Source organism: Mangifera indica, chromosome 3, assembly GCF_011075055.1.
Source record: "Mangifera indica cultivar Alphonso chromosome 3, CATAS_Mindica_2.1, whole genome shotgun sequence".
NCBI classification, from domain to species: domain Eukaryota; kingdom Viridiplantae; phylum Streptophyta; class Magnoliopsida; order Sapindales; family Anacardiaceae; genus Mangifera; species Mangifera indica.
The window spans coordinates 5305803-5409169 of record NC_058139.1 but is presented as its reverse complement, the minus strand read 5'-3'; the positions used below and the strand labels follow the sequence as shown (position 1 = coordinate 5409169).

The window sequence follows — 103367 nt, the reverse complement described above, 5'->3', positions numbered from 1 at the left end:
GACTCTTCCAGGCCCAATACATGCACCCATGGCTCCTCTCATCTTACCCCTTATATAAAATTACTTCAAAATTAAAGTTTCTTTTTTCCTCTTTTACCCCTTGCCTTCTTATTTAATCAAATAACAAAATTTCTTGTAATATTGGTGGTCTCTTGTATGCTTAAGTTAGCAATTCATGAGTAACCCAAGTAATGGGAGTTAATTGGGGTTATATATTAGGCCAACGAACTTATTCTTACTAAAAATTAGTATTTTTTCAAATTTTCATTCATTAATTTAAAAAAATTTAAATACCAATTTATCTATTAATTTTTTCAATTATTGTTAAGGTACAATCATCTATTAGTAAAAATATTTTTAAAAATTAAAAATTTATCATATTGTTTTATTAGATTTAAAAATCTAATAATTTATGACTCTTATTTAATGGAAAAGATTTTTAAATTTCAAATTTATAAGAAAAAAGTGATTAATAAAAAAATATATTTAAAATTTTTTTAATCTGCAGTAATATAATAATTTAAAAAAGATTTTGTTAATATGATGTGATATAATAAATTTAAAAAATAAAATAGTTAGGTGGAAATGATAATTTAGCTTGGTTGGTTATTGGGTGTGAAAATATAATCTGTACGTTTAACAAGCGATAAGGATTTCAAGCCAAATTATGGGTGGGAAAATGTTTATGTTTTAGGTAGGGAGGTGAATAATTTTTTGAGGGTTTTCTTCTACTCGTCAAAATTTCTGTAATCAGATTTTTTTAATGGATCATCTATCTCAATTTTATTTTTTTAGTTTTTCAATTTCATCAGTTTAAGTAGAACAGCGAAATGAAAATGTGGAAGAAGCAAACCAAATCTGTATTGCTTTTGTTACGACGACACTACTCAAGGATCTCTCCGCCGCACCCGGTGGTGGTACGCGTTACCAAAAATAACGTAGCCCACCTGGGCCCACCGAAGCCGGGTCCAAAGCCACGGCAGCTGCTGTCTTTGCCTCCTTTTCCAGGGGATAATCTCCCGGGAAAGAATTGGGGGCAGCAGGATCACGTGACCGCCATCAGTTGGGTCAAGTATTACTTTGATGAAGTTCAAGATTCCATAATTCAGGCTCATTTCAACCAGGGTCTTGTAAGTATGCATTTTTTTTCTGCCCCTTTTTTTCTTCGTTTAGATTATTAATATTCATATTGATTTTTTTGGTTTTGTGGGGGGATGTTAAGCTGCGTGAGCTTTAAATTCTGTTATGGTTACTGCAATCTTTCGAAGCGGGAAACAATATATTAAAATTGTTCCCTAGTATATGTAATTGATAAATTTTCATATATGCCGAGAACATATGTTAAATTTTTTTGCTGTTTTTTTCTTTACTTTTTTCCTGTATTATTTTGGTAAGCTTTTTTTATTTTGTTGTGGCCAAGGCATAAAACCAAATTTTAAGGGTCAGATTTAGGATGAATGTCAATGAAAGGGATGGGCGTGTAGAAAATCCTCTTAATAGATTTCTGTTGTATTCTGTGTGGTGACTCTGAAGTAGCAAGGAATGTGAATAAGGGTGAATGCTTGTTTTGGTAATATAAAATATGTGATTGATTACTATAACATTATACTTGTCTAGGATTATGATTATCTATGTTTGTATCATTATCTTTTTTTTTTCGTTTATGTTTAATTGTTGTGACTGGAAATGTTGTGTTAATTCTTTTGTAGTTCAGGTTCAAATGGAAGGTCCAAATAAGGATGATTCTAAAATTGAACAGGATGGACAAATGAAACCCATGAAAAGGGTACTTATTTTCTTGTTTTATAGTAAATAATTTTTTGTATTTTCGTGTGGGTTTAATCATCCTACAACTATACAGCTTACCTACAGATTAAGCCTAATGAGGTGATGGAAGTGGGGGTGAGAATCTTTATGCCTGTGTCGGTTTTGGAGAATAGGATTTCAAAGAGATTCGACACTATACCAAGTGGAACGTTATATCCGAATGCTGATGAGATAAATTATTTGCAAAGACTAGTGAAGTACAAGGCATGTCTTGAGTTTAGCTAGTGTTTTCCATGTAGATGTCTATATCTATACATTTACATTCTTTTTGGTGACTATTTTTCTGTAATATTTTGTAAACTGATTGCTAGTGCTGATATTTTTTCTGCTGAAAACTTCAGGACTCTTCTATACTTGTTCTAAATAAGCCCCCAAAATTGCCAGTCAAGGTTTGATACTTTAAAGTCTCTGTTGTTTTCAGTATTTGACTATTTTCTCATTATATCATGTTGCCTTTTTCATTCTTTGTATGTCATTTGTCTTCAGGGTAATCTGCCTGTTCATAACAGCATGGATGCATTGGCTGCTGCAGCTTTGTCGTATGATTATGATGAGGGTCCTAAGTTGGTAAGCTTACAGCACTAGAAAAATGAAGGATGATGAAAAATGATAATTAACTTATCATTCTCGTTCTTGGTTACTTATTTTAACTTTTCTATAGAGTGCTTTGTTCTATTACCCAAATGGGTTAAGGTTATTGAAGTGGTTTTGGTTTTCATTATCAGATTTTAATAGATAGTTAGTTGTAGCAGTAGTAGTTTAAATGGCAAATTTCATGATAGTGTAGACATTATCAAGATTGTATGAGTGTGTGTGCATGTGTGTGCTGTTTTTCTGGTAAGTTTCTTGATGTGAACTGATAGGTCTGTAATTGTGTTTTTAATCTTTCATATTGGAGCTGCTTGATGGGAAAACAGTTTTTTGTTCTACCATAACACATTAACTTATTTAATTCAGAAAAAAAAAAAATACTACATAGAATTAATTTATATCACTGCTGATGCTAGCTTTGTAAGAAAATCATTTAGCCAAGTAAGGCATGCTCGGTGGATTAATGTGAATTTTAAACTGATCTTCTTTCTCTTGCTTTTATGTCCTGTAAAATTTTTATGAGCATTTCAAGTCAATGGAAGTTGATGGTCTCTTACTCTCTCTTAGCATATCAAATCTCATATATATGTATTAATACATTTGATAATAATTTTAGTTTATATTTCACGTATTCTTGTTTCCTTGTTTGATTTATTTTATGCTGTTGTAATCCTTATATAGGGTTCTTTCATGTTAGTACACACAACATCCATATACCATCTATCTTAATTTCTCTTAGTCATTGTGTATAACATTTTATGGAGGTATAAGAAGGATATAATTTCTTATGAACTGCATATGTATATCATAAAATTCCAGTTGATCAAACCCATATTATATGTATCAAAAGAGGGTTTATGCATCCACCCTAGACATGTTAGCTAGCCCGGCCCACATGAAAAAAGCATGGCCTGCGGGGCACGACCCACAATTTTGCAGTCTGTGTCAAGACCTATAGGTTGTGCTGGCAGCCTTTGGTAAGGCCAGCAGGATGGCTCGACACAACCTGCAAAAAAAAAAAAAAAAGGAAAAAATTAAACAAATTATAAAATTTAAAAAATAAATATATAATATGATGGGCTGGTCTGCTAAAGGTCCATGGAGGCACATCCCATGAGCCTTGGGCCTTGACTCAGACTTTGCCATGCCAAGGGCCGGCACAGCCCATGGGCATGGTGGGCTGCACCGAATTCAGCCCAGCATGAGAAAGTATAGTGTTATTTGGTAAAGTGATCACTCCTATTTTTGTCACTTATGCAAGCCTGTTGACTTCTCTATAAATGTACTTTCAACTCGCATTCCATGTTCTTGGTGCCTTGTCATGGTTGTTATTAAATTTCTCAGCTATATCCATATTGCATTGATTTGCCCTTTTTCTTCAATTACTTTTCTTGTTCTTATTTTGATATTTAAGGTACATCGTCTTGATAGAGAGTCCAGTGGCCTACTTCTGATGGGGAGAAGTAAAGAAAGCATTTCTCTTTTAAATTGGTTGTTCAGTGACCTGAATAAAGGAAAATCGTCATGTAAGGTACTTATATCTGTTCTGCAACCCAGTTGCTTGAATGAGATAGTGTTAGATGATTTTAGTTGTTTGAAACTATATAATATACTTAATTGAGAATTTTAGGCTTGGAATATTGCCTGTGAAGCAATGTATCAACGGTATTGGGCATTAGTCATTGGATCTCCCAAGGAAAAGCAAGGGTTAATTCATGCTCCTCTTTCAAAGGTTTTAACTGCCTTAGCAGATAATGAATAGCTTCTTTTGGATTTGAGGTCTTCTGTACGAAGCATTGATGTGATTCTATATTATTTGTTACTAATTGTAGGTGCTTCTTGATGATGGTAAGACTGAAAGAATCATACTGGCTCAGCACACAGGTCTCGAGGCTTCCCAAGAAGCCATAACTGAATACCGAGTTCTTGGTCCTACGATTAATGGATGTTCATGGATTGAGTTGCGTCCACTTACTGGTCGGAAACATCAGGTACCATGAAGTATGCATCCTCTAATGCAATCCAAAGCTAGATAGCATCCTTTAATGCTATCTAGCTTTAAGATTTTCACATTATAACGTAATTTGGATGACACCCCAACTCTACCATTAAAATTAAAAGCCATCCATCCTGTGTACTGTGGCTTATGCAATGCTATCATTTGACTTTTCTTTTGTGCTTTCTGTTTCATGTTGAACATTATTGAAATTTCTCTTTTTGCTATGGGCATTTACTGATTAGGAAGGAGCAGGCATGAAATTACCTTTCCTGGTAGCATCTTCAATGGAATGTAACCTGTGCATCTGTAGTAATTTCTTGTTCAAGAATGTGACTTAAGCGAAGGTGCTTTTGAGATATTAGTACCTTTGTCATCAATACTTAATAAAAGTTCCTTTTGGCCATTAGGAAATGAGAACAAATTGGTGTGCTCATTTTTGTCACAATATCTTCTTTGATTATTTAACCCATGAAAGTCTTACTTATGGTATAACTAGGAATTCATACTGGATCAGGAATTCCTTTAGTTTTTAAAATTTTTATCAGAAATTAATATTTTGGATTTTGTAAATGCATTTTAATTTCCAAAATACTTCAGCTTGTGGAGTATACTAGAATTGTATAAACCTTGAAATCAACACTCAGGCCAAAGTTAGGGGTATTTATAGGTTTGAAAATAATAAATAATGAGTTGCATTGTTAACTGTGTTAATCTGCTGAGTAGAGCTAAAAAAAAAAAAAATTAAATGTTACATATATCAAATTAGATAAGGTTTAATTGTAATATGAGCTTTTGATTTTTTTTTAAATAAATAATTTTCTCTTGAATGGTCAAGATTAGTTTTTGTCTTAGACTTTGTGGACTCAGCAACATGAGAGAGAGCTTTTCCTAAGATGATAAGATCTGTGGCTGAGAGATCATACTTTAGAGAGAGGGAAAAAGGGAGAGTGGAAGAGATCAGGAGGGCAAGGCTATGCACAATTTTTCATGTAGCATATTTCTTTTCTTAAAAAAAAAAAAACAGCCTAGCTAAGGCTAAGTTAACCAACAAATCCACTGCTGGGTATTAGATTCAAAAATATGTTTGGAGAGGTGGCACCGACTTTTTATTTATGTATTTTCCATGTTTAAGTCCAACCTTGGGATATAGATGCAAAATATTGATATGAGGAACAGAAAAAGAAGAGAATAAAACATCTATAAACTTTTAGAGTGAACATTATGTCCGGCAGTTTTCTATTGATTTTACTTAATGACAATTTGATTTGAAATGCGGTGGATAGGAAACCAATTGGGATGAATTGACTAGGTTTTACAACTTTATGAGGTACTCTTATACACAAATTACTTCTATTTTAGTGATCATGCAAACAGATTGATTTTAGAGTGGAAGCTGGTTTTCCTTGTTTGGTTGATGAGAAACTAATGAAAGGAAAACAAAGCTTGAGTCTTAGGCTTTTATTCAAATCACTCTAATCAAGGGGAAAATAAAAAAAAATCAAAGGCTTCTATATGTTTCTTTGCTTGACTGGATTTTATATTCTCTTGATTTTGAAGGTAATTCTAAGCTTAAGTTTCAAAAAAAGAAGGCAACTATAGATTTTTTTTTTTGTTTTTGGAGAGGCCATTTGTGTTGGTGACTCTTTGCTTTTGTATCCTGCAATATTGTCTAATCAGTATAATTAGAACTAAGTTTGTCACTAATTTGATTAATTGTTTTTGTGCAGCTCCGTGTCCATTGTGCTGAAGCCCTCGGTACTCCTATTGTTGGTGACTATAAGTATGGTTGGTTTGTGCACCGGAGATGGAAGCAGATGCCTCGTATTGATATCGAGCCTATGACTGGTATGCCATACAAGTTGCGAAGGCCAGAAGGTTTAGACGTTCAGAAGGGAAGTGTCTTATCCAAGGTCCCCTTGCTACATCTGCATTCCCGAGAGCTTGTTCTTCCTAATATCTCAAAATTCCTGGATGTTCTGAATAAGAAATCAGAAAATGTGGACTCCGAGCTGAGCTCAAAGCCAGATCTCCTTCGCTTTGTTGCATCGATGCCCTCACACATGAAAATTAGTTGGAATTTAATGTCCTCCTATTTAGTGTAAGATCTAGTTGTTTGTATTGTAGAACTTTACACAACCATATGAACAAGATATTATTATCATGGATGCTCTCTCCTTGTTTTTGATTGTCATATCTGAGAAACTATTTTTTACTTATTCTCATGGCTCTCGAAAAGAGAAAGGGCAGTAACCTTCTTCGCCCATGTTTGTCCACTAAGGATGGGAAAAGATGATTGACTTATTAAGTACTGATTTTGTAAGTTTCTGAGAAATCTTTCAACTGGCATTGCTGATATGAAATTTCTGATTGACCTATTAAGTAAGTAGTGCGGTTTTTGAATAAAGTTTTACTTAAGAGAGCTATTAACAATGAAAGGGTTGAAGATAATATATGGGAACTGATGTGTAAGGAAAAAGAAAATTAGTGAGGGCATAAGGTCTGTTTCTTTTTATTTAAAGAATATTAAGTTGCTTTAATAAAGGGAGATTATTATTATTATAGACTGCCTCAAAGGTTTTCAAAGTTAAATGATAACACATTTGTTCTTTACAAGAGCAAAGTTATCACTTCACCCGATCATCATAAGAATATTTATTCCACGCACTTGCCAGTTAAACTACATTTTTTGGGACGATGTGTCTTATTAAAACGTGTATAGATTTCTCATTTGTATGAAAACGGTGCCGTTTTGCGTGGTCACTGTAATAATTACCTGTTCAGTGTCAAAGTTTCCTTTGATTTGATGATGAATTCTCCCTCCTTTTTTCTCTTTATGTCCCGGACACAAACCCTACTTTTGAATGCTTATCTTTGACCCAAACTCTGAAAATTTTAAAATCAATCGGATAAATATATTTGACAACGAAATTTAAAAGAATGGTGGAGGTGATTCCGTCTAGACGAGAGTTACTTGATCGGTGGAGAGACATTCAAGAAGAAGAAGAAGAGGACGATGGTAACGATCCCTCTAAACGACGTCGGATTAATCAGCATAAAGAAAATTGGTATCGAAGTCTTTCTTTCTTTAATTCATTTACGTTTGATGTATGAATACGTCAAGAAATGAATAATACTTAATTCCGGAATTAAGAAGAAAAAGAGATTTCTTTTATCCCTGTTTAGCTTCTAATTTAAAGTGATTGTTTGGCTGATATAGATTCAATGCTTTTTGGAGAAGCATTTGATAGTTGGTACTAAGAAACACTGAGACTTAGTTTTTGTTTAGCTGTTTTTTAAAACTTATTTACGTTACTTCTAGTCATCTTGTTTCATATTTCAGTGAGTTTCCATCCATTTTAAGGAATTAGATTTTGTTTTTTGGGAATACAAACTCAAAATTTAATATAAACCTTGTGATTTGGTGGTTTATTGAATGAAAAGCATTTGCTTCTTAGAAAATGTGATTTGATGTAAGTGTGAAGGTACCTTTGTTTAGTTGGATAATAAACATGAAGCCTTTAATGGGTTTGATCTAGCGATTAAACAGAAGAGCTGTCATTTGTTTTTAGCCATATGGTCATGAATAGCTTGCATTGTTGCATTTTATTTGTAATCAGCTGTGTAATTGTTCTCAACTTTGATTTGCTTCAATTATAATGTGAGATTACTGAAGAATTTATTTTTCTTTGGTAAGGTTTGCGGATGCATCTAATTTCTTGATTAGCTTGCCTAAACAAAGTCATGTATGGTGTGGCTCCTGGGACATAATGGGGCCGCAATTGGAGGTCTTTTACAATTACTTCAAAGATGAGCGCACAGACTCACCTCTTAAGCTTTTGTGGAAAAGAATGTCTGAGGAAATGCGGTCTTGTGTCCAATGCATTTCTCAACACCACCAAGCTCAAGAGATGTATAGCCTGGAGTATGATTTGGGTACTGTTGGTCATCTCCTTAATGTGTTGCAAAGTCTTGATGAGGAAAGGGTGACTCAGCACTTGAGACAGATACATGCAAGATTAGCATGCCAAGAATATAATCCTCAAAGTGATTATAATGAAGTCGTTGCTGTCATGTATGAGGTCGTTTCTTATCTTTTAAATCTTTTATTTCATATTCTTTATTTCATTTGTTACTCTATAATATTCTCTATATTTAGCATTGAGGATTATAATTGTTGGTACATGGCTTTAGTTGAACTAAATACCTGGAATCTAAGACAAAGTTCAGTCCATTTTTATGCTAAAAAGAGGCAGGAATCAGGCTATCACATTAAGGTATGTGGGTTCACAGAATATGATGTAATAACTAGAAACAAGGTTCAAGCTGACCAAGATGGCATATAAGTTGATATGATTCAGAAACTTCTTCATTGTAGAACACTGCCTACGAATTAAAATTCAATCAGGCTTTTCTGTTCATGCTTCAATATTTCCTATTAATTAATTAAAACTTAAGAATTGATTTCAATCTGAATGGAAAATAAACATATCAGATAAATGCTGTTAGTACCCACTGTCTGAATGTAGTTTAGACCTTTGTTCAGTTCCGGAGGTAGTCTTGTTTTCATGGTCATTATATCATGGGCTTTTATTATGTTTCCAAAATTGCATATAATTCTGGGGAAGTTCTAAACTACTTAGCTTCCTAATTAGCTATCCTCCTTATGACCAGATTACAAGTGAAAGATTGCACTAAGATTGAAAATCGATTATCTCTTGCTCCTCATCATATTTTCTGTTTTAAGCCCCATTCCTGAATGCACATGACTTAGATTGTCAGTCATGTTCATAATTTATATTTTCAACAAATTACTGTTACGTCCTTGTTACAATTGACATTATTAGGTTGTTTACAGTTTCCAGAATTGAATTAAGCTAACTCTTTTGATCGAATTGGATTAGCTTATACTTTATATTTTTTTTGTTTGGCATTGCACTAAATTGTATGTTGGGGAAAAATCGTAAATTTCAGTAGTAAGCTGACTTAAAACCAATTTAAATGAAGCTTATTTTTAAAGCATTTGAATGTTTACATATTTATTAATATTTTATTTTTATTGAATCAGGAAATAGATATTACATAATTAATTTTTTTTACTACAATATTGGTAATTTAATCCAATTAAAGTAAATTTAATGAGACTGATTAAATATATAAATGTTATTCAAATTAATTGTTCAGTATATGTGAATCTTGTTTACAATAAATAATAAGTGTTTACATTATTCATTAAGTATTTACTGTTGTAAATTTTATATGATTTATTTATATCGATTTCATGTGCAAATATAATTAAAAAATTAATCATTAAAAATTCTCAAATTTTTATTTATAATGATTGATAAATATATTTGATATTGTTAATTTTTAATATTTGCACCATTAAATTGTTAAAACCAATTTAGTTAGTAAAAACTAATTCCAGTTAATTAAGCATTTAAATATTAATTCAAACTTGTTATTGTGTATATTTGAATATTTTTACTTTTAAGAAGATTATAATGAGTTATTGATTAAAACATGGATAACTTTAAAATTTAGGAAATTATTGTATAATCAAATTATACTGGGTAAATTTTACTTACCTTTCTTTTGATTTTCCTGAATTCTACTTAGACCTCTCAGGCTTGGAAAATTACATTGACCTTCCCTGCAATTACTAGGAATATGTAAAGTTCAACAGCTAAAGGGGTTGGCTATGGTTTTACAAGAGTTAGATATAGAATAATTTTTTTAATTTAATGTTTCTATTTCTTTCTCTCCTCTCTCTTTTTTAAATAGTTTAGTAGGGTCAAAAATTAAATCATTCCAGTCATGCAATTTCTACAGAGTTTGACATAGATCATGAGAAAATGTTGATCCTAGAATTGGAATTTGAAACCAATCATATTAAGTAAAAAATTGGGACGTAAAATTAGAATAATTTTTACTGATCACATGTAAGAATTGTGGGACTCCTTTGCCAATTTAAAATTAGTTGTGTATTCCAATCTATGGGATATTGAGTACAATATGCTAGTTTTTGTAAGGTAGAATTACTTGTATATTTATTTTAACTTTTAGTTGTTATTATGTTATATGGTTGCTAACTGATATATTTGTTCTGTCTTGTTTTTGCATGGTGAATGCACCCTGCATATGTTTTCTTTAATTTTGATAACAGGTTTTGATGTTCCCTATTCTGTTGGATGATCAGTCCTTGTTCACAGAATTTGAAATATTTATTGAAGCAGTTGATAACATGCATGAATTAGCTTTGGCTGGGCATCAACAGTTTCCGGTATTTCATTGGTTGAGTTATTTTCTTTGTCTCAGCACTGTTTTCATTTTATTTTCTGCTTCATAAGTGTGCCTGATTTTGTCAGGGTGTCTATGCATTGTTTTTTTTCAATAGACGGGTTCGTAGCATTGGTCGCCGATTAGCTTCTACTGTGGGTAAATTGAGGTACTGTTTTCTTATTACTGTTTTTTTCCTGGAATGATGCATGTGACTGTTATTTATCTTTTTGATATATTGATAACACTGCTGGTTTATTCTTGGGGTTGAGGTTGAGGTTTGGTGCTTTCAGAACTTTTTCAGGATTGAATGGGTTGTGTCCTTTATGATCATTATATTAACTATATGAATTCAGGTAATTTAGGGTTTGTTGTTGTCATGCTGAACATAGTGTGGGAAATTGCGAATGCACTGACATTATGGAAGTTTCCAAGAAGTTTTGCTGTTTTATTTTTAATTATTTTTTTTTTGGTCCTGATTGTTGTTGAATTTGTGCGTTCTCTTTTAACAGGAGGCTAAGGATTATTTGACTTATAATTTTACATCTCATGGATAAAGATGTTCTTATGGATACATCAGACATGAAAATCCAAAGTACCACCCAAATCATAAATTTGATTTATTTCCAATGCAGCTATGGGTTTTATGTATTATAAATATTCACAGAGCAGTCAAATTATCTTGTTATTGAAAAAAAAATGAAGACAATGTAAATGATCCTATGTTTTATTCTTAGATCTGAATTGTTTAATTAAATGCAAAGAAGTTTCTGTGGTCATTTCTTTAACCATGGATTTCATAGTTATCGCCATTGGTTATGGTCAGACCATCATAATGGAAATAAGAATATTTGAAATCTTTGCTTGCTACCTATTAGATACCAGCTTCAATCTAAAAGAAATAGCATTATCATTTAACTATTGTAGAAACACTGAACTGTCATTGTACATGTGAAGAACATGTATTCACAGAATCTTAGATTTTTTTTAGATGCTTACTTCCTCTTTATGGCTATATACATCCTGGGTATGTTGTAATATTTTCTCAAGGATATTATCTGTTTTTGCGTAGGAGAGCAACAGATTTGGAACCATTGCAGCCTTTGCTTAAGAAATTTGTTGGTTTTTTGGAGACTGAAGTATTACCATCAACTGTGAAGACTTCAAGGCCAAGAGTGCAGCTGGAGCGCCTACCCATATGGCTTGGAATCACATCATTGTAGGAAGCTATAGCTAAAACTTTTACTATTGAAAAACATTTCCCCTTCTTTTTAATGCTAATGCGTCTGATTTTTAAAAGGCTCGAGTTCGTAGAACCCCCAGCTTTAGAAGAAGGTATACTGGAACGCTATCCCATTTTCTTTGACATTGTGCTCAACCATGTCAGTGGTGATTCGCCTGAATTTTCTCATGCTGTTATTTGCTTGAGAGAACTCTTCAAAATGCTTGGTAGGTGCATATTCCTGACTTAATTTGATGTACTATATAATGTCAGATTGACACAGCCTTTTCATTTTCTTCCCTATGTGAGCTTGATTTCAGGCTGTAAGCTTTGGTTGAGGTCTACTTTGTCTCCAAGCGTGATGCGCAATACATTGTTGGGCCAATGTTTCCATACCCGAAATGAGAAAATCCATAAAGACATTTTTGATCTCTTCCAGCCTTTCCTGCAGGCATGTCTATGAAGTTTTCCACCATTTGTTTGTTCAACCATTCTTCAATGTCTTTTTATTTATATCTTTTTCCTATACTTGTGAATTTTTAGTTATTCTTTTAAGTTTATGTCTATGTGGTGAGTAGCTTTTATGATTGTACTAATTTATACAATTCCTATTGATCCAGTCACTTGAAGCTTTACAAGATGGGGAACATGAAAAGCAGCGTAGGAATTTTCTATACTTTCTCCTCCACCAAGTTCCAGTGAGCAATAACTTCAGTGTTTTAACAACAAAACTGGCCTGCAAGGTTTATTCTACTTACTTAGAGATTTATAAAAAAGTCAGCAATGTCTGTTGTAGTCATGCCTGTTTGTATTTTTTTCCTTTGTAGTTTTGTTTTAGCTCACTGCTGTTGCTTTTTTGCAAGATTGTGTTTTTCAGATTGCCCTTCTTATTGTATACCGTGGCTACAAGATGAACCCACCTTGCCCACCTTTTGAATGTGCACATATGTGGTATGTAGAACTTGGCCCTTTGTACTTTTTTTTTCTTGAAGATATATGAAAGTATTAACTCAATGATTGAAATTGTGTATTTGGAAGTCGTTTTTTAATCTAGAGGTCGGACGGAAAAGGAGGTATTGAAAACTTTATGGTCTGGTGGGGCTATTTAAGAAAATTAATTAATTTTATATATATATATAAAATGTACATGTAGTTATCTTCTTTCATACGGAAATAAGTCTTCATTCACCTTTTGTGTATGTATGTATGTATTAGGGATAAATCTTACATGTAGTTATCTTCTTTCATCTGTGTTCTTTAACAAACAGAAATAGGTCTTCATTCACCTTTTGTGTTCTGTTCCCATCCCTTTTCCTTCTCATGTGTACACAAGAAAAAATGCATTGATCATTTATAGCAATTTTCCTGAACAGGGGCCCTTCTCTTGTGTCTTCACTGAAGGATTCTACACTTCACAGTTCTCTGCGACAACCTGCTTTTGATCTTTTTCAAACTATTATAGTGTCTGATGCTGCTGCCTTGATAACTTCCACTCTGAATTCTCCCAAACCTTTTAATGCTGATAGTATCATATCTATTGACATTAATGACGATGAAGACAATCAAATGATTCCTTTTTCTCCAGATATTGAAGAGAAGGATAATAGTTCTTGGAGTGAATTTGGTGCACAAAGTAAAATTAGTTCTCAGGAGTACAGAGGCTGGATGTGCATTCCAATGTTGTGGATTGATGTTCTAGTTGATATTGATCCATCAGTCCTACCTGTATCATTATCCAAGGCTGTGTTCTGGGCTCGATCCCGGTTTTCCTTTTTGGAACCTGAAATTACTGCAGAATTAGCACTTCATATTAAAACTTGGCTGTCTTCGTCGGCTACTGAAATCTCTTCTACATTTGGGTGGAAGGTTCCAACTGGTTGTGAAGATGGTGGAGGTGGGAAGTTATCCAAAAACTCAATGGAAGTGTCAACAATGTGTCTACCTTTAATAAGAGCATTCAAGAGGTTATGAACACATTCTTTGCTTTTATTCTTTAAATGTTTTTCAGTTATACATTTTCATAGTTTATATTCAGGCTGATGTTATTTTAGAAAACCACCTCTTATATTTAAATAGTTAGATCAGTTATTCTAGTGTGGAATTGCTACCCTTTTAATTTAATTCTATGGTCCTGTTTTATAGGTTAACTGCACATTTTATAGTTCAAATAGGGCAAGGAGAGCTACGGAAACAGTGGACTTGGGAGCCACGGATGAGCGAAAGCTTAATTCTTTTGCTTGTTGATCCTAATGATGTAAGTATGGCAATGCGATAGCATGCACAACCTCAGGTTTATTGCTTTACTTGTTAGAGAAAAATGAGCAGCAAATATAACTTTGTGAACTCTAATACTTTAGTTGCATTATGTGTCTAAATGAAAGAATTGATGAGTTTTTACCATATTTTGGAATATGAAGATATTGGATATGACTGGATTTAAAGTGGGAGTATTTACTACATTAATCAAAATTAGTAATCAAATCATCCAGATTGGTGGATATTTGAAATAGAGTTTTTTTATGAAAGAGGGCTTGGTATGGTCATTATTTGAGTTTGCTTGGCAGTGTTGTAGTTGTTGCCTATTTTTTGTGGAATTATTCCGGCAATGTTGATTCAACTCAAATACTGATGCTTCTTCATTTGGTTCATTCTAAAGAAGTATTAAATAGGATTAATAGCTAAGTATCCTGCCTTTGCAAGGTTATTCCCATGGTATTATCTTTAATATCTGAAGAAGTTTTGGTGATGAGGTCTTAACGACTTAGGGAATATTTTTGACAGATGTGGAAATCTTGGATGTTGTGTTATAGCTTATAATGGTGAAGGATTTCGACTAAAATCTAATGCCCTTTTTCAAACCTCGAAAATGATATGAAGACTAATATCTCTTTAAGGACTTTGACTTGGTCTAATCTGTGAAGGCAAGTCAATACTTCTGAAATGTTTTTACAAAGATTATCTTCTACTTGGAGTAATATGTGTCAATATGGTATGGAGCATTGATCATCTTTTTATCATACATTGTTGCATGGCATTTATGGATTAAGTTTTTCCCATCCCCCAAGTTTTGGCAATTAGGGTGAGTAGAGGTGCAAATTGTCATCCTCATCCCCACTCCTAAACTAGCCAAGGGTAGGGATCCCCTCAGGACCCAATCTCAGACATTAGAAAAAAAATTGATTTCCTTTATTTTCTATTTCACAGTGACCATTATATAGACATCTTTATCCCATGTTGACTTCTGATGACTTTCTTTTTCATTGTTCATTGTTTTTGCTAGGTTGTTAAAAGTAATAGATGAAATTCCACATCACTAAATATATTACTACATTAACATTTAATATACGTGTAAAAAATCTAATCCTAATTATTTGTAAAATTCAGTTAATAGAGAGAGAAACGAAGATGTGGTAAAGTTGTGTTTCCTCATGTGATTGATGAATATTAGATAAAGATTTTTTTGTTACTTTTTTGTATTAATCTTTAAATACTTCTTATGCAATCAAATTAAAACATTTAATTATTAATTTATTTTGGAAGATTGTTTTTTCAGCCCCATCCCCATCCTATCCTGAAGTTTTGTTTAAAATCCCTCCCTGAACTGGGCCTAGCCTCTGTGAGTAGTTTTCTTTGCAGGGAAACTTGACATCCCTGTTTTTGACTCTTGATATTGCTGCACTCCTCTCATGCTGTTCCATTGTCATTGAAAGTTTAGATTTTCTTTAGGAGAAAGTAATGGTGTTATTGGTTTGGAATATGGATATCCTTTTGGCTATTTCAATGGAAATTTTTGAAGACCAAAAATGTTCATTCATCATTAGATGAAGTCAAGTTTTAGTATTTCTCATTTCCTTGGATTCCTCATGATTCTGAATTCTCTCTCTCTCCCTTTTCTTGTATAGGTATACTTCTTTGTTTGTTTATTTTATTTTGGTTATGTTCTAAGTCTCCTTTACAATCAAAGACTCCCTTTCTTATTTCCTCCTCACAAGGTCTCTCTAGCCAAGAGTTGGAAGAAGTTAAAGGAATTTTAATAGAAGCCATAAAATCTCAAGATCACCTTTTGTTTTGGAAGGATTTGGAGAAGGGAAAAACACTGACCTAGTGAAATGGACTTTGGAGTCTCGAACTTTCTCATTATAGGTAGCTTAGGGTTTGTAATCTTGTTAAAAGAAATTGGGCCTTCTGTGGCAAATGGCTTTGGTGATTGACTCCCACTTGAAATTAACCTGCTTTGGCACTAAGCCATTAAAAATAAGTATGGGATGCATACGAATGTTAGGATACTAAAGATGTCATTAGAGGTTCTAATTAATGCCATTGGATATCCATTTGGGCAGTTCCTTCTTCTTGTTCCTTGGCTTTTGTTAGAGAGATATGTTTCCTCTGGAGGCAGAAGAAAAACCTCTGTATTGTGGAATTGTGCAGTTATGGTAATTTTTCGGGTAATTTGGTTAGGAAGAAATGGGAGAATTTTTTAGGACATGAGAGATTTGGACCATGTGGAATCAGTGAAATTTTAGGCTTCTTTGGGCCTCATTATTTCAGAATTCAAAGATGTTTCTTTCTGCTTTATCCAACAGAATTGGGAGCTTCAATTACCTAGCTAGGGAAGATTTTTGTGTAAATTTAATTATGGATTTTTCACTTTAGTGTTGAATATTTTGGAATAGGAGAGGTATTTCATTTTTTATTGTTCTATGAATTCTTGTGTTTACAGCTTGTTCTTTTTTTATGGACATATTGCCATTCTTGTATGCTTTTATAGAGTATCTTTGTTTCTTTGCAAAAAAAAAAAAAAAAAAAAGGTGTCCTGCTTTCGAATCGGATACCATTTAGGGTGTTTTTGGACAGCTTGTGCACCATTTTGAATATCCTCCTACACTAGAATTAAATATACTCTTTTATTTGTGAAGTATGTCGTATTACCTTATAGCTTTTTACTCGTCTTGTGATTGAATTTCTGCCAAGAGTTTAACATAATCTTTTTTCTCTTTATTTGATGCAGGAAGTGAGGCAATTTGGTAAGAGTGTCTTGGAGCAAGTGTCAAACACACGTGGTCTTGCTTCTGGTTTAAAGTTTCTTTGTTCATACAGTTCTTCTTTGTCTGCCACTTTTTTGGGCTTGAGACATGCTTTGAAACTGGTAAAGTGGTGGTTTTTTTTCGGTATTTATTTTTTTCCCTTCTTTTTGGCATTAGGTATGTATAAATATTATATTAATTGGATGTTTGATTTGGTTTCTTGGGCATGCTTTAATTGTCAACAGACATTTTTCTCTAAACATTTGACCCTTAATATCTAGGGACAGTATAAGAGAGTACAACATGATAACTGGTTAGCCGGTTTACATACTTTTGCAGGTGCAACTTGATTCTGTTCTATCAAAGTTTCAGGCTTTGCATCATTTTTTCTTCACTCTAAGGAAATTATTTGAAGAAGGGCATTTACTGAATTCGGATTTGCTGGAAAATTCATCTGAACACGTGAAAGTTACAAAGTTCTCTTCTCAAGGTGGATTTTTAAGGCAGCCAGTCTTTGATTCTTCTGATGGAAGTGTTGGACATTCTTCAAATGTTGACTTGAAGTTATGGGAGAAATTTCATTACTTCCTGTCGGAAATTACATGGCCTGCTGTTAAAAGGTGTTTGCTAGAAGGGAAGATGTTTCTTGACTACAGTCTTTGCCAGGTAACATTGCAGGCTTTATTTGGAAATGATCCCATTTTACTTGTTTCCTTTCTTGTGTACTCTTGGTAAATGATTGCAATACAAACATCAAGCATTAATTCATATTTCTTCAATATAGATTAACAATTTCATTTATGAAAAAAAAGGTATATGAATAATGTAAATATCATTTTCAATATAATTGTATTCTTAAGAAACTTTCTGTCCTCTGGATTAATTAGATTGCACATTTTTAAAAAAAAGTATACACATTCTTGTGTTTTTGGGTGTGGGTGCAGTAAGGCACACTTGTGTCCATGTGCTTATGTTGGGGGCAATATTTGATCTTGTTCTCTTCTTGTTTCAGACGAGTTGTATCCGCCTGCTCGAGATTCTTCCTGTTGTTTTTGGAAGACTTTGCCCCTTGCTTATAAAACAATATAAGGATTTTGGAAAGACGGTTAAAAATTTATTCGATTACAAATGGCTTCATGACCTGATGGATTGGGGAAAGTCACAACTTAAAATTGTTTTTGTATACTGGAAAAGAACTGTAACTTCTCTTCTACATCTGCTCAAAGAGTCATGCAGTAGTACATCCTTATTGACAGTCAGTGCCATTGAAAATCTTTTATTGTCTGGTGAGCTTAAAACATTTTTGATTTCAAGTTGGTGAATTTCACTTTCCTATGGATCATTCATTTATTTTTAACTCTTTGCTACTTTTGTTTTTTATTGTCGCATCTTAGATAATTTTGACGTGGATGAACTGATGGAAAAAACATCACATCTTTGTGTTTCATTATCAAAGGAATCTTCTTGTAGTATCGAAAAGATCTCCTTGAAGCCGAAAGCATTGTTTACTGAGGGCTTGGCTATGGAGAGAAAGTCTACTGTTTCAGATTTGCAGCCTTTTCCTGTGAAGAATGCAGATACTCAAATCCTAGATTCTGAAACATTGCTTAATAGGCATAAAGATGATTTAGTTGTTCTTTCAGATGATGAGACAGAAAAAGAACTTTCAGCAAATCTGGTTACTTCATCAGATGTCAAGTCAAGAGAGTACATGTTGGATAGCAAGACTTTGGCACTTACATCTGATTATAGCACTTCACAAACTGACTCTTTGAAGAATAATGCCTATAGTGCTGATGCTTCAAAGGATCTGTTGGATTCTTTGCTTAAGACAGATAAGGATGGTGCTGGCCAAGCTTCTCAGAAGCTGGACATTGATAAATTGCGAGATAAATCACTTGATTCTCTAAATACAGAAGTTGTGGATGGTAAGAAGAAAGAAGTAAACTCCAAATCTAATATAAATGATTCCTTGTCACTGCAGAAAGTTGGTTTAAAGAGTAAATCAGTTGAGTCCTTTGGGTCTAAAAATGAGAATCAAGGTTGCAATAATGTGGTTGCTGAAGCTACTGGTACTGTTCTGAAAGAGCTGGTATGTCAAACTGAGGATGATCCGTTGGAGAGTGCTTTGAGGTCTTTAAAACTTAAGCAGTCGTATCTGGCAAAATCAGGCCCCTTTGTTCCTAAGAGACAAGTTATTCAACTTAAATCACCCCATGAAAGCCGACCTGGCCAATCACACAGGATGGAGCCTGGAGTGAAAAGGTTTGGACCTCCAAGGCTTGATGACTGGTATAGACCCATTCTAGAAATAGATTATTTTGCAGCAGTAGGATTAGCATCTGCTAGTGAAGATAAGAATCGTGTGCTTTGTGAATTAAAGGAGGTTCCTGTGTGTTTTAAATCACCTGAACAGTATGTCACCATCTTTCGACCATTGGTTTTGGAGGAGTTTAAAGCACAATTACATAGTTTCTTCCTGGAGATGTCTTCATGGGAGGATATGTATTTTGGTCGTTTGTCTGTCCTTTCAGTTGAGAGAATTGATGACTTTCATCTTGTTCGCTTTGTCCATGATGATAAAGAATCTGTGACATCTAAAAGCTTTTCAGAAAATGACCTTGTTTTGCTCACCAGAGAGCCTCCACGAAAGACGTCGCATGATTTTCACATGGTTGGAAAGGTATTTGCATCATATTTTTCCTGATCACTTTTCAAAAGAGATGGTGGTTTCATACGTTTATGCAAATAAATTTATATTTTGATATTTCTCTAATTAGCCTTTCAATGGACATAGCCTCTTTGTTCTTAAAAATGTTATTACTAATTTTTTTATTGGAATGTTCTTCATTGACCATTCTTATTAATTTATTCCTTATCTGGATATTGAATTTTTACCTGACTAAGATTGATATAGAAGGTTAATTAATTTTATGTATTTTAAGTGCAATTAACTGAAGCTTCTCTAAATAACTGGAAAAAATGGATCCTCCAGGTCTCTCATGGCTGAGTATCTATTCGTCCAATTTATAGTGACATTTTTTCATTATTCTGAATTATTCAACCTGATACTTAGGTGGAGAGGCGTGAGAGAGACAACAAAAGAAGGTCAAGCATACTGCTTATCAGGTTCTATCTTCAAAATGGGTCTTCACGTTTAGATCAAGCTAGGAGGAACCTTCTTGAACGTAGTAAATGGCATGCTAGTCGTATTATGAGCATTACACCTCAACTTCGAGAATTTCACGCTTTATCTTCATTAAAGGATATCCCTCTGGTTCCAGTTATTTTGAATCCTGTGAGTGTTTCCTCTAGATATAATGAATCTAAAGAACTAGATCTGGGCAAGCTTTCCCAGCCCTTGCAGCTGGTTTTAAAATCCTCTTTTAATGAAAGTCAACTTCAAGCGATCAGTGCTGCTATTGGATCACGTAAAATAAAGAAAGAATTTGAATTGTCTCTTATTCAGGGTCCTCCAGGTATTTCTTTTCTTATTTCTAATTGCTTTTTTTTTCCTACTTTGAGAACCTTCTTATGGATTTAGGAATTTTCTGTATTTTTCAAGTTATTTATTTTTATTATAGGGACTGGGAAGACCCGTACTATAGTGGCCATTGTCAGTGCTTTGCTTGCTACGAAAAAATCTTTGAATGGTCATCTGAAGCAAAGTTATAGTTCATGCACCAATCCTAGGCTGAAGATTAGTCAGTCTGCTGCAATTGCCAGGGCATGGCAGGATGCAGCCTTTGCAAGGCAACTAAATGAGGATGTGGAAAAAGACAAAAGAACATTAGAAAGTTCTGTGAGAGGAAGGGTCCTCATTTGTGCTCAATCAAATGCAGCAGTTGATGAATTGGTATCAAGAATATCCAGTGAAGGCCTTTATGGCAGCGATGGGAAGATGTATAAGCCATATCTTGTACGGGTTGGAAACATTAAGACTGTTCATCCAAATTCATTACCCCTCTTTATTGATACACTTGTTGACCATCGGTTGGCAGAAGAGAATTTAAACAATGCAAGGAATGATATGTGTGCAGACTCTTCTGTGACATTGCGTTCTGATTTAGAAAAGTTGGTTGACCGCATAAGGTTTTATGAAGCTAAGCGTGCTAGCCTAAAAGATGGAAATTCAGAACTGAGAAATGTGTTGGAAGATGAAACTCATAGGGGGGATGATGTTAAAGAAATGTCTGATGCAGAATTGGAGGCAAAGCTAAGAAAAATGTATGAACTAAAGAAACAAATCTACAAAGATCTTAGTGCTGCTGAGTTGCATGAGAAGAAATCTTATGAAGAAACCAAAGCATTGAAACATAAACTGAGAAAGACTATATTGAGGGAAGCTGAAATAGTGGTAACAACATTAAGTGGCTGTGGTGGAGATCTTTATGGAGTGTGCTCTGAGTCTATATCAAGTTTTAAATTTGGTAATCCATCAGAGAGTACTCTATTTGATGCTGTTGTAATTGATGAAGCAGCTCAGGTAATATTATCTCCATTAGTTTTTGGGCTTGTAAAGTTTGCATTTGATTGGCAGCACTGTTGCTTAATTTTTACTGTTAAACTCTGTGTTAATGTCACTCTAGGCTTTGGAACCTGCAACTTTGATTCCTCTTCAGCTTTTGAAGTCAGATGGGACAAAATGTATCATGGTGAGGATTATCTCTGTATTCAGAAAATTTTGTTGACTTGAATCAATTCTGAGATTTGAATTTTGTGAAGGTTGGCGATCCAAAGCAGCTTCCTGCTACTGTTCTCTCAAATGTTGCAAGCAAATTTCTGTATGAATGCAGTATGTTTGAGCGTTTACAAAGGGCTGGATATCCAGTTGTTATCCTTACCAAACAGGTAAAACAGAAAAGTTATTGAAGTTTTTCATTGTTAAATATTTGAACATCCATTCTGTTTTTATAAGGTAAAATAGAAACTGGATGTCCAAGCATTGCCTGACTAGATTTTTTTTTTTTTATTTACTTTATTTCTAGAAATAGCTTTGATAACTATAAAAAAGAAAACAATGGACTGCATTACTTGAAGCTACAACTGGTCAAAATCTTAGTGTTGTGGGTTTTGACGTCAAGTGTGTAGATGTTTTTTAACTTTTATAGAAGGAAGAGAATGTTATGTTGATAAAAGAAACTTTTTATGTATTAAATTTTGTCTGTGTGCTGATCTGGTGAAGAGGCTAGGTCATAGCAAGATAATGAGGTTGGTCTGGTCAAGCTATTTGGCTTTTTTAGTACATCTTAAAAATGTTGGATATGTGATTAATAGTGTATGAAATGTAAATCAAGCAATTATGAAATGGGATGTGACATGTTCTCGTGTTTAGTTTTTCTTATTTAAAGCCACACAACACAATTGATATCTTTTCCACTGTGGACTCCATGCTTGTTGGGTTATATGTGGATGGATTCTTTTAAATTTTCAGACTAACCTAAAAGTTTTCTCATCTACCAAAACTTCTTCATATTCTTTTTTGCTAGATGTGATTCCAGTTTCTTTTCAGTCATATTTCTTTTCTACTTGGATAATTTAGTGTTTCTTTTGTTACTTTATGATACTTTTTATTCTGGAGATTTTATATAGTATGTGAAAGAGAGGAAGGAGGCAAGTGTATAAGAAGTGATTGCAACTCTTTTCCTCTTCAAAATCTGTACTCATGCATTTTCTTATTGGCAGTATAGGATGCACCCAGATATATGCCGGTTTCCTTCCTTGCATTTTTATGAAAGTAAGTTGCTGAATGGCGAGCAGACGTCAGCAAAAACAGCTTCATTTCATGCAACTGAGGGTCTTGGACCCTATGTTTTTTTTGACATTGTTGATGGCAAGGAACTTCGTAGTAAGAATTCTGGTGTGTTTTCGCTCTATAATGAGCATGAGGCTAGTGCTGCTGTTGAATTACTGAGGTTTTTCAAGAAGAGGTACATGCATCATTTTTCTCCTGAAAATCTATTTAAAATTTTTACTTTTCCTTATACTTTCTATGGATGTTCATCTACTAGATTTATTTTATTGTTTTGTTATGCTTACTTCATACAGATATCCATCTGAGTTTGTTGGTGGAAGAATTGGCATCATTACACCATACAAGTGTCAACTTCACCTTTTGCGCTCTCGTTTTTCTAGTGCATTTGAACCTTCTGTCACATCTGATATGGAATTTAATACTGTGGATGGTTTTCAAGGGCGTGAAGTTGATATACTGATACTTTCCACAGTGAGAGCAGCAGATTCAAGCTCTGGTTCACCTGGGATTAGCTCAAACAGTATTGGGTTTGTCGCAGACGCTAGAAGGATGAATGTTGCTTTGACCAGAGCCAGGCTTTCTTTGTGGATTTTAGGTAATGCAAGAACCTTGCAGAAGAACTCTAACTGGGCTGCTCTTGTGAAGGATGCCAAAGAGAGAAACTTGGTTTTATCAGTTAAAAGACCATATGAGTCCATGTTTAAATCAGCCCTGAGGAAGAACCCTGCTCCTGAAAATTATTGTGATTCAAGCCGGCTGAAGAGCAAGGAAAGGGATGGAGATATTTCCAAGAATGTCCAGTCTGCAAACCCAGGAGAACATGTTTCAGATGGCAAAAAAGCCAAAGAGAGTGGCCATGATAAATTGAATTCAGCTATTACTACTCTGGGTAAGAGACAAGTCAAATGTGTTGATGCAATGAGTAAATTAGACTGTTCAGGAGAAGAAGCAGTTGACAGTCATAAATATTCAAAAATAGGACAGCTGGAAGGTTCAAAGGGATCTTTTGAACAGGACAGGAATCGGAGAAAATTGAAAGGATCAACCCCTTCAACTGGAGGTTGTGTTAAGGAGCAAAAGGCTAATGATAGAGGAAGAGATCGTAATACCACTGGCGGTCCTGCGGATTTAATTGCAAAAAGGAAGCAACAACGTGAAGCTGTTGATGCTATTCTTTACAATTCTCTCATTCCCTCAAAGAAGTCTGAACCATCAGTTAAGCCTGTAGCTGCTAAAAGGTCTCTTTCACCAACTTCTAACGTCAGTGGTGCCATCAAACCACCCAAGAAAAGAAAAGGTAAAATCCCTGCTCTATATGTAAATACAGCACGGTTTCTTTTTCTAATAAAGAGTAACTTACATTTTTTGTTTTCTTTTTATTCGTGAGGTTGCATATGTTTGCCTGCAGAATCATTGTAACTTTGCATTTTGTAATCGTGCATGCCTCCATTTTCTTACCTTGTTTTCCCTTATCTTTTACCTCTGTGTGTATTTCTTTATTTTTAGATCCGTGGATTTGGTCTTTAATTGATTAACTTGTGGTGGATATACATAATATAGGAGACATATTGGACCTTTTATCTTTTTGTTGTTGAAGTAACCTGTCGTATGTTTAGACTTCAGTAATTATAATGGATCTAATACATTTAGTATCTGATAATTTTTACTTGAGTAGATTGATTTAGATTTCACTTTTGACATTTCCAGAGGCATCATCAACAAGCACACTGCAAGACCAGAGCCATCATCAACGTAAGAAAAGAGACAAAATAGTGAGCACCCAGGATTTGAGATAACAGTTGAAGTCTAGATTTGATGTAGTTTTCCAGTTATGTTCATACTTTTTGCCTATTGTTACTTAAAATGCGGCAAATCAGCTACTTTTTTCCACATCTCAGGGGTACCGACTGTTGTGAGTGAGTAAGTGAGGTCTGCTTTTAGTTGTGGGAACTAATTTTGGGGCAGTAGAATGTTTTAGCTTGTGTAAATACTTGACTAGTTATCAATGCAAAGCCATCCCCTTCATAGTCTTCCCCGTACATATAATATATAATTAAATTGATTAATTAATGTTTCTGATACTGGATGTAGACATATTGGTTGTTGATGATTGATTTCGTTTATGCTGTATATGATGATGTATTTGGCCTATACTCCATTAATCAATCAAAAGCAGCTTCCTCCAGATTTTTCTTGTATTGCCAATGTGTGAATTCGTAGCCCATCCTCTTTCTTCATTACCAACTTTTTAATGATTTAATTTGCTAGTTAAATTATTTCTCAAGTTTTTAAGGGGTTACCTTAATATTATGTTATTGGAAGATTTTGAAACTTTAGGAGATTCTTATGGCACATGGATAATCATGTGACCTGCAGATGATTCAATCTATCTGCAATTGTTGTTCTACGTATGCCATGTGAATAATTATTTAAATTAAATTCTTCATTATTTGATCTATATATATATTGTATAAAATAAGAATTTATTAGAAGGATAGACACTGTATATATTGAGAAGTGTAGCAAGACTCCAAAACTAATTTAATGATGAAGCTGATGCATTATTGTAAATACGGGAATGCAGATAGAATAGCAAATTATGTGCAAATATTTATTGGTAGTTAGAATTAAGAAAAGAAAAATGATGGAGCCATTGAGTCAGTGTGCATGCAGAGCAGAGGGTCAGTGTGGTTCATTCAATTCATTATTTGAAGGTAGATTAATAATTGGAACATTGGGTGACTCCATTCACTTCATTCATTTGATTGCAACGAGGAACCAACCAGCTGACAACACCTCCACTGCCTCATCATCTTCAATACAATTCCCTTTTCTAAAGATTCAACTCTTTTAATTTTGCCCATTTCTGCATGCATGCATACATACATACATACATACATACACACATACATGCATGCATCTTTATTTATTCATACTGTCTTGTTTGCAAGTCGAAAAACTCTTCAATCTGTTTCTTAAAGGTAATCAATAGATCTCTATATAGTTATGATAGTAGTACAACAATATCACAAATTGACGAAAAACTCATATAAATTACATGGTTGAGATATGGGGTGACTATCCTATAACATTTTAATATATAGATAGTGAGATTGTTTGCTATAAACATTTCTTAGTAAACTAACAAGCTACAAAAGCTAATAGATAATTAATAATAATAATAATTATAAATAAAAATATCACGCATGATATAACTATTTAATTTGTGGGTGACTATTATGGTACTTCTGTCATATTTTATTTATTTATTTGGAATGTAATGTAAGATTATCTAATAATATACATGTTTTATATTCTAAAAGCAAGCTACCTAATGCAACAAATTAGCGTTTTCTTAATTTTAAATTCAATGGCTTAGAAATTATGCTTACCGGATTTCTCTTTAATTGGTCACTCAAAATCTTATTGTCTAGAAATGATTGATTTTTGAGGTGGTAATTGATAGTGTTTAGGCTTGTGGCTGGAAATCCATTTTGAAAAGTGCTTGTTAGAGTAAATACTATCAAAAATATTTATTGAATCAATAAAATTATTTTTACACACACATATACATATATCATGCATAATTTAAATGGATAAATGATATGTTATTATATAATTAAATAATTTTAAATTTAAAATAAAATAATACTTAATTATATAATGATAAATTATTTATATATTCAAATTATATATAAATAGTATGTACATATAATATTATTCTTATTAAATAAGTGTTTTACATCAAAGAAGAGTAACATACTTAAAAATTCAAAACGGAACAAAACCTATATTTTAATATTATTAAACCCATAACTATTTAAATTATGATGATGATACAAAAAAAAAAAAAGGGAATAATTTATAATCCACTAACCAATCTCACTTTTAACCAAAAAGAGAGGATATAACAGAATCAATCATTTTGATGTGATTTGTTAACCATATACAATATAATAAAAAAAAAAATTGAATAAAGGTTCAATTTTTCTTTCATATAAAATATAGTTTGAGTTGTGTCCAGATTAACTCAAAACTTAAATAAGTTGTGCTCAAATTGACATAAAATTAATCTGAATTGACATTGTTTCTTTTGAAGCCAACCTAACTAACCTAAGTCTAGTTTATTTGTTTTTATATGTTTATGAGTTTGTTGGTGTGTTTTTAGCATTATTAATTTGAACTTATCATACCTGATGTGTAACTTCTTTCTAATTAAGTTTTAAATATCCAAGCATATTGTAATTAATTACATATTTTATTTAATTTTCATATTTAATTAGTATATTTTTAATCTCATTTTTGTATATACACACACACACACCATTATATAATTTTATTATTCTTGTGTGATAATCAATTGAGTTAGAATTTCTTTATTTAAAATCTATGTGAGTTTGAGACTATATAAGTTAGTTAAGTTGTAATCAAACAATGTTATACAATTTCATTTAGATGAAACAAATGTTTCATAAACAAATATATTGTTTCATAACCAATTGACTCATTGTTAGTCAAATGAGTTTTGTTTTGATATGATACAACTTAGTATATAGTTTATATCGATTCGAGATATATTAGGTCAACTTAAATATAATTTTGATTAGGTTAAGATTAAGAGACATAAATATAATTCTAATTTGAGTTGAGAGTTTTTCTTTTAAAACTTGAATTCATATTATATAAACATAATTTGATAATACAAATTATCAAGTCTAAGTTCTAGCACACTTGCCTGAATATGCATATAAATTATAATAAATAAATTTAACTTTAATTGATAAAAAAATAAAATATTTGTATCAAAATATACGTTTGTCTAATTGTTTTGACCTTTGACCAAATAACGTGCTCCCAATTATTAAAGACTTCTTTAATACAACTTCCATACTTTATTTCCGTATTTGCTACATCTCCTTCCAATTTATTTATTTATTTTGTAATTTACAGATGCATACCCATTTCGTGAAATTACCAAAGCCACCATTAGTATTCAAAATGATTGGTAATAAGGTTGTTTATGTATAATCCATATTATCAATGAATCGTTGTTAGATTGGTATCTAAAATAATGTATAAGGTTGCACACAAAAGGAGATAAACGCTATAAATTAGTCCTGCAAAGTACTGCCGAATTCAGATTAAGCTATATTATTTTTCTAGAAGACCAGAAAAATGCAACAGAAAAGTTAATTTTTCTTGGAATATTAACATCCAACATGTATAATATCATAAATAATTAATCTTTGGATACCTTGTAGGTCAAATAATTAAGCAATTTATTTCAATGATAACAAAGCCCTTATATGCTTATTATTTTAATACAAAGTACTATTGTACTTATTTTATTATTAATTTAAACTAAAAATCTGATTTGGTAGTATAAATTATGGGCAATTCACATGGAATTTCTTGAGTCCCATCTTCCCCGATCTTCAAGCACGCAAAATCCAAGTAATAAATAAAGACATAAAGACACAGGTATCAAGACATGAAATTAATATTATATAATTATTAGATGCTCTTGGAGATTTGACTGTTGAGACATGCAGTGCAGCTGAGACAAATTGCGATGAATGAGTTAGACTTATAAAATAAAATGAATGCATGTGGGTGCATTTTGGTTCACAAATACAATAATGCTAACTATAGTTTAAACAAAACAAATATGAACCCAACTGCCAAAAAACCTACCTCTATAACTTCCAGATGCAGAGAAACCAATCCTGCGATTACATGAATCTGCCTTTAAAAATCTGGAACCTACTCATCTGGGGATTACCTATTCAGGATATCTCACAATTTTCATTATTAGTTTTGTGTTAAAAAAAAATATATTATCTTTATGGTATCAAGTCTCAAATTTTGAAGGTAAAATAATAGGCAGGTATGCCTCAGAATTATAGACAGAGCTATAAAAGGAATAAAGAAACAAAATGTGATCCTAACTTCAATGCCAAATATAAACAAATTTTATTATATAGTTAGCTAATAATTGATTAAAATATTGCAAAATTTCAGTCCACCATGCACCTCCTAACTCCTTTAAATCTCCCACTTGAGATTCACACAAACACTCAGAAAAAATGGATTCATCAAAGAAGTCTAATAAAATTAGTGACATTGTTAGACTTCAACAAATCCTAAAGAAGTGGAAAAAGCTTGCAAATGCACCCAAAAACACCAACAAAAATTCAACCAGCTCTTCCATTACTCCTCCTAATCCATCAAATACTACCAATAAAAGAATCAAGTTTCTAAAGAAAACCCTCTCTTTCTCTGATGTTTCAACAGCAGGCGCATCAAACGACGTCGTCCCGAAAGGGTTTTTGGCGGTTTGTGTGGGGAAAGAGTTGAAGAGATTTATCATCCCAACTGAGTATTTGAGTCACCAGGCATTTGGGATATTACTTAGAGAAGCTGAAGAGGAATTTGGGTTTCAACAAGAGGGAGTGTTGAAGATTCCATGTGAAGTCTGTGTATTTGAGAAGATCTTGAAGGTGGTTGAAGAGAAAAAAGATGTGTTTTATTTACATGAATTAGGGTTTCCTTCAGAGAAAGATATGATTGGTTGTTGCTCTTCAGACAGCGAGTTGACACCTTCTCATTATTCTCAAATGTGTAGATGGATAAATGGTTAATTAGAATTGATCTTGAAGACTGATGTTTTATTACTTCAAGAACTAACTATGTTGGGTTTTGTTTTTATCTATTTTATGTGAAGAGAATTAGATTAAGGTAGATATATGAGCGAATAAGGTAGATTGTTTATGTTCATTGAAGAAATATTCACCAGGTGGATCTGCCATCACTTTTGTGCCAAAGAGATTGAGTTAATAATTTTCTCTTAAATGCATGCAAAATATTGAATCCTTTTACCTTATGGTGTAAATTTATTTAATGTCCACGAATTGATAGTAAACTTTAAAACATTTCATGATGCAAACTGATAGTAAGTTTTATTGATCCAAACTGATATTAAGTTTTAGTGATGAACAGCTCGGGTCGCTAAAAATGTCTAATGGGAAATGCGAATTCCATAGATATAAGTTAACTCTTGGGTAACACGACTTTTGTGATGATTTGATTAGTCATCCCTTCTAATTAAAATTTTTGTTTTTTCAGACAAAAATTTTCGCCAACTTTTATTAATTTTGTTGTAATGATTTCAAGGGTGAAACAGTTTTAATTAATTAATAATAATCTCGATCACTCCGCAGATCTGCATTACCATTAGGACCAATTAATTTCCAGCGTTTGACAGCAAGATGAGCCTTGTTGTGATGACATGTTGAGTGACTCTATTATTAATGAAGCAACAATGGTATTGTACGTATTAGTACAACATAACATGACTATTAACTAACTAACATGATATCCAATATTGATCAAATCGATTCCTCTCTCCCCTGCTATTAACAAATTAGTTTAATCAACAACTTGCCCCTGTAATTTTTTAATCTGCAATATTTCTTCTATATACTTCAATATATATATACATTATGCACACACTCACATGATTGGCCGTGCTATGTCATCCTGTGCATACTGATCGAATAGTATTTTCTTCGATCTTTCTTACTAAAATACTTTAAAATTGTTCATACCATAATCTTGAAACTTAAATAATTAACTTTTATAAATAAAATTTATTTCATTACTTACCCGACCCATACTTAAATTTGGGAGTGGAATTAGATGATCTCAAAATATCTAACTTAAATCTACTTATTATCTGATAATAAATTCAAACAAACAAAATATTAAAACCATATAGTTATTTTTAAAATATATGAAACGAATATAATAATTTTAGATAAAATATCTATATATTCTAATAAGTTTTAAAAATGATATTTATATCTTTATAATATTGTTAAGTTTAGCAAAAATAATATAAATATCTTTTAACTATTAAAATTAATGGTTAACTTTGACGTATAAATGGAAAATTGATTTTTTTAACTTAAATAATTGAAATCTATCATTTTATCAAACGTTGGGTAGGAAATACTCATTTGGCCTAGATTTTATCTTAATTTTTTTTGGGTATGACTTGTTTAAACCTTTTTTTTTTTTTTACTATTGCTTCAATATTGTTAAGTTTTGATAAATACGTTGTTAGTTTAGAAAATACTCTAAGAAAATGAAATTAGTTTCAATATTATTATACTATTGCTCTAATATTGTTATGATTTTAATTACTTGACGTGTAGTTTTTTCACAAAGACGTCAAGGGGCCTATGCAAAGCTTATAAAGGCTCTTTATTATTTTTATTTAACCTTAAAGAGAGGCTAATTAAGCCCAATAGCAACTAAAGTTATTTTTAATAAGTTTTAAATATATTATATTTCATTTAACATCATCAACCCGAAGGGGCTGTTGATTATTTGTGGGGTTTTTTTAAAATTTTTTTTAAGTTCCATTCACAGGAAATCACTTTCCCTGCCATATAATGCAGTCCAACACCGGCAGCCAAAATTTCTCAATTTCTCCTTGATTTCTCAATACCGGCAATTGTCCAAGTGACATCACTTTGGCTAAAATATTCTCCACAATTTTTCTATAAATAATTATAGCATAGCTGCCGTCCTCTATGCTACACGTATTATAATTGCTTCTAGATTCAAACCTTGTATATTTAGAAATTACACTACTACTTACAATTTCCCTTTACTAAGAGAGAGTCTCTCTTAATTTCTTGCTCTCCTTTATGGCAATTAACACCACGAAGAAAGTAACCACAATGTTGCAAATCATTGATTTCAAACATCTCATCAAATGCTGGAAGGCCATCACACTCTCCGACTCGGCTTCGAATCAAGTTCCTTCTGGTTTTCTCGCGGTTTATGTTGGTGAGGCACGCGTGAAGTTCTTGATTCCAGCAAGATTCTTGAACCTGCCAATATTTGTGCATCTTCTCAATATAGCCGGAGAGGAATATGGGTTCAAGTTCAGTGGGGGCATTGTGTTGCCTTGTGATGTGGGCTTCTTTAAACAATTGTTGAAGTTTCTTGAAAAGAATGAGAAGAAATACGGAAGCTTAGAGGTGCATGAGTTTTTGAAGTTAATAGTGGGGTTTGATTCATCTTCATGCAGGGAAAGCAAAAACTTTTGCCCTAAACTAATGCCTTTACTGCTTAATAAAACTAGGGTTTGATTGGTCTTCTTTTAGGGTTTTGTTTTCACAGACTCGGCTTTTGGGTTTGTTTAGGGTTTCGTCATCTTAATAACACATTTTACTCTTTATCTGCTAAATAAACTGTGACACCCAGATGGAATACCAACAATAAGAGGAAAATTGTCATTTAATGATATCTCAAAAAGGAAATTGCAATTCTTGGAATTTTCTTTTCCTTTTAGTTTGCTTAAATGGGCTTCTATATGAACAAAATGCCACTGTGTATATAATATAATATTCAATAAAACATTTTCTTTCTTTGGGTCCATTATCTCTAGTAGACTTGAGTATGAAACTCAACAATAGTGTTTAGCGAGCGGTGGTGGTGGAGGAGATGATGATGTGGAAGTTTCGTTTCTGTTACTTTATTGTCATGAACAAATATAAAAATATTCTGAAATATTTTTACAATTAGAAAGATGCGGTACTTTCTGGCTTTTGGTTTGGATATCCGAAGTAGCAATTTATCTCTTCTACAAACATGTGGATAATTGCCTCCAAGTGTAGCTTCGTTCCATATACGAGAAGACATGGGTCGGTATAGTGTTTGTGGGATTCCTTGTTAAAAGTTAAAAAAAAAGTGCATAATTTTGCTTGTTTCTAAATGAACGATCAAAATTCGAAGGCACCTACATAAAATAAAAACAATGTATGGTTACACAAAGCATCAGGCGGCCGACCTTGATGATTTTGACCCCCGATTTGTATGTGTTTCATTGACATGGAATTTATGATTTCTTATCAGAATTAAGAAAATTAAAATAGAAGGATCACTTGTACTCGAAATTGGAAATTGAATAATTTTTTGTGTTTTGTTTGAAGAAATGATAATAAAAAATGCTAATAATATTATTTAATTGATTACAAATAAAATGAATGTAAATGATAATTTTAAAATAATTAATGTTTTTGGCTCTTGCAAGATGGAATCATTTACAAAGTCATTTTAGAAGGTCCAACTATTATAGAGTAAATTAATGATACAAATTTAATAGTTGAGTAATGTTATATGTATATATTTTTTATATACAATTTAGATATACAGAGGATTTGACATGTAAGTGAATGTTATTTTATATTTAATTTAATGTTATTCAATCACATAATGATATATTATCTGTGTATCAATAGAGTTTACATATAGTTTTATTGTTTATAAATTATTCAATTGCCATTAAAACTAATTAAATTTAATTTTTCATATAAATTTATTGGATTACATTGAATCTAAAGCGAAATTTATATAAAAAAATTATATTATAATATATTAACCAAAGAATACCCATACTTTGTATATCAACATCTTTGTAAGATGTTTAATTTTATATATAAATATATATAAAATTTAAAATAATTCAATCACATAATAATATATATCAAATATGTACTCATTTACATATTCAAAATAGGTATTGATATATATTTGATAAAGGGTGATTTTATTTGTTCATTTTTTTATATAATTATTTACACATTGTTAACAGCAATTTGATTAATGTTATCGCCTTCAAACTATTCAATAATGTCTTCCACCAGACTTCAAGAAACGAATCTAAATTTATTTTTTAGCCATCCACTCAGAAAACGATGAATTTTTTGTAATTTTTATTTTTCTGTAAAGACAATTTGATTAACGAGCTAAGGTTTGAACCGTTGTGTTATAAGATTAGGTTTTCTTTATTTTATTAATATTTACATTGTTCAAATGATAAGAGTCATAGTATGAGAATGTCGACATGAAAAACAAATGGTAAATCTTGAATAACACCATCAACACGTGTTCAAGTTTCTTGAAAAGAATAAGAAGAAACGTGGAAGCTTAGAGAGGCAGCAGTTTCTGAGGTGGGTTGTGGCTCATCTTCGTGCAAGGGAAGTAGAAATTCTTGCCCCAGGTCAATAACTTCACATCATATATGACAGATTTGTCCTTTTCTCTTTCGACATTTGTCCTTTGTTGGAGTTTTGTCATATGAGAAACCGTCATTACGTACACAATACAATGTTCAATGAAACATTTTCTTTCTTTTGGTTGATTATATTGTGTAGGCTTTAATATGAAAATTGACAATGGTGTTTAAAGAGTAGTGGCTGACATGATGAGAAGGAAAATGTAATAAGTTAAAATGCAGGTTTCGTCATATCATCCTTGAGGTTTTGAAAATAACATAAATTCTTGGAGATGTTAAGTAACAATTCAGCAAATATTTATGGCCAGACATTTGCAAATTATCATTAAAAATATAAGCAGAAATGATAGGGCTGTATTTGTTTGTTCATAATTATGCATAAACAGAATTCAAAGAGTTGAATAATCGTTCATGTAAGATTGAATATTGCATCAAAAGCGGCCGACCTTAATGACTTTGACCACCGTTTGTTGGTTGGCTATTGTTTTTGTTTGTGGGGGAATAGTATTCATTTTTCATTTTTTCCCCTGTAAATCCGAGTTCAAGCAGGCCTCAAAAATCAAATTTGTAAAATAGAAGCTTTACAAAAGATGAACTTACATACATGAAGTGATCATTATCTTGAATAACGATCTACAAGTGCTTTTGCTCCCTCTGGTGCCAAAAACCGAGCCTGCAAATAACACAAGTGCTCACTACCATCTTCTTTCAGACACATAAATGAGACAATAAACTTTCAGGGTGACTGGAAAAGGACAGTAAAACTGAAAACAGCGTGGTACCATCCAAAAGAAGACTCAAATCACAAAATAGCAAACTGGCCGCAAATTTTCCATTAATGATCAGTAAAGAGATAAAAGAACATGGACTGAACAAATAAACAATTTTGGGATTAATTTTGGAAACCTTGAAAAAAGACATTTTATAGTTTTGGACTCAAAAAATTTTGTTTTTATATAGTCTGATCCACTTAAGAAAAACAAGTTCTCATATTTTTGTTCATTTCAAATCAGCAGCGATATACTCACTTGGATAAACATCCTCTCTGCATCTCCACGACTTCCATTTTCCTTCAATATAATTCCCTGCAGAAGCAACAACAAAAAACTAATATCAAGATGTCAATAGAGTAACTATTGGTCAGTGGAATCAAATGTGAAGGTCAACTGACACTGCAGAGAAGACCTTCCTGATTAATAGATCTAATCTACTCAGCCACATAGGAGTAAAATAGTGAATTATAATCTTTTTTTGGGTAAGTGTAAAATATAATGTCAGTTGTAGATCTTCTGGCAGCAATATTCTGTTTCAATTACAATTCACCTCTATAGCAAAATCTGACTTCTGTGGATAATGCCATACATACGCAATATCAGATTTTACTGTAGCTAAGTAGCATGCAGTATTTGATACAACCAGGGAAAAATGAATTTGTGGCTGATTAAACTGAAACTCCTGAGTTTCACTAATCAAAGGCTAATAGATTTCATATATTATTGTTGAACCATTTCCAAAGGTCTTGAATTCCAATCCCATCATTCTATTTATTATAGTAGAGTGTATTTAATACATAACGGATTAATTAAATTTTACCATACACATGAGGGGGCAGTTAGAGTTTTCAGACAATTGTTTAATTCTTCGTAGTAGCTACTTTTACAATTAGCAGTAATTAAAAAATGGTCTGATTTAATCATGTTATAGGACATTTAAAAAATTTCAAGATTTACATGTTTCGAAGTAAGTTTTGAATAAGAGTATTTCACCAATTTAGTTGAGTCCAAGTTCACTTGGTAGGTTCTATATGGTCTGTAGTTCATTTAGATTTGACATCATTATAATGCTACTATAGTGTGTTTATCTGAAAAGCCAAAATCCTCAAAAATCTTCAACGACAAGATAATCTAAAATGGTAACCAATGGAAGAAGAAAAAAACCTTTGCTAAGTAACCACGGAAGTCATTTGGATAGTTAGAAATGAGCTGATCATAAACAGCTACAGCATCACTAACTCGACCCCCATCTGAATAGGCTTTCCCAAGAAGTAGTTCAACCTGTAAAGACATCTCATAAAAAGATTCTCTGGAGAATTAGAATGCACGTAGAAAGAACCTAAACCCAAAAGATTACATCACATATTCAAAAGAGAAAAAAAAAAAAAAATAGAATCAAGTAAAATTTATCAAAAAGAGTTTCCGCAAACCCCCACATACTTCAAAATTTAAACAAATATGATACATATATCCTTTCTTTATCATGAAATTGACCAGTTAAGTTCATTAAGTTTTACACCACATTTTTCATGAACTTTCATTCCAACTTACAATTAGCGTTTCAGTTATTATCTTCTCTTTTCTTTTAAAAGCTTAAAAGTACTAGAAGCATGTACTCTGGAATTCATATCTTTAGTTCTTTCCTTTTAATTTCAAAAGCGATTGGCATCAGGCTTTATTGAGTAATGGAGTCAGTACTCTGCCTGTAAAGAAACAGCAACCAAACCTGAAAACTGTATAGCTAAACATGAACAGGAAGGTTCAAGAGCACCATTTTCTGACACAATTTTTAAGCCATTAGATTTAAGTACGTTTGATGGTTGAGATTTAATGTCACTTACACATTTAATGTACTTGAATCAGATTTTCCAATAGTTGTATCAGATTTTGTATAAAGAAATGTGGTGCTCCTCTCTATATATACACAAAAAAGGATCAACTGATAATCTTAGAAAGTTTTGAGCAAAAAATGGTGTCCTCCTCTTGGAGAAGAATGCTATTATATATTATGAATACAAGCTAAATTTTAGTTCTAAAAAATAGCTAAACTACCATATACAAATCTGTCTAAAAATAGCCTACAACAATAATTACAGCTGTACAAGGTATAGAGTTTGCCATAGAATCTGCCACAGAATTAGCCATAGAATGACACAGAATCAGCCACAGAATGGCATAGAATCAGCCACAGAATGGCATAGAATCTGCCATAGAATCAGCCATAGAATGGCATAAAATCAGCCATAAAATGAATGACATAAAATCAGCCATAAAACATAAAATCTGCCATAAAATGAATGGCATAAAATCAGCCATAAAATCTGCTAGCCTTGAATGACCAACTAATTCCTTTGACATCCCCCCTCAAATTGATGCTGGTAAGTCAACAAGCATCAATTTGCTAACAAGAAAGTTATGTCGCTGACGTGTCATGGATTTCGTGAAAATATCTGCAATCTGAAGAGTAGTGGAGATATGTGGGAGAGTGATAACTTGGCGATCATAGGCCTCCCGGATAGAGTGGCAATCAACCTCTATGTGCTTCGTGCGTTCATGGTAGACAGGATTGGCAGCAATTTGGATGGCACTAGTGTTGTCAGCATGTAAGGGAGTAGGTTGATCTGGGGAGAAACCAAGCTCTGTTAGAAGACCACGTAACCAAATGATCTCGGAGCATGCAGTAGACATGGCACGGTACTCCGCCTCGGTGGATGATTTGGAGACCGAGTCTTGCTTCTTGCATTTCCAAGAGATAAGAGCATCACCAAGAAACATGCACCATCCTGTAGTTGATTTTCTTGTGTCCGGGCAGCCAGCCCAATCTGCATCACTATAGGCTTGTAATTTGAGGGAAGAACCAGTAGGGAAGAATAAGCCACGACTAGGTGTGCCAAGAATATATCTAATGATGCGGCGGACTGCAGATAAGTGGAGATGTCGAGGAGCTTGCATGAACTTGCTGACAATATGGACAGCATAAGAGATGTCTGGGCGGGTGATAGTTAGATAAATAAGACTTCCAACCAGCTTCCGATACAAAGTAGGATCCTCAAGAAGTTCCCCTTCATCACGCCGATATTTCACATTAATTTCCATTGGGGTGTCAACAGAATTAGTGTTTGTGAGTCCACCTAGTTGAACCAAATCCATAATATACTTGTGCTGATTCAAGAAGATACCTTGAGGCTGATGATGTACCTCTAACCCCAAAAAATAGGTAAGTTGGCCGAGATCTTTCATGTGGAAAGTAGAGTGCAACAAATTCTGAAGTTTAGAAACAACCTCCATATCAGAACCGGTGATAACAATGTCATCCACATAAACAAGGAGAACAACTATGCCCTTAGATGTCCGTTGGAGAAAAAGGGAGGAATCATACTGACTTTGAGTAAATGAAAAACCAAGGAGAGTCGATCGAAACTTTTCAAACCATACTCGCGGTGCCTGCTTCAATCCATACAAAGAGCGTTTTAGTTTACAAACATCATTAGGGGAAGAAGTAGGCATACCGTAGGGGAGTTTCATGTAAACTTCCTCTTTGAGATCACCATGTAAGAAAGCGTTCTTTACATCCATTTGATGTAAAGACCATGATTGTGATGCAGCAAGGGCGAGGATTGTTCGTACAGTGGTCATTTTGGCTACCGGTGCAAAGGTCTCATCATAGTCTAGGCCATACTCTTGCTTGTTGCCAAGAACCACCAACCGAGCTTTGTGACGTTCTATGGATCCATCAGAACGAAGCTTGATAGAAAACACAAACTTACTACCAAGAGGTGTCACAGATGGTGGACATGGAACAACATCCCAGGTTTGGTTTTCTGCAAGTGCTAGAAGTTCTGTTTCAATAGCTCTCCGCCAACATTCATGCTTCATTGCCTGTTTATATGATGAAGGAATAGGAATAGAAGACACAGTGGCTGTCAAAGATAAAGGAGAGGTGAAACCATACCTATCTGGTGGTTTACGAACTCGAGTACTTTGTCTTAGAGGTGCTGGTGCAGTTGCTGGAACAGGATCAGCATTAAGGGAATGAGCTGAAGGAGGCCCAAGAGGTGCTGAAATCTTGCGTCGTTGGTAAACTATGAGAGGCTTAGAAGGTACGGATTCTGCAGAAGAGTTAGTAAATATTGGCAAAACAGAGAATGAAGGAGAAAGGTCATCCTTGTGTGTGGAAAAAAAATACTGATTTTCAAAGAAAATCACATTTCGAGAAACCCGAATACGTCGGAGGTTGGGATCATAACAAAGAAAACCTTTTTGGTGCACCGAATATCCTAGAAAAGCACATTGAACAGCCTGAGCTGTTAGTTTTGTGCGTTCATGTGTAGGAAGATGAACATAGCACACACAACCAAAGGTGCGAAGGTTAGAGTAATTTGGAGTATGACCAAATAATTGAAAGAAAGGAGAAACATGGTTTAAGGTGGGAGAAGGCAACCTATTGATAAGGTGGACAGCAGTGGAGAGAGCTTCACACCAAAAACGAGGGGGTACAAATGACTCTAATAGAAGGGTACGAACAACATCTAGAAGGTGGCGGTTCTTTCTTTCAGCCACCCCATTCTGTTGAGGGGTTGAAGGACAAGACCTTTGAGAAATTATACCATTGGTTTGCAGAAATTCTTGGAATAAATGAGACATGTACTCACCCCCATTATCAGAACGAAGAATTTTGATATTGGCAGAAAATTGGGTCTGAATATATGCATGAAAAAACTTAAAAACTGAAAACAATTCATCTTTAGAATGCAGAAAATAAATCCATGTGAAGCGACTATAGTCATCAATAAAAGTGACAAAATACTTGTAATTAGCATGGGAAGTAATTGGTGTCATTCCCCATACATCACTATGTATCAAATCAAAAGGCTGGACTATCTTAGGTGTGTGAATGGGAAATGGCAAAACTTTACTTTTTCCAAGTCTACAAGAATTACAATCAAATTGAACAGTACTAAGAGATGGTGATCCTTTATTTCCAAGTAAACCAGAATTTAGCAAAGCATGAAGTACATTAGAGTTTGGGTGTCCAAGACGTTTATGCCATGCTCGATAATCAACATAAGTAGAATTACAAGTGATAACAGGTAAAGAGGAACATGGAGACATAGGAAATTGAAGAGGAAAAAGTCGTCCTACTTTAGGCCCCCTTGCGATCATCTTCCCCGAATGCTGATCCTGCACAACACAACCAGATTTAGAAAATTCCACTTTACAATCATTTTCAACTAATTGTCCGACAGAAACAAGATTAGTGGTAAGGTTAGGAGAGACAAAGACATTGGTTATAGACGAAGAAACATCACCAGTGGCAGTGATAGGCAAAGAGTTGCCATCAGCTGTATAAATCTTGAGATTTCCAGGATATTTACTCACATTGGTAAGAGATTTAACATTGTTTGTCATGTGATGGGAAGCCCCGGAATCAAAGTACCAAGGAGAAGGTTTAGAGAAGGGTTTACCTGAGAGTCCTAATGCGGAAAATGCAGAAATGATCATTTGTTGAATCATTTCAGGTGTCACAGATTGAACAGGAGCAGGAGCACTTTGTGTCAGATGTGCTGTATCCACAGAACTACCAGCACTAGAGGAACCAACTGAGACAGTATATGCTGTTCCAGATCTCTTGGGGGGTCGAATAGGACATTCCTTGATGATATGCCCATCCTTTTTGCAATAGTTGCAAAATTTTTTTGAACAATTTGAAGCATAATGGCCAAATCCTTTGCAACAAAAACACTGAATAGTACTCATGTCCCTACCTTTTGGCCTACCTTGAGCTGCATAAGCCATAGGAACAAAAGTGGATTTAAGTTGTTCCATGGTGGCTTGAGTAAGAAGTCGTTGCTCTTCGCGAAATAAATCATTGAGACATGCATCCAAGGATGGGACTGTTTCTCGATTCATCAGATTAGACCTGGTGCTTTCAAATTCAGATCTTAGTTTCATAAGAAATTGATCCCTCTTAGTAATTTCATGTACACATTGAACAGAGCTAAGACCTTCGGGCGGTAAGGTAGCATAGACAATATCAGTATATTCAGCCCAAAGATTTATGAAGCTGGAATAAAAATCAGAGATAGTGAGACTGCCCTGTTGAAGATTTGCTAGCTCATGTTCAAGTTGAAATCGACGAGCAGTGTTGTGTTGACTGTAGAGTTTTTTTAGATAATTCCACATTTCAGCTGCAGTTTTGAAGGGTCGAAGATTCAAGATGATGTTGGATTCCACAGATCCTAGAATCCATGCCATGATTTGAGCATCCTTGACTTCCCACTTGGAGTGCTCATCCTTGTCTTTGTCTTTGTCAGGTGTAGGTTTGCTGCCATCAATATGACCCCATAAATCTTTGCCTTTGACGAATATCATGAAGTGAAATGCCCAGGCTGAGTAGTTTTTGCCATTAAAACGAATCAAGAAGACATCATACTTGTCTGAAGACATGAGGCTGAGATAACTCGATCAAAATAACTAAGAGCAAAGGACTGAACTAGGACTGAGTTGGATTTAAGACGAAGAGACACAGGAGAATTCAGAACCAAAGCTCTGATACCATGATAATCTTAGAAAGTTTTGAGCAAAAAATGGTGTCCTCCTCTTGGAGAAGAATGCTATTATATATTATGAATACAAGCTAAATTTTAGTTCTAAAAAATAGCTAAACTACCATATACAAATCTGTCTAAAAATAGCCTACAACAATAATTACAGCTGTACAAGGTATAGAGTTTGCCATAGAATCTGCCACAGAATTAGCCATAGAATGACACAGAATCAGCCACAGAATGGCATAGAATCAGCCACAGAATGGCATAGAATCTGCCATAGAATCAGCCATAGAATGGCATAAAATCAGCCATAAAATGAATGACATAAAATCAGCCATAAAACATAAAATCTGCCATAAAATGAATGGCATAAAATCAGCCATAAAATCTGCTAGCCTTGAATGACCAACTAATTCCTTTGACATCAACAACCCCTAAACTTTACACTATTTCTAACATCAATTTCTAATCTTCCCATTAAACAATAATGGCTAAGATTAGAATAGATGCACTACCCATTTGATAGATGAGTGTCTTGATTTAACACACTTTCAATTAATTTTTTCTTAAATTTCTCTCTCCTCACTATTTGTTATCTTCTCTTTCCACTCTCCTCATTAATCAAAATATTTTAAATATACGCAATCTTATAAAATTTCAAAAATTACACAAAAATAAAACGCTGTAATGCTAATATTTTGGTTTTCTAAATTCAAAATATTTTGGACTCACTGATTGAACTGAAATGATATGTTGTATATAAGGGTCCACTGGTAATTAAATATCAAGACAATCTTGACTAGAGAACTATTAGACATATATAAAATATGTATTTGTAGCTGTTCACAACCACAAATTTGAAAGTAATGCTGCATTACCAAAATCATTCACCGAATCTCAAACCCAAACTAATGGAAAATCTAACTAGGGATGACGAATCATGGAAATTTTCCTCCAGGCTGACAATAATTGACAATTAGACGTGTAGTAGGAAAACAACTCACTTGAATGGGGTCAACTATCTGCAATTCATCCTCATTGCTGCCAGCCATAACATTAAGATCATTTGATTTTTCAGTACTCAGACGTCTGCGAGTGGACAGAAGGAATTGAACAGCCTGCATAAAAAGAAAAAGATGAAAATTTTAATTTTAACAGAAAAAAAGTAATAATTGCAAAAATTCCAGCAACAATGTTAAAAACACAATTATCTATAGGAAAAATTATTTGCCACAAGACCAACTTTTTTACTTTAAAATATCTTCTAGTATAAGATCATTTAGGTTCAATATAACAATAACAGACTGCAGTTAGATAATACAACTATTATCGAATTTATTCAGGTTTTCCAACAGGAACCTTAGAGAGAGTTCAAATTTCATCTGAACTAATACCATTCTACCACCATTAGTAAACATCCAATTGCCAAGAAATTCTATAACAAAATGTTACCCAGTTGAAAACCAAAATGGTAATACTGTAAATTGCCATTGATAACCGTAAATATCTTGGTGATTAGATGTTCACTAATGGCAGTAGAATGGTTATAATGTAAATAGCCATTTCATTCCATTTTAATAAACAATTTTCTTTATTTGGTGAAACCTTGGAATAACAAGGGAATTATTAAATGAAAATATAAAGATTAAACTAGTCAGATCTCGAAAACAAATATACGAAACATTTTGTAAGTTCAAGAAAAAATGCATGCATTCCCACGTAAAATTAATTTTCACTATGGATTTAAGAAAATTTTGAACCATCTACATTTTAAAGTTTATTGAATACATGCTCGATTCCTAACTCGGAAACTTTTATTTTAACGTTTTCTAGTAAAAAGCAAATACAGAAACACATAAAAACAATGTGTCTGGATACAACTCTGAAAAAGAACAGAAAAAACAACATTATAGACTAGTGCAGCATTTGCATTCTAATTTTCAAGACATACCTCATCTGATTTCTTAGCAGCAAGCAGTGCATTTGTATATCCCCGAAGAACCTCGAAATTGATATCTTTGGAAACCTGTCAGCAAGTAACAAGAAATTCAAGGGCAATACAAGTGAAATCAAGATAGACGCAGATTATGTTGCTTACTTGCAACCAATAATGACATAAAAGAGCCGTATGAGGCTTACATTTCATATTTTGCTACCAAAGACAACTTTACCATTTCATCTCTATACAACCATAGAGAATAACAAGACTGAAGAATAAAATACAGAATAACCCTTTGTGTTTACCCATCACGTCATCCAATTTCTAAACAGATACTTTGCCCTGCTATGGGTAACTCCATTAAATTCAATTGACCCAGTCTATCAGAATTGATTGGATATGACACACAATATCTACATCTTTCTGAAAGTAAAATGATGGTTAATCTCTTCAGTTTATGTAAATAAAAGTGTCAAGTATTACTCGATTTTTAGGGCTTAGTCATAAAGCATGACAAGCACATGCCACTGCAACTTTTCATGAACTAGTTTAATCCAGAAAAATTGCAGTGGGGTAAAGTATCATTTCAATGATCACAGACAGGAAATGTACAGATAAGTATCATCAGGTTATCTCTGAAACAGACAGTGAACACACAAGGGCAGAAAATATGAGATCAAATAATAATTCAGCTGATTGACCTTACATATACAAAAATTCATCCAATTGACATAAATAATTCCACATTGTACATTAGTACACTTCTAAAAAGACAAACCGAATCAACTAGATGATGCACACATGAACATCAAAAATAAACTCTACAGCTATAAACTCAGTTGAAAATAAATGCATACACACACACAAATATATACAGTTCATCCCAGAAACTGTCTGCTAATCCAAACTGTAATCAACAAATCTAACGTGAGGAATTATCTAAAACAATGTATAGAGAGTGAAGTTCTCCATATAGGATAATTACCATTGTGGACAACCTATATGCAGCAGCACTCCCTTCATAATCCTTAAGTTCATATTTAACTTCTCCAAGCAAACGGAAAACATCAGGGTCAGTTGGTTTCACCTGCAGAACATTAAAGACCAATTTTGATAAAATAATAAGCCAATTTTATGAACAACAAGACTTTGAGGTGCACAAAGTACATAAAAATTCATAATATATTCAGTAATGAAACAGACAAGTACAAACCTTTCCCAAGTCCTGGAGGAGAGAGGCAGCCCGAGTGTACTCTCCTAATTCCACCAATGTTACTGCAGCTCCCTGCAAGATCCCTTGAATGAATTTCAAATGGCTGGCACAAGAAAACATATTGTAAAGAAAAAAAATGATCTCAGGACTCTGTTTAAACGAATGCATGCGTAATCAGGAATCAGACCACAAAACACCAAATACAGAATTAATCATTTTTTGTATCTGAGGAAGTTTTATTAAAACATTTGCAATTCTACAGAACACTTGAAGATAACTTAAACTTGAGACCTTCAGCAAGTTGAACTAGTCATAGAACTGGCTTCCAATCATAGCTGTTACTGAATAAAGATAAAACAGAAAAATTAAATGGAACCACAACTTCATAGGTAATGAAAATTTACATAAAGAACCAATGACCTGAACGTCAAAATCAAAGTATCAGCATGAGAAGCTCTTTTTTATTTAAAAATACAGGATAATTGTAACTTTTAGTGATTCAAGATATGTACAGAAAAATACTACATTTAAGATCTTGTCAAAACACAATTTCTTTAAAAACAGATACCAATGAACATATCTGGAAGAGCTTCTTAAAATCAGATTCCTCATCTTTATCCAAAGTTGAAATTAAATAAAATGAATGTACACAGAACTATCCCCATTACTCACTTCAAGTGCAGTTGGATTGTTTGGAGAGGCACTAAGTGTTGCTTCATATTGTCGCAGCCTAGTCTGCCATAAAAATAAAATGTGAAGATATTAAAATCTTCCATTGACTAGAAAATGAAAGGAAGGAATAATAACAGAGCATCACCAGAAATTCGAATAACATAAGTGGAAAAAAAAAAGAAAAATAAGTCATTACAGTGCAAATGTGCCACTATAAAACCAAATGGATATGTTCACATCACCATATTTAGCATTGATCATAGGAAAAATATAACCACACATAAATTTTGTAGTTATTAAAGTGACATTGAACTGGGGACTTCAAAGTAAATCAATGAAGAGAAATCTCGTCCTTCAACTGGCTAAATTGAATGCAAACCCCAACCTCCCACTTATTTTATAAAAAAATCTAGGGTTACACATTTTGTTGCCTAAACAGGGTATCTTCAGAATGGGAAAAGAAATCCTGACTTTCAAAGAAATACCCTGCTTTTGATAAATGAAAAATAGCTAAATAAGGTACTTTTTCTTTGCTTAGTTTAGAATGGAAAAAGAAAAAGCTAAAAACAAACAGTAAACTTTGCAAATGGCATTCCCCATCTCAAAGAGATGGAAAAAGCAAACTTAAAACCTATAAAATCAGAAAACAAGAAGGAAATTATAGCAACCGCTTCATTGCCTTTACAAAACATAATCTATAGTCAGCATCATAGCAGTTAATCAAACCTAAAATTGTTTACGACTTATAATATATATTTAGAATAATATATTTGATTAGGATAATATATTATCTAATCCTAATGTAAACCAACAACAACCTGCAAGAGAAACTCCTCTTGGGACAAAACAAAAATTAATCTTAAAAATGCAAATACGACTTCATGTTTGGGTTCCAAAGGAAGATAGGAACATTCAAGACCGATAAAAAAACTCTCCCTTCCAATAAATATTTACTCAATGTTGGCTTGACCAACAGAAGAAAGAATGAAAGTTAAGTTAAAACATAATGGAATGATTTGCTAATAACTTGCATTTGTTATTATGTTGATGGAAAATGAATTTCAATAAATTTATCAAGGGCCAAAATGCAACAAGAAAGAGAACAAAGTGTGTATCAATGAACCTGGATGAGCTAACTATTAAATATTATCGAAACTTGAAATTAGCTCACTTCTTTGAGATCTCCAGCAACTAAAATTCAAAACTTACGCAAAATATATACAGGAAAGAAAAGGTCAATGCTGTTTCAATGAATGTTACCTGAAGAGTAGTTCTCTCTTCGTCTGACAGTTTCTTGTCAACAACCCTAGCTTCCTCATTTTCACTAACACTAAAAAAAGAAGACCATGTCAAGATCAATCCATTCCTCTGGGCATGCAAACACCTAAACATTATGATAAGATAAGAAGTGGGAAATAAAAAAACAATAACTTTAATCCCTAAAATAACATGATTTCTTGAAAAACATAAGTCTAGGTTTCCTTATTCCTAATATTTTAACCTTTATGACTTAAGATAGTTTGGAAATTATAATATCTCTTCTCTTATGCAACAAAGTTAAAATATGGCCTCCTTATGGGCTTCCATCTCTTAAGAATTTATAGATATTCCTTACTTTTTTCCCTTCATTCATTTAGTTGGGAAGAGGCAAGCTCCTAACTTTAGAGTGTCCTTTATCTTCAGGGATTGTCGGATGGGGATGCTTTTGTAATTAGTTTCAAATATTTTAACCTTTAGTTAGGCCTTCTACGCTCAAATTCTTAGGTAGGCTACAGATTCCTCTCTTATCTTTGTGGACAGCTAAGTTTCACTTACACGTAAACCTTTTAATCTCTTTTGTTAATCATATATTTTTGTTCCTGCAAAAATTTAAAAAAAAAAAAAAATTTCCAGATATCCTATCTTGGAACAAGTCAATATAGAACATTACAAGTTTTTAACAGATCAACAAACAGGATAATTAAGATTTTTCTAAGGTCTCTATACAAGATCATGAACTTTTAACTTTATTGTGGATCCATTCTACTAAGGTCATATTTGCAGCCCTCAAAAACCTTTGATGTAATTTGCCTATCAACTAAATCAATCAGCATAATGGTTTGACTTGTATGACAGTTCTTTGTCTAACTCGTGATTGCAAAATTTGTATCAATGTGTCACGTATATGAAACATGTTCCAAAAGCGACACATAAATATCAGTTTAAGGAAAAAAAGTGACTCAATTCTAAGTCAAACATATGCATTTTGAAGACTTGTAAGAGTAATATGCCTACAGAGGACCTGATTAACCCACAACATTGACTGAATTTGCACCATATTAAAATCTTGTGAATATATCATATCAAAATACAGAGGGAAACAGAAAATTCCAGTGCAAAACAATAGACACTGGTGATTTTGGATTCTAAAGTTGAATTGGTCGATAGAAAAACATTTACTTAATGAGATATCATATTCAGTCAGGATCCTCCAGCATCTGCTGACAAATTATATCTTGATGTTGGTTTTTCAATTCTCCTATAATAAGAAGGTTGATAATGCAACCACTTAGCAAAGGTCTGACCATTATCACAGCTCATATAATGTAAGAAATTTTCATTTTGTCGATTGAGAGAGACAGGAGAAAAGGAGACGTTTCCCTTTGAAACAAGAACTAAAAAATTGAGTAATTCTTACTTAATTTTATTCATAGAGAATAGAGATATAAATATAGATATATACACACACACACACACACACTTTGCAATAAATTAGGTCCTAGAAAATCAAGCTAAACTAGGAAAGAATCAAGCTAGAAAAGAATAAAATACATTATATATAGTAATTAATTTGAAATTGTATCCCTAAACTTTAGGGATTTATTTCTGGTTACTATTTTATTTATTTTTGTGCTGGCAGACTACTTAGTACAATCCAGTATCAAATAAAGCAGTTTTGGGAAGAAGGCATCCAAACAGAGAATTGGAAGTAAAGCTGATAATGAGATCTCATAAATAAAAACTTTAGTTGAAAACTCTAATTTACTTTAACACACCTCCCTGTGGGAAGAAAGTCTCCGAGGGCAAAAACCAAACCAAAGACCAAGACAGCTACTCCAACTCCAATCTATGACATGTCAAAATGCAAAGTAGTGATGTAAATAAAGCTAATGAATTATGTGCTCACATGTGTGTTATACAAAAATTCAGCTGGTATATGATTTCCGCTACTTTTTAAAAAAAAAAAAAATCAGAGAGCCACACCAGAAAGTACAACATATTTACCTTAGTACCAAGTCCAATTGTTTTCTTATCTGATTCAATCGGTGCATCATAGTCAATTGCTCCAAATTCATTTTCTTCCTGTGCCTTTTTCTGCTCAACTGCTGACCTGAGTAGTGGATAGACGGAAAGGCCTTCATTGAATAAGGACTCAAATATGATGTATAGACAACAAAAATCCATTGAATCAGAGTTATCAAACATTATAGTGTTGGTTAATGTAAAAAGAATAAAACTCAAAAGAAAATTTTTTTTTTTTGGTGGGAAGTAAACAATAGCAATACACAGTTTCCTAGCTGAACATCTTAAAACAACTGATAAGTAACATTATGGTAAACAACTATGTCAAATGGATAAGCATTAGAAATGGCTCAGATAGATTTGCTAAATACAATGTCATTAATACCAGAGATGTAAGAGGGACGAAAGTGTTCACTATTGGCATGATATGTAGCATGGAGCAAGCCAATTAGAACCTTTAATTCCAGGATGATTTCTGATAGACGAATACAGGTGCCATACCGTGCAGGATCAGACAGATGCATAGAAAATTTTACTGGAGTTCCGAAGTTAATAAGAGCTATACAGGATTGCAATTTGGAGTCACCAGATTCTTTTCTTGTTTTACTATACTAGATTAGGACGCAGATGGAGGTGAGATACAATTTACTGGAATTTGATAAAAAATAGAAAGTCTGAGGTGAGCTCTTTCAAGGAGGATAGAAAAGAATCAGAAGAGTTAATACTCCAACAAAGTGTATTTGGAAGTTTACTGTCCATGTTGAATCACTTTTGTTTGACAGGAAAACATTGTAGGGTAAGAAACTGCCTATAGAAAACTAGCTAAACAGAGATGAGTTTATGTTGAATAGTTAAATAACTTTGAATAATAGAGAATTTAGTGATCCCTCATTCCTCCAACTTGTCATAAGTTTTCACTTCAATTAGCTTCCTCAAATGTTTGATCAAAAGTATTACAAATTTATGCATACTTTGAAAGCAAATGTTAAGCAAGAAATTTAAGAATTGATTGAAAGATCACTAATTTACCTACAGAGCTACCACCTACCAGATTTTAATCTATAGTGTTCCAATATAAACAAGTTCATACAAAAAACCCCTTCTTGCACTTCAAATGATATTATAAATAAGCAATCTTTTATGTATCTAACACAAATCACATCATGGCAACTGATATTACAGAGAGAAGAAAGGAATTAGCATCAATCATACATTGTCTTTACCATAAAAGAAAGTTGATGAGCACTCTTAACAATTTGTAGATTTTTTCTGATGTAGGACATCATAGGGACTTACACATATAAGTTAGTGTAGACATAGGTCTATTAGCCTATTTTGGGTGTATTTCAGTTTTCTTATGTAAGGCATGGCCAATTATGTATAATGTCTCCATTAAGATTAGATGATGATGATAATAATAATAATAATAATTAATAATATTTTTAGTTAGAATAATATGTTTAATTAGGATAATATATTTTTATTTTTATTAGAATTATGTATTTGATTTTATTAGCATAATATCTGAATTTGAAATTTAGGAAATAGGAACAAAAGGTTGGAGAGAAGAGAAAAATATTGTCTTTGAGTTGGGGCAGCTTTTGGCTGATTAGGAGGTTAGGACCTTTGGGAGATTTGGAATAGTTGTTCTTTTGTTGAGAGCTTCCTAACAGTCTCATAATACTTCAGACACTTAGAATTGCTATGAAAAACATTAAATATTAAAAAAAATATATATGTGAACTTAAAATAAGTACCAAATTAGGTACCAATGATGATATATCACTATGTGATAGGTGATTTTAAATTAAAGATAAAATGACATTCAATCATATAGTGATACATCATTATTGGTAATCACTTGGTACTCATTATAAGTATACATAACATTGTTTAATAATACAGTTTCTTCTTTCCTAAATCACTAAATGTCATTCCCTCCTTCAATATCTTAAGCTTTTGTTTCTGTCCTCCACCATTTTGAAGCCAATACTAGCAAGCACGCAAATGCAAAATGCAACACAGTATCACCTTTTAACTGCTGCCAGCCGTTCCTCGAAGTCAACATCCAAGGATTTGATGTTAGATTTTACATCGAACCGAGAACTTAAAACAGGTGCCTCTACAAGTAAAATTTTCATGTTAAATAAAACAAAAACTTCAACAGTGGAAATGGAAAATTTTCATTAAAATTAAATAAAAAATTTGCAAGTATAATATCATAATTGTAAAGTGAAAACCCCAAAAAAAAAAAAAGCATTAGTCCTTTAATCAATCAAAAAGCATACTGACAGCATAACTACTGCTTCCTTGTCTAAGCACTCTACATAATGCATGTTATTTGTACAAAAACTTAAACAAGTAAAAAACCATAAATTGCAAAGGTGAACTATCCCAACAAGCACAAAAGCATGGCAATATGAGGGTTTCCCTCGAATTGGCCAGTAAGGGCATCCAATATTCAAGTCAAACAATGGATCAATATACAATGAAGTTCTATAGCAAGTGCTAGCAAAATGAAATACAAAGTAATTGTATAAGAGTTTCATAAGGATCTCACCATACCTTCTTTGATGACATTGGTGTCTGTACAGATTTTTGGATTAATGCTAGAGACATTTATGAATTAGCACTACTCCAAAAAAGCTTTTTAAATACTTATATGGTTACAATTGACAATACACCAAGGAAATGCATGATATAGCAATGAAAAAAAATAAAGTAAACAAACTTTCATTGAAGTGAGGATGAACCACCCACCGTTAATTTGAAAAAGAAAAAGTAAAAAAGAACTGCTCACGTGTAGGTAGAGGACCAGACTGTTTTGCTACCGATTTCCTGCACCATATGACATACACTATCTGAATCACAATTGAGTTTGAAATGACCAAATAAACTGTTATCATAATAGAAATAACCAAAGAAATCCTAAAACATGTAACTCTTCCTTATAAATACATTATATAGGCATGATAGAGATAATAAGAGAGCCTCCCAAGTTATAGGCCTAAGAAGGTTCTGGTGCACAAGATGACACAAGCATGTCGGCAATTTTAGAAATTCCAGAACAAGAAAACAAAAGCACATGCATATTTGCATGCACAGAAAGACAAAGCTAACCATGAACACATGTGAGCACACATAAAGACTGGAAAATTTCCTCAATTAATTGAACTTATTTTTCACTTTTGCTTCATTACGTAACTATTTGGCACACATCCAGTGGATTCCTATCTTATTTATGAAGAAAGAAACATCATTTGTCCACCGACATAAATCTTTTTACATTCTTAATCATCTAAGATACATCTAGCAGCAGTTTTTTCTTTCTAAGGAACACTCAAGAAACAGCTTCAAGTATTTCTTTTACTCAAATAGTACTTTTGGCTATTTCAGTCAAGCACTACAAAGTGCTTTCATGAAAAATTTTAAAAGCACCCTAATCTATCCCTTTTACAACTGATAATATGTAAATTCCATAACACCAAAAAAGTATTAAACCTTTGTATGAACCTAAAAGAGAATCCTTTTTATGCTAAACCACAATGGAGCATCATCAATCTCTACAAATATTAAAATCAGGAACCACAAATTTTATCTCATTTATTCCCCAATACACATAAACAAAATTAAAAAATATGTACACAAAATTTGGTTAATTTTATAAAAATCTCAAACAAGGACAAATGAATAATAATAATTTAAACTATAGTACCTTTTTTGTTGTACTGCCCCACCCTTCTCCTCCCTTGAGCTACTTGTTTTGGCCGCCTGAATAACAATAAAATATTTTTTAAAAAAATTATATATTTTAGTCCCATATTAAAATTTTTGAATTTTACAGTGAAAGATTTGCGTGTGTGACATATCAAAAGCGCTTAATTAATAACACGTTATTCTATATTGCAAAGAAAATAAATGAATTCCTTTCCAGTAGCAAAGCAAAAACCGTTTAAAAATAGATGATCAACAAATTCAACTGAAAATAAGTTTAAAAAAAAAATCAGGGTACCTTGTCTTTTTTGGAACCAAAACCTCGTGATGGTTTCGAATCACAGCATTTCACATGAAAGGCGGGAAACCCACTTGCTGCTGTTGCTGAAATTACAGTCATACTGCATAACTTTTTAGAATTTTTATTTAAAAATGAAAAATCAGTAATTCATGATACATTTTGTTTGGCTGAAAAAATAAGAAATACTCTCTTTTTCGGTTCTGTGGCTTTGGTGGAGTAACACTTGAGCGTTTAGAAGGAGGGATAAGGCTGGCTTGTTTGATTGTTTAACTGTTTCATTTTGTGGTATGTTGGCGGGTCGGATTAGTTCTGGATTTGGATCCAGTCCCGATCTTTACTGGTCTCTTGTTTACAAATTTAAGTAAGGTAATTAATTAAATTACCCACTTTTCAATGATTATAGAAAAATAAAAGATAAGTTAAGGGTTATATGGTCATTAGATTTGGTTTGGACGATTATACACCCATATATAAAGTGAAATTCTACGCCTAGTCAATTTTAAAAATTCATCTGATAGTCATAATCGTATTACTTAAGGTTTTTATCATTATTATTAATATTATTTGAAGTAATTTTAATTATACAAAATTAAAAAAAAAAAAGTTAATTATCATTGTTTCATTATATAGATTTTGTTAAGTAATCCTTTTAATGTTTTTGAATATTTTGGTTTAAAGATTTTTTAACAAAGATTCATACTTTAGAATTTACCTTTGAAATTGATGCATTCAATATTGTGTTGGTGATTGTAGAAGTACAAGACATACTTACACACGATTAAATTGATTTTAAGAGTAACAAAGTAACTTTATCAAATTCTTGAATCGATTTCATTAGTATACGTATGTTATGAGTATTGGGGAACGTAGCATACTATGAAATTAAAGAGGTTTATGTGATTTAACAATACATACTGGGAGATAAGTGAAATTTAACAACACATGGGTTTTTTTTTTTTAATTTTAGTAAACATAATAAGGATTATTTGATTTTTTTTTTTTTGGCAACCGATTATTTGATATTTAACCATTCATATATACTGATTATGGAAATACGCAAAAATTTTTAAATTAACAAGAGAATTAATGGAATATATAACTTTAATATTCCAAATTTACACACAAAATGAATCAAATATAACAGAGAGTATTGGTATAAGGGAAAACCGCTTCCCAATTATACCACAATCCGTTTGAGTCACCTACATCCTTCACTGGAAATGTAGAGCAAGTGAGGTTCACAATTCCATTTTCCCTCATATTATACAACATAAACCCACCGCGGCCTTTCAACACCATTAATGGCTCATATTCCTCACCAACTTTTTCATGAACAATCTGTAACACATTGAAACGATAAAGATTTCCCATGTTAAGATCAACATGGTACTTTAATGTCCACCTTGAATAGTCCCCCCTCATCTCCATAACATCAAATGCACAGCTACAAGGCCCATAGTTCTCAATCAGATATAAATTGCCCCTCGATTCTCCGAAATACCCTATTCTTCTTTCACTCCACCCCTCCCTTATTGCAGGCATTGGAATCCACTGCATTTCCTCCTTTTCTACATCGAATGTTAATGATTTTTCTCCTATTCCAACCCAATGAATCTTCCCATTTGTGTAGATTCCTCGCTTGAATACAATATCATCTTTGATAATAATGCTAGGATTCCCTGAATCCCTCCATGATTTTGATCTCGAACTGTATATCTTTATCTCCTTGTACTTGTAATTAGGCTTTGTTTTGGAATCACAAATGCATACAATTTGGTAATAAGGTGATTTTTTAGGATTGTATACTACGTTAATGGCAATGATTTGATCCGAGGGAGGCTTTGGCAAGGGGAAAAACTGCTTTGTAGTGGGTTTACAAACGTAGAACATTCTTTCTTCTTCGTTGCAACACCGAAAGCTGGAGCAAAGAAGGAGGCCATTGCAGGAGTCTCGAATGCAAACACCATTGTTATCTTCGATGAAAGAAAGTGAAGGCCTAGGCACAGCGGCGTGGTTGCCTTCGTATGGGAGGAACTCGAGCTCCGAATAAAGTTCCAGAAATAAGAATTTCTGGAGATAGAAGCCTGAAAAGTAGTGATGGGGGTTTTGTTGGGAGTATGTGGCGATGAACACAGGATTGGAGATAAGATTGTGCCACCATTTGCAGACAGTTTTGCATTGGATTAAAGTCCTTAAGGGTAATCGAATCAGTATATTGATAATGGCGTCGTTGTCATTCAAGAGCATTCGTTCAGTCTCTGTGAAACTCATGGTTTATATTGTACCAAAATCTTCTGCAACAAGAAGAGAAAAATGATCAGTAATTCATAAATTAAAATAATTCTCAAGCATAAATTGTACATCAAGAAGGAAATATGAACAAAAAGTACCTGTTTAATATTTGTATCAGCAAGAGAAGTATGTTGATGAACAAACAACATGCCATTTAAAGAACATAGTGCTGCAATTTCTTAAGGTCCTGTAACGAAAGAAACTTCTTGGAAATTCAGTAGAATAAGTCAAGTCTTTGGGTCAACCGATGAAGTTCCCTTCTTTTACAGGGTTTCTCGCTTAGAAATTTCAAAGAAAGCACTAAAATATTTAAAAAAGAGAGAGATGCTGAATCTACCCTCACTTTTTGGCCTGATATCCAAAGTCCTAGTATTTCAAACACTAAAAGATACCCCTTAAACTAACAAATTATTAACTAAATATTGACTTTGAAACAAAAATATTTTACTCAGGAAAAGGTAAATTAAGAGAGAATTACCTGTTTTTCCTTTAGGTGTATGAGTAAACAAAAGAAAACAAACAAAAGTGATACAACTTTAAAAAAGAATGAATTATCAAAGATCATGAAACATTGAAACACCAAAACTGAAAAAAAACTGAGATCTACTCAAGTAACTAACAGATCTATGAAGTTATAACAAGAACTCTAAACAATAGAACACAACAAGATTAGATCAAAACACAATACGGCCATACAAACATTATCAAAACCAATATATGATGAACAGTGACCGAGATAGAAATTTCTAACTCAAAAAAAATTGCAGATCTATAGACAAAATACCAGAATAAAGCCCTAATAGAGCATATACATTTCAGATCAACACATATAAAGCCAATCTAACTAAGCAGTAAAAGGAAACAAAATCAAATAACTAAACATAACTCCTTTCACCAGATATCAGCAGATCACTAATGAATATATGCTGAGAGAGATACTGACCACAAACTTCCACAAGATTGACTTTCGAATCTGCGTTACCTTTCGTCGCCAGGACTCATGACGTTAGTCTGTTGCTCTGATACCATGTTTAGACTTTCCTATTACTACTATTTAGTTAAGAAGTTATTATAGAAGCCAAACCCTAGACCATGAGATTAAGTAAGAAACGAGAAAGAGCAAATGGAAGAGAAGAAGAATCTGAAAGAATAAGAAAAATATTTTATTAGAAAATGAATATCGTAAGTACAATCCAAATATTCCACGGGTTTTTAGAGTCAAGGGGCACAATCACACTTTGCCCCTTGGCCATTTACAAATTCGCAGCAAAGCATAGAAATATTACAAATTATGTCCAGGCACAGGCACATTCCAGAATTAACATTTTCACCCTTACATGGTAACAATCTGTTATGCCCTTATATGACTTGATATTTATTAGAATTAGTGGCATTTATCAACATTAGAGACCATAAAAAAGGAGGAAAATAAAGCAACATTTGACTGGAAAATACTTGGAATTAATTAGTGGCCGTCGTAAACCTCCTTTTCCTTGAAGGTGAAGAACACGTACATTGCTTCATTTGGACTTTTGTGGAGACAAATACATCAGCAAGACCAATGAAAAGGGCATCGGATTTGGCTATTTCTAACAAGTTGTATACGTAAGTTGTGAATGCTGAATATTGCAATATGAAACGCACGTCAAGAAAGTGTTTTTTGTAAAAAATATTCAATATAAAAGAGTAACTTTTTTAGCAAGAGTAGATTATAAAATATTGAATATGAAATTAGAGTAGACAGACTTACGGATTGAACTATGCGAGCATAATTTCATAATTTGTTTTTAGTTTCCTTTTCTGAGAATGGATTATAAAATTAAAATGGGTTAAAATACCTTGATCCACTTTAAATAAGGTCAAAAGACTATTTTCTGTCTAAGTTTATATACGTTCTTAAAGTCACATCTGTAAAATTTGAAAAATTTGAAGTGTCATCTATAACGTAATTATCATTAAAATTCTCTGTTAGAGACAAAGATAAAATTGTTATTTTACTAATAATATTAAAAAAATATAAAATTCATTATATTTTCTTTTTTAAGTTTTAAAAACTAACAACTTCACTCTTATCTAAAGTTTTCTAATTTTAAAAAATCACATTTTTTCTCCAAATTTTTTCTTTATCTCCCGACTCCCCATCTCCGACACCGACAACCTTTCTTTTTCACCCTAAATTGTTGGTCAATGCATATAAACAAATCTAAAATGAATCTCTTCATCAAAGATGAAGAGATCTGATGAGATATTGGCAAAGAGATTCTAGATCTCTTCATCAATGAAGAGATTTGAAATCTCTTTACTTAGATTTCTTCATCGACAAAGAGACTTCTTTGTCGCCTTTTTCAGAGTATTGGAGAAAGTGGTCAAAGAAGAATAAACAAATTCAAAAGTTTTGAAAGAGAAAAATATAACTTTTTAAAATTGAAAAATTTTAAGAACGGTAAAATATTGGTTTTTAAAATTTAAAAAAAAATTAATAAATTTTATTTTTTTAATATTATTAATAAAATGATAGTTTTACCTTTACTTTTAACAAAAAATTTTAACTTTAATTGATCAATAAATAAGACTTTGAGTTTTTCAAATTTCATGAATGTAATTTTACTATTGCATCTAAACTTGGGTGGGAAAATAGTCCTTCGGCCGTTTAAATAAATAGTTAGACAGAGATGCTTATTGGACTTTCACAAGGCAAATAATAGTATGCCTGGGAAAGAAGGTACGTTTAGACTTTGACAAGGTTTTATGAAGGTTAGACATTCACAACAAGCCAACCATTTGATTGGAATTGTCAATTTGACTGAAAGACTCCTTTAAGTCAATGTTTCATAGCAAAATATATATGGTTTTGCATTGTCAATTGGGAATTGTAAAAGAACTAAATTTAAAAGGGAAAATATTTTGTTTAGGAAAAAAGCTCATATGCTTAGTCCACTCTATTCGTTAGTGAGTTGGGCTCCCTGTAAAGACAATGAGAGGAAGGTATTCAATTAATTTATCAGGCGAAATGGCTGTTCAATAACCTTATCATCCTTTAATGAAAAGCAGAATAAATAAAAATATTTAAACAAGCAAAATTAACATTTATATATTGAGAAAAATAAATCTCTCTTAACAAAATAATTGACAGAGTCTAACACGGCTCAGCTAATATTTCAGGATTCAACAAGGGCCATTAGAAGAAGGGTCAGTTGCTCTTCTCACAGCATTCCAAATTTGCCCAAAACCCTTAACAACATGAGGCAAAACGCTTCCAATTCCATTTAAAGCCGCCCCAGAAACAACACCAATGCCAAAACTTTGCCCAAACCCCGGCTTCGAATCCACCTTCATATCGAGAATAGCGAGTCTGTTGTTAATAACATCAATCTTTTTTGAAGTTTCAGTCATCACCTTGTCCTTTTTGTTCTTGTTGGCAGACGCAATGACTCGGAAAAGAACGTTTTGGAGATCTTCGATGACCTTGAGGGAAGCTTGTTCTTGGTCTAAACCTTGATTGGTGTAGTGGGTGATGAGTTCTTGAGGAGAAGGAGCCTTTTTCTTTTGAGTTGTGGTTGCGGTGGCGCCATTGGGTTTTGGGTTTGGAGGGAGGGAGTTTAGGGAAGCTGGTTGTTGCATTTCTGGGGGGTGGAATTGGGGAATTTTTCTGAAATGAGGTTTCTAGGGTTTGATAAAACCTAGAGGGAAGCGGGGCTTAGGATATAAGGCGAATTGGTGAGAGGGAAAAGGACAAGTGAAAAACAACAAAAACAAAATATGAAAGCAAAATATTTTCATTGTTTGGGTTCGGTGAGAGCCCAAAGTTAAAGCAGCAAGGCCTGGTCCTCACGGCCATCGCTGAAATTCTCTTCACTTTGAAGACGGAAGTAGGGATAATTTTGAAATAAATTGAAAATTTTTCAATAATTTGAGTAATAATTAACTTTTCATGCAAATCATTTATACGAACTCTATTTATTTTAATATTATGAATGATTTTGAATTATTATTAAATTAAATAATTCAAATATATTATATATCAAATTTATCACATAATAATTAAAAAAAATTTGGCGCTTTGTATAGGATATCGTGCGGTTTTGATTTGAGAAACAAGTCCAAAGCCTGTACGATTCATCAAATCATATTTTCATGTTATTTTTATGTATATATATACACTGATTATTGAGCTTCTTCAAAGGTAGCATTCACTATTACAAAATCCTAGTATTTCAGAAATTTTATACCGCAAATCACAAATTTCATTGATACTAGTTGGGGAATATAACCAACGATTTCGAAAACAGAACAAAAAATATGCAATGGGAGGCAATGCAATTCTTTAAAGTACAAGCAAGATTATGAGTTGGGGGAGAACAAGCTTTAAAATTTACATGCTGTTTAATTCCATTCCATTCAGAATAATTTGAAAGCATGTACTAGAAAAACATAAGAGAGAAACTCTGATCAACTCTAAAAAATACGCAGCCTATCATCTTACATTATTCAATCACAGGGAGGAAAATTTGTGTATGATTAGTAATCAAGCACCCTTTGATATACATACAAATTACGTATCTCTATATTTGCTAGATGGGTGCCGTAGCTTTTGGGTGAAATCTGCAATAAGATATTCACAACTCTCAGAGGAAGATTGGCGCCATCACAAGCGTTATGGTAGCAAGCATTTTTATGAGGACATGAATCGAAGGTCCAGCAGTGTCTTTGAATGGATCTCCCACGCTGCACAATTGGAACATATCACAGTTACTACCAAGATATTAGATATCATGTGTCACCAGACACAAATTATATCCTTTCATCAACACGGGCAAAAAGAATGCAGTAAATCTCTAAAAGAAGGCTCGACAGAGGATACATACAATTTTCGCTTTCTTTAAGAGAGGTTATTAGATTTACATTTTACAAAATTAAAATTAAAGATATGGGCAGAAAGACTTACGTATCTCCAGTTACTGCTGCTTTATGAGTATCACTTCCCTTGCCTCCAAGGGCCCCAGTCTCTATGAACTTCTTTGCATTATCCCATGCACCTCCTGCTGTGTTGAGGAAAAGAGCCATAAGAATACCAGAGACTGTAGCAAACATTAACATAGCAGCCACAACTTTAGCCCCAAGTAGAGGATGTCCGCTGTAGTATCCCAAGATACGGAACAGAAAACCTGCAAGCAATATGTTCAAACCTCTGTAAATGCTTCATGACCCAACATACAAACTTAGGGGTGGAAGACTAATGTGAACAGAAAAACCAATGGAGATAGTAACAATACTCCACAACTAATGGAGACAGAAGAAAGATTGCCAAGATCATTCACAAAGCTTCTGAAAATCTCATCGTACTGAAGTTGAATAAGGGAAACATCCTCATTTCATAATTTACGTTTTCTTGGAAAACCAAGCATTCTGTTTCCTGACCCTCCAACAGTCATAATAATTCTAAGACAAAAATAACAACAACCCATTATCATGACCAATGCCAATGTTGTCATCACTAATAATGAATAATACTATACATATTAATTTGTCTATACAAACTGATGTGTAATAATGTAATTGGATCATTTAATTGGTTATTTTATTTCTAATTCAAAATCATTTAATTATATTAGAATACATCAGTTTATATGAATAAGTTAGTAAGTGTAGTATTATTCCACTAAATAGTGTAGTTAGATAAGGACAGAACTGTGCTGGAACAATAGAACAAATAATTTACCCAGCACTATTGGTGATATAATAGCCAGAGCACCCGGTTTTATCATCTCTCGTAGAGAAGCAGATGCTACAATGGCAACACAGCGACCATAGTCTGGTTTTACCTTGTACTCCTGCAATAAGCATATAAAAGATTCAGTAAGCTCAAGAACAACTATAAGAAAGAAAAAAATTGAGAGACTTTTACTCACCATGATACCAGGCCTCTCAATAAATTGTCTTCTTACTTCTTTAACAACCTCCTGAGCAGTTCTGCCTACTGCAGAACAAGCCCATGCACTAAATAAGAAAATAAGCATTGACCCCAACAGTCCACCAATGAAAACTTCCGGAACAGCAATATCAACCTAAAGGTCAATTAATGTGAAAAATAAGATGAGCATAAAGCAATGAAGGAGACAACTGATTAAAGGCTACATACAGTCGTGCCTACCTGTTTGAAAGGTTCATGAGCAAATGCAGCTACTTCATCCATATAAGCACTAAATAAAAGAAAAGATGCAAGTGCTGCAGATCCAATGGCAAATCCTTTAGTTGTAGCTTTTGTAGTATTGCCAACCGCATCAAGAACATCAGTGATCTCCCGAACACTCTCTGGCTGCTCAAGGCATGTTTATTTAATTTATTGAAGCAGCAAGGATGAGAGGAAAAAGAAGGATAAGTAAAAAAGAAAAAAAAGAAAACTGACGGACTCTTTATTCCAGAGTTACCTGTTGACTCATCTCTACAATACCACCAGCATTATCAGCTATTGGACCAAACATATCCATGGTGAGAACATAGGCAGCAGTGCTAAGCATTCCCATTGTCGCTACAGCTGTGCCAAACAATCCACCAGTTGGATTGCCAGTTTCATCCACAAGTCCTGAGGTTTGACCCAACCAATAAGCTGACACTATTGACACACTAATCACAAGAACAGGAAGTGCCGTTGATTCCAGGCCCAAACTGACTCCTGCAATAATGTTAGTCCCATGACCAGTGGAGCTAGCAAGGGCTAATGTCCGTACAGGCTCATGCTTGTAATCAGTGTAATACTTGGTGATCCAGACAAAAACATACGCTGTGATGATACCAACCAGCCCACATAAGGCAAAGTTCAACCATGCAGAAGGTGCTTGTTCTGTATAAAGTAACCAACGAGTAGACTGCCAAGTAACCCAAAAACCAACAGCAAATAACAGTGTCAGCAATTAAACAATAGACAAGAACATTGGTTTTCAACTTGTTCAAATCTAAATCTGATGGCAAAGCCATTATATTTACGTGGAAGATTATAACAATAACATTGGAGCAGAAAATAGTGAAAGGAAAAATGAAAGCACTCCAGTGACAGAAGATATATTACCACACCAAACGTCAGAACAGCAAGTACTATTGTAACAGAGTATCCTTTCTGAAGAATTGCCATTGGATCCTCCATTGGTACCTTCACACTAGAGTCACGTGTACTCCTGATTGAAAGTATTCCAACAGATGAGATAACCAGATCAAATGAATGAACAACAAGAGGAAACAAGATGAAGCCAGATGGATCTGCATAATTAATGAATCAGAGGGTAAAGTGAGCTAATGAAGACGGTGACCTGTTTGAAAAATAGCAATTATTAAGTTAAAAGATAGATCAAAGCATCGTATCATGCAGTGATTCAGTTTACCAGATATGTCATACAACAACAAAGACACAATTGCAGGTGTATGCTCCTAATTTAGTTACACACAGATCTAAACTTTGCTGCTTCCAAAAGATTCAAAATTAGAAGAAATAAAACACATCCGCAACACATAAAGGATATCCTACTGTCATGGAGATTATTCTCGAACATAGCACCATTTTAAGAAGATAGATAAATTTTGTAACAGATAGAATGTATGAGTGTGCTGCTATGCATGTTTTAACAAAACAATTACCTTAAAGAACAACCACATTCTAGTAGTAAAGGAACTTCATTTACCTTCAATTTTACAACGTTGAGCCATTGTTCCCCCAAGTATCATAGCACTGATGATTTCAGCTGCAATGCTTTCAAAAAGATCAGCCCCTCTGGCAGCACAATCACCAACATTGTCTCCAACCTTCAGTGCAACAATATCAAATCAATTTGTCAATTTCAGCAAAACGGAGAAATCAAATACAATCTTTTTCATATCAAAATGTTTCTTCAGTAGCTTCTGTATTGCAATACTCAATAAAAAAGTAGAAGTCTCCACATAGGCAGACAAAGTCTAACAGCTGGATTAGAGAGGAAGGCCAATTTCTTGAAGAAGCTTGTGCTGCTCAGCTTCTAGTGTAGCCTTAAAGGTAAATCTCTTAGTAATGGTTCAAAGTTTAGCATAAAGCTACTCAAACTACTCAAGCCATCTTAGAAACGAACAGTATGACATTTTTTTTATGGTAGACCATGATTAATAAATGAAATCCTCTTATAAAGTGAAAACCAACTAACCAAGCACACCCATTGACTTACTAGCAAAAATATGACAACTCTCAAACAAGGATGCAAAACCATAAGTTAATATGCCTTTGAACTGCTGAATCTTGTGTTCACCTAAAACTTCTGAGAAACACATGTTATTTCGACCAAAAACAAAAAATATTAACAGAAAGATGCAACTCTGGACCTCATATGAAACATGCCTAATAGAACATAAAATTCAATAAATTAATCATAACAGGCATTTACAGTAAATGCACACAACATAGCCAGTTTAATAGATTATTTGGTTCAGTGTCATTAATTGCAATACAATCTAAAAATTGTCTCTTAGTTCTTTCCCTAAAGAGGCTGAATGAGTAGAGGTATATCAAATTCTCTATACTCCTAATTCCATTCATTTGATTAACTTGTACTTTCAAGCTTATTAACATGAGATGTATCCCCAGAATGTTAATATTGACAATACACACACACACACAAAAAGAAAAAAAATGAATGCTAAACAAAATAACTACTAATGATAACAAAGATGACAAGACATATACCAAATCGGCAATGACGGCAGGATTTCGAGGATCGTCTTCTGGTATTCCCTGCTCCAGTTTTCCAACAAGGTCTGCTCCAACATCAGCTGCTTTAGTGTATATTCCACCACCCAATTGAGCAAAGAGAGCAACAAATGAAGCTCCAAAACCATATCCCACAAGAAGAAGAGGCACTAGAAAAAATAAGAAACAAATCAACTAAATAATCACAATTTCAACTATTGTAATTCACAACTCTAAAAACAAAACTATGATGTGTCAGAATAAAAAAGAAGTGCAGTCAAACATATGAAAGAGAGAAGAAGGTATTTATGCAAGCATGGTTACAAACAACAAATCACACCTTAGCATTGAGACTAAAGATGCTATACATCATATAAACTACAAACTATTCAAGGAAAAGCATAGTTGTAACTTTTTAAATAAATTGTCTAAAGTAGGAAATGCAGAGCACTGTAAACCAAAACCAAGCAGACAGAACAACAAACTATGTAAAGTCAACATAAACCGTGTTATCATTTTCATATCCATATACACATGATGCATTGGCAAAGAAGAACAAAACATGAGATTTGCCTCAATCATCACAAGTCCCATTTAAGGATGCATAAGCAGAATGACTTATGCTTAGGTCTAGTGAGAACTCTAAGGGCAGAAAGAATCCCACAATACTACAACAGCTACACAACAACAACGAAAGAATTATGTTCACAGTACATGGATCTCAGTTCATACTTCTTTTTCAGTTGCAAACGAAGACACTCGCTAAACATCATAACTATGGTGCTACTCATAACCTGTCTGCCTACCTCTCTCAACCCTCAAGTCAGCTCATCCGACCAAATATAAAATAAGAGTAAATCAACAACCATCCAGCCATTTTCCAACCAGCTTTGCATCGACAAAACAAGTGAACTAGTCAACTAACTCAAACAAATTCTCTTTTAGACACAGTACAACAATTAATTTCTGTAGAAAGACTTAGGCTCACATCTCTTATCAGAGGTGTTTGGATAAAATCTCAGTAAAGTTCACAGAACAACAGGATCTACGACTTGCTTACACTTGAGAACTACTTTTGAAAAAAAATAAAGAAAGAAAGAAAAAAAGAAAAGGCTACCCAGGTCAACTTGAGTCATCTCATACAAAAGAAATCGAAAGACTTGTCAACCCACTCAAAAGTGCCATTGCTGGTGCCAATGATAACCAGTCAACAAGCAATCACTCAACTGAACACAAATAGTCATTGACTAACAGAACTACAACTAAATATCTAACAACCTTAAAATTGAGACGTGGCTTAACTCATCATTTATAGCATTATAGCAATAAAGTTCTACAGTCTGAAGCATATAATAATATGTAGACAATTAAATAACTCAATTATTTGGGTTTCACATAAAAAGGAAAGTTGAAACCTACAATCTGTAACCTTCATTGAACCTGGCGAATCCACTCCCAACCAAACATAAAATGTGGAATAGAGAATGGCTATACCAATTACAGCCATACCAACAACCACAATAGCAGAGAAACCACCAGCACGAACTGCAACCTGTACATATCATTTGTAGGTTCAGATATCAATCTAAAATCTTTTAGAGACAAGTTTTTATAATGAAAACAACCTGCAATGCCTCTCTTGCAGACCGTCTTGCAGCACTGGAAACACGAACATTTGCACGTACTGACACCCACATCCCAACATACCCTGCCATACCTGAACATAACGCCCCCAAAAGGAATGCAGCAACAGTAATATATGCAGATGTTGCCCTGCATCAGCAAGTAGACCAAGAATAATGTTTCTTTCAGCAGGATAGAAATATGTATATACTTATATAACCAATATTGACAATGTCTCACCTCCCAATGCCAGAAGATTCTTGTTGAGGGGTTGTACTGCGAAACAAATAAATGCTAAAGATCAACAGAGCAAGCAAACATGCCATTTTAGAGATAGTCCCATACTGGGTCCTGAAGAAACCTTCAGCACCATCTCGTATCGCATCTGATATCTAGAAAGCAATATAATAAGTTCAGGATGAGAAGAATCAAATTGGTTTCAAAATGTGATTACAAAAAAAAAATATCCAGCTTTATTCACTTATTAAAAACTGATGCTTTTGAAAGTAAAACTCCAAATTTATGATGGAACAAACAAGCATAATGGAAGAGAAGTAAAACCGAAGAGCAGAAAAAAGGTAGACTTATTTTGGTTGTACTTATTTCAATTATCATAGAATAATTTCTTTGTTCTCAGCATTTGGGAAATAGTAAAAGAACTTAATTGGTACATACATATTCTTAAAGAACAATTGAGAAAATGCATAAATTGTTTACTAATTTTTAGAAAGTAAATCAAAAATGACTTTCAAATTACTTTCACGAATTTTGGAGTTCATTTCTCAAAAATAGTGAGCACTTTTAAGTCGTACCATTTTTTAATGATGCTTTTTTAACGTAATTCGGTTTTTTTAAATTGGTAGGAGTATTACTGATGAATTCTAATAACTGTACACTAAAAATATATTTTTTTTATGTTTTTCAAAACTCTACTCAATGTATGTCCGCCATTTTCATTTTCAAAATACTATTTAACAAAAAATAATGATATCAAGTGCATTATACTTAATAATACAATGCCCAATTTCGTTCTTTCATGAATTCATTTTGCTAAAAAACTTTTGCAGCCCCTTCAAATCCAAATATAAACATATTAATATATGTTTGAGACCAGGAAAAATTTAACTATGACATTCCACTTGTTTGACAAAATGATAAACAAGTTGTATTCCACTAGCCTCGTAAAATGTTGAAAGAAAGTAGGAAATTTCTTATTCTATTGATCCAAACAGACAAGGGACATAACCATCCAACAAAATCTTAATCTCTTTTCAAGGGAAAATTTTTGTTCACATAATTCAACATCTTTCATAATTATCACCACTAATGGCTATTGATTGAAAGGGTCTGCTTGCTAATTTCTATAAAATTTGAATCAGCACGTTATTTATTCAGTCCTAAAGAGGTGTACATATTAACAATCCTATTATCTTATGTTGATCCATCAAAACATCTAAAGCTAATCCACAGACAACCATAGCCTTCTTAATCAATCACTTTATTATGCAATCATCAGATGTTTGCAAGATCATAGCAACAAGAAAAACAAGAATTTGAAACCAAAAATCACCCAGAAAACCCAGCAACATCAAACACCTGATAACTATCAGTATATTTGGTGTTTGTGTGAAAACAAACGATAGATAAGGGCAAAAGCTGATTTCCAGCTTTACATTCAAGCAGAGGGTCCACTAAAAAGCAAAAAAGGACTCAGGGAACATTTTCCAAAAGTAGATATATCAGTCTAACCTATCCACCATCAGACATCCTTAGCATATTTTAAACAACTAGATAGAGGTCAGAACATAGCCATGCTCATCTGCATTTTTCTCCAACCCAACTTTTACATGCTTTCATCTTGCGAGTACATTCTGCTTTCACTAAATGATAAATCTCTGTTATTTCGCTTGTTGAAATGCTTTTCTATGAATGAAATTGTAAAGGTAGAAAGGATGCATAAAAGGGGATAAGATAGTATGAATTTGCCATTAGAATGCTATAGTTTTTCTGTGACCTTTTAATGCAATCATATCAAGTCTCTACTAGCACTCTAAAAGGAATCTTATGCACAAAAAGATGATCCCTCTTCACGCATATGGTCACTAGATATGTCAAAATTTTGGTACAAATTTTACTCAAATATCATACTTGAAATATGTAAAAAAACTATAGATTATCACTTCAGAAAAAAGAAAAAAAAGTTTTTTCCTTGTACAAACAACATCTTCATTTCCCAGAATCATTAATTAAACAGGTTAGATTAAGAAAATCCACAAAATACAAAGAGGAAAGATGTACCTGAGCCATCTCAGGAGGTCCCTCATCATTTGCAAGCACCCACTTACTAAGATACATTGCAAAGACGAAGGTGATTATGCAAACTGAGAAGACAAATACAATAATGGGGGAAGTACTTGTTCCGATGTAAAATATCACCCCAAATCCCAATAGAAAGAGTACAAAAAGTACACGGGCATTTATTCCCATAAGGACTCGAAAAATCTGCAAGAAAGCACAATTGGGTACCAACTACATGAGGAGAAAAAGAAAAGTTCAATAAGAAAGAAAGAAGTCGGCAATGACTATGCAAGAATACACTTCCATTCCATTGACATTAGTATTGCACAACCACAAAAGCAAAGCAAAATTTAATTGGATCTGTTTGCCTTTTTGAAAGAAAACATGATCTTTACTTGGACCTCATAATGGGGATTTAAGAAAATCCACATGAATTATTGCTTATCCACAGAGAGGAACTGTACTTAGAGAAATGAAGTTCATACATAATTCATCTAGCATGATTGTCACATTTTGTGGTACAATTATCGCAGATGCAACACCTTTTGTAGCAGTAGTCCCTATTTTACACTGATCTTTCCTTGATATGGTACACCAAGCCTCAGCTCAGGTGATAGGAGATCAATTAAACTAAATCTTCAGCTTCAAATCTCAAATTCGTTTACTTGAAAGGAAATTATTTTTCTGTTGAAAATGAAACTATAATGAATCAGATCAAGAATGCTAAAACACTCAAAAGTAACTAACTGGGATGCACATCTACATAACAAACAGTAAATTCTACTTTGGGTTAAATTTTGAATCTTATTCTGTGATAATATTATAGACAACTTTATGCATATTGTTTTCATTCTTCTCAAGGGCTGATGTGTCCCATAAAAGCACTTATATCCATACTATGCATAAACACTTTCGAAAAAAAAAACTATCCAGAGGCAATAAGATATTTCTCCAATAATCGGCCAATAAATTAAAAAACGTTACACTTGGTTCTTACCAAAGGAACATAAGATTTACTCCGCATGTTAGGGAACGTCCTTGGCCGATCTTGGAATGGCCCCAAACTACCATTCTCCATATCATCATCCATCATCATTGTGCTCGATGAATTCACTCGCCGTGCCGTCTTGGGGGCAATAACCCCTCCAAATTCCAATCAGTCCTCAGGCTTTGCAAAGGGAAAATTTTTTAAATCCTTGAAATTCCTTGAATAACAACAACATACGTTCCTAATCAATCCATACTCAAATCATCATAATCATACAAAATTATTCCAAATCTTTATCAAGCGTATACACCAAATAGAAAAAACCTGCCAACTAGAAAACGGCTTCAGTTCTGTATTTGCTGCATTTTCCACAAATAATATACACTAAAATATAAATTGCAAACCAATTATTCAAAATGCAAATCTAAGAATTGGCAAAACAGTGTCGTTTCTTCATTTGTAACACCTCCAAAACAAATAAACAAAATTTGCAATTGGTGAAAAATTTTACTAAATCCAATTTAAATGTAAACAAAAGTATCCAAATAATTCCAAATCAAAGACACCAGAAAAGAAAAATATAACGATCACAAAAACGCAGTCGTCTCCGTATTTTCGACGCTGCTCACTTTCTGCATTTGTATAAAACGCAAAGATCTAAAACCAAAAACGATAGATGGAGTAGCTTGAACCAAAAACAGTAAAAAAAAAAGATTATGGCGTGGCATGGCGTCCAGAACAAAAACTTGTTCGATCCATAACCAACACTTAAAATTACAACGTCGGGAGAGCGAAGATTAAGATTCAAAGCGAACAGAAAATAGGAGGAAGAAATAAGAAAATTACCAATGGAGATTCGTAGACGCAAATGGTGGGAAATTGTTCGAGCTATACCAAGTGCTGCGTTTGTATTTCTCTCTCTAGCTGCGTCTATGGTGTTTTTGCATTCGCAGATTCCTCAGAGAGAGAGAGAGAGAGAGAGAGAAATTTAGACATTTTATTTTGTTTTGGCGAGTGTTTTTATTAATGATTTTCATGAAAAAATAAAAAATACCCTTTCCAAAAGATATTTTTCTTTTCTAAATTTATAGGATTTTTTTTTTTAATTTCATAGTTCTTCTAGACGTAAAAAATATTTGATTCATAGAACACTTTATTGACAAAAGATAGTAATAATATTCTTCTTTTATATATACAGCATGTAAATTTTTTTTTTGTATTTATTTACATAAATAATATAAATATAATTTTGTTGGTGGTGGATGGATGGTGGCAACTAGGATGACAATCATTGAAGGGATTTTGGATATTCGCTTAATTAGGAAAACAACCATCCGTCAACCAGATATACATATCAACCAATAACAAGACGCCACATCAGCCATGCGAGGCATGCGTTCTCTTCCCGGTGAATGCCTCCTCATTCTTTCTCTTCAAGTAGACCACCATGTCAGTGGAACGAATCCGTTAGTGCCACGTAATTTTCAGAAACAGGGCCAGAAGACCTTTTTTATCAGGGGATAACTTTTATTTTATATTTTCTTTTCTTAAATTATATATATATATATATATATATATATATATATATATATATATATATACACAAGTAAATTTATTATATTTTAATGAAATTTGAAAAATATATAAATAACCTATAATACAGTTATAGTTTTATTTATTTTAGCTGCTTTCTCTTCCTTCCTTTCTTTTATAAAAATCTTCTAAATTTCTAGATTTAACTGCCCACAAAACATTCACTTCTCTCTTTAATTTAACATATATTTTCACAATTTTTGAAAAGAAAACATTCGCAGCCCGATGTCCTCAAATTGTTTCTAGAACCAACGGAAGCTTACAATAAACGTCAAACACGTGACGTTAAATTTTTATTTTACTGTTGTTCCTATTAATATTAGTTTTGTCCTCAAATTTTTTACCCTGTTAAACTTAAAATATGAATAATATTTAACAAAATAATTAATTTTTTAAAATATAACTACTAATTTTGGCGATTAAACAAACTAAGCTTGTGTAATCTCCAACTAACTAAGCTTATGTAATCTGCGACAACTTGTTAAAATTGAAAGTCAGTTTATTTTTTATTTTCACTATAACACACTTTGTGTGTTAATTTGTAGCTGAAAGTTATACATGTTGAATTTTAAGGGAAAATTTTGGTTAGCTACCATATTCTAATAATATACAATGCATACAAAATATTCGACAATGTCACTTAATCTTGATCATCTAAGTCTTCGCCTTTTAGAAAATTTTCGAGGATTTCTGAATTTAACCAATTGAAGTCGTCTTGAATTTCTTATTCTTGATCCATCCTTTATATGAACAGATATTTGTCTTGTTTTCAACTTCACATGATGGTGATGACGACGACTATTATTTTTGTACCATTGTCTTCCTTCTCTGTTGCGCTTTTTACTCAAACTTGGATGATGATAGCTGTTTGAGAAATCACTTTCATCACTTGAACTAAACCCTAATTCAACATCTCTAATACGGGGATGCCTGTTTCTTCGCTTGGTGCTCATCAATTTGTGCCACAGGAAACATGTAATGTCTTGGAAAGCATACCAGTATGTCTCACATGCAGCACAACACATCTTGCAAAGACTTCTTATTATGCATTGGCAAATCCCCAGACTGAACAATAGGTAGCAGAACCACAAAACTGAAAGACGAAAACGATACAACAGTTATTGATTGATTCCTTTTATTTACTTGAAACATAATATTACTCTTCTGCCTCTAATACATCAGCCAACCACATTTCAGCATAACCATCTAAAACTGTGACAGGAAAAGGGGCTTCCTAGCTCGACATAATATTACAGAAGGCTGTCTCACAATTGCTAATACAGGCTAATGATCTCACAAATACTAGGACACAACATTGATAATTTCTGCAAGAAGAAAAGCCAAAAAGCAATATATCCTTGGAATATGTAAGTCTTACATTAGGAAGAAAAAGAAAAATGAAAAGAGTATGTAATATATTAGGTATCAAGTTAGTCTGGTTTAAGTCATTTTAGCAAGTGAAACCCAAATATGTTAAAGCCCATATATACATGTTGAATAAGCATTTAACAATACCTCTCTGAAGCTAATCAAAGGTAAAGCAAATGGAAAAGAAAAAAAAGTAAATGAAGATATGATTCATATGAATAATATAGAAGACATTACTTATGAAGCAAAGGCCAAGACTCATCAGTACTTTGCCCAGATTTGCGACGCAGAAATGCTCGATAAAACATGCTATGTCCCATGGTCCTGAACAAATCCCCCTGCAGAGTCAAGCGAATCAAATGAAACTGAAAGAAGATGTGTTAATTTTAACAAAAATGCATGACTATGGTACATTTTTATCCAAAACTTCCACACATTGAAGATTTCTAGGCAAGCATGTACTTGAGTGACTCAATCAAGTTCTATAGACTGACAGAACAAAAATTAAATTGCAGAAATGAAGCATAACAGGAGAAGAGTTACTACTTACTCGCAAGATCGACCAAAAATTGCCTTAAAGGGAGCAGAAAAAGCATTTCCAAGAATCCCTCCAAGACCATTTGCAGTTTTACTGACAACAGTCCCCATTTTGCAAAGAAATTTATTTTTCTAATCTGAAATCTGATATAGAAGGGAGAATGATTCTTATGTTTGAATGAAGTATTATAAAACGGTTTTTAACGGGCAAGGAATTCAGAAGTTCGGCTGAATCTTCATAGGCTTCTATTGGGGCCCAGTAAAAATATGATTCGGCCTAAATTGGAAGTGAGCCTGTTGTTAATCCGGCCCTTATAAATTTTTTCAAACCTTATTATTAATTTTTTATAGCATCAAAACATGTAAATGTTGACTTTCTAATTGGTATTTAATATTATTTTCTCAAATCATTTCTAATATTATCTTAATTAATATTAAATTCTTAATTAATATTATCTTTTTAATTAAAATTATTTTATTAATTAATGTCAACTTAGCAAATTCCAAACATATAAGGTACATAATAGAGAAATAATAAAAAAATACATAATGCACATTTAAAAATTAATACCATTTTTGTGCATTATTTACAAGTTTGATCGCTTTCATTAAAATTCTCAAAATTTAGTCTCTTCAATTTTTATTTTACTTTTATAAAGTTCAACCAACTAAGAATTCTCTACAATAGTCAAGAAATTAAATATTGTTCTTGCAATTCCTTCCCACTAACTTCTTGAACTAGGATAATATTTATGCTACTGCAGCAAGTGCGTTTACCAAAAAGTGGATACTGATGCTACTAACTACACCAATCTTGAATGCACAGAAAATTCAAGCTTGCACTTTCTTAGTCAAATTCTGAAAATACATTTTTTGATGATATAATGATTAAAAAGAAAAAGGTTTAATGAGCTTATTGTCCAGACACAGAAAATACAAGATTATGTTTCTCTAACATTTTCACTCTAGCAGCTGTACCTCTCAAAAACCTACACAAATGGATCTAACCTCACCATCCTAATCCTCTTGGAGCAAAATTTGTCTAAAAGAACTTCGGTATGCTATTTACAGATCTGAATGCCATTCCATACAAAAAGCCAAAAGCTATAACCTATTGATGAGAAGGGGGGACAACCATGCTTCCAACACCCATAAGATAAGTGGCAAATTCTTCATCATTTTTACCCAACATTTCTTGTAAACTACATTCAACATTCCTTCCCTTGAGAACCCAGTATCTGGGTTTTATCTTCTTTTCCAATGAATAGCTAAAATACCTGGGATAGTCCACCACATCTCTTAGCGACTTTTCCATGGTGTTTAGGAGGAACTCTATTTTCGGTTTGAACACCTCCTCAATGCTGTAGCCGAGCAAAGGAGAGAATCTTCGAACCATGAATGCAATATCCCGTTTTGATAATCCTACTTCCATCAAGTAATTTATCCTGTTTATAGTAACACCATATATAATTCAAAACATATTCATTGATTTCACAGCTAAAAGGAACAAAAAAAGAGGGTTTCTTTTTTTTTTTAAATTTTCACTTCAATTAAATTTAAAATAACATAGCTGTTTACAGCTTATTTATGAAAGGACAAAAACCATTACCGAGGAAGCAAAGTTCTCTCAACATCTGAAACAAGAAACTCTGGATACTTATTGATAATTCGAGGATAGTGGTTCTTAGAAATTCCAATAACAGTAAGAAATTCAATCTTTTTCTTCAATGTTTTGTCAATGCTGGCTGCAAATAGTTCTGGGCAGCGTGTGAGTATCTTCCCCAGTTTCTCTCTTTCAAACCCTAGATCTTCCAAAAACAAAACCACCTGAACAAAACGGTGAAAACATCTGAGAATAAGCTCAAGAAACAATTAGATATAAAAAAATTTTACACTTTTACTATTATAGACAGCCATTTAAATAATTTCATTCCAGCTTTCAGAAGTTCACCTTACAGTAGGCTAACCATGCACATACTCGTGTGTTTCTTGTGAAATTAGAATGCTAGAAACTATTGACATCCCCTTACGTGTCAATCATCTGGTGAATCCCCTAGAAAGGTCATCTTAAGACCATAACTTGGGGATATCAATTTATACAGAGCTACATTGTTCAATAAATCTACAATACTAATAACTTCAGAAAAATTGGCCATTAACAACCTACATTCGTGCAAATAGTTAAATGAAAAAACTAATGAAGACAAAGTAACCTTTTCTCTTCTTATATATGACCTACTGAAGATCTCACACATCAAAATTGAGTCCTGAATGATATTAAAAAAAAAAAGAAAGAAAGAAAGAAAGAATCAATTTCCATACAGAAGCCAAATGCACAATGCCTGCAAACATTTTCCATACAACTAAAAAGATGGATTTAATTTTCATGATAGGAGTAAGTTATTAACCGCTGTCAACTAAACAAAGTGCAAACATACCTGGAGGAATTCTTCAGGTTTCCGTATCAACAATTGAGGACTTTTGGCAACAACCTTCCCCAAGTTTTTGTTTTGAACCCCTAGTTCACCAAATTGTTCCACCATCAACTTCAGCTTGTTAGTTGAACAACCCAGTAAATGAGGCCAGCTTCTTATACCATGGTCAACTGCCAGTTTCGGTACCTGGTAAAATATTTGTTACACCCTAAATAATGTAAAAGAAAAACAAACAAGAAAAAGCAGGTATGGGGATGGGAACAGAGGAAAGTCTCAATTGGGCTAAATGAGATGGCTGAGGCCTGCTCAAACTCAAACAAGAATACCTTAGCCTGAACCAAGCCCAACCTGAATTGAGCTCATAATTCTTTAGGGCAAGCTCAATGCAATGAAGTTTCCACTGAGATCAGGCTAAGCCCAATCTCAATGTCTTATTAGTATATGCCCATTGGCTAAAAGATCATCTTATCACTATGTTATGGTCATGTTTCAAACACCAACAATCTTGATGCATGCTAAATCTCTTGTCATTAAGCAAAAATTCATTAAACAAAAGGTCTTTTTTTTTGGACCACATCAAACAATTCATTCATTGTATTTAAACAAAAGCTGGAGAAGTAGTTTCCCAAGATTTTCTACAAGTTTTTTTTCTTTTCTTATCTCCTCTCGTATATTCCACCACATCTGAATAAGAAAAAAAAAATTGTTTCAACAATTTCCGATTCTTATCTTCTTTCTTTTACCTTCTCTTATTTTATACAAGACCCAAACACAACAGTATAACAAACCTCTGATTTACTGAAAATTGCAACACGAATTCCTAAAGTACAAGGAAAGCATGTCTCCCAATTCAAGCATAAGCATATATATTGTAGGAAAGTAGATCAAAATATTTGGATTATATTGATTGTGTTTTATTTTGTTTCCTTAATGTGTCCGTTTTCCTATTCTGTACAGATTCTTACTAGTTTTAGACTATGAATTGTTTGTATAAATTGTCAATTTGTATAATGGAAAAAATACAGTTCAATAAACACTTGTTTCATAAATTAAATTAGTTGAATTATGTGTTTAAGCAAGCAAACAGAACTAATGGGAAATATACCTTTTCTTCAGTAAAAAACAAAATAATGTCCTCATAATTTTCTTGAATTCTGGATGAAAGAATCCATGGATAATTCAGCAGCATTTTACCAATAATTTTATCCGCTGCACCAACCTAGAAGAAAATAAAAAACAATGATCTACGTATAACCAACAAAGATATCAAAACAGCCTCTCTCTCCAATCCAAAACAACAAACTAGAAATTATCAAAAATATCAACCATAAAACCTCAACGTTATCCAATGTGCATGTGAGAGCGTGCGAGAGAGAACGTAAAGTAAAAGGATATATAAGTATATATATATATATATATATATATAAGTATGTATTTATCTAGGTTACCTTCTCCAAAGCCAACACTTTTGTTCTTATGTCCTTGATGTCAGCGAACAATATGGGAGGAAATAAGAGAAAGACATTTCCCATTTTTCCTCGAGGTACTCCAATATTTTCAAGAAATTCCACCACAAGGTTTAAATGAGAGTCTACAGGTAACAAAAGAAGACGTGGAAATGATTCAACAAGATACCCAAAAGCAACATCTACACAGCCAAGCATGTCTAAACCTCCACGCCTTGCTTCAATCTACACAACAAATCAAAAACTCAATTTAGTGTGTGAAAACAACTGATTCACATTCATCTGTTCCAAGAACTGAAATTCATTTCAAACAAAGCTTAAATGTAGACATAACTCAAGTATAAGAAAATATTAGTAAGATAAAACATGATACAACTTCCAAAAACTTAAAGTGACATACTAAACCTTTTCAAAGAATGCTAAGGTTTGTTGCACATCTTCATCAATAGGAATTGATAAATGCTTCATCATACGCCTAGCATTTTTCCCAACAAGTCCTTCTGCATTACTGCCAGAAAAGAAGATTTCCTTCATATATTTAACCTAAAAACCAAATGCAACATAAGCAATAACTCTGGCTTATAAATTCGAATAAAAAATTAGCTTCAACAAAAAGAAAAAACCTTAACTTTTTTGTAAGGCATACGTAACAATGGCTTTTTGATCAAATTAAAAAAAAAATGCATCATCACAATATACAAGGCCATAAAGTATCTACATTTTATAATCATCGAAGCATATCTAAGAACAAATTGCTCAACATATGGAACCAACTAATTATAAATTAATAAACCATTTTCTTAAAACTTTCATAAATGAAACAAACCTTATAAATAAGGGCAGAAACTGACTCTGCAGACAAGTACCTAGCAACACCAATAGCATTAGATAGACTCAAACCAATACTCTCCAAAAAGGCCACCTTGCCATTATCACCTTTCTCCTTGGCCATTCTAATAGCTTTCTCTTTAAACCCAACTGACCCCCCTCCATTTCCACTCCAAGACTCCCACTCCTCCAAGTCTCTCACACTGTCACTTAGCATCTGGGCATACTTGGGGGCATTCAAGGAAATGGAAAGAGCGTCCTCCTTTGAGAGACCCAATTCGAGAAGATAGTCTGAAATAGCTTCTTGGATGAGAGAGGGATGGGGTGGTGATGGGTTGCTCTGGGGGAGAGGAAGAGCATGAAAAAAAGTAATTTTGAGAGGTTTTTGACGGAAAGAATAAGGAAAGAAAGGTGAATTGAAAGAAATTGAGAGTAATTGGGAAGGATTGGAGAGGAAACTTGGAGGATGTGGAGATTGGATTTTGAGATTTTTGGGAATTGGGAAGGATTGGGTGGACATTGTGACCACAAAAACCCTAATTTGTTAAACCCTTGATGAAGAGTTTATTCAGTCTTTTCTTCTTCGTTTGAGGGTGGGTTTAAATTACAAAAGAGATTTATTATGAAATGCCATAAATGTCCCCATTCTGTGGAAGCAATGTAATGAGGAGAAAGAGTAATATCTAGATATGATTGAAGATGAAATGGTAATGGTAGTTTTTGTTGATAAATTTTTAAAATGATTGGAAAGTACTAACCTTTGTTCATATCTAATTTTCCAATTATCTTTGAATTATATTGTAAAGAATGATGGGTCTCTATTTGTTAGGCATATATTATTGTTTTTTTGAAGAATTTGCATATAATATTATTTTATATAATTTATTTATAGTTTGTTATCAATAAAATATATTTTAAAAAATGCAAGAAATATATTTAAAAAAACTTGTCTATAATGTTTTAACAATATTATAAAAAAAAAACTTATATATAGCATATTAAAAATGATACAAAATTCTTAATTTGACACTATAATAGCCGCATTTGTGAGCAAGGTTCTTGAATACGTAGATGGCACTATTTGCTTTTGCTGAGTATCCTAAGCATGGTGGACATTCATCATGCTTCCTACATATCTACAACATGCTGAATATATACATGAAAAATTACTCTTCAACTCTCAAGATACATTTAGCCTTTGCTCCATCAATGTAACACCGAGCTTCTCTTAGTCTCCTCCATCAGATGCTTCTTCTGTTGATTCTGCGAATAAAAAAGAGAAAATATTCTGGTGAGAATATTCCTTCAAGATCATACTTTATTAGATTTTGTGTATTAGTTTTCTTTGTACTAAGATGATGTTACTCAAATGCAATATACCTGGTGGTTTTTCCATGTCTGACGATGTGCTTGATTGGCTTTTTGGGACTTCATCCTGAAGGAAAATTGCCAGCAGTTTGTCAAAGGTTTCACAGAAACTAAAAATAAAGTTAGTGGCTTAATTTTCACCTGTGTCACTATTAATATGTCACCTTCCAACGGTAAGGAGTTCATATTTTCTTCAGCAAATTCTCTCAGTGTGTTCAGCTCCGGCAACACAACCTTGCCAAGATCTGGCCTGTCTTTTCTTCTAAGCTCTGCACATTGCAATGCTAGCTTTGCAAAGGAAAGGGTTTCTTCCATCGGCCAATCAGCCACAGACGGATCCAACATTTTGCTTAACGTTCCATTCTCAATAGCTGTTTCAACATAGTGTGTCAATCCCATTGGGGGCTTACCCGTTACCAGTTGCAAAAGCATCACTCCTAGTGAATAAACATCTGATTTTACACCCAGCATTCCGGTTTGCTGGTACTCAGGATCAATATAACAGAATGTCCCAGCTGTTGCTGTCATTCGGTATTGTGTTACATTCTCGGCAACGGCTGGTACAAGCCTGGCTAATCCAACATCGCCAATTTTACTAACATAGTTTTGATCTAGCAATATGTTGCCAGGCTTGAGGTCGCGGTGGACTAATGGCTCGGGTTTGGTTTGATGCAGAAAGAGTAAGCCTGTGGCAATCTCTGCTGCAATTCGGAACCTGATTTGCCAGGAAATCGGTTGCTTATCTCCTTGGTGGAAGAGGCAATCCTCTAAGCTTCCATTGGCCATGTACTCGTATACAATTATGCCATACTCTGGGCAGGCTCCTAGAAGGAGCACCATATTCGGATGCCTTATGCAGCTAAGAATTTCAATCTGCATTCGGGTAATGAAGGAGATGATTAGAAAAATAAACCTCAGCCTTACCTATATATGCAATTAGTAAGCTTTTGTCTAACCTCTTGTTGAAACTGTGACCTTCCTTGAGCGGCATCAGGGCGTAGAACCTTGACTGCAACTGGGGTGTGATCAAGATAGCCCTTATATACAGGGCCATAGCCTCCTTCGCCAATCTTAAGATGTTCGGAGAAGGATTCTGTTGCTGTTTCTATTTCATCTATAGTGTATCTCCTATATCTGAGATCAATTGCGCCCTCTTGATCCAGCATAGCTTTCATCTCGAAATTCAATCTTCTTTGCGCTTCCAACTCTGCAATTCTTTTCGCTGCTTCTGCCGCTTCCTCTGCAGACTTGCACCTAACTTTCTCTTTCTCTGCAAGTGACAAAGCAGTTTCCTCTGCAAGCCGTACCTCTTCCAATCTTCGCTCCTCTTCAAGTCTCCACCGTTGGAGCTCCATTGCCTGCAGCAACCATATCAATATAATTTAGCCTTGATCGTCTCTTGAAATTTATCTTAAGAAGCATTTGGAAAAAAACGTTTGGACTACTTGTTGTTTTGATAGAAGAGCTTCTTTGCAGGCCGTACTGTACATATCCATTGTTTGTTTTAGCTCCAGCTTTAACCGCCTCATTTCAGCTTCCACTTCATCCTGTAAGATTGCAATACATTCATAGAGCTTACCAAGTATGCCTGTGGGTTCACTTGTCGAAGATTCAAATTTAAGGCTTACCAAGTTCTGGGATGAGAATGAGCATGATGTTCCACTTTCCGAGCATTCCTGTGAAATTGAAGAGAATTCGTGCGAAATTCTGTCATTAAATTTAATTCCCAAACTCTGTGATCCATAGCCAAGTTCTGAGCTGGCTGATAGCCTTGCCGGTTGGCTTACATCAATGAAATCATAGGCCATCGGTAAGCTATGCTCAGTGCTTGGCCTGCCAGAGCTAATGAATGATATATCGCTGTCTGGCTCTAAGAAGGCCTGAAACGACCTTCTTTGCATTCTTCCTCTCATAAAAGGTGACCTGTTTTTGGCATGTTAGCCTTAAAAATTACTTTATCCTTAATTCAAAATCACTCAATCACACGATAATATATATCAAATGTGTACCTATTTATATATTCAAATAGGAACTCATAATTTTATTATAACTAAAATGTATTAAAGCTTACTTGATAGACTCTTCAGGTGAGTCACGAGGCCTGGAGGCTGTCCTGTCTGCAGTAGATTAAGACTAATTAGATTGTTAGAACTTAAGCTAGAGAATGAAGAGAATTACAGAAACAAACCTTTTAAACTCTTAACAGAATGTGCATCAGAATGATCATTCTGAGCTTCTAGTTGATGCAATAGTGGGGAGATGAATGGGGCTGGACGAGAAGCATTTCGTTTTGAAGAAATTTTCCCCTTGCCAATGACATATACATTACAAAAATCCGGTGCTGCTTTCGACGCAATCATAGGAACATCAGCCTTGAATTTTCTGAACCACAAAAACAATCAAAGTATGTTCTAATAGATAAACAAGTTTTCAACAAATGATTATCAAGAAATTTCAGTACTTCATAAATCCATGCCGAGAAGGGGCACCAAGAACCAGATTCTCAATTGCACTATAAGTAACATATTCTGTTATTGTTTTTGCAATTTCCGGGCCCTCCAGTGACACATCCAAGCAATTTATCTGGCACAAGAACAACAACTATTTGAGAAGACAGAGATTGAAATGATAATTAAAACCAACTAATTTGGCAAATTTTGTTTCAGAAACCTACATCTTTCCGCGTACAGTAGCAATGAAAAGTGAGGAAGAGATCTTTGCTTTGCCTCTCAAGTTGAAGTTTATGAGGTGTTGATGAATTTACATCATGAACTTGTCTAAAGCTATGGCCTGCATGCGCTCAAAAGGAAAAAAAGGAGAAACATGTTAGCTGAAAACATCGTAACAAATCAATCTACTGCACCAAATTACATTCAGAACAAATGTTGCAAGGCGAAAAAAGAGAATTAAGAGGATGGAAAGAGTTACTTTGATGAGAGGACGATGGTCTATGGAGAACATGGATTAATATAACAGTTTGGCCCTTGGTGAGAAGATTATCAAGTGCCCATTTTATAGCATATTGGCTTCCTTTGTCCTTGTCTATAGCAACTGCAACTAGCCCATTTCCACTACATTTCTTCGTCGTACAATGTCCCTTTGGAGGCCACATTGTATTCTTTCTTCCTATAACTTGGGAAAGTGATGTTAGTTTTGAAAAATCGAACGAACCAACGTCGAAAAATTGTCCAGTTTCAGTCTGAATTTTGTTATGGTACAATTATTTTAATTTTTCCACACTATTTGTTGTTTATCTGCAAACAAGGAGGCTAAGAGAGGGTTGAAAACAGAACAAAGATCATCACTTTCACCATCACCTTTGATTATCTCCATTTCTGTTCAGAATTTATCGCCCTTTTTCTATTTTTGGTTCTTTAATCTGAAGCTATCCTAAGAAATAGAGTTGAAATGAAAGTTGTCTCCCATGTAAAAATAGAAAAGCTAGAAAAGAAGAAGAAAAATAATAAAAAATAAAGAAAAAACCCACAATTTTCTCCATATCTAATCATACTATTTTTATTATAAGGTGAAGTGTGCTCAATAAATAGTAGAAAATGATATGAATTTTGACTCTTGAGTACTTTTGGAGAATTAAGGCAGTTATTGAAAAAACAAAATCTAATTTATCTTTACTTTATTTTTTTTTTTTAAATGTATTTTCTATTTCTGCTCGCTTATTTTAAAAAAATAATTAATGAACCATCTGTTGATATTTAGTCTTCAATTATTTTTATCTTAATTAGTTGTTTTTGTCACTATTTTAAAAAAAAATCCTTCAAATTTTCCCAAATGATAAAATAATTTGTATAAAAGTATTTCATTATGGTGTGATCGAACACAAGAAACAAGAACAGGATAAGGTTTTAAACTAATCCAATATGTTGCTCGGAAACCTATATTTATTATTATATATTATTAATGAGAAATTTTGACATATTATCAGTATGAAATATAAAAATTTTGTCCCTTTTCCTCTGTATAATTATGTATTAAAGAGTTAATCTTAATTATGTAATTACATGTTTAGATATATACCTAATCCTAGTACTTAGAATCTAGACATAGTATAAATAAAAAATAAATCTCATGATGATTAGGGATAAAGATAAAAGATAAAAATAATATACGAGGATATTATGAAAATAATTGAAATCGTCAAAAGTCATTTTTCTTATTGTTTCTAAATAGAAAGAATTTTACTTACAATTTAGTTTATCTTACGAGTAATTGATGTATCTAGTTATTATTCACATACTAGTTACTAGCTGTGCAATGGCTAGACACCCCCTTTGATGCAATTTTTGTATATTTTTCTAAAACCAAATTTGAACGCACAACAATTGTCCATAATTTTTAAAGTGCAGGAAAGACTTTATAAATATTTTATCTTTCTTCATGGATGTTCAAGATCTCTGCTTGTTGCATGTCACAAAAGCGACATTTCTACTTTGCACTTAATGGGGTTGCATATATGTGTCTATGTTGTCAAAGGGTTCAAACCATCATGATTCATTTATTGGATAACGATTAAAATATCTCTTGTAACATTAACAGGTGCGTCACAAGATCATTTCTATAATTTTACATGAAGTATGGGTTATTGATATTTACTTATTTAAGTTAATTGAAATGAAGTTTAAAGAATATGCAAAATAAGTTGATGAACAATAACATATTAGGTAAACGAATAAAATAATATATTACGTCAGATAAAATGTAAATAGTAAACAATCATTTAGTAAGATGAATGTTCATTCTAACGATTATTTAATTCAAAAATATATAAAAAAAGGTACATATTACACGATGTCATTATTTCATACCCAATCAAAAACTTACCAAACCGTTGTTTTTGTGAATTTTGACAACCAAAAAAGGATTTCGACAAGAGAACTTGATCGAAGGAGTGTTTCGACATCAAATTTATAGGCTAGACTTCCAAATAAGTAGAGAATTTAGATTGAGTAATAATATACGTACATATCTGAAATATACAAATAAATATATATTTATATATGTCATCATATAATTAAATATTATTTTATCTTTAATTTAAAATTATTCAATCATATGATGATATATATTAAATATATATTTATTTATGTACTCAAAATAAATATATATAGTTTTATTGTTTTAAATTTTTATTTACATTGATACTCTGACGGATATTTGGGTTGAATTATGATTATGATATATGAGAATTTATACATAATTACACGAGGTTATGAATTATAAAATTAACGTCATTAAGGACATGTCAAAAAAAAACACCAATAAGAACAAACAAATTCAACCTTACAATTAGACAATGAAACAAAAAAATAAATATATAGATTATACTTATGCTTTTAGGTAAAATACAACGATCATGTTCATTTAGTCTTTAGATAAGAAAGGGCATACACTTAGTTTATCAGTAAATCAATGAAAATTCCATTAGAGTTGTTTATCCAAATTAACAAAAACTATTAGAATGCATAATTTCTTACATTTTGTAAGAACCAGACACTGACAAACTTCTCTAATACTAGTTATAATGTTTGAATTAACCTGCATGTGCACTGCTTGGTTACTGATTTGCAAAAATCTTTTTTGTTTGCCAACTAAGGCTGATGCTGATGAATAAAGCCATTTGCAGGTTGAGCATAAAAATTGAATACAGAAGGTATATCTTCCCTCTAATTATGAACAGTAATATGTATATAAATAATATACATAATTTTATATATAAATAATTATATGTCACCATATGATTAGGTAGCTTTAAATTAGAAATAAAATAATACCCAATCACATAATGATTTATCATTATTTGTATATAAAGTTGCATATTATTATATATATGAAGCCATGCATACAACTTTACACAGGCCAACCACAAATACAACCTTTCCCTTAAGTTCCAGCTTCATGTTTCGTCCGGAATAGTACGATATTAATCATCTTTTGATAATCTGAAGCTGCAATCAGTTTGTTCATAATGTCAAAATATTTTTACATTCTTCGCAATTAGCCATTTAAGAAAGATGATTCTTCCTCAGGCATCACATTGCTCCTAAACAAATTCATTTTTCCATCCTCTTTTATCTCTTCAATCTTCTCAGCAGCCTCCTGTAATGTCATCCTTGTTTCAGCATCCTCTTCACAACAACTCAATCCAATCTTCAAAAGATTTATCATTTCACTCTTGTTATTCTTCACGTCGCCCATCTCTTTATCAAACACTTCGCTCAATCGTTTCTCTTTTGCCATTTGATTGACCCAAGTTGACAAACTTGTCTCACTATCATACTGTGTAAGAAGATAGTTTTCAGGAAACTTACCTGTGAGCACCTCAAGAATCAATATTCCAAGGCTCCATACATCAGACCTTTTTGAAATGTGACCAGTTCTTGCATACTCCGGGGATTTGTAGGCGATCATGTATTTATGAGCGCTGTCGGGGTTGATCACAGGTCTCAAAGCATAATCTGTCAAAAGAGGCTTAAAGGACTTGCCTAGAAGCACATTGGATGATTTTAGATGACCATAAGGTAAAATTGGGTTATGGAGTTCATTGTGAAGGTAGCACAATCCCTTCACCACGCCTTTTATGATCTTCAAGCGGCTTGGCCAATCAAGCCCTCGTTGGTTCGTTTTCTGTTTGGCTGCAAAGAAAAAAGTTACCCAACAAGCTAAGTTTAAGCATTGTAATTGCACATATAATTATCAAGCAATACTGCTTAGATACACATAATTTTCCTTTATAGCAATTGACAAGAATGAAGTTAGTAAAAACATGCTAATTACCATGAAGTTTATTGGCCAAGCTACCATTCTCCACAAACTCATAAATCAAGAGTTTCTCCTCTTTCCTATAGTAATAAGCTGTTAGAGGCAATAAATTTGGATGACTCAATCTCCCTATTCGTCTCATGTGATCATGAAAATCCTCTCTTCCAAACTTGCTCATTTGCTTATATCTCTTCACAACATACGTCACTCCAAATACACCCGTCTTGTATGAAGCACCAAAAGTCCCACTTCCCAAAACTTCTGCAGAGGATTTAAGCATGTCTTGTAGATCAAACTTCTGTAGATCTTCTCTTAGAAATATAAGCTTCCCGTTTTCAGATTTCTTTGGAGGCGGCTCCACTGCCTGAGGAGGGGGCTTAACTGCTACCTTTTCGTTTCCAAATGAACTTGCGCTGCCCATCTTGCCTAAATCTTCCAAGGATGAAGCTCGATCCATTTGTGCTTTTTGGCTTTTGCGGTAGAATATGACCGCCCACGCAGCTATAAGCATCAATACTATCGCTACAACTAACAAAATTAACACAAGTTTTAAAACAGATGCATTCTTCTGGCTAACCCCCGCCTGCCCGGGCAGCGGCGATGGGGATGGAGAGGGTGGCTGGCACGCCTCAAGAGGCTGCCCACATAACTTTTTGTTGCCTGCATTGCCCCGATTAATATCAATCAGATTCTAGAAATATCATATCGAGCAAAATGAAAGGTCAAAATCAAGAAGGACAGGTATAAAGTTGAGCTAAGTACAAATTTACCTGAAAATGATTCCGGATCCATTTTGCTTAGGCTGGCAGGGATTTCACCTTCCAATTCGTTGTTGGATAAATTTATCGTATGTAAACTTTTCTGGTTCAAATCGGGAACTTTTCCCTCAAACAGATTCTCTTCAAGCCTCAATTCCATAAGTTTAGGCAAGAGGGCAATCGATGAAGGAATCCGGCCAGACAGCTGATTGTTTGCCAAATATAATTTCTTCAACATAGGCATGCCCGCAAATGCATCATCCGGAATGGCCCCAGAAAATCTATTATTCGATAAATACAAAGCTTTCAATGAGCTCATTCTTTTCACATTAGGCAATGGACCGTCAAATTTATTGTTCATAACACTGAAAATACGTAAGGAACTTATTAAACCAAGAGAATCAACATCTATCAATCCTTTTAGCCCCATATGCTCAAGTTTTAACCCCCATAAACTCCCATTCGAACAAAGAACTCCATTCCAATTTGCATAATCCCAAGTACAAGGATTTATTTCAGGATTCCAATCATCGAGAGCACTTGTATCTTTAAGAGATTCCTTGAATTTTAATAGCAGATCAATATCTGATGCACCAAATGAAATTTCCCAGAATGGTATGATCAAAACAAGAACAATAAGAAATCTTGACGCTGGAATGTGCCCATTCATTGAAACTCATGAAATGTGAAAATTAATAACAACAACAAATAGTTTCAATGAGAATGATTTAGGGTTTCTGGAGCTTCCAACAGGCCGGAGGATTGAGAGGGAGAGAGAGTTGATCCCAAGATGAGCATGAAAATGCTAAGAATAGAAATGGGTGAAAAATTCCTTAACAAAATAAGTCACTGAGCTTATTTTTCTTGTGTGCCACCCAAAGAGAATTAGAAATTTTTGTGTGATTTGTAGGTAGGAGAAATCTAAGGAAGACCTTGTAATGTTGCTGATGATATTCTATTAATAGGATTAATTGTTAAAATTTCATTATATCTAATTACTGAGTCCTTTCAGATTTTTAGGTTGCAATTATATAATATATGAATACCGTATATCTATCCTTCCTTTTTTAGCTAACGTTAGCTTTTGTAAGTGAGGTGCTATAAAAATCCATAATTAATCCTCTATAACAATCTGCAAACATGAATCATAATAATTGTTAAACACAGAAATTTTAAAGACGACTAAACATGTGTGACCCATAGCGCAGAAGCTTTATAATTTACCATAGAAGCCATGAATGTGCCAATACTCTAGTGTATCTCAAGGTGCCTGTACAAGTTCAAGAATAAACCAAGACATGTATCAACAAACATAAACTTTTGCTTGCAATTTAGTTTCCTCCTAATATCCGCTCCATGTGTGTTAAAAATGGTCCAAAACGTAAAACCAAGCTAAACTACTTATAAATTATGTTCTGGTTTGGTTTGGCTTGAAGAACACTTTGATTCAATTTGAGAAATTTATAAACAACTTTATTTTTCATTACCATCTCCAATAATTATTATTCTTCTTCTCTAATGACTTTCTGACAGTTTCATTAATGAACAAAACAACTAATCAAGTAAATTGAGTTTAAGCATAAGTTAGCTATTCCATATTTGGGTCGAGTTCGAGTTAGTTTTTATTATTCAATTTAATTTGAATTTACACCTCTTCAAACACTACCAATAACTAAAACGCTAATTAATTTAAAGACATCACACAAAAACTCAACAAATCAACCTTGAAACCTAACTTTTTGAAAACTTTATAAGACAAAAAAATCATAAAAAAACAATTATTAATACACAAATCAAGTAAAATGTAATATCAAACCACGAAAACTATTCTTCTTTTGTGCGCTTATGAAGTCTAAGGTACTTGGCATTACCTTATGACATAAAAATGAACCCATAATCACAATATGGCCCAGACTTGTAACGAAAAGCCCAAAAAATTCTGCTAAACACTTTAGGCTAGGGCTCGGTCTGGTTCAAAGCCAAAATTTCTCCATTTCTCTCGCTTCCTCCCTCCCTCAGCACAAAAATTTCTACTTCTCTGGCTCTGGTTTCGTGGGGGTTTTAAGCTGTAAAAAATGGCATTGATTACTGGAGACATTCCTCCCAATCAATCTATTTACATTAAAAATCTCAACGAAAAGATCAAGAAAGAAGGTAATTTTTCCTCTCTTCTCCTTCTTCTTCTTTTTTTTTTTTTCTTCCTTTTTCTTTTTGTTTATAGAAGGGAAAAAGAGTACAACCAGAACTACAAGAGAATATAAAATCTTAAAAATCATGTTTTGGATCTCTTTTGCTTCTTAAAGAAGTCACTTTAAACTTTCGGGTTTAATAACCTTAACTTAGATTTTTCGCTTTTAGGGTTTCAGTTTTTTAATTAATTTTTTAATGCATTATTTGAGAAATTTTGTGTGGAATTTTCTCAGTTTTGTAGTGATTTGAGCATAGTCATGAATGGTTGGTGATGTGGAAGAAATTAGGGTAGAAAACAGAACATGTATGTGGGTTTATAATTTAGGGTTTAAGTTATTATGGTGTTGATGATATATTCTTGTTTTGTGATTTGATAGAACTGAAGAGGTCCCTTTATTGTTTGTTCTCGCAATATGGAAGGATTTTGGATGTTGTTGCTTTGAAGACGCCGAAGCTTCGTGGACAAGCTTGGGTTGTGTTTAGTGAAGTGACAGCAGCAAGTAATGCAGTGCGGCAAATGCAAAATTTTCCCTTTTATGATAAGCCTATGGTGCGTTTTAGTAATCCCATTTGCTTATGCGCTTTATATCTACTATCGTATTCATGTCTGGTTTGTGAATGTGCTTGTTAGATTCTTTCATGTTGAAATTAGGTTTAACCATGTCTTTTGTCCCAGTCGTGTATGTTTCATTATTAATTAAGACTGTGAGAGGATGTTGGTCGGTGATTGTAATCCTCTTACTTTGATCACTTCAGTTTTCCACTTTGAATTATTGTACTTGCTCCTGTTAAAATTGCATTGGGTTCTCTAGGAGCTATCAAGCTCCCATTGTCCAAAGACTTATGCAGTGATTTTTTTGTTACAATTTGGAGAACTATCTGCAGGAAATTACTTAATTCAGTGTTTGTAAATAGAATTCATTTTAGTTTGCATGGCCAACAATTTGGAATTATAATGCAATTTGGAATGGTGTCTTTACATAAAATTGATAGGAGTAAACATTTGGTATCTTGTGATTCTTCTTCTTGTGGATCTTACCAAACTCAATGATTTAGAAGCAAGTCAGAGTTTTCTAGGAATTAATTACTTGATTTATTGTAATGGCAGCCATTCATGCCAAGCCTTTTCCCAACTCTTGCAAGTACTACTGCTAGGAGCTGACATTGTGGAAGTATAAGGAAAAGAGCTTGAACATAGTAGCACAGTCAGTTATGTTAAGAGCACTGATCTATACAAAATAAGTTAATGAGAGTAATTCATTAGGCAATTGGAAACCTGTGATTCTTGAAAACTCTTGATCACTCGTGTCTTTTTGAACTTTATAGACGCATTTGCACCTACCTGATAACCAACCAGACAGGGAGAATTATTTCTAGATAAGCTTGAGACACTACATATGCATTCATCTGTAAGGGCAATCCTTCATTTGCGTCATTCATATAACAGAATGATATTTTTATTAGATAACCCCATAATCGTGCATCATGTGGTGTTCTACATTGTGGAATCTTTTGACTTCATTTGTTGTGCATGACCTGCACTTTATGAATTCTGAACTAAATGAATGAATAATTTTTGTTATTTTTGTTGTATCAGCCCATTCAACGGGTTTTAAATTAAAGATTGGTGCCTTTATCTTCCAAGGCATCTTTGCAGCAGTAGTGGGTGTTTTATGCTGTAATTGTGATGTGCAGAAGTTTTCTGAACTTGACATTTGAAGTTGACATTGTGAATGAAATGTGGTGCAGAGAATTCAATATGCCAAAACAAAGTCAGACTGTGTTGCTAAAGCAGATGGAAGCTTTGTCCCAAGAGAGAAAAAGAAGAAGCAAGAAGAGAAGGGTATGTATAACATGATATGCTATTTTCTATAGTGCTAACACTTTTCAGTGATATATCAAATGTTATTCATTATTTAAAGTTCAATAATATCTTTCTCTCAAGTAGCCAAGTAAAAATGTATGGTGGTTTAACTCTGTATTTAAGCCTTAGACTTCTAGCTAAACTGATACATGAATGGATTGACTTGAATTTGGATTATGGTTGTTAGAACAAGATGTGTTAGGCTTCTTTTGAGATTTCTGATATTCAGTCAAATTACAATGCTTGGTCGGCCATGGTCCCTAATTAATTATATGGCAATGTGCATCAAAGAGGCTTCAACGGGCTTTCTTTTGTTATGGCGTCATTCTCTTATAGGACAATTCAATCATTCCTTATTCAGAAAATCTTTATCATGGTTCATAGACATTTACATGGTCCAAAAAATGTGTTTGAACAGTATAGTTTACAAAATACTATTATCTTTTAAATTGCACCTCAAACTAAGTGGTTCCCTATATCTTTATTATGGCAAAACACATACTTGTTATACTCGCTTATAGTGAAAGGATAAATATCTGTGAAATTTCCTTGATATAAGTTATATCTGCAGCTGAACGAAAGAGACGCGCTGAAGAAGCACAGCAATCTGGTATCGCTAATGGTGCAGGTGCTGAAAGGAATGGTGGCCCAGCTGTAAGTTTATTCTTTTTATGCTTAATGATATCATTCATAGTCCATGTATACTTCTATGTGCATGTGTCTGAGATGGTCGTTGGAATATTATGGCTTTTAGAATTCTATTGACAATAATAAAACCATCTCACATGAGTATCTATAAAAAGTTGGTTATCAGATCAGTTTTGGATGTACCAATAAGCTTTAGATGTCATATGCTGGAATGATAGACCATAGATTTCACTTGGAACTTGCTAGTAATACATCACCCATGCTTGTAATATTCAGATTTTGAAGGGAGAATTTGTGCATTATTTAATATGCTCCTTTAAAGATTTTGCTTATCATAGATTTTGTGTGCTTCTTGCAGGCCTCTTTCAGAAATGCAGGTTCACAAGAATCTGTTGCACCAAACAATATACTCTTCATACAGAATTTGCCCCACGAAACCACTGGCTCTATGCTTGAAATGCTTTTCCAGCAATATCCAGGATTCAGAGAAGTCCGAATGATTGAAGCAAAGCCAGGTATTGCTTTCGTAGAGTTCGAAGATGATGTTCAATCTTCCATGGCCATGCAGGCCCTTCAGGGATTCAAAATCACCCCTCAGAATCCCATGGCTATCACCTTTGCCAAAAAATGATGAATCCATTTCCTGTTCCGCTGCTTTCATTTCGTCCCATAATTTTAGCAAGGCTATGTAATTTTACTAGATTTTTTTAACATTGTAGTTATGTAGATCCTGGTTTTCCAATACATTTGATTTTTCAATTTACATGGAGGTTTCAGAACAAATGCTGCATTGACATATATAAGAATATTGTTAATCCTACGAATGCACTTCCTATAGTTGTATAATTTATCATTCCAGTCAATCTGATGATTTAAATAGCTGGAGGGATATTTTTTTTATTATTATTATTATTTTGGAGAGAATAGGATTTTGTATTCTACATTTAATGAGGAGGACCGGTATTCCTTTCAAATTATTTTCAGGGATGGAAAACTAAAGTGACAGTTGTTTGAGCCAGTCACGAATTGTGAACCTTTATTGGTGCGTGATTTTAAGACTCCTCTGAGCGCGTGGTGAGAGAAAAGACAGAGTATAGTGATTATTAATGCCGTACCATGTGCACTTAATTTGTCCTTCCTCATATGATACTTCCCCAAGTAGCATCGTTCCTTCTGTGTCGTCTGTTGTTTGTATATATATATTTTCTCTTCCGTTTTCTAAATCTGTTTTCCCTAAAATACCCTCCCTCTTTTTTTTAATATATTATAAGACTTTAATCTCTTAACTAATTGTTATTATCAAACAATAATTAAAAAAAAAAAGGGGAATTTTGTGATGGAAATTGTTTATAAATTCCAAAAGAGGAGTCTAGTAGTGTAATTTGACATACAAAGTCGTCTTCTTCATTATTGATCAACCTAACCAACTCGCCCACTGTTTTCTGTTAACCGTTACGTCAATTACATCAGAATCTTCAGATCCCCATTATCCAAACTAAATCTTCCTCCTGATAACTCAAACTCATTTCATGAATCTCCATGAAAAAAACCAACCAAAATGCCTCAACCTCACAATAATAGCCCCTTTGATATGCTCCCAGACGAGATCATTTTCACCATTCTTGACCAACTGAAAACTCACCCTTTTGCTAACAAGTCATTCTCTCTCACTTGCAAAGCCTTTTACTTCATCGAGTCTCGTCACCGAAGAACTCTCAAGCCTCTCTGCGCTCAACTCTTACAAAGAACCTCGTTTCGATACCCTTTCGTTGCACAACTTGATCTCTCGCTTTGTGCACAAGTTGATGATAATGCATTGAATATTGTTTCATCCTCATCAACATGGAAGTACACTTTGAGCTCCGTGAACCTTTCGAGATCTAGGTTGTTTAGTGAAGTGGGGTTATCGAGTTTGTGTGTAAATTGTGTCAATTTGGTTGAACTAGACTTGTCGAATATGTCAGAAGTGGGAGATGTTGCGGCTGTAGCAATTGCGGAAGCTAAGAATTTGGAGAGGTTGTGGTTGGCAAGGTGTAAGTTAATAACTGATATGGGGATTGCACGCGTAGCCATTGGTTGTAGAAAGCTGAAGTTACTTTCTTTGAAATGGTGCTTGCGTATTGGTGATTTGGGGGTGGGTTTGGTTGCTCTGAAGTGCAAAGAGATTAGGACTTTGGATCTCTCTCACTTACCGGTAACAGAATTTAGTCTTTTCTCTTTCCTGTTTCTGGTTTTTGTTTTTCTGTTTGGTGCCTGGGAAAGTTAAGAGAATGAAACGAGAAGAGTGTGCTTCATTTTGTCTAGTGTTAATTGCTTTTTGATTCACAGTAATATCTAGCTAATGAACTGATTAAGAAATATATTGCTTTAAGTGTTTGGTATTTGATTGAATGGTCAATTACTCTATTTTCATTAATAATACCTTTTAATTCAATGAAATGTATTTGTTTTGCTCTGAGGAATTTTATGTTCATGAATCCTATCCATCTAATTGATGTTTTCCGCTATCTGATTTCACAATGATTCATTTTATCTTAGACTAACTAAACTGAGTGAACAAGTCAAGTTTCAACAGGGATTGAGATGCAGAATATTAAAGTTGAATTTGAGTTTTGGATTTCGGTTTTACATAATTTTCTCTGATATGTAATGTGAACTGTTTGTTGTTGTTTATAGAGTTTACTTCTTAATCTAATTCTTTTTATCTAACATGGGCTGATCTTGGGCTTGGTTTCTTTGCTGTGACATTGCAGTTTTGGAAAAGTAGATTTTGCTGGATAGTTTCTTTAAAATCTGTCTCAAGCATTAATTTCTTTTTACATTCTAAGATTTGATCAGGGGACTTTCATCATTTCTTTTTTGAATTTAGACATAATTTTTTATTGTTCAGGTCATGATCATATAATATCGTTTTTCAGTGCTTTAGAGTGGTAGGGTAAATGACAGAGTTGACAAATCTTTATTCAAGAAGTGCCATGGTTATGGGAGCCACATTTTGGAACAAAAGCCAATGACACTTAAATAATGAAACGAAGCATAAAGTTCAACTATGGGATAGGCTAGAAAGAGAATTCTTATAGTTAGCAATCTATATAATACAACAGTATAGCTTTTATTTAGTGCAAGCTGAGGAACTAATTAATTTATCCTTATTTTTACTCTTTCCAGTTAGTGGGCATTTGATCAAGTGGAAACTTGAAAGTTCATTTTTTTTTTTTTTGAATTGCAGATCACAGAGCATTGTCTCCGGTCAGTCATGCAACTACAATATCTTGAAGATTTGATTCTTGAGGGATGCCACACTATCGATGATGACGGCCTTGCTACACTTGAGCAAAGTTGCAAGTCCCTAAAGGCATACTTACGTTTCATTTTTGTTAATTAAAGTATATACAGTAGAAAATTGAATCATTAGTTAGGTCTGTTTTGAGATAAAACTATATTGACACTTTTTGCTATCAAAATTCTTCAATTCTCGAAATTTACAGGTTCTGAATATGGCTAAATGTGAAAACATAAGTCATGTTGGTTTTTCTTGTCTGACGAATGGTGCTGCTTCCCTACAGCAGCTTACTTTAGCTTACAGCTTGACAGTAAGTATGAGACTTCTATAGTCATTTCCATATTATTACAAGTGTTCTTGATCTCATTCTATGCATCTTTAATGATATTACAGTTCACTGCTGATCTCTCAAAATGTCTGCAAAATTTCCCTGCATTGCAGTCGGTTAAGTTAGATGGTTGTTCTTTCACTTGTTCTGGGATAACAACTATTGGAAATTGGTGTGCTCCACTCAAAGAATTGAGTTTAAGAGCGTGCTCAGGATTAACTGATGACCAGCTCTCTTTTCTTGTGCGATCACATAAAGAATTGAGGAAGTTAGACATAACATGCTGCCGTGAGATAACATATGTCTCCATTGATGACATTACAAATTCTTGCACCTCACTCACTTCTCTGAGGATGGAGTGTTGTAGCTCAGTTTCAAAGGAAGCCTTTACGTTGATTGGACAGCGTTGCCACTATTTAGAGGAATTGGATGTCACAGATAATGGAATCGATGATGAAGGTTTTCTTTGGTCACAACCTTTCATCTCTAGGAATTAGGCGTTCTATTAATGACATTTGTAATATTTCTGCAGGTTTAAAGTCCATCTCAAAATGTTCAAAAATTTTGATCTTAAAACTAGGGATTTGCTCAAACATAACTGATGCTGGACTCACATATGTTGGTAGAGGTTGTTCAAAGCTAAAGGTGCTTGACTTGTACAGGTTTGTATACTTCGTCCTCTTTCCTGCACTGTTGGCTAATATTTGTTGGAATGTTTTGGCATTTTTCTTCTACATTTTCTCCATAACTGCATATGCCAGATATTATTTATTTCTGAAATGATCTTATAGTTGTTATTTTATATAGTTCGACAGGAATAACCGACATGGGCATAGCAGCCATTTCCCATGGTTGTTCTTCACTTGAGGAGGTCAATATAGCTTATAATGACAGAATTACCGATGCCTCTTTAACATCATTGTCTAAATGTTCAAATTTAAAAGTTCTTGAAATTCGGGGATGCACTCATATCTCATCGGTGGGCCTTTCAGCCATATCCATGGGATGTAGGCAACTTACAGTGCTGGACATTAAGAAGTGCTTCAACATTAATGATAATGCAATGCTTCCACTCGCTCTATATTCCCTAAACTTGAAACAGGTTTGCTCTTCCCTTTATCTTGTGTATTCAATAATTAAAGCGGATAAAAGAATTGATTATAGCATTGCATTTCTTTTATTGCAGATAAACTTGTCGTATTGTTCAGTAACAGATGCTGGACTCGTAACACTAGCTAACATCAACCACCTACAGAACATGGCTATATTGCATTTGGCGGGTGTGACTCCAAATGGCCTGGCTGCTGCTCTATTGGCCTGTCGAAGGTTGAATAAAGTGAAGCTCCATGCTTCCTTTAAACCATTACTTCATCAATCGTTCCTGGGTTACATGGAAGCCCGTGGTTGTGTGTTTCACTGGAGAGACAAAGCATTATTCTAGGTGCATCCTTGTAGCCTTATCAGAAATATCTTCGTAATTGTTTATATGAGAACTTCCATATGTTAAGATGTCATAATTGTTAGCTATTCCGGCTTCCACAAAAATTAGGCACAATCTTATGTTATGTATGAAAATTGATGTTTCTTCTTTCTCTTGTGTTTTCCTAAGAGGTCAAAGAATATATAAGTTGTATTATGGAACAATTTTTGACAGATTCAGCTGAAGATTAAAAAATATATCTTGAAAATGTTGGAGTTTTTTCTTGTTTCTTGGACTAAGAAGTAGAATGAATGAATTAGACCTTCAAAATTTCAACTGAGTTTAGTCTTTATGTGTTGACAGGCTTAATTTATATTTAAAAAGTGGGTAGTTGGATTATTTAACTAGGCTGGTTGAGGCTGCGTAGTAAAATGGAAATTGCCTATTTATCTGTTGCTTTTTTGTGAACAAATTGGCACAATTTCAGCTGGACTCCTTCAATGTGAAGAGTGTTAAAGTTGAAATTTGTGATGTTTTAATATTATAAAATAAATAGTTAGTACATTAACCCCCTTGCAATTTAATTAAATAACAAAAAGTCCTCTAAAATATTACAATTGTTTAGTTTTTTTAAATGTTAAAATATATATCTTTCTAACTCTAAAATAAAAGAAAAAATGTTTCTGTCGGAACGACAGTTCTTACCCTTAAAGTAAAAAATGTCCTCATAATAATATTAAAATTATGTAATGGTTATTTTACAATTTATCTAATAAATTCAGCAACAATACCATCACCATACAGTGCTGAAAATTCTCAGCCAAAAATAGGGTATTGTCCATCAAAATTGGAAGGTTTTGACATGAGAATTTTACCTCTGGAATGGAAGTAGTGCCTCTTGGTCCTTCTGTCTCGAGGGCTTGTGATGACCAGAATATGACTTATCGTAGATAAGACTTTCTGAAACCATCTCTGAAAACAAACAATCCTTCAAAGATACATCTAGTCCTCCATCCTCAAAGCTTCAGAGCTTCTAGTCACCCTTCTATAATCGTATTCAATGTCACAAGATTGTTGAGTCACAGAAATTTGTGACTAAACCATAGAATCGTATTCCACGAAAAAAGTCATGGGTTTGTGATTAAGTGACATATTCATCACTCACACACAAGAAATTTTTTCCCGGTTAGACTCTTTTGTCCAAATTTTTGTTGAAATAAAACCAAAATAAATTTTTCTCATATTTTAAACATTTCTTTGCAACTATTCTCTTTACATTTTTCAAGGTTTAAAGAAACTCTTCTAAATTAAAAAAACTACTATAGTCAATACCATTATTATCATTGTTGTCACCATGAACAATATCATAATAATTTCTTGTTACTATCGACAACCTCAATCAAATATTCAATCAAACAAACAAATCTATTAAAAATTCACTCAAATAAAAATATTTTTCAACATCCAAATAAAACAAAAACCCAATTAAGGATTAGAGAGTTAGATTTTAAAATGTTGGATCAACTTATGATTCTATATGAGTTAGACTTAATGATAAATATTAATCAACCAAATAAAACCCAATTCAATTTTAGATTAATTTAAAAACAATTCGAACGGGATTTCTTCATCCAAAAAGCTCAAGTCAAGCTCATTTTTTCTTGTTGTATCAGCTTGATGGACTATGTTGAAAATTACTGGTTCTAGAGAGTAAGACAAGTGAATTACATGTCGCCACCATATACCATCAAATAAATCAACAACATCTAATTTAAATATCGAAATTCTTTTTTTTTTTTTAATTCGGAAGAGGTTTTGTCCAAAATTTAATAATTGTTCAATGATGGAACATCTGAAAATTAATAATATAATGTTGGTTTTTATTTTATAGTTTTTGGTAATCGCTGTGAAAAAAAAAATATAAAATGGGTTAGCATGGAAATCATGGGTCCCGCTCTGAAAAAAAATCTTAATATTTCCAAAAATAGGTGGGACGGCGTACACTTCAAGAAACAACCCCTAGTCATAATTCACACGTTTTTACTTCTTCGGTCTCCTCCTCCATCTTACTCTTCCAGATGCTCTGCCACTTTCCATATCCACTGGGAAAAAAATCACAAAAGTATAAACTGAATTGTAAAAACAACTTCAATTTTACATGAGAATTTCAAAACATTTTTTGGATGTATAATTTTATTTATAAATAATTAAATTTTGTTTTTTGTAATTTTTTATTTTAAATATTATGTAAATCATATTTTAATTTTCAACAAAATTAAATAAAAATTAAAATATTTTAAAGAATTTCAATAGCCGTCCAAATTCTAGGAGGTGCAAAAGGGGAGCTCTCCGCTAATAAAGTATATTACGTGTGCCAACAAAAAGATATCTGAGTTTTTGATTGAGAGGTGAGTCAGCCGCCACTTAGTCAAACCCACGATTTTGACTCAAAATGTCCATTAACCCCCCATTTTTCAACGGTCAAACTTCATTAGCCTCCCCGACCGACCCCTCCTAAATCTCATTTCTATTATTTAAATAATTCACTAAATAAATTTATATCTGCTTCATTACGTAACCATCTTCTTCATTTTAATTTGAACGCAACCCAAAACTCAACTCAGCGCCTTCAGAGAAAAAAACTCCTTTCATGGCGTCTGCTTCTGGAAGCTTAGATACTATTGCCAATTCTTCCAACTTCACTCTCTCCGAACATCCCTTCATGTCCACCACTTATTTCACTGATCTTCTCGCCTCTCCAAAATCTCCCGATCATGATAACTATGATGAACTTAGTTGCACTGGTGGCTTATCGGATAGAAATGGCTCTGGTGTCCCTAAATTCAAGTCTATTCAGCCACCTTCTCTCCCAATCTCCCCACCTTCCATTTTTTCTCCCTCTTCTTTCTTCTCCATTCCTGCCGGCGTCAGCCTTGCTGAGCTCTTGGACTCCCCCGTCTTGTCAAACACAGCTAACGTAAGTTGAAATTTTTACGGCAGGAGATAATTTTACTCGTAATATTACTAATCTCATGAGCTATCCTCTTTTATTTATTTATTTGTATTATTTCTTTCTGTTTTAGTTTTTTGAGAATGACTCGTTTTCCTGTCAGTTTTTCTCAAACGTAATGTTTAAAATTTCCTTTTATCTTAACCCAAGTCCAATTCTTTCTCCGCTAGAATTATATATTATTTTTCGAACAATTTTATATATGAATATGTTTTAGTTGTGTTTGGCTTTTGAGTTTATGTAATTTTATAAGAAATGAACCTTTTTTTTTTTGGGTTATCTTTGAAATAGGTGAAGACTTGATTGACTTCATGAACATATGTATACTTTGATTATAAGATTCTGTTTTGTGGGTTACTTATTCATTATTTTGGGTATGTCTGATTGAAGCTTGTGATGATTTGTTAACTTCAATGGCATATTTTGGTTTATGTATACAGGTTTTGCCATCTCCAACAACAGGATCATTTCCATCTCAAGCCTTCAATTGGAAGACAAATTCTGGAAACAATCAGCAAGGTGTCAAACAGGAAGACAAAAACTTCCCTGATTTCTCTTTCCAGACCCAATCATTCAAACCCAACTCAACCATGTTTCAATCTTCTGCCATCACTGTTACAACTGTATGTAACATAAATTGAATTTTCTCTGGCTTTTTTTTTTTTTTTGGTGTGTATTTTTTGGTCTTAAATTTGCTCTTTTTCACAGGCACCACCACCAAAACAACAACGGAGCTACCATGACCCTGAGATTGGATCTCTTCAAACCAACAGCAATCAAAGCAACAATGGGTTCCAATCAGAATACGGAAACTATCGTCAGCAGAGGGAGAGTAGAAAATCTGATGATGGATACAATTGGAGGAAATATGGGCAAAAACAAGTGAAGGGAAGTGAAAATCCAAGAAGTTATTACAAGTGCACTTATCCCAATTGTCCCACAAAGAAGAAGGTTGAAAGATCTTTAGATGGACAAATAATTGAGACTGTTTATAGGGGTGGTCACAATCATCCGAAGCCTCAATCCACAAGGCGATCATCATCTTCATCGTTTAGTTCTAACGCAGTTCAACCTCCTGGTGATGCCCCGGATCCGTCATTTGCCACACATGGCAGTGGAAAAATGGACTCTTCTGCAACCCCGGAGAATTCTTCGATAACTGTCGGCGATGAAGATTTTGATCGAGGGTCGCAGAAGAGTAAACCAGAAGGAGATGAGTTTGAGGAATATGAACTTGAGGCCAAAAGATGGTAATTTGAGAATTAATTAATCATGTGGTGAACTTATTTGAGATTAGTGTTATTTGATGTGCTTATTAAATCTTAATTTCATTGATTAAATTCAGCAAAACTGAGATTGAAAATGAAGGCATTTCAGCTCCTGGAAGTAGAACGGTGAGAGAGCCTAGATGTGTGGTCCAAACAACGAGTGACATTGATATTCTTGACGATGGATATAGATGGAGGAAATATGGACAGAAAGTTGTTAAAGGAAATCCAAATCCAAGGTAAAATTAATATCAATTCCATTATTTAACAAAATGTTTTTTTATGGCTTAAGTAATTTATTGTTGCCTAATAAACTATCTAACTTTCAGGAACTACTACAAATGTACACATCCAGGATGTCCAGTGAGAAAGCATGTTGAGAGAGCATCTCATGATCTTAGAGCAGTGATCACAGCCTATGTAGGGAAGCACAACCACGATGTTCCAGCCGCTCGCAGCAGCAGCAGGCGGCCGTCATTGCCCGACAACGGTAACAAAATTGCGGCCATGCCGATAAGGGTTCAAGCTGCGAACCATCATTCTAATAACTCCATCAACAACCCCCTTAGCAATTTAAGGCAACCATCATCGGAAGTCCAACCACACTTCACCCTTGAAATGTTGCAAGCTCCCGGAGGTTTTGGATTTTCGAGGTTCGGAAATTCCGTAAATGAGACACAAGCGTCAGACAATTTGATGTCGAGGGCCAAGGATGAACCAGGGGATGACATCTTCTTTGAGTCATTGCTATACTGAATTAGTGGTTACTTAAGAATCAGAAAAATTAAAGGCTCAGGTTCATTTGTTGATTAATTTATGTTCAGATTGTTTGTTGTATATTTTAATTTCATTTGGATATGTATATTCACATAAGTGTAGGGGATATAAGTCTCTAGAACTTATTTTGAGTGTTTTGTGGCCTCTCTTTGACATATAACAAGAGAAGCCTCAATTCACTTCTTGTATGAAATATGTTGGTGAATCATCTTTGTCAAAAAATATTTTCTGGGAAATAAAAAACAAAAATCGTATTTATAATAAAACTATGTATATATATTTTGAATACATAAATGTATATACAATTATATGTGTTATTATATGATTTGATGATTTTAAATTAAAGATAAAATAATACATAATTATTTGATGATATATATAAATATATATAATTATATATTTAAAATAAATACATATAAAATTGCTTTTGTATTTAAATTGAATGCTTCATTGACCGAAATAGACTCCAATTTATGGCTGTGTTATCTAATTTTTAAATAAAATATAAGACTAATTTACTATATTATATTGCAAGCGTGAGTTTCAAATGAAAAGTCATGGTCATGTAAGCATGACTTTGACTTTAAAGTTTATGAGAGTAAACCACAAGTTGAACGTACGACTAAATTTTCGTGAGTTTATTATTTCAATTTAATTAATCATAAGAAAAAAATGTCACTTAATACATTATGAAATTGAGATTTTAATTCAATGATTATTACTCAATATATAAAAATTAAAATAAATAATTTCGGCATTACAACATTAGTTTTGAAATGAGGGAATTTCTTTTAGCTTTGTATATATATGTGTATATACAAAAATATAAATTTCAAAATTTACATTAACACGTGAAGACGGAGACGCTGGCCACTGGTCAACGATCACATGGTCGAGGAGGTTTTTGACTAGTCAAAATTGGAAGCTGAAAATAACTTGGTGAATTAGTGGGTCCATGCCAAGTCAACTTGTATTTGATAAGTGAAACATTGCTGATATCACCCATGGAGGAAAATATCATTTATGTTCCCTAAAGTAAAGTTTATCTCTTAGGAGACGGATGGGATGGGCTCACGGGAAATTTAAAATCAGGAGAAAAAGAAAATCAAAAGAAGAAAAACCCACGTTGGAAAGACAAATCAACAACATTTGTCGGTGCACTTCCTGAACCATGGGGCACGTTTATAAATTGTGGCCCCGTTCATAGAGGCTGAGACCCGACTTTCCCTTGGTTCATTTTATTTATTTATTTATGGGCTGTAGTTTCTTTGACTTTTTGGCTCGACTGTAGTTCCTTTGTTCAAGTACCTTTTTCTTCTCTTATTTATCTACAATTTTGAGCCATAAATGGTATTATTTTGAAGCATTTCTAAGAAGTTTTCCCTAAATTATTTACATTCATTCCCTCAATTCTCGTTCTGAATTTTCTTTCACTCACATTTTCCCAGTAGCCAAATACACTGGTTTAGAGGTTAGAAACTAACAAAATCAGTGAAGAAACATCAGATTCCTTGAACAATGTTTGCTGGGTCGGGGAATATTGATTGCTGATTTTATCTGCTTATTTCTCAAGGAAATAATTAATCTGGTAGAGGTTGTTGTTTCATCCATCTAACTTGTTGGATTGATGTTTCTGAAATATTTTTGAACGGAATTTGATCAACCTTTAACCTCTCTTTGCATTATGGCCCGTCCAAATCTTTTAGGATGTGATGATACTTAACTAATTTTTCTATTTGTCACTTCTATTGAGCTATCATTATTTTAACTTGTAATGGAAAGCAAGCCAATCTTTTCTAATTACTAAAAAAGGGTATGCATTCAGGATGTTAAAAAGTATTTTTAAGTTAAACCTAAAGTGGCAAAATGTAATTTTTTTTAGCAGTAAGATAGTAATATTACAAGCGCAATAAAAATTCAAACGCAGATTTTTTGTTTGAAAGTTTTAATATTTTATTAATTTTATTAATTCTTAAAGTCATAATATCAGAAGTTGATATGTAAAAAATCTCTTTAACATTTAATGTATTCCTAGACTAATTCAAATAAAAACCTAACCGATACAACCAACTAATGATGAAAGTCAATGATAAACCCCACAAATTAGCAATAGACTGATGCACACATATTACTTAAACCAATCATTTGTAATGCTTAAAAACGAATATGCATTCAGGATGTTAAAAAGTATTTTTAAGTTAAACCTAAAGTGGTAAAATGTAATTTTTTTCAACAGTCAGATAATAATATTACAAACATGATAAAAATTTAAACACATGTTTTCTCTTTAAAAATTATAATATTTCATTAATTTTGTTAACCTCTTAAGTTAAAAGATAAGATGTTGATACGTAGAAAATATCTTCAATATTTATTGTATTTTTAGACTAATTCAAATAAGAACATAATTGGTCCAACCAAACTAATGACGAAAGTCAATGATAAACCCCACAAATTAGCAATAGCATGATGCACACATATTACTTAAACTACTACTATTTATTTATTTTAGGCCAAAAGACTTATTCCCACCCAAGGTATAGTAAATTCCCGAATTCCTAAATTCCCACCTATCAACTTTCAAAAATCTAAACACCTATCCACAATCAAATTTCTGTTAAAAATTTTAATTAACATTAGGGGTAAAATCATTATGTAGCAAAAGAATTAAAGTTTTATCACATTTTTCTCCCTCATATTTGGAAACTTACATTTTCTCTTCAACCCAAGGTTTGAAAAGTGACAAAAACCCCCCTAGGGTTTGTTCCTCTTCCTCCGACTCCGATCTCTCCTTCCCTGACTGTTGGCCATCCTCCTTTCCGCTCTTATCTCTCCTTCGATCTCTCTCTATAGCCTCCCCGACCGTCTTCGATCGAAGACGAAGACGAAATCTCCTTCGTTTCAGATGAAGACGATCGGTCTTCTTCTAAGACAAAGATGCGTCGTCTTCGACTCTCAAACGAAGACCATCATCTGTGTCTAAGACGAAGACAATTTCGTTTGTCTCTAGTCAAAGACAGCCGAAGAGGCTATAGAGAGAGATCGAAGGAGAGATAAGAGGGAAAGGGAGGACAACCGATAGCTAGGGAAGGAGAGATCAACACTGGAGGAAGAGGAACAAACTCTAGGGGGGTTTTTGTCACTTTTCAAACCTTGGGTTGGGGGGAAATGTAAGTTTTTAAATATGAGAGAGAAAAATGTGATAAAACTTTAATTTTTTGCTAAATGATGATTTTACCCCTAACGTTAATTGAAATTTTTAATAGAAATTTGATTATAGGTGGGTGTTTAGGTCTTTCAAAGTTGGTGGGTGGAA

The 103367-nt window shown here is 33.4% G+C and overlaps 15 protein-coding genes across 25 annotated transcripts; 7 read left to right on the top strand and 8 right to left on the bottom strand.

The window, feature by feature from the left end:
- The first annotated feature begins 647 nt into the window (after window positions 1-647).
- Window positions 648-6749, top strand: LOC123212116 (RNA pseudouridine synthase 3, mitochondrial). 3 transcript variants are annotated; one of them, XM_044631168.1, is made up of 10 exons: window positions 648-1130; window positions 1715-1786; window positions 1873-2031; window positions 2169-2216; window positions 2314-2394; window positions 3833-3949; window positions 4049-4150; window positions 4251-4409; window positions 4660-4761; window positions 6145-6279. In XM_044631168.1, the coding sequence occupies exons 1-9, from the start codon at window positions 831-833 to the stop codon at window positions 4753-4755; spliced, it is 1134 nt and encodes a 377-aa protein (XP_044487103.1). In that variant the 5' UTR covers window positions 648-830; the 3' UTR covers window positions 4756-4761; window positions 6145-6279. The 3 variants fall into 3 exon arrangements, with proteins under 3 accessions (XP_044487103.1, XP_044487102.1, XP_044487104.1); XM_044631167.1 differs by lacking the exon at window positions 4660-4761 and having other exon boundaries at window positions 655-1130; window positions 6145-6749; XM_044631169.1 differs by lacking the exon at window positions 4660-4761 and having other exon boundaries at window positions 656-1130; window positions 1710-1786; window positions 6145-6749.
- Window positions 6750-7210: 461 nt separating this feature from the next.
- LOC123211184 (helicase sen1) lies at window positions 7211-24775 on the top strand. Of its 3 annotated transcripts, XM_044629736.1 has the most exons (22): window positions 7228-7482; window positions 8112-8496; window positions 10581-10697; window positions 10783-10862; window positions 11766-11912; window positions 11994-12142; window positions 12236-12366; window positions 12536-12658; window positions 12793-12866; window positions 13289-13879; window positions 14058-14169; window positions 16924-17061; window positions 17279-17605; window positions 17952-18225; window positions 18334-19622; window positions 20016-20418; window positions 20524-21425; window positions 21529-21594; window positions 21665-21790; window positions 22625-22869; window positions 22988-23991; window positions 24402-24775. In XM_044629736.1, the coding sequence occupies exons 1-22, from the start codon at window positions 7355-7357 to the stop codon at window positions 24488-24490; spliced, it is 6900 nt and encodes a 2299-aa protein (XP_044485671.1). In that variant the 5' UTR covers window positions 7228-7354; the 3' UTR covers window positions 24491-24775. The 3 variants fall into 3 exon arrangements, with proteins under 3 accessions (XP_044485673.1, XP_044485671.1, XP_044485672.1); XM_044629738.1 differs by lacking the exons at window positions 22988-23991; window positions 24402-24775 and having other exon boundaries at window positions 7211-7482; window positions 22630-22811; XM_044629737.1 differs by lacking the exons at window positions 7228-7482; window positions 8112-8496; window positions 10581-10697; ... (2 more) ...; window positions 11994-12142; window positions 12236-12366 and having other exon boundaries at window positions 12779-12866.
- Window positions 24776-28780: 4005 nt separating this feature from the next.
- Window positions 28781-29335, top strand: LOC123210883. Its single transcript, XM_044629373.1, has one exon. The coding sequence runs from the start codon at window positions 28781-28783 to the stop codon at window positions 29333-29335; it is 555 nt and encodes a 184-aa protein (XP_044485308.1).
- Window positions 29336-31441: 2106 nt separating this feature from the next.
- On the top strand, window positions 31442-31818 carry LOC123210881 (auxin-induced protein X15-like). The gene is made up of 2 exons (XM_044629370.1): window positions 31442-31744; window positions 31795-31818. Exons 1-2 carry the CDS (start codon window positions 31442-31444, stop codon window positions 31816-31818), a joined length of 327 nt encoding a protein of 108 aa, XP_044485305.1.
- Window positions 31819-34180: 2362 nt separating this feature from the next.
- Window positions 34181-52488, bottom strand: LOC123211436. Of its 3 annotated transcripts, none has more exons than XM_044630165.1 (16): window positions 52226-52488; window positions 51929-51984; window positions 51014-51051; window positions 50245-50335; window positions 48196-48301; window positions 47967-48037; window positions 46192-46261; window positions 44932-44994; window positions 44260-44331; window positions 44032-44133; window positions 43059-43133; window positions 42112-42225; window positions 35721-35837; window positions 34812-34868; window positions 34384-34456; window positions 34181-34310 (listed from the first exon to the last, which is right to left on the bottom strand). In XM_044630165.1, exons 1-15 carry the CDS (start codon window positions 52325-52327, stop codon window positions 34400-34402), a joined length of 1191 nt encoding a protein of 396 aa, XP_044486100.1. In that variant the 5' UTR covers window positions 52328-52488; the 3' UTR covers window positions 34181-34310; window positions 34384-34399. The 3 variants fall into 3 exon arrangements, with proteins under 3 accessions (XP_044486100.1, XP_044486099.1, XP_044486098.1); XM_044630164.1 differs by having other exon boundaries at window positions 34388-34456; XM_044630163.1 differs by having other exon boundaries at window positions 34181-34456.
- Window positions 52489-53299: 811 nt separating this feature from the next.
- Window positions 53300-55704, bottom strand: LOC123212078 (F-box protein At5g07610-like). Of its 2 annotated transcripts, none has more exons than XM_044631115.1 (2): window positions 54619-55704; window positions 53300-54519 (listed from the first exon to the last, which is right to left on the bottom strand). In XM_044631115.1, the coding sequence occupies exon 2, from the start codon at window positions 54497-54499 to the stop codon at window positions 53360-53362; it is 1140 nt and encodes a 379-aa protein (XP_044487050.1). In that variant the 5' UTR covers window positions 54500-54519; window positions 54619-55704; the 3' UTR covers window positions 53300-53359. The 2 variants fall into 2 exon arrangements, with proteins under 2 accessions (XP_044487050.1, XP_044487049.1); XM_044631114.1 differs by having other exon boundaries at window positions 53300-54522; window positions 54619-55702.
- Window positions 55705-57585: 1881 nt separating this feature from the next.
- Window positions 57586-58262, bottom strand: LOC123210816. The gene has a single exon (XM_044629305.1). It carries the CDS (start codon window positions 58139-58141, stop codon window positions 57686-57688), a length of 456 nt encoding a protein of 151 aa, XP_044485240.1. The 5' UTR covers window positions 58142-58262; the 3' UTR covers window positions 57586-57685.
- Window positions 58263-58868: 606 nt separating this feature from the next.
- LOC123211449 (pyrophosphate-energized membrane proton pump 2) lies at window positions 58869-69148 on the bottom strand. 2 transcript variants are annotated; one of them, XM_044630190.1, is made up of 15 exons: window positions 68980-69148; window positions 68143-68374; window positions 67146-67349; window positions 65088-65239; window positions 64850-64997; window positions 64644-64776; window positions 63222-63394; window positions 62194-62314; window positions 61587-61774; window positions 60949-61386; window positions 60672-60836; window positions 60430-60585; window positions 60240-60351; window positions 59466-59685; window positions 58869-59245 (listed from the first exon to the last, which is right to left on the bottom strand). In XM_044630190.1, exons 2-15 carry the CDS (start codon window positions 68239-68241, stop codon window positions 59146-59148), a joined length of 2409 nt encoding a protein of 802 aa, XP_044486125.1. In that variant the 5' UTR covers window positions 68242-68374; window positions 68980-69148; the 3' UTR covers window positions 58869-59145. The 2 variants fall into 2 exon arrangements, with proteins under 2 accessions (XP_044486125.1, XP_044486124.1); XM_044630189.1 differs by having other exon boundaries at window positions 68143-68350.
- Window positions 69149-70346: 1198 nt separating this feature from the next.
- Window positions 70347-71779, bottom strand: LOC123210068. The gene is made up of 3 exons (XM_044628252.1): window positions 71645-71779; window positions 71332-71432; window positions 70347-70819 (listed from the first exon to the last, which is right to left on the bottom strand). Exons 1-3 carry the CDS (start codon window positions 71740-71742, stop codon window positions 70377-70379), a joined length of 642 nt encoding a protein of 213 aa, XP_044484187.1. The 5' UTR covers window positions 71743-71779; the 3' UTR covers window positions 70347-70376.
- Window positions 71780-72445: 666 nt separating this feature from the next.
- Window positions 72446-76960, bottom strand: LOC123210373 (transcription termination factor MTERF2, chloroplastic). Of its 2 annotated transcripts, XM_044628693.1 has the most exons (7): window positions 76359-76958; window positions 75938-76075; window positions 75515-75757; window positions 75172-75285; window positions 74070-74252; window positions 73241-73458; window positions 72446-73076 (listed from the first exon to the last, which is right to left on the bottom strand). In XM_044628693.1, exons 1-7 carry the CDS (start codon window positions 76878-76880, stop codon window positions 72743-72745), a joined length of 1752 nt encoding a protein of 583 aa, XP_044484628.1. In that variant the 5' UTR covers window positions 76881-76958; the 3' UTR covers window positions 72446-72742. The 2 variants fall into 2 exon arrangements, with proteins under 2 accessions (XP_044484628.1, XP_044484629.1); XM_044628694.1 differs by lacking the exon at window positions 75172-75285 and having other exon boundaries at window positions 76359-76960.
- A 431-nt stretch (window positions 76961-77391) lies between these two features.
- On the bottom strand, window positions 77392-81077 carry LOC123212213 (U-box domain-containing protein 35-like). 2 transcript variants are annotated; one of them, XM_044631290.1, is made up of 11 exons: window positions 80657-81077; window positions 80403-80518; window positions 80190-80311; window positions 79917-80110; window positions 79800-79845; window positions 79357-79651; window positions 79174-79275; window positions 78685-79086; window positions 77870-78601; window positions 77741-77795; window positions 77392-77623 (listed from the first exon to the last, which is right to left on the bottom strand). In XM_044631290.1, exons 1-11 carry the CDS (start codon window positions 80838-80840, stop codon window positions 77589-77591), a joined length of 2283 nt encoding a protein of 760 aa, XP_044487225.1. In that variant the 5' UTR covers window positions 80841-81077; the 3' UTR covers window positions 77392-77588. The 2 variants fall into 2 exon arrangements, with proteins under 2 accessions (XP_044487225.1, XP_044487224.1); XM_044631289.1 differs by having other exon boundaries at window positions 79174-79651.
- Window positions 81078-83632: 2555 nt separating this feature from the next.
- On the bottom strand, window positions 83633-85933 carry LOC123210880 (pollen receptor-like kinase 4). Its single transcript, XM_044629369.1, has 3 exons — window positions 85276-85933; window positions 84521-85165; window positions 83633-84378 (listed from the first exon to the last, which is right to left on the bottom strand). The coding sequence occupies exons 1-3, from the start codon at window positions 85931-85933 to the stop codon at window positions 83741-83743; spliced, it is 1941 nt and encodes a 646-aa protein (XP_044485304.1). The 3' UTR covers window positions 83633-83740.
- Window positions 85934-87237: 1304 nt separating this feature from the next.
- On the top strand, window positions 87238-90785 carry LOC123212359 (U2 small nuclear ribonucleoprotein B'' 2-like). Its single transcript, XM_044631464.1, has 5 exons — window positions 87238-87417; window positions 87831-88003; window positions 89203-89296; window positions 89889-89971; window positions 90324-90785. The coding sequence occupies exons 1-5, from the start codon at window positions 87339-87341 to the stop codon at window positions 90594-90596; spliced, it is 702 nt and encodes a 233-aa protein (XP_044487399.1). The 5' UTR covers window positions 87238-87338; the 3' UTR covers window positions 90597-90785.
- A 554-nt stretch (window positions 90786-91339) lies between these two features.
- On the top strand, window positions 91340-95264 carry LOC123212358 (F-box/LRR-repeat protein 3-like). The gene is made up of 7 exons (XM_044631463.1): window positions 91340-92159; window positions 93195-93320; window positions 93454-93558; window positions 93642-94035; window positions 94109-94238; window positions 94384-94678; window positions 94763-95264. Exons 1-7 carry the CDS (start codon window positions 91524-91526, stop codon window positions 95015-95017), a joined length of 1941 nt encoding a protein of 646 aa, XP_044487398.1. The 5' UTR covers window positions 91340-91523; the 3' UTR covers window positions 95018-95264.
- A 2306-nt stretch (window positions 95265-97570) lies between these two features.
- On the top strand, window positions 97571-100337 carry LOC123210570 (probable WRKY transcription factor 26). Its single transcript, XM_044629011.1, has 5 exons — window positions 97571-97973; window positions 98447-98629; window positions 98715-99256; window positions 99352-99513; window positions 99604-100337. The coding sequence occupies exons 1-5, from the start codon at window positions 97647-97649 to the stop codon at window positions 100028-100030; spliced, it is 1641 nt and encodes a 546-aa protein (XP_044484946.1). The 5' UTR covers window positions 97571-97646; the 3' UTR covers window positions 100031-100337.
- Window positions 100338-103367: the final 3030 nt, after the last annotated feature.

Coding starts and splice junctions, on each gene's coding strand:
- LOC123212116 (XM_044631167.1), top strand. CDS start 831: ATGAAAATGTGGAAGAAGCAAACCAAATCTGTATTGCTTTTGTTACGA. Junction 1,787..1,872: donor AAATGAAACCCATGAAAAGG/GTACTTATTTTC, acceptor GCTTACCTACAG/ATTAAGCCTAATGAGGTGAT. Junction 2,395..3,832: donor ATGATGAGGGTCCTAAGTTG/GTAAGCTTACAG, acceptor TTGATATTTAAG/GTACATCGTCTTGATAGAGA.
- LOC123211184 (XM_044629736.1), top strand. CDS start 7,355: ATGGTGGAGGTGATTCCGTCTAGACGAGAGTTACTTGATCGGTGGAGA. Junction 12,659..12,792: donor CAACAAAACTGGCCTGCAAG/GTTTATTCTACT, acceptor TGTGTTTTTCAG/ATTGCCCTTCTTATTGTATA. Junction 17,062..17,278: donor TGAGACATGCTTTGAAACTG/GTAAAGTGGTGG, acceptor ATACTTTTGCAG/GTGCAACTTGATTCTGTTCT.
- LOC123210883 (XM_044629373.1), top strand. CDS start 28,781: ATGGATTCATCAAAGAAGTCTAATAAAATTAGTGACATTGTTAGACTT.
- LOC123210881 (XM_044629370.1), top strand. CDS start 31,442: ATGTTGCAAATCATTGATTTCAAACATCTCATCAAATGCTGGAAGGCC. Junction 31,745..31,794: donor AGAAATACGGAAGCTTAGAG/GTGCATGAGTTT, acceptor ATCTTCATGCAG/GGAAAGCAAAAACTTTTGCC.
- LOC123211436 (XM_044630163.1), bottom strand. CDS start 52,327: ATGACTGTAATTTCAGCAACAGCAGCAAGTGGGTTTCCCGCCTTTCAT. Junction 51,985..52,225: donor TTGGTTCCAAAAAAGACAAG/GTACCCTGATTT, acceptor ATTGTTATTCAG/GCGGCCAAAACAAGTAGCTC. Junction 46,262..47,966: donor GACTTTCTTCCCACAGGGAG/GTGTGTTAAAGT, acceptor TTCTTTTTTTAG/TGTTAGTGAAAATGAGGAAG.
- LOC123212078 (XM_044631115.1), bottom strand. CDS start 54,499: ATGAGTTTCACAGAGACTGAACGAATGCTCTTGAATGACAACGACGCC.
- LOC123210816 (XM_044629305.1), bottom strand. CDS start 58,141: ATGCAACAACCAGCTTCCCTAAACTCCCTCCCTCCAAACCCAAAACCC.
- LOC123211449 (XM_044630190.1), bottom strand. CDS start 68,241: ATGATGATGGATGATGATATGGAGAATGGTAGTTTGGGGCCATTCCAA. Junction 60,837..60,948: donor TTGTAGAGATGAGTCAACAG/GTAACTCTGGAA, acceptor TGCCTTGAGCAG/CCAGAGAGTGTTCGGGAGAT. Junction 59,686..60,239: donor TATATCACCAATAGTGCTGG/GTAAATTATTTG, acceptor TATTGCTTGCAG/GTTTTCTGTTCCGTATCTTG.
- LOC123210068 (XM_044628252.1), bottom strand. CDS start 71,742: ATGGGGACTGTTGTCAGTAAAACTGCAAATGGTCTTGGAGGGATTCTT. Junction 71,433..71,644: donor ATTTTTGGTCGATCTTGCGA/GTAAGTAGTAAC, acceptor TTGACTCTGCAG/GGGGATTTGTTCAGGACCAT. Junction 70,820..71,331: donor TCTTGGCCTTTGCTTCATAA/GTAATGTCTTCT, acceptor TTCGTCTTTCAG/TTTTGTGGTTCTGCTACCTA.
- LOC123210373 (XM_044628693.1), bottom strand. CDS start 76,880: ATGTCCACCCAATCCTTCCCAATTCCCAAAAATCTCAAAATCCAATCT. Junction 74,253..75,171: donor TGTTTTTTACTGAAGAAAAG/GTATATTTCCCA, acceptor ATATTTTACCAG/GTACCGAAACTGGCAGTTGA. Junction 73,459..74,069: donor AACCTGAAGAATTCCTCCAG/GTATGTTTGCAC, acceptor CGTTTTGTTCAG/GTGGTTTTGTTTTTGGAAGA.
- LOC123212213 (XM_044631289.1), bottom strand. CDS start 80,840: ATGTGGCCTCCAAAGGGACATTGTACGACGAAGAAATGTAGTGGAAAT. Junction 78,602..78,684: donor GGTCACAGTTTCAACAAGAG/GTTAGACAAAAG, acceptor ACCCGAATGCAG/ATTGAAATTCTTAGCTGCAT. Junction 77,624..77,740: donor AGACATGGAAAAACCACCAG/GTATATTGCATT, acceptor TTTTATTCGCAG/AATCAACAGAAGAAGCATCT.
- LOC123210880 (XM_044629369.1), bottom strand. CDS start 85,933: ATGAATGGGCACATTCCAGCGTCAAGATTTCTTATTGTTCTTGTTTTG. Junction 85,166..85,275: donor GGATCCGGAATCATTTTCAG/GTAAATTTGTAC, acceptor GGGGCAATGCAG/GCAACAAAAAGTTATGTGGG. Junction 84,379..84,520: donor CTTGGCCAATAAACTTCATG/GTAATTAGCATG, acceptor TTTTCTTTGCAG/CCAAACAGAAAACGAACCAA.
- LOC123212359 (XM_044631464.1), top strand. CDS start 87,339: ATGGCATTGATTACTGGAGACATTCCTCCCAATCAATCTATTTACATT. Junction 88,004..89,202: donor CCTTTTATGATAAGCCTATG/GTGCGTTTTAGT, acceptor AATGTGGTGCAG/AGAATTCAATATGCCAAAAC. Junction 89,297..89,888: donor GAAGAAGCAAGAAGAGAAGG/GTATGTATAACA, acceptor TTATATCTGCAG/CTGAACGAAAGAGACGCGCT.
- LOC123212358 (XM_044631463.1), top strand. CDS start 91,524: ATGCCTCAACCTCACAATAATAGCCCCTTTGATATGCTCCCAGACGAG. Junction 92,160..93,194: donor TGGATCTCTCTCACTTACCG/GTAACAGAATTT, acceptor TTTGAATTGCAG/ATCACAGAGCATTGTCTCCG. Junction 94,036..94,108: donor TAATGGAATCGATGATGAAG/GTTTTCTTTGGT, acceptor ATATTTCTGCAG/GTTTAAAGTCCATCTCAAAA.
- LOC123210570 (XM_044629011.1), top strand. CDS start 97,647: ATGGCGTCTGCTTCTGGAAGCTTAGATACTATTGCCAATTCTTCCAAC. Junction 97,974..98,446: donor TCTTGTCAAACACAGCTAAC/GTAAGTTGAAAT, acceptor TTATGTATACAG/GTTTTGCCATCTCCAACAAC. Junction 98,630..98,714: donor CTGCCATCACTGTTACAACT/GTATGTAACATA, acceptor TCTTTTTCACAG/GCACCACCACCAAAACAACA.